The 144,179-nt window shown below is 44.7% G+C and overlaps 2 protein-coding genes across 2 annotated transcripts; one reads left to right on the top strand and one right to left on the bottom strand.

The window, feature by feature from the left end:
* The first annotated feature begins 72,067 nt into the window (after positions 1–72,067).
* Tm4sf4 (transmembrane 4 L six family member 4) lies at positions 72,068–92,088 on the top strand. The gene is made up of 5 exons (XM_026406624.2): positions 72,068–72,416; positions 73,118–73,207; positions 82,043–82,179; positions 88,363–88,546; positions 91,558–92,088. The coding sequence occupies exons 1-5, from the start codon at positions 72,243–72,245 to the stop codon at positions 91,573–91,575; spliced, it is 603 nt and encodes a 200-aa protein (XP_026262409.1). The 5' UTR covers positions 72,068–72,242; the 3' UTR covers positions 91,576–92,088.
* A 23,453-nt stretch (positions 92,089–115,541) lies between these two features.
* Il12a (interleukin 12A) lies at positions 115,542–121,296 on the bottom strand. The gene is made up of 7 exons (XM_026406629.2): positions 121,278–121,296; positions 120,539–120,687; positions 117,825–117,938; positions 117,507–117,548; positions 117,389–117,430; positions 117,143–117,286; positions 115,542–115,703 (listed from the first exon to the last, which is right to left on the bottom strand). The coding sequence occupies exons 1-7, from the start codon at positions 121,294–121,296 to the stop codon at positions 115,542–115,544; spliced, it is 672 nt and encodes a 223-aa protein (XP_026262414.1).
* Positions 121,297–144,179: the final 22,883 nt, after the last annotated feature.

Here is a 144,179-nt window from a genome sequence, read left to right on the forward strand (position 1 = left end):
ACCAGCTCAGAAGGGGAGATTCTTTAGTGGTGCAGGTGCACTAAGGTAACCTCCAACTGGCCAATGACCCCAGTGCCCACATTAACAGGGATTAACTCGAAGATGAAGCCCCCATGAATAACATGACCACCATGACAGTTCTGGAGAGGACCAACTAGGGTCAAAAACTCCATAGTCTGATGTGATGTGAAGGAGGAGTGGAATGTCTAACAGGCAAAGAGTGCACAAGGTGTTCCCCAGTTCTCAGGGCAAACATGAAGCAGTAATGAATTTGAAGCACTCTCAAGAAGGACAGTGAGCCTTCTCCATGAGTGCTCTCTGCTTGAACCTCACTTTGGTTTAACTTCCTTCTCACCTCACTTCCACTCCACTGCCACTTTTAATAAAGTTCTCTTGCATGACTTTTGGTGTCGACTTTAAGTTTTCTTTCATGGGAACACAAGAACTGAGGTTTGGAATTTCAGCTCCCTGCTCTCCTGTGACATTTAGGGTACCTGCTTCTGATGAAAAACATTGGCCAGAATTAGGAGCCTCTTATCTGCCACTTCTGAATGAGATGATTTTGAGATTCATCATTTGGGTTCTACTTTCACAGGATAACTCATTTTAGGTTAATCTGGCATCGTTCAAATAAGATGCTCCACCCTTGTGGTGAGACTCGGTGAATGGGTTGGAGCTGAAGCATGGCTCATTGGGTCAGTAAGCTTGGTTGTATTGTAAAAAAATGGAAGAGACAAGAGATGTGCACAATTAAAAATTTTTTTAAATGAATTTTCTGCAATAGAGGAGAGAATTATTAAAGCCTATTTTCATTTTCTTCCCGGGTCTAACTGGTGAAGGCTTTCCCCACCTGTCCTCCTGCCCTGAGGCCAGAACACTCCCTCTCCTGCTTTCATGCCATTGACAGCTCAGCCCTGCAGAGCTTCTGTCAGCAGGGAGTGAACAATGCCACAGACCAAGAAGTGACTGTGCTGGGTTCACAGCTGTTCTTTAAACATCACTTTCCCAGGATCCCTGGTGACAGTGGAGCTTTTTAATGTGGTCAAGTTCTGAATATAAAAGTGTACATTTGCTCCGCCATCTCTGTGACTCCTGCTCTCCTGCAGAGTCAGGATGAAGCGTAAGTAACAGGTAATGTGGTCATTCTCCAAGTGTCATTCCACGGTGGTGAGCTCAGGCTCTGCTCAGACCTCACGACCCTGCCGCTCTCAGTCAAACTGGTTTTTGTGGCTGTCAAACTCCAACATGGCAAACTTCCCACTGATACTGAATGAGCAGAAAACTCAGATTACTGCTGATTTTGCCAGAGGGAATTTTATCAAGAACAGTCTTATAGTGGTGGGGAGTTGAGACTCAGGGTGTGTGTGTGTGCGCACATGCGTGTGTGCCTGCCTGTCTTAGACACCAAGGAAGCATGACAGATTGTGATGGGCTGTGATTTCGCTGCTGGCCAAGGTGGGCAGCTGACCCTCCGCCCCCTTCCTGTTCTCAGTCTCTGCCTGGCATGGATGCCGGAGGGCTGAGTTTGGAATAAGCATTACCCTGGCGTCTAACATAAACACCATGCCTCATATTTCTTCCCAAGAAAGGGAGTGCAGATTCTAAGTAGCTGAATCATCTGGGGACAACTCCCTTCATTGTGTAGGTTACAAAAACATAGTTGCTTATTATGGGAACCCAGATGGGAAATCCATTCCACATTCAGGTTAGACCGTTAGCCTGGCCGGTTTTAAATGACTAAAACATGATTTTTTTAAAGAATGCCTTCACAATGATTCGGAATTCCTTTTTGAAGAGCTGAGAAAAAATTGAGCAAGAGTTATGAAGGGACTGAAGGAAAGGACCAATTTGCAACATAAAAATTACCTGGGGTACTTAGAACATGTTTATTTCTTGCTCCCAAAGCAATGAAAAAAGCTGATGTGTTGAGACCCTTCAGGGTGACTGTCCCTGAGAGTATTAAGTCAGGAATTTGGGGTGACTGGTGAGAGAAGGGTTATTAAAAACAAGCTCAGGTGGAGTCTCTGTGGTACTTTGGCAGGAGCAGGTCTGTGGTCCTCAGTGCCCCTCATAGACCCTCCAGGGGACAAGGGTGACTGCAGGACCTCATGCTTCCTGACCTCCTCCTCTCATGCCCTGTCTTCTCAGTGGCTCTAGTGTCATCAGAGATGACTTGATGATTTTAGGAGTGAAAGCGCCAAAGACTCACAACATCTAGGTTTGGCACCAGGCTTAGGGAGCTCCATTCTGGCTTTTTTTTTTTTTCTTTAATGAAGAAAGAAGAACATAAACAAGTGAAAAACCTTCTATCCCCTTCTAGAATCACATATAGATAGTTGGCAGGGATTTATTTCTTCAAGCTTTTCACAGAACAGAAAAAGACACTCAAAAAAATTTTTTTTGGGGGGGATTCTTAAGGGGAAATAAATATTACCATAAGAAAATGAAGATCACTGACAAATTCACTTTTTATTTTATTTTTTTTAAGGGAATGTGGGGCAGGATTCCCCCTCCCCACAATTTTCATTCTTCAGCCTGAGGCTCTGATCCACCTGAGGTTCATTCAGTCGACGATATTTCCTGAGCAGCCTCTGTGTGGCTGGCCTGAGTGTCCCTCTAACTCTCCCAGCAGCTCTGAGGTGGTCACTATTTAACCCACAGGCCACAAAACTACACTGGCTCAAGTGACTTTTCCACAACTTGGCCTCACAGCTTGTCCATGAGGGCAGCCTTCACTGGGCACCAGGCCAGGGATAATTGCTCCTACGGGAAGAACAGTAGGAATTAGTCACGAAGCAACAAGTTTTGACTTCAAATTCCTGACAGCGCTACAAAACCAAGTAATGTGATAAAAGATTACATGTCATTTGCATTCTTTGTACCAATGTGACACCGGTGGTCTCTTAAGTGTCAGTGGTCCCCAGTCCCTGGAGTTCCCAAAGTGGCAAAGGGAATTTTTGAATTATTTCCAGGTGTTAAAGGTGAAGTCTAACAAGAATTGTTTTCCTTTGAAATAATTTCAAGCTTATTGAAAAATTGCAGGAACAGTACCCAAACCTCCCATATATCCTTTCCCCATATCTACAGGCTGTGGTGAGGCTGTCTCTCACTCCTGTCCCTCTGTCTCCTGCCCACCCATGCTTTGCCACAGACCCTGCATGTCAAGCTACCTCTTGTCTCTAGGACCTGTGAGGGTATGAAATTGTCTTCCTGAGCCTCTGCATTTTGCCATATTTATTTTGTCATTTGCTATATAACCAATATGATGATCAACATCAGGAAAATCAACAAAATAGTCTTAACCATAGTTCATACTTGAATTTCACTAATTGTCCCAGAGATTTTTTCCCCCCCTCTGGTCCAGCATCCACTCCAAGGTCACATCTTGTGTTTAGTTGTTAAGTGTCCTCAGTCTTCTTCCTCTTGCACATTTTCTCAGTCTTTCCCTACAGCCATCACCTTGATACCTCTGAAACTTGCATTCAGCTTTGGAAAGAGTATTACAGAAGAGCCTGTTTTCCTTCTCCACATGGCACAGTCACTGACCACAAATAAGTCAGCAGTTTGAAATAGCTGACACTTATCACATCGCAGTTCAGTGGGTCAGGACGCAGGATGCTGGAATATTTTGTGCAAAAGTTGTGTGTTCTTTTATGAGATGATCAGTATGGGTACTCTACTCTGTGATTGAGGTACAAATGAGAGCCAAGTCCTCATGTTGAGGTCCTGTTGGGAAAGGGAGGTATTGACAGAGTTTATCTCCTTGGGTTCCTAAGGCTCACTCTTCTTCAGAGTGAGCAGGAGATCAAGATTCCTGAGCAGGGCTGGGGATGTGGCTCAAGCAGTAGCGCGCTCGCCTGGCATGCGTGCGGCCTGGGTTCGATCCTCAGTACCACATACAAACAAAGATGTTGTGTCCGCTGAAAACTAAAATAAATATTAAAAAAAAATTCTCTCTCTCTCTCTCTCTCTCTCTCAAAAAAAAAAAAAAAAAAAAAAGATTCCTGAGCAGGTCCTAGCAGGACGAGTCCAGTATGATGTTAGATAATCACTGAAGTGACAACCCACTACCTCAGCCATCTTCTATTAATTAGAAGCCAGTCACTCAGAGAAGGGCGTTTGTGAACTTCAGGAGGCAGCTGTTGTGGGGGTACATGAAGGTCTGATGGTGTCCTGTTGATAGCTGCTCACCTCTTTCTGCTGGTGATGTTGTCATGAGTCCCTTGACTAAGGTGGCATCCACCATCCTCCTCCAGGGTGAAGTCACTCTCTTTTCATAAGTAGTCTTCATAGGGAGATACTTTGGGGGCAATGTCAACATTGCATTTTCATCAAATTTTAAATTAATTAATTAATATGTATGATCTCATCCATCCCTGGTTTATCCAATGAGTTATAGCTCATGACTAATATCCGAATTGTCCCAGACTTGTCCTGTGAAACCCTTTAAAGCCTGCTCCTGTGTCCTTTTAGCAGGGATCCATCATCCTCAGAACACTTTCTTATTTTCTGGCTGTATTGCTTATATATTTTTTTTTTATTTTCTGCATATTATGCATAGTGTTTGGACATCTGAAAAACCTTTTTGGTTGGGAGAGATTGTCCATTTCCATGTTCAACTGTTCTTCAGAGATGGCAGAGGGCTCAGCCAGGTGCAAGGCTTCAATATGCAACCTAACCAAGCCAGACCTTGTCCCCTATGTTGGGCCTGCACCCCAGGAGGCAACATGTCCCTGCTGTAATCACCCCAAGGCCAGGCACCAGGCAATTAGGACCACCTCTACAGTTTAGAACCTGCCAAAATTATTCAGCTACCAACCCTAAACTTTACCCTGCCCTAAACTTTAACCAATGAAGGCTGCGGTGAGGCTGTCCCTCCCTCCTGTCCCTCTATCTCCTGATCACCCACACTTTGCCACAGGCCCTGTATGTCATGCTTCCTCCTATCTCTAGGACCTGCCAGGGTATAAAATTGTCCTCCTGTGCCTTTCTTTTGTCTTCTTTTAAGGCATCCCCTGACTGATCGTCTCATAAAAGAACATACAACTTTGGCACAAAGTATTCCAGAATCGTATTTTCTTTGGTTCAGCCCTGAAACCAACCATTGCTCCAGAGACCCTCGGTTTCTCTTACTGGAGGATGGTATTTAGAAACCAATATCTGGATGCCAGGTCAATTTGACTTCCACCTGTGGTATTGACACCTGTTGTGCAGCTGGCTCCCATCAGACCCAGCCCAAGGCTGGAGGCAAAATGGTGTGAACTAAAATCCTGGCCACTGTGGACAAGTTGTGAGGCCCTGGGAAAGTCACTTGAGCTCTTGTAGTTTTGTCCTGTGGGTGGTAGTTAAAATCGTGACCACCTCAGAGCTGCTGTGAGGGTTAGAGAGGCTGCTCAGTAAATATCTGCTGACTAAATGAGCCTCATGTTGATCAGAGCCTCTGGCTGCAGAATGAACATGGCTGGGGGTGGAGGTGGGGGGTCCTGCTCTGCATCCCTTTAAAAAAAAAAAAAGAATTTGTTAGAGATCGTCATTGTTATGTGGAAATAGTTCCCTTTGAGAATTCCTCCCAATAACTTTTTTTAATATTTATTTTTTAGTTGTAAATGGACACACTATTTCATTTATTTATTTATTTTTATGGGATGCTGAGGATCAAACCCAGGGCCTCACACGTGCTAGGCAAGTGCTCTACCACTGAGCCACAACCCCAGCCCCCCAATAACCTTTTTGAATGTCTTTGACGTACTGTGAAAAGCTTGAAGAAATAAATCCCTGTCAACTGTCTATGTGATTCTAGAAGGGGCATAAAAATGTTTTTCATTTTTTTTATGTTCTTTCTTCATTAAACAAAAAAAAAAAAAAAAAAGAAAAAGAAAAAGAAAAAAAAAAAGCCAGAATGGAGCTCCTATAAGCCTGGTGCCAAACCTAGATGTTATGCGATGGCAGGTCATCATCCTGGGTGCTATGGGCACAATCCCCATCTCTTTCCAGCCAAAGTCCCTCCTTGGCCACCTGTTGCAGGGATGCTGAGGGTGTCAACCGGCCACAGCCAGCTCTCCCTGGTGCTGGAGGCTGTCTCCTAACTCTCTGAGGGCAGCCCACTTCTAAAGACTGAAAAGGAAGATACATCTAGCCTACAGGCCTCAAAGGGGACAACCTGGTAGGGCCACCCCAGCTCCAGAGCTCCTGTGGGCCTGGCCCATGCACCTACCTCACAGTTCTCCTCCCCTGCTGCCCAGCACACCCCCTTGTTCCCCGACCTTACATGTGGTGACCCCAGGGTTCTCCCTGAGAACCTGAAAGCTCTTCTCTACCCAGGATCCTGTCCCCAGAAACCCATCTTCAGCATGGACCTCCTTCACAGCCCACCTGCCTCCTCTGAGCTCTGGGCTGCCTGACTACATTTCCCCTCCTTCCCATGGAATGCAGGCAGGAATATTTCTGATCCATTCAGAGTAAGGATTTTAAAATTTGGATTTTTAAAAAAAGAATGAAGCAACAGAACCTCACCCAAACGAAGTGATCCTCTACCCCTTTGTTTTAGTCAAGTTTTGTGACTCTATGACCAAGATACCCAACGAGAACAACTTAGAGGAAAGAAAGTCTATTTGGAGCTCACAGTTTCAGAAGTCTCATTCACAGATGGCCGACTCCATTGCTCTGGGCATGAGGTGGGGCAGCACATTATGGAGGAAGAGCCTTTGATGAGGAAAGCTGCTTGGCGCATAGTGGGTCAGGAAACAGAGACAGAGGGAGGAAGGGGCTGCAGGAGCACACGCCCTGCCATGGCATGCCCTCAGTGACCCACCTCCTCTAACCACACCCCGCCTGCCTACAGCTACCACCCCATCCTCCAAACTAGGATGGACTGATTAGGTTACAGCTCTCACAATCCAGTCATTTTACCTCGAATGTTCCTGGATTCATAGGAGCTCTTGGGGGACACCTTATAACTAAATCATAATAGCCTCTGCTGCCACATGTCCTCATTCAGAACAAACTGACCTTTCATGATTTTGCTCAAATTCTTAAAATATATACGAAGTTAGAATAATATGTAAACACCCACAGATCTTCCTCGCCTCAGCTCCAAGAGTTACCCCTGGCTAATCCTCAATACCTCAACTGCTCCCGGATCACTTGGAACATATTCTAGATGTAGTATTTCATCTGTAAGTTTTTCAGTATGGATCTTTAAGAGAATGGCTCTTTTAAAAACATAAGCACCAGCTGAGCATTGTGGCAGACTCCTGTAATTCCAGTGGTTTGTGAGGCTGAGACAGGAGGATCACAAATTCAAAAGTCAGTCTCAGCAATGACAAAATGCTAAACGACTTGGTGAGATCCTGTCTCTAAGTAAAATACAAAATAGGGCTGGGGATGTGGCTCAGTGGTCGAGTTCAATCTCCAGTACCAAATATATATATTAAACACCATAATATTGTGCAAAATATTATAAGTTAGTAACAATACTGCCTTAATATCAACAAATATCCTTTTCAGTGTTCTCATATCCAGTAATTTTGTAAATGTTGGAAAATCCATTTTGCTTTGTTTCTACAGTTTGTGTGTTTGAATCAAGATGAGGACAAAGTCTCTGAGGCTCCCCCATCTCTCTTCTCCCCTCTGAGTTCCTTTGTTAAAAAAGCTGCAGAGTCAGGTGCAGTGCTGCACGCCTGTAATCCCAGCAGCTCAGGAGGCTGAGGCAGGAGGATGGGGAGTTCAAAGCCAGCTTAGTAAATTAGTGAGGTGCTAAGCAACTCAGTGAGACCCTGTCTCTACATAAAATATGAAAAAGGGCTGGGGATATGGCTCAGTGGTCAAGTGCCCCTGAGTTCAACCCCCCCATACAAAAGACGGAAAAATAAAAGCTGCAGACTTTCCCACAGCCTGAAAGTTTGTGGTGTCCAACAGACAGGTTTGTATTTGCTACAGGTTCACAGTTGGGTCTGAAGCCTTCATCAAATTCTAGTTTCCTTCTTGCTTTGATCTCTCTCTTATTTTCCTTTTTGGAAAGACAGCTTTTACCTGGGGTGGTATTCTTTTACCAGGAGGACTTACAGTTATAATGCTCACACCATGGGTGACCAAGGCTTAGATACGACCATTCATTAGATGTTAAAAAATAGAACGTTTTATGATTTCATCTTATTGTATTAGCCAGACTACTTTTTATAAAGAGAAACTTCTCTTTGTCTATGATGTGGTGACTCAGAGACAATATAGAAAAGAAAGTTAAGGTAAATGCTAGATAATTCTTTCTGTTGATTTACCAATTTTTAAAGCAATAAGTTGGTTCCCCATTATCTAGTATGGACAATTAATTTTCCTTTAGTTCAGTATCATTATGAACTTTGCAAGTTGTATGCAGTTTAGGACATTAGTTACTGATGCTGCAGTGGCTGGGTCTTTGGTCAGTGGGAGCCTCTCAGGCTGGCTCTTGAGGCCTCTCACGATGTTCCCGTTGACTTTGGTAACTTTGCCACCTGGCATAACAGATGAGAGGTGACAGGTTCATTTCCCACAATCTCTGCAATCAATCATTTCTCTAAGGAACTCTGGCCCTTTCTAGTGGCAAAGAGTATTTCAAACCACAATATAGGCTCAAGGAGAATTGCCTAGTAATTTTTATAAAATTCTCACTCTGGGAAGAGGTAGAAAAAAGGGATTCTTGTACTGCTGTTTTATACCCCTCTGCATCAGTGAATTTTTATCATGTTCATTTATTATTTTATTTACTGTGCACAGATTACATATAAACACATAGTTGAAAAAGATCAAAGTAAAACTTCCTTCCATAGCCTTCCAGACTAGTTCTCTTGCCAATGAAAGCTACAGTTAATGATTTGCTCTGAATTCTTGCAGACGTTTTCTTAAACAATATTGTTACCTAAATAAGACAAGTGAATTTTGTATTCCATATTCAATTTTAATCTACTCAGGTGGTTCAAAGAAACGAAGTCTGATGGAAAAGTACATCAGAGAACAATGTAAGTCTTCACTGGGACCATCTGCTGCAACCCCAGGGGGTGCTGTTTACACTGCCCTCTCAGGGACTGGTGTCCCCTGCTGCTTGCAACACACCACAAACCTGCCCAGGAACCAACAGGACAAAGAACAAAGGGCACTAACTTTTTTTTTTTTTTTTTTTAATACTGGGTATTGAACCACATAGTCAAATTCTCTTTTTATTTTTTATTTTGAGACAGGGTCTAGTTGCTGTGGGCCTTTCTAAGTTGCTGAAGCTGGCCTCCAACTTGAATTCCTCCTGCCTCGGCCTCCTGAGCCACTGGGATTACAGGTATGTTCAACATGCCTGGCTAAGAAAATGGTTCTTAAATGCATAAAAGGGATTTTCAAATGTGCTGGTATGAGATAAGTGCAAAATAAAACTAAACCAAAATATGACTTTTTTCCCTTCTCAGATTGCCTAAGGTTGAACTACTTACTAACACATCCTCATTCAAAGCAGAAATGACTGTATATTTCTGGGCAGTTTTGCAATAGGCATTTAATTATGAAGGTATTAAAAGTGCTTCTAAGAATATACCCTACAAATATGTGTGAATGTTTGGGAAATACTGTACATATAAAGTAGTGAAACACTGTACATATAAAATAGTGTTTCTTGTCTCTAGCTGAAATTTATAACTTCCTCTAATTATGAGGCAGACATAAAACCACAAAAGTGCCAATAGCTGTCTTTGTTACCAACAAAAATCACAGATACTTTATGTCACATTACAAGTGTTGCCAGGATTGTGAAATAACATTTATACTCATCTGAACCCCCCAAAATTACAGTTGTAATTAAGCTCACTGATAGACCTTGTTATTTAATTCATTCATACATAAGTCCATGTATTTCTAAATTCAAATATGTTTATGACTATAGTCCAGCATAACCGACTTTCTTTGAGGATTGTAATTGTCAACATTTTAAAACATTAGTGTGAGAAGAAATTCCTAAGCTTCACCAACTGCCAAAAGGGTTCTTGACACAGAATAAGTTAGGGATGGCTAATCCATAGCCTATATGCTTCCTCCCAGATGGCGCAAGAAAGTAAGGCAGCTCAATCTAGGGAGTGGACTCTACCAGCAAAAAAAAAAAAAAAAAAAAGAAAGAAAGAAAGGATGCATATGTATAAAATGTACCTTTGCTTGGTGGCTTGAAATTGCTCTGGAGGACACATAGCAGCTGGGAATGTCGGTGGCCTCCAGGCTTGAAAACTGAGTAGCTGGAGGCCGGAATATTGAGGAGATTTTTCCCTGATAAACTTGATAGGACCTCTAATGCTTTTGAATCTTGTGAATGTATAATCTTCTCAAAAATTAAATAAAGTCTAACACTTCAAACTCCTTGTAACTCTGCCCAGGGGACGAGTCTGTGGCCCACAGCGACCTCTACCTTGCAGTCCCTCCTCCTCTCTGGACCTCAGCGGGCTCTGCAGCAGAGCCCTGAAGGATCTTTGCTGCCAGCTCCTTCGGATCTCAGTGAAAACTCTCTCCAGGGCTTCCTTGGTTTCTGCCTTTCTTTACACCCACAGCATTTTCTCCTTCAGAGGCAATTTTTCATTCTTTCAAATAAATGCAAACCCCACAGTCTTGTCCCTATTTTGGTTTTATCACAGATTCTCACAAACTCAGTTGGCACTTGTGGAATGTTCCGGATGGCACTGCAGGAATGCAAGAGCATTCATGAGATAAGCAATTTTTTTGGTCTTCAATATTAATCATTCGTGTATAATGTTTATTTTAAAATGGAGTCCTACTGGTAGGAGGGAGGCAGATTTTTTAGTTTTGTTAGTTACAAATGGGACCTAATTACAACTATTTGTAAGAGGACATAAATATTATGGGGTTAGATCATTAAAATATTTTTTCTTCCCAAACCCCTCTAAGGAATTTCCTACTCTTTTCAAAATGAATTCAGGTTACAGCATAACACAGAGAGGGCTACCATGACTAACCTTGTCCAATACATCTCTGGAAACGGAAAGTTCATTTATAACCCCAAAATAAAATATTTGGAAGAAGACATGAATGCTAAGTCCTGAGTAACAATACCATCGTGAATGATTATCAAAACCATGCAAATTGCCAAACAAATTGTGGGCAGGAGTTATAAATATTTGTCTGGAGTCTTCTATATAACAAATGCAGACTCTTCCTGAGATTTCATTCTGAAGCAGGATGCTCATTTGTTTTATATTTTGGAAAATATTTTTTTTAGAAGCAGACTTGATTTTCTTTGTACGATAAACAAAACTGTAGCAGGGTCTTGCCACAAGAACTCACATGGATAAATCATTTAAAATTAAAATGTAACCTTATTATTTTTTTACAGCAGACTCTGGGAAAATATTTGAAGTCTCAACAGAAAACTCCAGCTTGTTTTTGAGTGAGAAACGTGTTGTTTTTGGAGTCATGAACAGGATGAAGAAACCTAGGACAATTGCCAAGACCCTGTGTCCTTGTGCTTCCGAGTGAACAAGGGCTGGGACATCAGGGAAGCTCAGGGCCACCAGTAGATTGGGGAGGGGGGCGTGGAGAGCAGGGGGGACACAGTACTTCTGAAGAACTGCATAATAAAGTGGGTTATTAAGAAACCAGTATGTGGTTCTCCAGCTCCTTTGCTGACCCATGACATTCAAAACAAAAAGTTGCCCAGACTGTGTTCCCTGGAGAAGGAGCATGGAGGTTAGGGCTCGGGAACTGAAGACACAGACGCTGCCTAATTGAGAAAAAAGTTACTTTTCCTCAGGCCAGGAGTAGGGTGGACTCAGGAATCCTGCGGGTTTCTGGAAGAGTCTGTGCTCCTTGGTGTGTAAGTGGCTGGCAGAAATGTCTTCCAGATGTGTTTGAGAAATTCAGTGCTTCCCTCCGGGCCCATGTGTGGCAGAGGAGTGGCCACCCTGAGGGGCATCTCTGTTCTGACTGGGTCATGCCATCTGTCCAGTGCTTTGGAAACCTGGTGAGCCACAGCAGATGGAGTAGCTGATAGGGACCCCACAAACTTCTGGCACCCCAGGTATTGGAGTACCTTGAATGAACACTCAGTCTGCCAAATATGACAATCATGGAATTTTCTGTCATTTTAGAGTGAAAATGCAGGATTATTTTTTCTAAATTATAGAAATGTAACACCTAATAAAGTGGCAGAGTGATATTCATAATTGCTACACTGAAAGTATGTATATATGGGTATAAAGGTTATATCCTTTATATCATTTGCCCCATGCAAACACACACTCACACACACACACACACACACACAAACTCCTGTCAACCTCTTGAACGTGAGACTGGCCGGGGCCAATGGCCTCACACCTTTCCTCACACTTCTCAGTCTCCATGTTGGCTGGCACATCTCATTGTCTTACGTGATTGCTTCATTCACTTTTCATTCAATAAATTCTGCAGAAAACCTTGAGGACCTCGTTTTTGTCCATAACTCAAAGGCATCATTTCAGTCTCAAGATGTGCAATGTTGAGCAGAGGGTGTGAGAAAAGGAGTGGGTGAATGGGTGGGGATGTGAGAACAGTTTCTGGTTCCTGAAGAAGGAAGAGGGCTTCAGCAGTGGAAAAGCACTGAGCTCAACCTGGAGTGAGGAGAGGGACCACGTGAAGGTTTTGCAAGGAACGGATGAGTTCGTAGATAATTAGGTTGTAGAGAATAAATGAGCACTGAAACCAGGGAGATGGATTAGTCAGGGAAAGCACTTGAGGACATGAAAAAAATATGGTTGTCTCCACCACCATGGAAGTTAGCATCATAAAAAATAGAAGCTACCAGGAAAACAGTGCAAATCACATACGGTAGATTCTGCATACAGCCCTTGACAGTTTTCAAACTCTTTTCTCAAAGGTTCTGCCCAGTGTGGTTATATGTAAACCAAATAGCACATCAGACAAAAATGATTTCTAGAAGCAAAATGGAAGATTGAATCATTAGGAGTGTTTTACTTGACAAATCCTATGTAGGAATCCTAAAGTCACCTGCTATATAGGAATAATCAGAATACAGTAGTCAAATGCCAAGACCCTTTTGTTTTTGTGCCCAGGTTAAGAATTGTGATATAATGGTTTTCTGAGACTAAGCACATATTAGCAGATGTTACCACAACAAATATATTCTCTCATGTGTACAGATCTAATGCATAATTTAGTGCTCACCAGTTGAAAATGAAATTATAAAATTACTTCATGCACAATTAGATTACCTGTGGTTGAGAGGACACAGAAGGGTTGGCGCAGGGCATGGCTTTTCCCATAAAGACAGATGTTGTTTTCAGACTCAAGGCTGAACGTCCTCTTCAAGGTAAAATCTCATCGGTGGCTAACTCCTCCGTGCCAGTATTCCTTCCCTTTCCACTTTATTCACCATCTTAAATCTTCTCTCCTTTTAGGAAGTGTTCCATGAACCAAATTTGGTGTGTTTTCAGCCTTCTGCTCATCTTTCCAAAAGGAAAAGGGATTATAATTTCTATGAATATTTATTGCAGTTGTACTGTTTGACAAGAGTTCCTTAGACCAGGTATACCAATAGAAGAGATGATGACATTCAGGAATTGTCCCAACTTCTCTCTTCTTTAAAATAAATGTTTATAAAATTTTGTTCCCAGTGAATAATTTAATATTCTACAGTAAGTTTTTAAAACATTTACTTGTACTGTGGACTCAGGTGGCCATATACTGGTACCCATACTCCTAATGTGTTTAAATGTATAAGGTAAAATTCCCAAGATGACAATTGCAATGAAAAAATAATTATGTAAAAATACAGTGATCAAAACGACTTTTAAAACTTCGTGGAAAAATAACGTGTCACGATAAAAACATTAAATAACAAGAGCCAGCTGCAAGTCTGATAACTGCCATATTTTGAAGTTGGGATAAGCGTAAAGGTTATTTTCAATTTATCTACAATCATTGTAATGTGACAGGAAATTCTCTTTGGTCTCCCTTGGTGACAGACTCACGGGAACCACTAATGATTGCTATGATTTGGAGTCTAAATTCATAACTGAGAGAAATGCTAGAGGTTCAGAAGATCAAAAGGATGGGATGTTTCTTTATCCAAACCCATGGCCAGCCTGCATTGAAGAACCCACAGGCCTCTTTTTGCTCAGGGTCTGAGATCAATGCAGTGACTCCATTTCTACTGTTAATGTGGCGGTGACCCTAATGACTCCAATCCTGGCACAAGAAGGCCAGGGACTACTTCATTCTGAGTAGAAGATGAGAAAGGAGAGGAGGCCTACCATCATGTTTCCCTCTAAGATATTTACACTGCAAATTCATTCCCACTCTTTCCTTAATCCTTTATAAAGATTTCAGAATTTTTTAAAAAAGCGCTTTCACTCAGAGGCAGCACAGAAGAATCAAACAGCCATGGCTTGTCAGGGGACCATGTGGCCCCAGCTTCCCCTCTTGTCTGATCTTGGTAAGTCCCTTAGCTTTGATCCCCAGGGTTCTCACCATAGAGGTACAATCTTCCCTACCCAGTGTCATTAGGGTGATTTGTGAACATGATGACATCTATGAAAATGATGTGTAACCCTACCAAGGTCCATCATCCATTTTAGAGGGTTGGGTCTCCTCTATTTCCTTTTCTTTCTGCCATTCTTACCATGGGGCCTGGAAAAGGCAAAATCAAGGACAGACTTCTAAGAAGTGGCAGGGCTAGAAGTGGCACAGAGCAGAGATACTTGAACTATCCCCTGCATGCCAAAGGATCCCAGAACTGCTTTCCCCACTCCTTTATGGCTACAGGAAACCAGCCTGCTCTTTTAGCCCCTACAGAGGCCAAAAGTTCCCCAAGTTGGCTTTAACCACCCAAGTCACCATTCATCCACCCACAGTTACCAAAGGAAGGAGAAATGGCCTCTGCAGATGCCAGCCAACTGGAATTACAGGTGATCAGGGAATACAATGGTCCTTCTGTTCAGAAACCAATACTTAAATCTGCAAGTATTTGTGGGCAAATTGTTAGATCTCAGTGGACAATTCTTACTTTTCTGCTTATATTCCACCAAACTCTTCTAACACTGAAACCAAAGCCCAATTTCTGTGAGTGGCAATTGTTTGGATACTCACACATATCCATTAGAATACACACAGAGGTATTTTTGGATAAAGTAATATGAAATATGGGTAAAATGAGGTTGGCTATGTGTTACTATTTGTTGAAGCAGAACATCGGAGATGTGAGATTTTATCATATTATTCTTTCTGTCTTTGTATATGTTTGAATTTTTCCCTTAAAGAATATTTTAAAATTTTACATGTCCAGAAAAAAAAAAACAAAGATGTTCTCTACCCACATTAATCAAATGAAAGTAAATATAAAGTGAATGGTATTATCAGAAAATTTAGATTCTATGAGGCTCATTGGAAGATAAATCCTATTTAATCCTAAAATCTTTTTACTTATATTATTGATGCCTTTATGCAGCAGAGAACAATAAACATGATGGTAATCAAGAAAACATTTTTTTTTCTGTATATTCACCTTTTTTTCAGCTAGATTGACGGACAATGAGGATATCTTTGAGTTCTCCTTGTTTAAATATTTGTTGGCTTTTATGATAAAAGATGGGATGCCTGCGTTATTCTATGTTGAAAACACATATGGCTGATCAACAAGGCAATATATTTAAGAATCTTGTGTATAAAACATGCAGTATGTATTTAGAGTAGAATCACAATTCATGATGAACACACTGCGCCATTTATTGAGTGGTTTCAAGAGTCGTGTTTCTTCAGTAACTTGCAACACATATGGCAGTCCTAGAACAATCGAGATATCTATGCACAGCAAGTTACAAGCAAGTCACGGTTGGAGATAACGTATCTCTACGTAAGTCATTCACCACTTTATCTCATAGTCAAGCCATAGCCCTTTATAAAAAGCATTATCTCATCAGAACATGAAACCAGTGAGTACAGTTTATTAAGGCAACGGGATAAGATGGCGGTAACCATTCACAGACCATTCTGAAGATGAAAGTTGAAGAAATTTAAAAAATGCTTCTCTGGTGGTTTTTCTTTCTTTTTTCCTTACCTCCACTTCACTAAAATTTTATACTAGGACAAGTGCATTGCATTCAGGAATGATGGCTCAAATCAAAAGGAAACGAGAAGTTCTCCATTCTAAAAAAGGAACGTTTATTCCTTCTGTGGGCTTTTATATCCCTTTAAATTCATATCTGTCTGATCTATATTTATATCCTTTCCTATATTTCCATGGCAACTGGTCTCAATGTTAAGGTTGCACCATACAACAAAAACAAAGTAAATGAATGTTTTGTTAATTCTTCTTCTCCCATTCTATGTCAAAACTCACAATGTCCGGTCATACTGAGAGTGACTTGCTACTACACAGACCAGCTCCTGGTATGACCAATATGTTTTCTCTGGGAATTGGGAAGTCTTCCTGCCCTGCCCAGGGAGCTGGTTCATAGCAGAAAGAGATAAACTCTCATGCAGCCATTCTATGTACCATTCATTTTCTAATTAGTACAAATCAGGTCAAGGATAATTGCCCAAGTTCTAATGCCGTTAAGAAAATCTAGTAAATCAGAGAGAAATAACAAGTTATATATGTTTATCCAATGTGACTTGATTCTGGTTTGGTTTTGGCAGCTGTGATTTAGTTATCCTCCAAATGAATAGGTTTTGTCATGATTTAAATATTTCAATCACATATGGACAGCATTCAAGGTCACATTTGCTTTAATCCTTAGAGTGATGTTTTGCTAAGTTCAAAAGTGGGAAGCAAAAACTCAAAAGGAATATGGAGAGTATATTCCTGACTAACAATAGCTCCATTAATGTAGACTTTTATGGTCTTGGCTCTTCTAAATTCATAAACAAAACATAGAGAAAAGGGCTATATGATTGTCACACTTGGTAACACAATTGAACTATTCCACGTAATGCTAAAAACAGTGTTATAATATAGGCAGAGAAGGTGTTATCATCATGATCACCATTATCATTATTGTTATTTTATAGTTGGGAAAAACAAGATTCAGAGAGGTTGAATGCCTTGCAGAGTCCCAGGAAAAGTGGCCAGACCAGAAGCAAAACTCTTTCTCCTCGATCCTTGTCTTTTTATCCTCCTGACACAACACACTATGCAATTTCTAACCTTAAATCACTGTTTACCCTTGGAAAGCATTTTTTCTCTCTGGGTCCCCAGCTGCCTGGCACCAGCCTTTGGTCCAGGATCTCGGAGTCATGTTGAACAGGAGGGGAGCAGGTGGCAGCTTGGCCATCTGCCATGGAGAAAGCCTGGGTCACTTCCTCTGGGTTAAGTGTTCCCAAGCTCAGGTTTGTCAGGCATTCTAAAACAGAGAAAATCCATCTACCTCTGGAGCGAGTGGAAAAATAAATACCAAAGTCAGTGTTTTGGGGTTCCAAATGCAAACAACTTTCTAAAGGTAATTCATTGGTTATTTTTAGAAAGAGAGAATAAAATTTCAGATCTGTGTACCAAAACTATAGTATCCTCCATTAGGGGCACTAATGCAGAAACCAGTAGAAACTATGCAAAGCCTGTAGTTCCTATATGACTAGGTAATGCTTAAATAAATAAATGGTTCCCATCGTACAACCCCATGTTTAGCCAAGTCCAAACATACTGCTGCCAACATTTTAAAGTCAACACTGATATCTAAAATAAACATAGGGCTGACTAGCACACACTGGTACTTTGACAAAAATACATTGCGAAATAACTCCTGGCAAACAGAAGTTCTTGGGGTCTTCCTCTGGGTAACAGTTGATTATCTGGAATAATATTAAGCCCTTAAATATTTTTTTATTCATTCTATTCAACAATCTTGTTTGTTCGGTTTTGGTTTTGAGCACTTACCCTCCAGAAAGAGGATCTCAGTGAGACTTTCTCCTCGTCTGAAGCTAAGTTAACCTGACAGTTTCACAGAAGCTGGTACACGTCATGAGACTCCTGGGTCAGAGAGAAAGGACTTCCTAACTCATAGCAATAGTAATAGCAGTGTCAGCATTTGAGAGGGACCCCAGGGAAACCAGGCATGCACAATGCTCTTGGGAGAGACACTTTCTCACTCTTCCAAGGCAGTTTGCTATACAAACATACTTTAAAAACCAGTCCAGAATAAGTGAGTCCGTGTCTACTCCCAAGACCTGTAGACATGTGGGAAATCCATGAAGAATTATCTCCTTCACTTACCTCCTACCAAACACTGTGATAGATGCTAAAGATATGAAGATGAAAAGGAAGAACACAGTATCTACTTCTTGATAAAAGCTGACAGTCCTCATAAATTGAACCATGACTTCAAACTCACAAATTTTGCCTATAGGTGATATGGAAATTTCAGTTTGCTCAATATTCTTCTTCAACTTGATCCTTGTAACCAAGAAAGGATCCATCAAGCAGAAATCCTGTCCATCTACTGCCAACATACTTACCAGTGGAGTGTTACCGTGCTAAGTGCTGGCAAAATGGAACCCACGCGTCGCGGTTGCATTAGAGTGCAATATTCCAGCCTTTCTAGGGCATCCGCCCTGCCACATAATGATCCAAATGATATAAAGGTAAAGGTCATTGGCCCGGGTAGTAGATAACAGTGTTTAAAGAAAGAAGTGAAAGCCGATAGACAAATATCATGAGGGAGACTTCTCTTAAACGTATTGGTAGGACTTTGCTATAAAAGAAATTTTTGAATCAAACATCAAAATTCAGACCCAAACAGCAAGCTCTAATAAATGGGGGACTTCCAAACACTTTTAGAACATTATATAAAGGTGAGACTCTATGGAGATTTGAGCCCCATCATCACAGTGCATTAAAATTCCACCGAAAATTCACATTCGAGCCTCTGAAAAGGACCTAGACATGGTGTCCAAATCATTGCAACTTCAGCTGATTTTCTATAATGCCACATCTCCTTTGATTCTGACCCATCAAGCTTTGTTCTGACCTTGTTTGACCTTGCAGGTTTTTACAGGTGAGAAAAAAATTCTGACAGAGCACAAATATTCCAGATTTCTTAATAGCACTATTTTTTTCCACTCCAAATTGGTTAATTGGCAAACTGGTTGACCAATAGGCTCTTGTGGATTTAATTAGCACAAGCCAATTCCCTCAGAGCCTGACTTCCCCTGAGGAACATGAAAATAATGAAGGAGAATTTTTAAAATGTAAGTCTACCATCAAGAAACATTGTATCCATCAGTGGGCTTGTCCTGGGTCCCCACTGAGGAATATAAGCCTTCTGAGGACTTGGAATGATTTACCAGCTGGTCCTTCTCCCTTTGACACTTTTTCAATGTCATAATGATTCTGTAGTTTTCCTTTGACTTTTCCATAAAAGTTAAAATTCAAGAACCTCATAGAGATCTATCCATAGTTCAGTACACAGCACAATTTCCTACATTTGAATACTATATATCAGCAAATATTATATTCTTAGGTTATCTATGACAATTTCCAAATTGTTTAATATATAGTAATGCCTGTGATTCTTGGATTTATCAAGGTACAGATGTTTCTTCTAAGATTTTATATATATATATATATATATACACACACACACACACAATTATGTATATAATATATATAGTATATACACATGAACCAAGAAGAACATATGTCATGCTGGATCTTAGTGGTATGTATGTACACACACACACACATACACACACAGAGCCCTACACACAGCTGGCCCTCTGCAGGTACAGGTTCTGCATCTATGGATTCAACCAACTGCAAATTGAAAACATTTTTTAACAACAGCTCCTATACTAAAGGTGTACACTTTTATCTTGTCATTATTCCCTAAACAATACAACATAATAACTATTTACATATTGTTTACATTGTATTGTGTGGTATAAGTATCTAGAGATGATTTAAAATATACTTAGAGGATGTGTGTGCATTGTATGCAAATACTGCACCATTGTATATAAGGGACTTGAGCATTATGAATTTTTTGTATCTGAGGAGTCCTGGAACCAATACCTGTGTGTACTAAGAGACAACTACACACACACACACACACACACACACACACACACACACATATGGTCCCTGACTTGAGACTTAACAATGTTTCAACTTGCAATTTTTGCCTTTACAATGATAGGAAAGCAATACACATTTAGTAGAAACTATACCTCAAACTATACCTTTGATCTTTTTTCCAGCTAGCAATTATGGTAGGCTACTCTCTCCTGATGCTGGTGGTGGTATTGAGTCACAATTCCCAGTCAGCCACTGGATTGTGAGGGTAAAGGACCAATACTCCACTGTGTGGTATGTTGATAAACTAAGATGTTCAGTAGGCTATAGGTATTAAATGTGTTTTCATTTTATAGTATTTTCAACTTATTGTGGAATTATTAGGACATAATCCCATTACAAGTCAAGAGGATTTGTGTGTGTATATACACATTGCATGTTTCTGTATGTAATTATTAACATATATGTGCAATACTTTTGAGATATGGAGGAATATTGGATGACAAAGGCCCAATTGGAAATACTATATATGCTTAGGCTATTTAAATCTGTTTAATTTTAATGATATGATGAGTTTATTGTTCCAAACTCTTGAACTCACTCAAGAGGAAGTTGATTCATATCCCAGTGTCTTGGGCTCTTGTCCTGTGGATATTGCCTCCTGTGTTCTTCATGGGAAAGAGCTCTGGAGGGAGTCAGCATCTTCATATTTGCATGCATCTAATGTTCTTAGGGCTCTTAGGAAAAAAAAGAACAGATTATAAAAGTCATGAAAATTACTATTGTGAAAAGAAATAATTAAATTTTATTTATGGTATCTATTGCCCAATGTCTAAGGAGTTGCTCAACTAAGTCTCCTGGGGGTGTGAGGCAGAGATGGGCAGGAAAGGCGCAGGAGGCCCAGGTAGAAGTACCACCACAGCCTGCCCCATAAACTCACCTGCTCACTCACTGCCAGGGAAGACTTCCAGAGCAGGTGTTCCTTGGGTGTGTAAGGAGGAGGGAAGGAAGGAACAGGGCACTGGAGCCAAACTAGCTTCTCTGTGCTGTGTTCTTGGGTCCCCAATCCATCAGCAGGTGTGTGCTTTTCAGGGTGGTCATACTTCACTCCATTCAGAACTGCAAAACCACAAGCCACTTGATTTAGCAGGAAGGGTTGCGAGCATGTTATTTGGAGACAGATTAGACATGCAAATAGAAGGAGGGGGTTCTGATAATAACACCTTGAGTGGCGTCTCCAAAATTTGCACATTTTAAAAACAAAATTCATTCTTCTCATAAAATTTAATGTCTTTAAGGAATTACTATGAAGGACTGGGGATGTGGCTGGGTGGTAGAGTGTTTGCCTAGCATGCCCAAGGCCCTGCGTTTGATCCTCAGCACTGCAAAAAAATAAAATAAAGGGAAGGAATTGCCTTGGTATCACAGTTGTGAAGGTTATTATGAAAAGACAAAATAGGAAGGAGTGAGCAAGCAGGAGCCCAGTACTCCTGAGAAGGACAGCACCCTCTCCTCCCTGGCTTGTTCCCTACCACCCCTATGAGGGTTTGCTTACCAGCAGTCTGCCCCAGAGATTGCACTGCCAGGTTAGACCCTGGTTACTCCCCTGAGCAAGGAATCTGGAAAAAAAGGAAGAGAGACGAAAGAAAGAAGGAAAGAAGAAAAAGGAAAGTGTAGCACGCGTTTACCTGAGTAAATCTTAGCTGTTCTCTGCCTGGACTCAGTTACTTGATTGAGTCTCGGTTTCCTCACCTATAAACTGTCTGTATACACCCACCTTTCAGAGCATTATGAAGATAAGGTAAAGTTTGTATCTTAGTGTAGGTTCTCAGAAGGGACTTGAAACAAGGATTTGAGTGCAAGTAGCTTATTTGGAAGGGGGAGGGGTTCTGAGGAGGGGGCACTCTGAGCAGGGAGCATTAAGACAGCAGTATTAGCCAGCCACCTGCCCCTGTGGCTACTGCAGCTTAATAGGTCTCAATAATTCTGTAAAGAAAGAAAAAAGTTACACACACGTGCATACACACACATACACACATACACACACACACACTCACCACAAATATGCATGTATATTTGTTCAGGCAAAGTATACATTTAAATATGGCAACAGCCTCTGCAGAATAAATTGGAGAAGAGGAAAACATGAATAGGAGGGATTTTTTATACTGCCCTACTATTTCCATGTTTGTGTATATTTTGAAATATAAAGAAATATAAAGTTTTAAAAATTTGCCAATTTTGGTCTTTTTTCTACCTTACTCTCCTTTCTTCATTGATCTTGAGATTCATTATCTAACAAACTCAGTGCTGCAAAATGACTTTTAAAAGTTTTACATGGGAAAGACCCCAAATGCCCATCAGTGGATGGATCGTGGTATATGCAAGGCAGTGTTATGGAGGAATGGAGTGCTAACACATCTTGTGTATGAACTTGGAAAATATGTTAGGCACAAAGGCCACATGTTGTCAATTTCTGTTTATAGAAAATAACCAGATTAGGTAAATCCATAGAGATAGAAAGCAGATTAGTAGTTGCCATGGGCTGGGGAAGGAGAAAACAGAGACTGGTGATGAATGGATATGGGATGATAAACATGTTTTAGACCTAGATACAGATGTGGTGTACAACACTGGGAATTCATTAAAAAGAACATAATTGTTCTCGTTAAAATGGTTTATTTTATGTTAAGTGAATCTTACCCCAATAATAAAACAAAATGTTCTTTAATAATGAAAGGAAATCAGTGTTTAGGCTTGACTTAGAAAGCAGAGGTATAAAGAGAAAGAAAAGAAAGAAGGGAGAAAAGCCGGAAGGCAGAGAAAGAGAAAGATTATTGTATCCCCTGCTCAGAGGAAATCATTCATTTTGCTATCTTGGCATTACCTGGCAGCCTAATAATAGTAGTCAAATATATCCCAGATCATAATGCAAGGTATAACTTGCCTGTCCTTTTTACTTTGCATGAATATATTTTATTTAAAATTTGAAATGGAATTATGTTTTATGTATACTTTCACTTCTGTTTTTTCCCCTTAATATGTCACGATTTTTCATGTCATTAAATATTCATCTGCAGTAGGATATTTAATACTGCATCGTATGCCAGAGCATGGAATATGTATATAACTTACTCAATGAATCCTTCAGCATGAGCTACTGAGGCATACAGGATTAGTGTTGAGAGTTGAAAACTTGAGGACTGTGGTAATGAAACTGATCTGTGAGTGACTTGAGGTAGGGCCTCCTTCCTAACAGCCGCACCTTATCCATGTGACATTATTGTTGCTCTTCCCACTTTCTCCAACCGAACATCTTCCCTTAGCCAAAATCATACCTGGAGTGCTTTATAAAGAAGCCTTTGTTACCAATGGGTAGCTGAAAAAAATATCATACATTCAAAGGATTCTTCAAATTATTTGCTCAAGATTATAGCACTGATTGGAACTAAAAGATTCTGCATAAGACTAAGTTAAAGGAATTATCTTTTTGTATACTTTTTAGTACATTATATATACAATATATATACAATAGTGGGGTTCATTTTGACATGATCATAAATGTATATAACATAGTTTTTTTTCCATTTTTAATTCCCAGTATTATTCCCATCTCTCCCCTCCCTGATAAGGGATTGTATTTTAATTTTTAATTTATTTTTATCTTTTTTTTATACTGGGTATTGAACACAGGGACATTTAGCCACTGAACCACATCCCCAACCCTCTTTGATATTTAATTTAGAGACAGGGTCTCACAGAGTTGCTTAGGACCCTGCTCAATTGCTGAGGCTGGCTTTGAACTCATGATCCTCCTGCCTCAGCCTCCTGAGCCACTGGGTTATAGGTATGCACCACTGCACCCAGCTATATTTTAATTTAATTTTAACTGAAACATGAAAACTGGACATACTAATGGAATGCCACGTGATGTTGCTATATATGTATATGTTGCATAACGTTTAAATCGGGTTAAGCCTATTTATCTCCTCAAACATTGATCATTTCTAGCTAGTGAAACTTTTTAAAATCCTTTCCTTGAGCTTTGGGATTATCTTTTTAAATGTCAAGATACAAGGAGATGTTCATTTTATTTTACAGAAGTATGGGCTTGAGAAAATTTATCCAGAAACCAGGACGTTTACAGAACAGAAATGCAGAGAGAAAATGGAGCCTGTTCATCAAATAATGTAGATAGAGTTATCAGCAGTTTGATAGCTTATGAAAACAACAAACCCTTATATTTAACAATGCCATTTCCACCATCTGTTCAAGAGCTACAGTTCCATTTGAGGTTGGTTTACAAAGGTACAGAGCTGAAGGGAACTTTTAAAATGCCCCCAAGTCCCTTTGTGCCTCCACCCTCCAGGGCTTGAAGGGTGCTCTGTCCACAGAGCCACTCAGGACAGGGGCCCCTGTTCCAAAGTTTAGACTTGGAGGATCTGGGTAGTGCCTCTGTAGTAGCAGAGAGGTGCTAACTTGCTAAAAGTATAATGGAAATCATTATCAGAATAATACTTATTCTTTAAAAAAGTATGATATTACAATCCATAGATATCAAACTTGGCCCACCTGTTCATAAGTTCTTCAATGTATATCTTGCACCTTAAATAATATTAATTGATGCTTGTCATTCATTCACTAGATATTTATTGGGTGCTTAGTGACAGGTACTTTCCTCAGTTCTGGGGATATGAAGGTAGAAAGGGCAGATAAAGCACTTCTTTCATGGGTCTTACATTCTCTTGGGAGGAACCTGCAATCAGATAAATGAGCCAACAAATAAATCAAATAATTGCAACAAATAGCATTAAGTGCTATAAAGGAAATAAACATGGGCTGCAATTGAGAGAAAGCAGGGGAGATGTCCTGATCTAGTTGGAGGCCCCTTGAACAAGGCCTGCAAGCTGAAAAGAAGCCTGGATTTTTCTTTTCCTTTTTTTTTTTTCTTAAATTAATGTAAGGCCAAGCATAACTTCTGTAATAATGCTTTCCTAAAAATCCTACATTAGAAGTTAATAAACTCAAAGTCAATAAAATTTGAATTGTTTTATTTTAATAATAAAAACAGAAGAGTATCCTTTAAAGATATTTGGGAAACTTACAACATCAGTTAGCTAAATCCAAGGAAAATCCAGGAAAAGTGGATGGGGCCAGGGTGGTGTATATGCTGGTGTGCTCTGAAGAGCCCCAGGTTACACCTCCATTCCCAGCATCCTTTTGGTGTACAGTGTTTGTCCCAGATACTTCCTTTTTAAATGGAGTGCGTTTATTAGCAGTTGCATTAAAACAAACTGAAAAGGGTAGACAGCCACTTTGTACTCCCAGTTTCCCTTCTGACCTGGGGGGGGGGGTAGTGGGTGGCTTGTGGCAGTGCTGTCTTCACTTTAGCATACAGTAAAGCCGGAGAGAGATCAGCAATAACCCATTTCTCTCTTCTCAGCTTTTTCAGAGTGATGTGGCTAATGCTTCCTCTTCAGGAGCACGGCTCAGAGGCGCCATTGTTGAAATGAGGTTGCTTAGTCATACGCTGGTACGGACAGACAGCTTCTTCCTGTCTCACGTGAGGTGGAAGAAATGTTGCATGACACTGAAGCTGTAAGACCCTTGGGATATCAGTTTGTGCCACTGTCTGTAGATTCACAAAGTCACCGAGTAAGTGGGAAGGACTGGAAAGTACAAGTTAGGTGTACATAAAATGTGTACAGAAAGTAGACAAGCAGTCCTGTTGATGAACTCATTGTGCTGTCTTAATGCTAATGCCAAGTTCAAATCAGTGTCATATAGCAATTGAAATAAAAATTCAATCTATTATAATAATAAAGATTTTTGTCCAAAGTAAAACTTTTAGGGTTTTATTTTGTTGTAAGTGAAACATCTGAAATTATTATGAATGTCCTTGGGAATTCATTTACAGGTTCAACATTGAGGAATAAATCATATGCTTTTGCAGTTTTTATATGGTTACCAATTTTTGTGGTGTGCAGCATTGTGGAAAACACAATCCTCTTACTAAAGTAAACCCTTGATCAGAAATTTATTTGGAACCCATTGCCATACAAACAATGCACAGTTGTGTTCTACAACTGAAATAGAAGCTGTGTTGTCCAAGTCTACAATTTTTTTTACATACATGCAGATAAGCCTAGTGTGGTCACAAGCTTGTTAGCCATTCCTTGGCAGACTGAAGCAAGAGAATAGCAAGTTTGGGGTCAGCCTAAGCAACTCAGAGGGACCCTAAGCAACTTAGCAACAACCCATCTCAAAATAAAAAGTCAAAAGGGTGGGGATGTGGCTCAGTGATAAGCACCTTTGGATTCAATCCTCAATACCCTCCCACCCCCCCCCAAAAAAAAAAAAAGAAAAGAAAAGAAAAGCAAACAACAACTAAAACACACAATACCACCAACAAGAAAATGTACACCAAAAGAAATGTACATATATGAGATAAGATTACCGAACTCCACAGTCTTCATGGTGACACTGATACTGAAATGAGAAAATACTTAGATATGGCAGAATGTGAATTCATTCTTCACTGACCATCATTAACTAGATGCAGAAGCATTCAAGTCTTTGAAGAACAAATTTGTAACTCAGCCCAAATGTACTACAATGGCACTGAAAGCTTTTTGCAAATGTGTTCTTGAAATTGTAGTGTGTTTTATTCAAAATCAGATGGAAATCTTTTAATCAAATGAATGGAATATCCCAACACTTTAGAACTTAAACTTTAACAAATTGTGATTATTGAAGACAAAAGCTCGTAACCAAGAAGATATTGAAATCACACCAAATAAAAGCAAGTGAAGAACTGAAAAAAAAAAAGAAGTGAGAATTCAAATGGATCATAAGATTTAAATTTAAAGTCTGTGATTGCTCTTTGGGCTATTTAGACTTATATGAAGAAATATTTGATACATTCCTCATTTTTAATTGTATAATAATTCCTATACAACAATAAAAAGGGAATTCAAAACACCTATATTTTGCAGCATCTATATTTGTTTAAAGTTCTAAAGAATCATATTATGGAGTTTTTTTTTTTTTTTGTGTGTGTATGTGTGTGTGTGTGTGTGTGTGTGGTGCTGGGGATCACACCCAGGACCTTGTGCATACAAGGCAAACACTCTACCAACTGAGCTACAGCCTCAGCCTGTTATGGGGAATTTTTGATGTTTCTTTCCTTTTAAAAAATGTATGTCAAACAAAGATATGAAATCGATAGTCAAAAGAAACTACCTATGGAAACACATTTCAATACCCCCCAAAATAAATAAATAAAATTAGAGTTAAAACTCTTACAAATTGGTTTTTGTGCTCTACATGTGTAATAAAAATTGTAATGCATTTCTGTTGTTACATATAAATTTAAGAACATTAATTTAAAAAAAAAAACCTCTTTTTTTCTTAGAATTTTCTGTGAGCTTATCAGGGATTATCTAGACCTTAAATTGTTTTTTCTATTTAAATTGTAAAGATAAAAAAGTGCTAATAATTTCAAATTCATTACAATGAAAATTTGAAGGTGGTTTCAGGTACTTTTATTTAAAAATTAAAAATAAAAAGACCCTATTGAAAAGATAATTTTCAGAAAAAGTACCCATGGTGTTATTGGAGACAGAGTTTATCTAAGAAATTTATTAAAGAATATTATTATGTACCAAAAATATTATCTTTCTTTGTCTTTTTAAAAATTTTTTTAGTTGTAGTTGGACACAATACCTTTATTTTATTTATTTGTATGTGGTGCTGAGGATTGAACCCTGTGCCTCCCACATGCTAGGCGAGTGCTCTACTGCTGAGTCACAGCCCCAGCCCCATCCTTCTTTGTCTTTTTATGTTCAAGAATCAATATTTTTGTTTAATTTTTAAAAATTTTGTCTTATTGTATAAGAATATGCTACTTTTACTTTTAGAAACAAATTTACTTATTTATTTATTTGGTACTGGGGATTGAACCAAGGGGTGCTTTACCTTTGAGTTACACCCTCAGCCTTTTTTATTTTTGCTTTTGAGACTAAGTAGCTGAGATTAACCTCAAACTTGGAATCCTCCTGCTTCAGCCTCCCAAGTCACTGGGATTATGGTTGTGTACCACCCACCACCATACCTGATACAATTTTACTTTTTAAAATAGGTTTTGAATAAAACTATCTTGTAAATTCAATTACAATATAATTCATTCAACAAACATTTTTTTAAAAACTATATACTGTGGTTCTAATTATTTTTAGCAATATCTTTTATTCTTAGAAGTGCCTGGTCTTTACGATAATTTATGTGGTCCCCCTAGTTAGGCCTGTGTCTCAGACACTTGCTGGTTGGGGCTGGAATGGTGTGGCAAAGCCACCTGGGAGCCCCTTTGTTTAATTTATGTCTCAGGGCACAAATGCTTAGTCCCTGCTGGCCCTGAGGTCTTCTACATTTTAAGGAGCAAATTTTTAGGGCTGGGGATGTGGCTCAAATGGTAGGGGCGCTCACCTGGCATGCATGCAGCTAAGGTTCGATCCTCAGGACCACATACAAACAAAGATGTTGTGTCCGCCTAAAAAATAAATAAAATTCTTTCTCTCTCTCTCTCTCTTAAAAAACAAAGATGTTGTGTCCACTGGAAAATAAATATTAAAAAAACCTCTTAAAAAAAAAGAAGTAAATTTTTTAAAATGCACACAATCCTGGAAAAAGGCTGCCCTTGGTGCACATGGCTCTGCCATGAGAAGAGCCTGAGAAACGCTGATTCTCAGTCTTTGGTATGTGTCAGTCACATGCCCCTAGTGCCTTGCCAACTAAAGAGCAGGTGCTGGCCAGGTGTGCCCTTCCTGCGCTGGTCCGGTGTGGCAGAAGGACGGGCGCCAGAACGCCAATGAAAGGCGAGGTCCAAAGAAAGTTCTGCTTTGAAAATGCTGGCAAAAAGGTGTTTTCAAAGAGCCAGCCTCCAGGGCTAGGGAGGAGGGAAAACATAAGTGTGGAAACTAGTGGATCCTCAGGGGCAGCTTTTAAGCTGAGTTTGAAAACAATTAAGGAAAGTTGGGAAAATTCACAGTTTCCCTCCTAAGCCATTTGATCCCAAGGGTCTTGCTCCACAAATCACATGCAATTCCAGTGTTTTCTCAACTACAAAAACTCGGAAAATTCTCCTTTCACTGTGTGGAATGGTGTGTCCAGCTCCACCCTGAAATAACAGAGTTCAGAGGTGTCTTAGCACTTTCCATTTCTCATGGTTTCTGACTCTCAGAAGTGGAAAATCTGGGACAGATGGGTTGGGATTGCCAATAAGGAAAATATCAGACATTTTAGTTAAAGCTAAATACTCCAGAAAGTTAGATGAATCAAATACAATTCATTAAAAAAAAAAGAAAGAAAAATCAAGTACACCCTCATCATGTCACTTCAAAAACATTCCAGTTTATTTTAAAATCTAACTTCTGAGACACTCCTTTTCCAGGTTCTGCATAACACCGGACCTCTACATTTTATGTTCTTATAATTCTTGAACTTGAGCTTCTCTGCCCCACCCTTTTGTCTTTGTACTGGTGATTGAACCCAAGGGGGTTTAACTAATGAGCCACATCCCCAGCCCAATGGTAACACCATCTACCTACAGCGAGTAGAGAGAGTTGAATAAATGACAGAGCCCTATGGCTGGTCATAGTAACTGCCAATCAATGTTTGCCATTGCACTGAGGGGCAGCATGCTCCTAAGAAAGATGGAGTGGTGCTCTGGAGATAGGTATTTGGATCTTCCAGCACTGGGTACCAACATCACTTGACTCCTGCTTATAAAAAGGGGGTAGCAATTCCTATCTCATAGTGGAGGCAAAGGTCTTCCTGTCCTTGGTATATACAATTTGTTTTTTTTCCCTTCTTATTTCCTTGGTGGTAGTCTATTCATTCACTCATTCCCTAGATATTTGTTAAGAGCTTAGAATCCAATTGTGAAAGAGACATCAACCATCTCCTCTTTCATGAATTGGCAGTGGTCCTGCTCCAATGAGGACAATGTGGAAGGACACCTGGTCCAGACTTGGGAGGTCAGGGAAGTGGAAGCTGAAGGAGGGTGGGGATTGGTAGCTGGGAGAGAGGGCTATGGTGGTCATGCATCCCAAGCAGAGGCACAAAGCCCATGCAGACACCTAGATGTGGAGGGTTTCAGCACAGTGAGTTTGACATGACTGGACCCAATGTAGTTGACAAGCTAAGGCAGGACAGGTGATGCACCTGTACCTATGCGAAGCCCTTTAATGTGTGTAAACATCATCTGCTCTGATCTTAAAATAGCCCAGAGATGGTTGAGGTAGGAGAGTGGTCCTCATTTTTTAGACATGAACATACAAAAGTTAATAAAGATTAAATAATTATTCCCAAGTCAAAAGCCAATTAAGGTGAGGTTTTGTGGCAGTTCCTAGGCTACTATCAAGGACATACTTAAGCTCTTATTTCCTTATTTTTGAGCCAGGCAGTAAGAGAACTAAGACCAATCCTTGTTTTAAAATATTACAATCCTCACAATGCAAGTCACTTAGTAGGTATTCAGTAAGTGTGTGTAATCTTCACATGAATTAATTTACTTTCTACACTTCGTTAGGGAGAGACAATGAACCACAACAGTATTAGAGCTGATATGTGATAACTAAAAGCCATGGGGTAAACTTAAGTCTTATTTAAACCCATTAGAAAGCCTCTACATTATAGTTAAATAGTAGGTAAGTAAATGATGCAACATCCATCCACAGTTCTATTGTGCAGCCATGACTCTTGACAGAGAGAGAGGGAGATATGATATATCCAGTGGGGGAACATGGTGCCAAACAGTGTTAAAGTATTTTAGAGTTCAATTTATATTAAAAATGATGTGGCCAGGGGAAAATAGGCCACATGTTTGTTTATGTACAGACTATCTCAGAGGTTCTCCCAGGGTCGAGCCATGCTGGTAGGAGGGAGATTTTCACAGTATACCTTTTGAACCATTTTATTGAATTGTCTATTTTAATTGCATCAAATTTAAAATATAGAAGATATTTTATATCAGAAACTCTAATTTCACTGTCTGGCTTTCCTGGGTGGTTTTGATCTCCCGTGAAGTATAGACAGAAATTAGTCTTGCAGACATTAACAATCCTTACAGTTGTCTGGAGTTTTTATAATTTCAAAGGCCCGTTATCCTAGTATCAGTAAATGTTTAACCCTGGCCCTCGAAGTAGTTTCACTATGAATATTGGTTGATATTTTTGTTTATGTGAACAAGTAAGGTGAAAGTAAAACAATAAAGATAAACATCAAAACCCAACTCATTCATCAAAGATGGGAGCAACTCTGCTGAATTGTGTAATGTTTTTCAGAAGCTGAAAGAGTATTTTCTTCCAGTTTTATGCTGGAGGCAGAACACAGCAGCTGCAGATGTGACACATTTTAAAATTGAAGCTGCATTACTGACATTTTCTCCATCGTGTTCTTAAGTCTAGACAATAAAAAATGATAAACTGAACATTGATTTATAGCGTTTGCCCTTTTGTGGTGTAAACACTCCCATCAAGGCTGATTTCAGGCTACCCATGTTACTCCACTGAACGTAGAACTGGGAAGAAACATGCAGCAGGGACGACAGGGGTAAAAACCTCAGAAGCCCAGGTGACAGTAAAATGGAGCAGCATGATTATGAATCAAGGAGCTTTTAGTATTTTTAACTTCATTTTAAATATATATTTAATTGAGATTTTATATTTTCAATTTGTATAATAACTGCATTTAGCTTCTAAAAATGTAATACTCAGCTCCCAGGAGCCTATAGGATTGTCTCCAGGGGACCATTGCTCTGCAGGAACACAGGCCTGCTTTGTTCCATAGAGCCTCCCAGAATATTTCCCTATGGCAGAAGCATATTAGGAAGTAATGTTAATAAAAGGGCAAAGCATTCAGCAGACAGAGTAGGACCTGCTGACTCTACCCTGAATAAAGAGAGATGGCTAGTCCTGGTGGCTCACAATGCAAATCTCAGCACCAAGCCATTGAAAAGTCGGAAAGAGGGGGAGAGAGGGAGAGAAGAAGAGAGGGAGAGAGAGGCCCAAAGTCTCTTTTAGCTCAAATACTCTAATACTCTATGCTCCAGATGCTGTCTTTGTACCTTGGACAAGCTGCTTGGCCTCTCGGAGTCTTGGTTTCATTATGAAGACTGTAAAATGAGAAGAAATAATGATTCTCTGATGGTTGTGAGGAGATGCAATACCATCCTTGGTCCTCAGAAACAACCAAGCATGCCCCAGCAGGTGACTGGATAAACAACTGTGCTTGCCATACAATGATGGACTGCTAGTCAGCAAGTGTGAGGACTGAGGAGGGTGTGGGGTGCAGAGGGGGGATTCCCAAGGAATACAGGCTTCAGGGAGGCCATGCAGATGTCCATTTTCTTGAGTGCAGTGAGGTTTCAAGGTAGATACATGTGTCAAAATGCATCCAATTTTAAATACCTTTTAAATACATGCAGTTTATCATGTCAATTCTGCTTCAATAAACTGTTAAAAAAAAACAAGAGACCAAAAACCAGATTCTTCCTCCAGGACTTGAGTCTGCAGTGAATCTCTTCTTTCAAGGAGCTGCTGAGTTCAGGAGCAGTGCTTCCCCATCAGGAAGCAAGTACAACTCTCACATAGTTTGTCCCCTTACCGTGTCCCAGGGGATCCATCCACATGACGGGTGAATCACAAGCTAACAAGTCTCAAACACCCAAGTACTTACAGGAAGCTTGCAGAGTGCCCATCTTTCAAATTCATGACTTTGAACTCTGTGAGCACCTCGCTTTATATGGTGCTGCCCACCTTTTACATGGGCACAGCCGTTTTGCAATCTGCCGTCTACCCAAATGGCATACTGACTCGACTCTTGGGGAAAAGTAAAAATAAATAAATAAATAAATACAACATGGATAAGTTAATTGAGAAATTGGTTGGAATTAGCATTTCCATTAAAATTTCAGGAGAAAACTATGTAATTTAATATTTTCAAGGTGATATGTTCACATGGTACGTATTTAAAAATCCAACAGGGTGTATGATAAACAGTCATTTTCTGGCCACTCCTTAATGGTGATTGCCATTAGCAGATTTGTGGCTATCTTTCCAAATGCATGAGGAAGTGTGTATATGTCTACACTTCCCTTGCCCCCAAATCCAGTCCTGTGGGTTAAATAAGCTCGCCAGGTGAGCCCCATGCACAGTGAGGTTTGAGAAGAAATGAGTGCCATCAGCTCAATTATGCTCTCAAATTTGTGTCTTGAAGCCCTGACTCCCACTGTGACTTATTTGCAGGTAGGGTTGTTTAGAGGAAATTAAGGTTAAGAGGTCATTGGGAGAGCCTGACTCCAATAGGACTAGTGGCCTCAAGAAGAGAGACGGCTCCCTTTCCACATGCACACAGAGGGAAGGCATTGAGTACACCCAGAGAATGGTACCTGTGAGCCAGGAAGAGGGGCCTCAGGAGAAACCAGTCTTCCCCTGGCACCTTGATCTTGGACTTCCAGCCCCCAGAACTATAAGAAAATAAATTTCTACTGCTTACAGCACTTAATCTGTGATTTTGTTACAGCAGCCAACGAAGACTAATACCCTGAAAAATCTTGTCCCTTTCAGTTTTGTCAGTTATAAAATGTGGGTGTTTTTGTCAAATTTGTGAAGTGTGTGTGTGTGTGTGTGTGTGTGTGCGCGTGCTTGCGCGCCTGCGCATGCACATGCGTGCGCATGCTGGGAATTGATCTCAGGGTCCTGAACATAACAGGCAAGTGCTCTATGACTGACCACCTCTGGCCCTGTCCAGAATTCTTGAGGCTATAATGATAAAACTTGACTCTGAGCTGGAAATGGGGATGAGGGTCAGAGGAGAGGACAAATGAAAGGGAAAGATCCAGATGACATTTCAATTGGCCCCTCTACCTCATTTATTATTCATTTATTATTTTAAACTACAGAACAGCTTAAGTCACAATATATAAAAGTCATGAAATCCCACCACTCAAAGATAGCATATTGATGGATCGCTGAAGGGAATGAGACCCTATTTAATATGTATATATGCATAAGCTCAACATTTTCCTTTCCTCAATAGTGATCCTATTTCATGTTTTTATTCTTTTTTTATTTATGAGTATCATAAACCATATTCCCAATGAGGAAGAGGAAACATGGATCCAGTAGCTAGTGGGGATAAGGATAGGTCACAAAGCTGCAGACCTGTCTTGAAGGCCCCTGGAAGGTGGTGGTATCTGCAGCCATCCAAGCAGGCAGACAACACTGAGCAGGCCACTCCAAATGGAGGGACAACTGGTCACTTGGAAATCAGTGGACAGTGGAGAGAAAATAGAAAGGATAAAATTGCAGGGACCCCCCCCCGCCCGCCCCGCATCCAGTAGTGTTAGGGTTAACCTTAGACTCAGTCTAGACCAGCGCCTAAATTAGGAGTGCAGTTGGAGGGACGGAGAGAGTGGTGTAGACTCAAAGAACAATGGGTAGATGAAAACGTATTTGAAGGTGACCACAGGAAAAGGAAAGGGAGGGGAATAACAGGTTTTCCAATTTTCTCTGCCAAGAATCATCTGGAAGTCTTGCTAAACCTACAGAATTCCCAGCCGCCTTTCCTAGAGATTCTCACTTAATAAGTCTGAAGTGAAGCCCAGGAATCCACGTGTCTTTCCTACTGTGAGGGCAATGACTTCCAGGTCTCTGGCTCAGGTGACTTGAGTGGAAGGAACATAATTAACTGACTTCAGTTTTGGATGTGTTCAGATTGAAGTATCTTTGGAAAATAAAAATTATGATGATTAATTCTGTTGAGCATTTACTCTTTACCAGGGCTTTAAATACACTAAGCTTTTTTAATCTGTACATCATTCATCTGAAAGAACTCGTATTATTACACCCACTTTGCAAGTGAGAAAGCTGAGCTGTTGAATACTGAAGTCATTTTCTATTAATGACACAATGAGTAAAGGGCAGATTTGGGTTTCAACATAGTCACATCTTACTCCAAATTCTTCATTCTTTCCAGCTATGCTTTTCTAACTGTTAAATGGATACAGCTTTGGGAAGGAACATTGAGTCAAATTACAGCTCTGGTCTGGAGATGAATGATCTGAAAATGGAAATTTGTTTCAGATTGTGCAAGGAAAGCCTGGAGAGAAAAGCAATGGACAAAGGTGGAGATGTGTTTCTGCTTGAAAAGATGGGCAGAGAATGAGAAAGTCTCTAGGGTCAGAGAGATCCAAAGAGAATGAGGCGATGAGCATTGTATAAATGGCATATGTCCAATTGCCAGACAGAGTACATTTAAATTCAGCAGAGAGTTCCAGGAAAATAAATTTTCATTGGCTGGGACAACAGGGGATAATGTTTGACCATGTCCTTGAAGGTAGGGAGAGAAGCCCTGTCTCTTTAGGTTATGAATTGAGAAATAAGGAAATGAAATGTGAGAGAGAAAACTGTTCAATGATACTCATCATAGTATAATGAAGTCAATTTTATGCAGGATCTTTGTGATAGCCATTGCATGCACTGGGGTCTTGCAGTGGAGGAGAGAGATTGGGCTCAACTCTAAATACAGAAAGGGAAAGTGGGAATTTATAGCCAAGAAGTAGGGGAAAGCATTTTCATTACAAAACACCATTTCATAATGTGATTTTTTCACTTAATTTTATGGCACTTTATCATGTCATTAAATATTATTTTAAAATATCTTATTACATAGTGATTTCTTATGTAGGTTTTCTATGTTTGGGGCTAACAAAATATTTTCAGATTACTCTCTAGGAAAATTAGATCCATCTCTTTTTCATCAGAAATATATTGGTCCTACTTTGCCATACTCTACTGTGGGACTATCAATTTTTTTCATCATTGCCAATTTGACAGGGAAACTAGGAGGTAGAATTGTAGATTTTAATTTGCATTTCTTTGATTATCTTCAAGATTAGCCATTTTCATTAGTTAAATATATCTCTGTTTTGAAATGTCCACATCTTTTCATCTATTATGAGAGTCATGCTTTTATTATTTTAAAATAATTAAAATAATTTTAATATCAAAGACATTAATACTTGTCTGCCATCTTGATCACATTTTTAAGAAAAAAATTTCTAGGTGTAGTCAGACCTCTAAATATCATGGTACAGATATTGCAAAATAATGGATGCTAAAATTTGCAAATATTTGTGAATGTTCTTTCTGGATTATATGTTTTAAATATCAGGAGACATCTTCATTATCATCATTAAAACCATTGCCATGCTTCAATATTTACTCCAGGTATTCTTTTCTTGATTCCTTACTGGAACTAAAGATTTTCCCACTATAATTGTTGCACGAATTTCACTAATGCCAATAATAATGGGCTTTCTTCATGGAACACCTAGGTTTGTAAAGCAGGCATCAAATGAGCTGTAGGGCTTTTCAAAGAAAGGTCTAATTCTTTTAATGAATTCAAATGAAAGGAAAATCAGTGTGTCATAGTATTAGGAGTGGCTGTAGACTTTGGAGTCAGGCAGCCTTTGTTCCCCTCTTAATAGCCATAGATGTATCCATGGGCCATGTTTCCTCTAAGTTGGTTTCTTCCTCTGTAAAATGGGAATACCCAGTCTTGCAGGATTTTTGTGAGACTTAAATGAAAGGATGCAAGCCAAGTATTTGTTTCCTAGCCTGACACATGGCAAGGGCCCATAAATGCTACCATTCTTGGCTAATGCGAGGCCATCCCATGGCTTTGTTCAATGTGAGTTGGTTTCACTCATCTTTCTAAAGTCTCTACTACCACTGTCTCTCTAAAGTTCTGTTCTACTTAACTTGATCCTTTTGTGAAATTGTGATGGAATAACACAAGGAGAATGTGATTATTATTTCCTGATCAACCCAGTGACAATTTTTCTGATAAGGAACTTGGAAAGGGCGGCTAACTTCCTATCTAACAACATCAAAACTGGATATTATTGTGATAAAATACCCTCAACAATTGCATGAAGAAATTCCAAATATTCAAAGATATCAAGGAAACTTAGGAATGAGAAGGGCGTGTAAACATAAAGCAAAATGGTCCCTTTCACCTGAAAGAGAAGAACGGAGCTGGGATCCTTGTGGTGATTGCTAATGGATGGAGATGGAGAAGCACCACTCCTGGAGAAGAACCCAGAGCCAGATGTCTCCTGGTCCATCGCAATTGCTTGAAACACAGAAAATAGTAGTCAGGGTTTGATTAGTAGTTTGATTTAAGTTCCTTCAATGAATCCTAATGTTGCCAGACAGAGGTTACAATAATATTTATTCTCCCCCAAGTCAACTTTTCCAAACTCCAGACCAATAGCCACTTCCTGGTTAGCTCAATTTTAGGATCTAGGAAGTGGAAACAGGAGGCAAGATCTGTATCTTTTTGAAGAAACCAAAGTCAATTCTATACAGTACTTCAGTTTCTGGTGGTTCCTGGGCAAATGCCAAATTCATCTCCTCCTTTAATTAACTGTCATCTCGTCTTGATGGGCGTGTCCCTGACTGCTCTAAGGGGTTCCTTGGTGATATTTCTGTCCAAAAACCTTGGACGGTGTTGTTTGGTTCCAAGGAGAACACCTTCTTAATCACCTATTTGTGCTGCCCAGGGATTGCCTCCCTTTCTGAAACAGGAGCTCCATGGGAGCAGGGCAGCTGCCCCGGCATGTCCACAGGAACCCGCAGTTGGCCAGGCATCATGGAGGTGCTCCATTTATTTCCTCCATGCACACTGCTGAGTGAGATAGACACCTTCTAAGAAAAGACAACACTTCAAACACATCCTCTCCACACCCATACTTCTCTTGACATTCGCTTCTCTTTGCATTTGATGGAGACATTCCTGAAATTTCTCCAGGCAGATCAGCTCAGCCCCTTATCTGCTCTCCCTTTGTCCATATTAACTCTTTCCATGGGTCCCAGGGTGGCAGATGGAACCCCCCGTGCAGATGGAACACCCCCCACCCTCACCACCATACTGGAATTTGTTCAGAAGATCAGTAAACCCATAGCTAATCTAGGAACCCTCCATGCCTTCAGTTGTTCAATAAATATAAAGCTAAAGATAATCAAAACAACAATAACCAAAACAAACAAGCCAACCCTCACCCCCTTGTGAATACTAGAGCTTGCCTTTATTCCTTACCCCTCAACTCCAGGCCAGCGCACTTGGGACAGAGCTCTTGAGAGCTTGTATTTTTGTTTTTCAGGTAACTTTGTTACAGTCATGGTTACACAGAAACACAGGCAGCACTCAGAAAACACTGAGTACTTATATGAACTGTTGAAACCAGCACCAGCCCACAGGGAGCAGGGAACACCACCAGGTTTCTGGCAGATCCTTCCAGAACTTTTACTTCCTATGTTCTTATTTATCTCTGAAGGTACAGAAATAGCAATGGTGCATTTTCAAAAGGAAACATCTTTTAATCTGCCACAAACATTTACTTGCTTAAAAAGGGCAAAAGTTTTGTTGTAGTAGGAGGAGAGTAATGATTTGTTAGTTTAGTTTAATGGCTATAACTCAGCGCTTGGAAGAGTGCTTGACTCCATAAACTCTTGTTTGAATGGGTAGATAAATGAATGAGTGGATGCAAGTGACATCATTCAGTTGAGCGGAAAGTTTCTCCATATTGAGAAGATCATTTGTTGATGTGTGTTTCTTTCCTGGGGTAACTGTCCCTATCTGCAATCCTCCCCGCAATTCTTCAAAGCAAATTACAGGCTTCCTGTTCAGGGAGGTCTTTCGGAGTGCCTTGAGGTCTTTATAGTGAGCTTGTCTAGGGTCTTTAGCCAAAGTTTCAGAGGTTTAATTTAAAGATTCAAGTCAGTGGAAAGTATATATCTTTGTTTATTAAGAAGTAAAACTTTTGAATTTCTGGCCTGGACACAATATAACAGAATTAAAAAGCTGCCATTTGAACTTGTAGGAGGACAGAAAATTTTTTGCCTTCTACCCTTCTAGGTACTCTGTTGGGACACCTGTAACAAAGTACAGATTAAGAGGAAACCAGAACTCTACTAACATGCAAATCTCATGTATTCAAGGAAGAAACCCAGGAGATGGATAACCCAAAGCAGTGGCTTCAAATTTAGGCTTAGATACCATTTTTGCTAAAAATAAAGAAGTAAGGGTGCAGAGGTTCTCACAGGCGGAGGCTCACAGCATTGCCTGTGTGTGTGTCACATTATGGTGTATGACATGGGGTGAGGAGCTGGGGGAGGATAAAAAGGCACCTGTGTCTCCAACAATCATCTAGTTAGATTTTTTACCCCAAATGTGTAAACTAATTTTGATACACAATCACACAAACCCAAAATGGGGGGGGGCATTCTGGGAAGGATTGTAAAAAATGAGCCAACATGTTTATGTTGACTACCAGAAATTGCAGTAGAGTTTAGAAAAGAAAGACACTTTCCCTACTGCCTTTATTTCCACTGTCGAGATTCTGAAAATGAGCAAGCCAGGAAGCGGACTCTTGGGCTCTGGAAACTAATAAGGATGGCACAGCAAGGTCCATCCTTCACCTACATCATTGACTCAGGCCAGAAGCTGGAGATAGCACTCCTGGAGCACAGATTTGTGAGTGAAGGAGTAAAAGCCAGATCACACTGTGTCACTCAAAGTTCCGCTGCGAGCCCTCCTGATCACGGGTCCCCCATGCACTTGCTGCCTGAGATGAGAGACTGGCATCTCGGAGTTTTTCTCTGTTTTCTGTCAGCTTCATTTTGCAGCATGGAGACCATTGGTCTTAGCCATAGAATGAAGGCCACATCCACTTGGGGAAGAATGGAAACCTTTATTCATGTAAAAAATGGAGGAGATAAGCAGTTCCTACCCATTCCCCAGCTTCCACCATGATCCGTGTACAACCAATCACTTTCCATCCACGGTACATGCAGGCCCAGCCAATCCCCAGTAGATAATCTTGAACCTCATTCTAGACATTAGTATTTCATTTATACTTTCGCATGTTTCTAAAACATAAAAATACTCCTTGTTTTTTGTTTAACTACAACAAGATAAATATAGCTGATACTTTTCATAATTCATTAATATGTTAAAATATCCACATTGTATGGCTTAAATAGTTTTAAAGCTTTTGATATACATTGTTTAAACCGCTTTTTAGGAAGTCTGAGCAAATTTGTATTCTTACCAACAATACTGGAGACTGATTGCTCACCAAATCTTCATCAGAATTATTTTTCTTACTATGACCAATTTTAATAAGAAAAAAAAAGGAATCTTAACAATGTCTGAATTTACACTTGCTGGTTTGCCCATGCTGCTGGGTATTTTTCCATTAGCTTATGAATTATTTATACTTCCTCTTTGGTGCCCTTTCTGTTCCTGGCCTTTACATCTGCCAAGGAGCCATCTGGCTTCTGTTTGATATTTCTAGCAATAGAATCTTTACTACTTCAGGGTCAGCAGTTCTGAACAAGGGCTATAATTGCTAGGGAATGCCTTCCATTGAATTGAAGACTCTAGATAAAACTTAGTAACATCTACCTAGCTCTATCAGGTAGAGTGATTTAAAATGTCTTTCTCAGCAGATGTCATTATTTAAGTTTTGATGGTAATTAGGATGGCCCCCTACATTCTCCAAACCAGCATCCAAGTTCCTTTAACTATCCAGTTACTGTAATTTCTAAGCACCTCATTATTTGGTCCAATCCCCTTCTACACACCGGAGCTTAATGTCCCTAAAAGAATGTCTCCAGCTCCTAGTTTCTCCTCCCACAAAATGACTTACAACATAAAAGAGTGATACTCAAATTCTTACCTTCCTGCTCTGTAAAACAGTATAATTTAATATTTTATTTTTATTTTATTTATTTTTTTGAATAGCATTTTTAATCACATAGTCCCAACAGACATATACAGAAATCTCCATCCAACAGGAATACACTGTACATTTTCCCAGTGCACATGGAACATTCTCCAGGATAGATCATATATTGAGCCAAAAAACAAATTTAAGAAGATCAAAATAATGTCTAGCATTGGCTCATACCACACTATGAAACTAGAAATCAACAACAGGAGAAATCTTAGAAAATACATGGAAATTAAACAACATGCTCCTGTAAGTTAGTATTTTAAAAGAATCTTTAAATGGTCTAGAGATGTAAGTTCAACCTTAACATGAAATCCAACTTTTAGAATTAGAAAGGAACCATTATAAATCATCTTAGTTTGTAATAAATATCATACTGACATTTTCTACCAAAAAACAGTCTTACCAGTTATAAAGTTTTCAGATGTTTTATAAACCCAAGACCAATTTAGGTTCTGTGTGGATTTCTATGTTAGAGTATATAACTGTCCATATATATTTTTCTAACCTTCAAAAAATTTGCAAAAATGAAATTAGGAAATATTTGACCCTTTTTTAGGGCCAAATGATTTTAAAAAAATGCATTGAATTTCAAGTATGGAGAACATCTAGGGCCAGCTTCCTTCTCCAGTTTTCTGGAGAAACAAGTTGGAGTTCAGCGAGGGTAGGAACTTTTCTCCAGGAAACATAGGAATGGGGGGCTGGTTTCAGAAGTCGAAGTCAGGAGGTCAGTCCTTTCTCTGAAGGTCAGTCTGCATCTGGGATCACTCACTGGGATACAGGGACTCATGACCTCTTTTCATTCTCAGAAGTTTTCCCTCCTCAAAGATATAACAGGTGGTGAAATCTTCCAAAATAACTAAAGTGAGACAGCAGGAAAAGAGATCATAAGAAATGGTATCTTTGAATATTAATTATCAGGAATTTAGGGAGAACTTGACAGTATCTTTTCTAAACATAACAAAAATAATAAATTTGTTAGGAGTTCTTGCCACCATTGGGCCCATAGATCTGTGAGAAATAGTAAACTTTTATTTTATGCTATGAAAGTTTAAAGCAGTTTACTACATAGCAATAGAAAACTAGAATGAAATTTCTAAAACACCCTCAATTCTTATTTGTCTTTTTTATAAACCTTTTCCCAATAGATGCAATGTGGGAGACCAACCTCACACGTGACTGAGTCACACTCCCTGGCTGGGTGCTGAGGTGCTCAGTCACAGAAATGAGGCAGAGCTTTCACCACCCTTCTTGGATGCAAGGGTCGGTGTCTCATGCATGGGTGTGTCTTGCTACAGCCCCATGGGTGAAGCTATGCTCACCTGTTCCTTTGTCATATAACCCCTTGCCCTGTTTAGGATAGAATCTTCCATGGAAGTGCCTTGTGTGTGTTCCCTTCTCTTAGGGTGCCCTTGGGTGAGGCCTACCCAGGTGTCAGTCAACCTGCTGACAGTGGACATCATGAAGATAGACTCAGCCCCCTGAAACCTGACCCCTTGCCTCATTTGAATAGCTTCTCCTCAATAAAAGGGGTCAGCACGTGGTGTGCACTCTCTCTCTTCCTGTGGACCCTTAAGGTCAGAGGAGCCTTCACAGCTAATACCAAAGAAAAAGGTATTTGTGTCTCTTGTGTGGTTATTTTGCACAGCCCAGTCAGCCCAGTTCAACTGGAATAATCCCTGAGCCTTTTAGTCTAAAGAACAGAAACCTGGCAATACAGATCATTATTAGAAATTCTAGTGAATGATGTATTCTATTCCTTAATACTAATTCTGAAAAGCATTGGCCCTCTTTCCCTACCCTAGGTATTTAGGTTTCTGATGATAGTTTAACACCTGAAGAACCGTTTAGGAAAGATACTCCCAGTCCCACTTCACAGAGGAATCACAGTCTGAGACTTCTAAGCCTGACCTTCAGAGGTCTGGCAGCCGGCTATGGTTGTTGCTCAGTGGTAGAGCACTCGCCTAGCAGGTATGAGGCCCTGGGTTTGATCCTCAGCACCACGTAAAAATAACTAAATAAAATAAAGGTATTGTGTCCAGGTACAACTAAAAATATACATATAAAAAGAAAGAGGACTGGCAGCTTGGGTTTCTTCTCTCTTAAAAGGGTCTTTTGAAACGCCCGAGAATACCCCACCATGAGGAGACCCAGGTTAACCATTGGGGGAGAACCGGGGCACACTGGCCCACAGCTGCAGTGACCCTCATCCCCCAGTTCACTTTGCCACCAGCTGAGTATAGCCACAAGGCAGACTCCAGGAGGGACCAGCAGAACAACTGCCCACCCAACACTCAGGACTGTGGGAAACAGTGAGCAGTGTTATTTTAAGATACTGTTCTTTGAGGTGGTTTATTATTTAGCAGTAGATACTAATGCTCAATAAAAATAATATTTGTTATCATTCAGAAGACTGCATAAAGCACAATGGTGTTTATTTAGATAAAATTGCTAAAAGAAACCTGTTTGCAAAGGGGGAAATGAGAACAAGGTTGAGAAGATGGAGAAAATGCTCTTAAGCCCTTCATGAATTTCTATTTCTGAGATGTAAAATAAGAGCGTTGATTAATTCTGACCTGGGAAACTACCCCCACTATGATTGTTAAAAAATCCCCCAAATGAAACCTGAGTCACTTCATCTTTTTTGTTTGTTTATTTGTTTGTTTGTTTTTTCCTGTTCAGTCTGGAATCATATGTCCATCAAATGCCTTTTAAATACATGTCTTTACACAGTATTGCTTTCCCACCCCACCCTCCACCCCCCCCCCCGCCCGACTAGCAACTTTGAAAACTGCTAAGTAGATATTGCAGCAATTGTTTATCAGATTTCCAGATCCAAACCCATCTTCCTGGGAGATATGAGCATCTTGTCTAGGCCAGAAAATGGACATTCCAATTTTCTGCCACCCCCAGAGATCTGGAGCTTTCATTTTCCTTGTGTACTTTAAACAAGAAAGATGTTAGTGGAGATCTCTCTAGTAAAAAAAAAAAAAAAAAAAAAACAACTTTTCTTCCTTTAAACAGCACTTAGCATCTTGGAAGAAATTTTCATTTTTTCCCCCAACAATAAAATATTTTTTTCCTAAGGAAATTCTGAGGAGAAAAGGAAGGAATCATGTTTGCAAATAAGGATGTGAGCTCTGCATATATTAGAAAAGATGGTGAATGCTGCACCTGGAGTTGATCACAGCTTCCTCCCAAATCTCCACTTACACAACTGGAAAGTGTTTTTGTTTTGTTTTTTAAAGGTATAAACCCATGAAGATGTGGTGATCAGGGGAGGAGGCAAGAGCAGCTCTGCAGCAGGACAGGTGACAACTGAGTCTGCAGAGAGGAGAAAACTGCACCCTGAGTGTATCTGTTGGCCAGAGCTGCTGAAACAAAGGACCCTCCATTGGGTAGCTTAAAGAACTGAAAGGTATTATATGGAGCCAGAAGGCCAAATTCAAAGTGCGGGCGGGCCTTGCTTCATTTGAGGCCATGAGGGGCTCAGCTCCCTCCCTCTCGCCCGACTGTGTGGCTTGCTGGCAAGTCATGGCCCTTGGCTCATGGAGGCATCGACCTCAGTCCTCCATATCACCCTCACATATGGGGCACGCTCCCTGTGACTCTGCCTTTGGGTCTAAACCTTCCCCTTTCTATGATCGCATCAGTCATGTTGGGTTAGGTGGATCCTGATGAACTCAGCTTAATTAATGGCAGGTGCAATGATCTACTTCCAAAGGAAGTCACGTTCTGAGATATGGGCGGTATCAGGACTCAACCTATGAATTTTGCAGAGGACTCGGTTCAACCCATAACACTGAGCCTGCAGTGAAAAGCTGAAAACCAAATAAAGTGTACCACAGAGTCCCTCAAGGTTCAATGTGCATGAGCTCTGGCTGTGTAGGAGTGGGGGTGAAGGGACCAGGCTGACATAAGTAGGAGGAGATGGCACCTGTGCAGGTAGCTGGGCAATGGAATCCCCACCTCTGTTGGAAGCTGATTCTCCAGAGTTGAGTTGTCCAGTAAGAAAACCAATGGCTAAATGTGGCTAATTTTAAATTTCAATAAATTAAAATAAAATAAAATTCAACATTCAGCCTATAGCTACTTTTCAAGTGCTCCGTAGCCCATGGTCACCTTATTGGAAGGTGCAGATTTAGGATATTCCCATCACTGCAGAACATTCTACTGGTCAGCTCTGCTCTGGGGAAAATACAATAGATGCTATCTGAACCCAGGGAGTGGCAGATGCAGTGCAGGTAGACACACACTAACAAGAGACCTGTGCTACTGGATGCTGAGAACCCATAAATCTCCTTTCCCTCATCCACCAAATCACGTCTTGTGGACAAAAACAGTGCATAAATTCGTTCCTCTAGCCACAAAAAGAGAAAACCTGTGACTTCAGTGTTGTCCTTGTAGGAGGAGATAGAAAAAGGAGGGCATGTACACCAGCTTTCAAATTTATTCAGTACCACATACCAAACATGCCACATACATTATCTTATTTAATCCTCACGACTCATCAATGCAATGGGAGTGATTCTCATTTAGCAGATGAGAAAGCTAAGAATCAAGAGAGCTAAAAAATTTGTTCAAGTTGCCTTGCATTTAAATGCAAAAACAGTATTTAAATGCCAGGCAATTTGAATCCAAAGCCTACATTTTAGTTCCATTACCCTACACCAATTGCCTACATGACTCTCCATCACTCACTGGGTAAGCATCAGCAGGTCTTTTAACTTCTCTATGTCTCATTTCCCGCCCCCACCCAGTGGAAAATATGTCAAATTACATCCGCTCTAAAAGACTACCTAAGAGAGGACTGAGGGCTTTGAATGAGGGAACCTGTGAAAGTTTATTTAAAAGTTTGCACCATTGTATGCAGAAATAGCCTTTTATCCGTGCAGGAGATCCTACAGGAAAGACTATGCATATAACCTTAAAGACGTATTTGGGTTACTTTATATCACTCCACCACTCACTGCTGAACTAAGGATGGAAATTCGGCAGCTGCAGGTGGATGTGGCTAGCCGCACTGAGTCAAAACTTCAGGTATTTCCTTGTCTTCCTAAAATAGGTTTGCTAACTGGATCTAGTACTTAACCCAGGGCAAGGTTCAGGGCTGGTGCTCCACAAATAATTAATGAAACATTCAATGAATAAATACATCAGTGAATTCTTTAATCAATTTTTTAGACTGTAGGAAACTGAGACTCTAACCAAAGCAGGAAGTCCTCCTCTGGTATATGCCACTCTGCTATATTATTTTAAAGTTCCAAGTATGTGGGACCATTAGGGGATCCATCATAGGCCTATGTCTCCTACAAGTGACTCACCAATAGCAAGAGACACCTGATATTTTATTTCCATTGGAGATGGCTTGCATTTGGGCTGAGCCCACTGCAGGCATGAGGACAGTGAAGTCTTCTCTGGCTTTGCCTTTGCTACATGGAATGAAGAAAGTCCTAGGAGTTCCCTGTAGTGCAAAGTACCATCATGACTGCCAACAGGGAAAAGAGCACAGAGTTCCTGGCTGGCGCCAAGGAGCCTGGGAGTGGTCCTCCTTGGCCAGGCTTATCCTTCACAGCAGGAGTTGGCTGTAAAATGTCCCCGTATGCAACTTCTTAAAGGTCAGTGACTCAAGTGAGTTCTCTAGGACACTAATTTCCAAGTGGACGTGAATTTGTTTGGTGCCATCTTTGGTATTTGTCAACATAGGGTTAACTCTTCCAAGCTGTAGCATTGGTTTTTAAATATTAAAAAAAAAATACAATGACATTTTAAAATCCATTTAGAAGCAAAGATTGTTTCCTGACTTTTTTCCTAGGGCAGGATATGGTTTCTAGAAAATTTGATTTTCTTTAGTTTCAATATATCTTTTTTTAATTGGAAATTTTCTTGGGATGATTATAGATTCATGTGCAGTTGTAAGAAACAACAGTGGCATCCTGTTCTCCTTTTACCTGGCTTAAGCCTATCCTTGTAAGGGTTTGGGAGGTGCCGTTCTTTTCATTAAGTGATGGAATTCCTTTGCTTCTGACTCAGTATTGATGTTTTATAAGCCTATGAAACATCAACCTGGTCTGACAACCCTGTCTCTTTTTTTTTTTTTTTTTGAAATCTCTAGTCCTCATTTTTTTTTTTTTTTACGTTGAAAAGAAAGGAGTTGTTCTAATCTGTTCCTGAGGTTTCATCCAGTTCTGATATTCTATTAGAATCTGAGATTATGGTCTCTGACAAATCAGGGCCATCACTGTTTCCGTACAGCCTACAAGCTGAGAATGGTTTTACATTTTTTTTAATGGTTGAAAAAGATTAAAAGAATAACATGTGACATTTGAGAATACAGGATTAAAATTCAGTGTTCATGATCAAGTTGTACTGGAACATGGGTAATGGATTCATTTACCTGCTGATTATGCTGCTACCTTACAATGACTGTGGTAGATACCATCTGTCCCATATAGCCTAATATATTTGCTATTTGGTCCTTTACAGAAAATGTTTTGTGATTCCTTTTTTTGAACTATTCATGCCCTTTGACCCCTGCAGTGCCACTTTTAGGAATTTATTTTAAAGGAAAAGCAGAAATTCACAATACTAGGGATTCATTACATAAAATGCATTACCTTTATCTGATGGAGAAGTCTGTAGACCAGGCTTCATAAGGTATGTAATGATGTAGGAAATGCTCAGAGCATATGTTCTACTAAAAATAGAGACAAAAACAAACAAACAAACAAAAACATGCCCATGACACCAATTTTGTGAGGAGAAAAAGCCAAACCTCTCTACACATTTATATGCCTGAAAAAAGACCCCAGATAATGTTGTGAGTGCTCATCTTTGAGGGAGGGTTTGTAAGTGATTTCCTTTTTCTCTTCCTTGCCTTCTGAATTTTCCAATGTCTCTAAAATGAACTTATTTTAATTTACTTCACCTGTAAAAACTTTTAAATTTTTATGCTAGATTGTTTACTTTCTAATTCTGCATAGTTACTTAGAAATGTTATTAGCTGAAAATTAATATATTTCTTTGTGGTTTTGCAAAAATCATCAGAATGTATAAAAGAAAAATTAGAGCAGGAGGGAATTGAAATAAGAATCACATTAGAAACTAATGTCAACAAAGGCCAAAGCATTTAGCTGACAACATGCAGTTATTGCAGTCCAAATTGTATATTCATATTCATATTCACTCTAAAATGAAGGCAGTCTCTGAAATACCATTTACACCTATTAGATCAAAAAAATCTTAAAAGTCTGAGTGTAGTGGAGAAACATAAATTTTTATACACTTTCCCTTGGAAAACAATTTGCCAATTTCTAACAAGATTGAAAATGTACATCTCTTATTTCCTAGCATGTCTATTTCCAGGTAATTTTTTTTGCACATGCATAAGAATAAAAAAATCAGGGCAAATATGTTTATAAGCATGATTTTAAAGACTTAGAAACATTCTACTGTATATGGTCACATTTAAGAAAATATATTCATAGCTTGTGCTTTATTCATGTGATAATCATATACTGTAATTAGTGTGAACAGATCATACATAACATCTATTTTGTAATCTAGAATGAAAAGTAAGGTATGCACAACATAGTAGCTCTGTAAGTGTTAAAAATTATAAGATAGCATTTATTTTTTACATATGCAAATTAAAACATGAAAATATAAACTTAAAAGACACATTTCAGATATATGACATCACTGACTCTGGAGAGGGAGGAAAGGTAAAAAGTGGGATTCAGAGTGGGGAGAGGTAAAAAGGGGATTGCAATTTTTTACTGTGAAGTTTTTTTTTTTTTTTTTTTGCAGATTTTAAATAATTTGTAATAGTCTAAGTTAATAAAGGCTTTCCATGTGACATGTGTAAGGGCAATATAGTTTCCTAAGGACAGTTTTTAATGAACAAGTTACTTTTTTCTTTCATTTTTTTATTTATTTCTTACATATACTGTGAAGTTTTATTTCATTTCTAAACAAACTTATAAAAAGCAAAAATATGAAAAAAACATTAAAAATAAATATATGTGAGAACTTAAAACAGATATGAAAATAAACATGAAAACTCTTGTTTTGGTTAACTGTGTGCTTATATAGTTGTACTATTTGGTTTTATTTTACATAACTTGGGTTTTTCCTTACTGCTATTTTAACAGCCCGAAAAACTGAGGTGGACAGGCTTCACCTCAGTAGGGAAGTGGGAAGCTTTCTCAGAGCGAGTGGGCTCCAGCTGGGGCACAATTATTGTAACTATTCTGATTCCCTGTATTTAAGGATATTCTTCTGAGCCCTCCTTCTGGACCTTATCACCCCCGTAGGTCCGAGGTCGCTGGCCTGCTTTGGTTTCATGTTGTGATTAGAATCAGAGCCACCAAGTTAGTAATGCTTCAGAATTCATTTATAGTTCTGATCATTACCAGCCTTTAAAATAGCTAAGGAAAGGGCAGGGGTCTTCACATCAGAAGATAAAGACAACATTGCACACCACAAGAATTACCAAGTTTCTGAAGAAAGAAAAAAAAGGAAAGAAGAGAGGAGGAAGAGAGGGAAAAGGGGAGGGAGTTGGCTATTAAGAAGATAATTCACAGGATTCTGTTCTCAGCAATTACTAATTAGTATCAGCTTTCAGAACAGGTACCTATAGTTCACCTGCATTTTATCAAATTCTGTACACAAAATTTTAAATGAATTTCTATCCATATATAATATTTTTAAAATATATATATTTAATATGTGTATTTGAATTTATATCCATATATAATATTATTTAAATATATATTTAATATATGTATTAAATATTATGTGTTATATATAAATTTAAAATATATATAATTTATATATATATATATATATATAAAGAGAGAGAGAGAGAGAGAAACACAGACACACACATATATACTATTTGTAAATAACCGAGAGGCCAAGAGCACCAGGGTTGAAGTCAAAATGCCTGGGCTTGAATCCAGATCATAAATTTGCTACTTATGCAACACGAGGGAAGGAAGTCAGCCTCTTTTAGCAATTGAGTTATTTTAGTTATTTAGCCTTCAGTTATTTTAGCTTCCTTGTCTGTAAAATGAGGAGAATAGAGTTCTATCTCACAATTACATTGATTAAGTAAGTTAATAAATATAAAGTGTAAAACATACAAAAATGACTGAATAAAAGTTAGCTCTTTGTATTCCTTCAATACTTTCATTACACGGACCTTAACAGCAACGTGATTTTCCCTAAATGTCATGCATGAGTAAGTACATATTCACAAACAAGGAGCCACCTCAACCGGGACGTGGAACCCAGTGAATCACTAGGAAAATAATTGCTGTAGCTTTGCATCTACTCCTACATGTTTAGGCCCACTGTTCTTATTGTTTCACATCACAACCTGCTTCCCCATCACAACGGCCTCCCCAGTGCCTCAGAGAAAGATGACACCTGAGCATGGCTTCCAGAAGGCATGCTAGTTCTGCAGAAATGGCGTGGCCACTCCAAATTTAGACAGTGACAAAATGGTAGATGCTTTGGAATGTTGAGCTTCCTATTTAACTTTCTCATCTCGGAACCCAATCATCCTAACTCCTTTAATCTTTTCTTACAGATGTTGCCCACTCAATTAATATTTCCTTTGGTTCTTCCCCCTTGTGGGTACCTTAAAGAGATTCCCACACTAAAAATGAACACCAGCTGCTTCCCCACTCAAGTCAGACCTGGTCCTATCAGGATAGAACAAACCCCAGCACCTTCCAAAATAAGAAAGCTCCAACAGTCACAAAGGCTTTGCCTCCAATGCACCATATCTCCAGCTCAGAAATTATAGTTTAATATTAGCTTATACACAGATATATGATTAGCATGCAGTAGCCCTATGCTACATAAAATTGAAGTCTGCCATACACAATAAATTTTGCGAAGATATTGTGAACATATGGTAGTAATTCCATATGTCTATTTTGATAAGTATAACCATGATTTTCCCTACATTTTCACCTTTCCATAGATGTTTCTTTGGAAGCAAACCAGAAAAAAAATATAATAAAGATTCTGTGATTGAAACATAAAGAGTCATAAAAAGAAAAAAATCTTGTATCTTATTATTTGGATATGTGTACTTTGATTCTGTTGAACATCAATCATATTCAACTTCTCAGCCAGGAGTAAGAGAATCAAATATACTGCAGAGTTCTATTAAAAACAGCACCATCCAGGTCCTCCCAAATTAAGACTTTAGCTTTTATAACTGAAGTGAGAAGCTCAAAAAGCTAAAGTCAGCATGTGGAACCCCTCAGGACCTGAAGCTGCCAGTTGGGCCTCCTGAGCTTCACACACTTACTCTCAGGTCTTAATGGGAAAGATTCTTCCTTTCAAACCACATTAATTTCATGTGGCACATTCTATCAGCCAAGCCCCAATATTAGGCAAAGGCTTCAAAAATAAATAAGCAATTAAAGAGAAGGAAGCAATTAACTTTTATTATGCTATTTTGATATGATTAGACTTCTTGGTTCCCAGTCATCTTGACTGGGCTTGCTCTACTTATTTTTAGCAGCAGTAAAACAAGTATTTCTTCCTATCGTCCTGCCCATGTGTTCATAGACCTGACTGGTACCTAAGGCATTTTCTATATGGAGATCTGCCTGGGGAAATAACAGCATGTAGCCTAAGGTTCTTGGGGCTCGTCAGAAAATGGAGATCTGTTCTGTTTGTTCGTGTGTGTGTTTGTTTGTGTGTTTCCTTCAAAATGGCTGGGTGATTGGAATACAAGGTGTAACTTTTGATGAAGGCATCCTCCTCACTGTCATCTGTGGTTCTGGGTTCAAATCTTACTGTGAAATGACAAACCAAGACCAGCATTCTAGTGTCCCTTGCCTTGTCTGATGCGGAGTCCTTCTGTGCTCCAAACCCTGAAGGCAATGATCCTGGGTGAGCCTCCATCTCCAACTTCAACACTTAAACTCAGGTAGAAAACACTGTCCTGTTTTAACCCCCGCCCTTTGAGAACCTAGCATGGGATTTCTATGGACTGAGTTCTTATTGATGGCATTGAAATGTCCTTTTCAAAGGAGTTCTTCTCCTGTGAATACAGGAGCTATAAGTTCTTATCAAGCTGGAAAAATAGAAAGCCTGTTCTAAATGTCAAGAAGGGAACAAAGGTTACAGGAAGCATGATGTGACACAGGGCACTTAGTCACCAAGCCAGGCCCCAGGACATGACTACGAGTGATGACTAACAGGCTGTGAGATAGCTCTGCTCCAGGCACAGCAGGTCTCCCTGCTATTATAGGGGAGACTCCCAGGCATGGCCAGCCCTCCTGCTGAGCCCTGATTTGGCAAGCCTCCCTTTCTTGGTCATTGGCTCCCAAAGAGGGCTCTACCTGTAGGTTCAAGAAGGGTAGGGCTGGATGGGACCTGGATACTGAGGAATATTTGAATTGAAGAACAATGAGACACCAATGCTCTAAACTGGGGATGTCACTCTAGCCATCATCTCAGTGAGATGCCAGTTAAACCAGGGCTTTCATTTCCTGAGAGAGATAGAAAGCCCTTGCACCAGCCATGGGAGAGACAGCTATAATTTCCTATGGAGTTTCCTGAGGATCCACCCTGAATCCCACAGAACTCTGGTAGGCCTGTGGCTAGATGCTCCTAGGGGTTACCAACTTGGGTCTAAGAGCATCACCATGATTTATATGGGGTAAGGTGAATATCACCCCCACTTCAAAAAGCCTCGTACATTCTACACACACTACCATCAGTTCTATTAAGGGATTCATAATCAAAACCATCAGATCTGATATTGACAGGGAGCTGGCATCATTAGGAAAAATGGCAATGACAGAGGCCATCAACATCTCCGATGGCTTCTCTTGCAACTTCCTGGTAAAAATGGCTGGGTGATTGGAATGCAAGGTGTAACTTGTGATACACTTCTCATTTAAACTTCACAGGGCCTGAAACCATCACCTTATTGCAGAGGAAACATAAAGGGAAAAGAAAATCACTCTTCTACTGTAGACAGAGTGCCATTTTGGTTTGGGCTGCAACATTTCTTTGGCTGGAGACCAGGTCACTGTATTCAAGTACAATTTTTCTACTCTTTGTTCCCTAAGCAGGAAAATTTTTCCACTGGAAACCTACAGCCTGATGAAGTATTTTCAAGGAGACTTGATGACCTGTATGGGGTAAGTTGGAGACTTAGATTTTTTTTCTACGTAAGCATAGTTTTGTTTAAAAACAAACATGCTTAAATGAATCAAAACTAAACTGTTGAATCTTAGAGGGGAGTTTGAAAAACCACCTCCACTTCATTTTCTTCAGATAGCTCCAAGGAAATACAACTGTTGTCAAAATCTCAGTTCTGGGTCTAATGCTAAGTTAGCAATTGTATAAAATGCTAAATGGGAATTTGTACGAATTATAAAACCTGGGAAAGCCACAGAGTCACTATACTTGAAACTGAAATTAAATTTTTGACCAAGGAAGTCAATATATTTTTCGATTGCATTTTTTTCTAATATTTTTTAGGGGGGTACCGGGAATTGAACGCAGGGACACTCGACCACTGAACCACATCCCCAGGCCTGTTTTGTATTTTATTTAGAGACAGGAATCCACTGAGTTGCTTAGCACCTCGCTGTTGCTGAGGCTGGCTTTGAATTCATGATCTTCCTGCCTCGGCCTCGCCAGCCCCGGGGATCTCAGGTATGCACCATCGTGCCTGGCTCTAATAATTTTTAATGTATTGTTCCAATAATTTTATTTGAAACCAAATAAAATGTTTATGTAATACTTGAGATGATGCTTTATGGTTTGTAAAACATATTACATATATCACCTCATCTAATCTTCACAACTGATAGATGAGAAAACTGAGGACAAAGGAGCCTGCGCTGATCCAGGGACTCCACACTGCTAATGGTCCTGGGTGCAACTTACACCAGACTGCAGACTCCAAACCCAGAGTTCCTCCTGCTGTGCTTCACATTTCTCATCTTCGGTCATTTTCCCACATGGTCCATTTTCAGATATTTTCCTGAAATCAGGGCCCAATAACTGTAAGATGGAAACATACAGAGGTTGTCAAGGCCTGTGTTCTCTTCTGAGAGTTATCATGCAATCGAGTCCACACATGTTTAATTAAGCTCTGTGATGGGAGGCGGTATTGCCATAGGCTGAAGCTCTGGAGACAGACCACCTGCCTCTGAATCCCACCCACCAATTCCTAAAAGTGCAGTGTTGAGCCACTTTCCCTGCCTGCACTTCCCCATCTGTATCAGGGTCTAAGGTTCTCTATATTGTGGAGTTGTTATGGGAACTTCATGATGTGATTCATCTCAATCATGTAGAGCAATGACTGGTAAGAACCAAATTAATACTGGTTAATATTATCTGGAGGGACAAAGATTTGTGGTGATGCTAACTCCATAAATGACTCTTTGACATGCATAAATAACTCCACCACCCACACGAGACTGATTAGTGCCATGAAGCAGGAATTAGCCCCGTGTTATTGTGGCTCAATTGAGGAAGGCAGAAGCCCAAGGAGAGGCTGTTTGAGATGGTTGGTGAGCAGTGGAGGATTCAAGAATCTGGGGTTTTAAAACAAAATGGCAACTAAAATTTGTAGTTGACTTAGTGTTTGTTTAAAGCAGCACAACCACGGGGCTGAGTTTCAGGAGTGGAACACAGAAAACGGAAGGGCTTCCAACTCCTTTTCCCAAACAAGCCCCTCCCCTGGAGAGCTGAGCTTCTCCCCAGGTTGCAGTACAGTGACGTCATCAGGTTTCAAGAAGACCAGGATTCTGGATGCCACCCCCCCACACTCTGTGCAGCTCTGACTCACCTAGGTAAAACAGCTTCTTAGGGGCCCTCTTCCCTCCCCTCCCATATTATTCTACTTAATGATGTTCCTGCAGAGGCTAAGACTCACACCATCACCCTGTGAAAATACAGAATGCCCTGTGGTTTAATGATGACTAAACAAGGAATAAAATTTAAACCAACAAAGCGTAGCACATCTTAATCTTCATGTGAACTACTTGCTCAATGACCCCAGACAATTAATTGAATCACGTCTCAGACCCTGAGGCTTGATACTGCTGTTTTATAGAAGGGTAAACTGTGACATAGAAGCAGTTTTCCTGATAGAACTCTTTGAGTCAGCAGTAGGGTTGGTGAAAGGCCTCCAATCCCTGGCCTCTGGCTGAACCAGCAGCCCAAAGGTGACTTCCACTCACTTCCCTGACACTTTCCTCTGCGATGGCATTTGTGGATCAGGGAGCTGTCATCTGGGCTTAAAACTAAGCCACAGGAAAAAACAAGTAACCACATTTTAATAGCCTTGAAAAGTCCTCCAGTCTTGGTGGCAGTGACTCTATCCTTCAAAATAGTGCCTACACATACACACAAATACACACACACACACACACACACACACAAATGCATGTACATGTACATCCACTATATATCTGCACACACACACTTACTTATATGTGACTTGTACTTTAAACATACCAAGAATCTTTGCAATTCAATAATAGGAAGACTTCTAAATAGAAAATGGGCAAAAGCTTTGAGCAGATACTTTCTAAAAGAGGATACACATGAAGGACCAATAAACACATGAAATATGTTCAAAATCACGAATCATTGGAGAGATGCAAACCAAAACCATAACATACCATTCCACATCCATTGGAATGGCTTAAATAAAAAAGGCTGAAGATGCAGACCCTCCCTGATTCAACCATAATTCAACTCATGATTCTTTTGACTTTGCAACAATGCAAAAGTGATAAACTTTCAGAAGAAGCTATATGGTCATTCAATATTTTTACTCTCATTATAATATTCAATAAAATACTTGAAATACTCAATGAATTATTATAAAATAGGCTTTATGTTAGGTGAGTTTCCCCAATTTAGACTAATATAAGTGTTCTGAGCATATTTAAGATAGTCTTGAATATGATGTGAGAGTTACATGTATTAAGTACACTTTTGACTTAAAATATTTCCACATTACACTGGGCTTATCAGGGCAAAGTGCCATCAAAATTTAAGGTACATCTGCTCTGATTGTTGCCAGGCTTGTACAGCAAGTGGGACTCCCCTACCTTGCTAATAGGGGTGTAATAGGACACAACTGCTAGAGAAAACAATTTGGCAATCTCTTATAAAGGATTGTGTGAAAGGATGTGGATATAGCTCAGTGTTAGAGAGTTTGCTTAGTTTGCTTGAGGCTTCAGGTTGCTCCCCAGCCCCATTTAAAAAAAAAAGAAATAAAGTATTATAAAATCCAGAAATTCCATTCCTAGATATTCACCCAAGAGAAATGACAACATGCTGCTTTAGTCAATTTTCTGTTGTTTCTGACAAAATACCTGACATAATTAACTCATAAGGAGAAATATAGGGTTGTTCGTCTCTTTGGGTTTTATTTGCCATGCTGGGGATCAAACCCAGGGGTTTACATGTATTAGGCAAGCACTGACCACTGAGCTACTCCCAGCCCTAAAGGTATATTTGGGCTCACAGTTCTAGAGCTTCCAGTTAATGTCAGCAGCTATGCTTCTCTGAGGCTCTGGAGAGGGTGATACATCATGGTGAGAATGCGTGGGAGCAAACTACACGCTGGGTTAGCCAAGAAGCAAAACCAGACAGGAAGACATAGGAGATGAGGGTCCCACAATCCCCTCTGAGGGCATGCCACCTAAGGACCTAAGGACCTCCCACTAGGCCTCACCTCTTCTCAGGAGCTCCACAATGGGGACCAAGCCTTTAGCACCCGGACCTTGGGGACACACTTATCTAAACCATAGCATGGGGGCTGGGGATGTGGCTCAAGCGGTAGCGCGCTTGCCTGGCATGCGTGCGGCTCGGGTTCGATCCTCAGCACCACATACCAACAAAGATGTTGTGTCCGCCGAGAACTAAAAATAAATAAATAAATAAATATTAAAAAAAAAATAAAATAAACCATAGCATGGGTCCACATGAAGACTTGTACACAAACGTCCACCTCAGGCAGCCTCTGAGATGGAGCCCAGTGACCCCCGCTGCAGATAATTCAAGTATTTGCATAAGACCCTCTCCTGAGTGTGAGCTGAACCTTAACCAAGAGACCATGGCAAAAGGCATGAGCTGTGACTTCTGAGATTAAGTCACTCCTAGGCTACAATCTTCACATTGTTTGTGCTCTCTCCCTCTCTAGCTTGCTGGATTTGATGAAGCTAGTGGGCACATCAGGAGCTCTGCTGCTGGAAGGTCTCCCCGTCCCGTGACAAGAAATGCCTCTGACCAACAGCCAGGAGGAAAACTGAGGCCTTGGTTCAAAAGACTGCAGGAAACTGAGTCTGGCCAACTACCCCAGCGCAGGGGAAGCAGCACAGCCAAGGCTCTGTGCACTGCTCTGAGACAGTGAGGCAGGAGTCAGATAAGTGGCACCCAAGTTTCTGACCACAGAGAAGGTGAGGTCTTAAAGATTTGTTATTTAAAATCATAGGTTCTGCAGTAATTTATTACACATCAATAAATAACTAACACACATCCACAGGGGTCCTCATGAGCTTATTTGAGTCAACAAACACTAAGCCTTTCCTTTTGAGACTCTTCCCGAGAAGACTCCCTAGCTCCTTAACATAGGGCAGAGTTTTGATGTGTTTTTCTTAGAACTACATAGGGAAGAAGGAGATGTCCTGAGAAAGTTTTAAGCATGTTTAGCACATACCCTCTCTGCAAACCCTAGACTACCTTGATACAGCTCATTCTGTATCAAAGATTGTTCAGAAGCCAGATGTAGTGGCACATGCCGGTAATTCCAGCTACACAGGAGGCTGAGGTTAGAGGACTGGGCAAGTCTGAGACTTAAGGGGGCAACTTAGTGATTGCAGAGGTCTAAGACACTGTGTGCTGTGTGTTGTGTAGCACAGCTGAGTGCTTAGCATCAAGCTGGGGGGAAGATGGATCCCAATGAGCCCTGGAAGTCTGCTGCTCACTGCTCCAGGAGCAGCCTCTAAGCCCAGGGTGGAGACTGCACTACCTGGGAATGTTGGAGAGGTGCTGAGCGGTTGCAGCTTTCCTGCAAGTTTGGAGGTCTGAAGAATGTGGCAGGTCATTTCTGGGCCTGCCATACCTCACAACTGTTCCTCTTAATCTCCCATTTCTGTGCATGCTCGAGGCTTTCAGATAGCTGTTGGAGCCTTCTGTACTCTGACCTGGGTGATTCCGAATGCCAGGGAGCATTTCTCTGGATAACAGAGAGGCTTTTATCCAAGGGAGTACCAGGCTTTTATCTGAGGGAGTGTGAGTGAATTCTTATCATATCCTCTGCACCTCCAAATTCACTTCTTCCCACACTCACACAAAGAAAAGCAAACATCAGAGAGTTCGGTCAGGCTCCAAGAGACAGTTGCTAAGAATCTGCCACTGCAATGTAGAAACTTTTCAGTGATTTTCATGGGAGACTTGTGAGGAATTTCCCTCAGATGGGTGTGCACATTTTAGGCCAGGTACCTGGCATTGAAATCAAATAGACTCATCAACTAGGCTCAGCCACTCAACAAATTTATAACCTTAGTTTTCTTATCTGTAATGGGGCTATTGCATTTCCTCTTTTCTATAGTTGTTTTGCAAATGAAACAAGACAGCATATGCCAAGTCGCACAGTACAGTCCCTGGCTCACAATAGAGCTTCCACAAATAGCAGTATTCCCTTGGCCTCTGTCCTTTCACACAGGTTGGCTTGGAGTGCAAGACAACCCACCCCATCCTCTTAAATTAATCTCTGTTCAGCCAGGTATCAGTGATCCCCAGCACATAAATCTTACACTGGGTGCTCAACAACATTCTTTGAAAGAATTGTTCCTTCTCTCCAGAATCACTTCATACTGACAGAAGATCAACTCCATTAATATGGAAAGAACTTTTAAAAATTATTTTCACAAGCATGGTGTTTCATTTTCAAGTATCAGACCTTAGAAATCTTGATATTCAGTTTGAGAAAAGGGAAATCATTTGATGAGTGGCTCAAGCAGTACACAGAAAGGAGTTTTCTTTGAGAATCACCTCCATAGCAACAACCTTCTGCTCAGGCATGCCAGGCTCGGCTGGGGGATGTTTTTGGATTGCAACTTCCATTCACCATTGCAGACCCCCTTACTATGCTCCTGTACCTCAAATTCTTTTGCAATTGCCTCCTACCTGGTGGCCCCACACTTCAGAGGGATGGTGCAGCCAGAGAGAGCATGCGGCTGAAAATCTCCCTGTGCTCCTTGTTCCCCTCGGTCATTTGGTCATTTCCTTGTGCAGCCCGTGCTGCCTCCCCTCACACACACAATGCTGGAATCTTCTACTAGATTCCAACCTCCCGCTTCCTAGGACATTTAGATGTAGGCTTATTTTGTTTGGGTGGTCCCAAAGTGGGAACATCGATGAGCCTTTGGACTCCAATAATCTTTTGATTTCATTACGGAGATAAAAATAATAATAAAACAAACTTTGATATACATCACCCCACTTTGATTATTATCAGCTCATGGCCAGTCCTATTTCCTCCACTCCTACTGTCTCCCCTCTTCCCTGGATATTTTGAAGCAAGTTCTAGACATTATATGAGTTTATCCATTTGAATTTCATTGTCTGTCCCCCCAAAATAAGTAATGTTGAAATACATTGTGCACAGTTGGAAATGCTCGACACACACAACATATTCATCCTCACTCATAGTGATTTACCCCCAAGATTTTCTAATTTGTTCCATTTTATTTCATTTTAAAAACAGATAGTGATTCTGTATATTTCATGACCCCCAATTGACCTTAACTTACAGTCTAAAAACTGAATAGGCACCAAGAAATTATTCTGTGCAGAATCAAATATTTATGGAGACTGTGGTGAGATAATATGATGCTACAGTTGTTTTTCTGAAACCATGCTGGGTGTTTTATAAGAGTTGGTTGGAAATATTTTTGGGCTAAAATGATAGCTAACATGTTGACTGACACAAACACAATAAGTTACGTGGAGGAGAGTGCTGGCCCTCCCTCTGACCTATGTTGGGAAGTATCCCCAGTATGCACCAGGATGCTCATGACTGATTTAGACTACATCCAGCCCTGAGTTGTCAACACAGAAACAATGACACAAAGAATGACCTCTCCTTCTGTATCAAGACATGCCTGCAAAGAGCGCCTGTGGCAGGCAGGCCACCAAGTCCCATTCCCCACCCTTGTCATTCTCTGCATTGGTAAAAAGGAACCAGATTTATCCTGATGAAGTTAAAGAGATTCTAAATGGAGTTTTCAAATTCACCAGCAAAAGAAGACTTAGACTTGACTTTGAATATCCAGGGCCAGAGAAATCAAGAAGGTGATCACCCAGAGCAGATTAGAGACCAAAACAGAACAGAGTAGCAGGCCCAGGCAGAGAGCTGTAGGGTGGACCTCTGGGGAGCCGGAGGGTGGGGGTGGTGATGGAGACTGAAAAAGAGGGTGCATTGCCAGGGTGGAGGTGAGTGGGAGTCATGCTGGGGGGACCTGACCTGAGGGGACCCTGGACAAGAGTGAAGCTGTGCCAGAGTGAGCATAGCCTTCACAGAAGGAGGCTTTGAGCCAGTGCCCTCGCCTGCCTGTTGCCCTTCCACCTTGCTGAACTTAGTTGTTTTGGAGTGTGGGCCCCTTTAAGAGGAAGGACATCCTGGCCCACAGTGCAACATGAATGAACCTTGAAAACATGCTGGTTGACATAAACCTGACACCAAAGCTAAATATTACCCGATTCTGCTCCTATGAGCTGCCTCCCACTGAACGTGAACATAAACCCTGGCTTCTGACCTTCCTGTGTGATCCAGCAGCAGGCCCTTTGCCCTCTCAGCAACCTGCCAGCTCTGCCTTCCCCCTTGCCCCCCACCCCCATCCCCGCCTCTAGGGTGAGGCTTTCCCACCTGAGGGTCTTTGCCGTGATGTCCTGTCTTCCCTGAGAGAACGAGGCTCCCCTCTCACCCTCAGGCTCATGGTGACCATCCCTGAGCGCTGGCAATGCCAGTCCTGCCCCCAGCACTGCCTCCCTCATTGTTCTCTATCTTCCTGTCCTTTCTGGTTCCACTATTGGTTTTATCTCCATTTTAGTTGATTTTCTTTGCCTCTGTCCGCGTTCTCCAATTTAGCCCTATGAAGGCATGAACAGACCAAGCCTGCAAACCCAGCACTGCCGGCCACAGAACTGGTACTCAACAAAATATCTGTTGAATGAATAAGTAAGGAGGACAAGGGACACACAAGCAAATAAAAAGATTTATTTTTAAAATAAAGAAGGAAGGCAGTGCCGGGTGAAAGAAAACTGTGTGTTGTTTGCGTTCAGAGTCAAGAGAGACTTCTCAAATGCATGTGGAGGACGGTGTGTATGTGTGTGTGTGGGGGGGGGTGGGGACAGAGAGATTTGATCAGAGAAAGGTACAAGTAATTACATTTTTAAAACATATTAATTATGTCCATGGCCTATGGAGCACATACAGCTGCTTTACATTTTGCACTTTTTGTTTACCATGTTTTAAATGTGAATACGTTTTTTTTCCATGATGACCTAAGTAAATCAGGCATTTTCCCCTTGATCTGCATTTCTATGGAGGTCTAAGAGAACTGTGTTGTTTAAAAATAGTTCTCAAACTTTGGGTGATTGTAAAATTTTGATATATGAGCTGGGAGAGATTAAGGAATAGAGTCTCATGTGACCCTGGGGGAACAGGCATAAATTCAGAAGGCTGGAATCCAAGGCCTTGGGCCCCATCTCCCCAGGCTCCTCACCTCCTCTAGAACATAGCCAGTTTGCCCAGCTGACGTTCCCAGCTCGGTCAGTGTCTGATTCCAGAGCATAAAGTAGTCCTATCCATTACTTATATATAATATGTATCTTCTTTAGCACAGAATATATCTTATATACATTAAATGGTCATTTTTATAATTTTATACACATTAAATGATCATTTTACTATATATATATATATATATATATATATATATATATATATATACATATACATACCTATGATATGTATCTTCTTCATCGCAGCCATCACAGGCTTCTTTGGCCACTAGCACTGTGTACCTGCACCCATCCACTCCAATGGTGATTCTGAAGCAAAACCCTAGGCATCAGATCCTGCCATCTGCCTTTTTTTTTCTTTTTTAAGAAATGAAGGGAGGAAGGAAGGAAGAAAATAAAAAATTTTTAAAAGGCAAGTGCTTTAATCTGGTGGACTTCAATGTCACCTTTGCTGATAGAGATCTAGAGATAGAGTTTTTTTCTTTTTGTTGTTCTTTCTAGATATACATGATAGTAGAGTGTATTTTGACATATTATATATACATACATAAAATAAATATAACTTTTGTTTCCATTATTGTGGTTATATGTGACGTGGAGGTACACTGGTTGTGTGTTCATATATAAGGATAGGAAAGTTATGTGCAATCCATTCTTCTGTCTTTTCTATGTTCAATCCCCCTCCCTTCCCTTCATTCTCCTTTGTCTAGTCCAAGGAACTTCTAGTCTTCTCCTCCCTTGCTGTGGGTTAGCATCCACCATATCAGAGAGAACATTCTGCCTTTTCAGTTGGCATGATAGTTTCCAGTTCCATCCATTTACAGGCAAATGCCATAGTTTTATTGTTCTTTAAGGCTGAGTAATATTCCATTGTGTGTATTTACTACATTTTCTTTATCCATTCACCTGCTGAAGTACATCTAAGTTAGTTCCATAGTTTGGCTGTTGTGAATTGAACTGTCATAAACATTGATGTGGCTGCATCCCTGTAGTATGCTGATTTTAAGTCCTTTGGGTATAAACCAAGGAATGGGATAGCTGGGTCAAATGGTGGCTCCATTCCAAGTTTTCTGAGGGATCTTGATTTTGCTTTCCGGAGTGGTTGCACCAATTTGCACTCCCACCTGCAATGTATGGTGCGACTGCAAACAGGCAACAGTTTTAGAACCACAGAAGTGATTTTAAGAGGCATGATGACCTAATAGTAAAGAAAAAGTAAAAAGTGAAGACATAATTTTTCTCAGTGTATTCTTGGCATTTAAAGGCAGTCTCTGTGAGCCAAATTGGCTGCTCTGACTAACACGATCCAGATGAGTGGTGTGGAGGTAAGGAGCTAATGTGTGGGCTGCTAAGTTCAGGTCCAGCAAGTCAGCCACAGTCTGCCATTTCCCCAGGGTCTTAGCTCCGAGAAGGTGAGGGTCATGTTTGGCATGTTTTTCACACAGCACTCGCTAGCTGATGTAGAAGAAAACAACCAGAATCTTTGATCCTGATGATGTTTTCCATTTAATGTGCATAAGAATCAAGTCCCTCATAGGCACTTCTTCAATTTGCCTTTCCCTGACCAGGGAGGGAAGGAAAAGAAGGTGGTGAGGGTGCAGGAGACTTGTCCACACGAGCTGAGAGCAGTGGCTGGGGTCACATGCTAGAAGGCTTTCTCATGAGGACACTCTGCCCTTCCCAGCCCAGGAGTAGGAGGATGTCACGCTCACTCTGGGCCTGTCACTTGCTGGCCATGTGAACTCTTGAGCTCTCTTTACTTCTCTGGCCTCATTTTCTTCATCTATTAGAAAAATGGCTACAACAACCTCTAGCTGGCTAGATCACCTTGCCGACAGGGTTGAGAGACATGAACAGTGAAGACTAAAAGATGGCCACATCATACTCTGGCTTGTGGTGGCTCTGGCTGGGGCTCAGGGGTCTCAGTAGGTCACACTGTGTTTTTGTCTAAACTATTAGAAACATCTGACAAAATCCATTCAGCTGAAGGGAAGTCTGTGTTGGGTCTGGTAGGATGCCAAACGCCTGCATTGTATCCTGTAAAGTAAATACAGTTTTGTGGATCCTAACATGTGTAAGCAAGGCACTTGACTGATGCATGCTTGGCCAACCCTGGCTGGCTCACTATTGCTCTTCTGGGATGAAGTGACGGAGGCTCCATAGGCCACCCACTTTCTAAAGGATCATAGTTATTCATTGGTAGAGCCAACACTTAGACTCAGGAACACTTCCCATTCTCCCCTAGCAAGGTCTCTCAAAGAACTGAAGGCAGGCTGGCCTCAAAGGCACACACATGTCATGGGCCTCTAGAAGATAGCTTCATTTGCCATCACGGCCAGGAGTCTCCACAAGAACAAAGCTGAAACATCAGAGGACAAATCCCTCAGCCAGGGGCTCCAAGGACCTTTTTATTTCTCCTCTTCACTTGCTCCAAAGCTGGTGGTTGCACCCTGGGGCTCCCAGCAGCTCTTGAAGGCCACCAGGAGCCTAATGGACAGTAAGTGAAAGTTAGAGGTGCCCTGGTGGGCAGAGGAAGGCCTCGGTGACTATCAGATCATGCCCACTTGGTGCTTGTCACCTGGTAGGAGGACTTTAGCCCAAGTTTCCATGCACCTCTTCTGTCTAAAACGTAATTTTTTTTTTTTTACCAGAATGTGTTCCATAGTATGTCTTTTTCAGATCTTCATTTTTTTTTCTGATGATAAGGACTACTGTGCTTGAATCAAGAAGAAGAATCTTTCCTCATCAGCTTTCCTCCTGTACCCTCACAAACCTCATTCTGCCACTTACATCTGCACACCTAAATGGCTCTTGATTCAATTGTGAGCAAGTGGCTTTCTGAGATATAATGGCACAAGTTTCAATACAACCACTGATCTTCATAAAATAATTTTCATATCTTGTGCCTGGGCTCTAAGCATCCTGCACTGACATTCCTACATAATCACTTCATCCAAGTACAGATGCTAAAAGCAGAGTAACTAAGCCTAACCTAAACAAAGGTACATAGACACTGTCATGTGCTTTTTCTTCTTGGATCATTTTTGCTACACTCTAAGTCACAATTACATGTCAATATGTGACAATACAGGTTGAACTTGAGATAGGGAGCTCCCTAGCTGAGGAAGCTAATGTGGAAACCTGAACATTTTGATTTTAAGATTCCTGATCTACTGATTTTTTTTTTCCAGTGCTGGGGAACCCCAGACCTCATACATGCTAGGTAAGCACTCTACCGCTGACTAGTTATTTTGGTGTTAACTTGAATTTTAAAATACATTCAAAATGACCTTAGAATCACAAGAACATGGAAATTTCAGCCTCAGAAGCTTAGGTAATTATATTCAAGTTTAATCCAAAAAGCAATCAAAACTAAGGGTTCAGGGTCAGATAAATGGTATCTTGTGTTTTCTGCAGTCCAGCTGTACAGTGGTATGCAATTGACAGTCACCATCTTCATCATCATTGTTATCAGATAGTATTTATGGTGCCTTGATTAAAGGAATTCACCATGCTAGGAGCAGTTAAGAACTTTACCTCTCCAGAGAGATAGTCACCATCTTGAAGGAGTGTCCTGTCTCCACTTCTAGGTCAGAAGTAAGATTAAAGATTTTGATCAGCGATAAATTTGAAAAACAAATATAGCCCCAAAAGTGCCAGAGCAAGCTTCAGAGTTTTGATGTCCAAAGTCCTTCCATGGAGAGCCCATGGTAATTCCAACTGCCCAGAGATAGGTCTCAGAAACCATGAAGCAGTTCAAAGAGGTCAAAGATGAATGGAACTTCAAGAATGGCCACTGAATTCTCTAATGCATAATGGCACTGGTGAGGTTTTCATAGTGAAACCAGGACAGGAGCCAGATGGCAAGAGGTTAGCAAATCAGAGTGGGCCAGAAATTGCAGACAGAGGTTGGTCACAGAAGGAAACCAAGATGTGGGGTGGTAATTGAGAGCAGGAGCAGGGCCAAGGAAAGGTGTTTCCAAGAAGGCAAGAATTCCAAGATGGCGGATTATGTGAAAAAATTTCTTCAAATAAGCAGAACCAAGGTCATAGGTCTGAGCAGCCCAATTATGATTATCAGCTTGCACCCATAACTTTCTACCCCCTGGGCAGCTGTAATCTGAATCTCTAGGTCAAGGACTGATAGCTCTATGGCTGGCACAGAACCTCCTATTGAACAGGGTATTACCATAGCAACGGGGCATTCTTTAATCAGCACCTTCACACAGAAAGTTCTCGGGAAAGGTATCACCTCCGTCACAGGACTGCTCAAGACCATAATTCAGTTAATCCTCCCAATAGAGCTTTTGTTTTATTATTGCTTTTGATATTTTTCTGAGTATTTTAAAAGTAAAAGTGATTGGGAAAATAATAATAGTAATAATAATAATAATAATAATGAAAAAAAACAGTTGGGGAAACACCCAGGCAAAGGCACAGACAAAAGAATAATACATAATCACACAAAGTCAGGTTTCAGGAAATAAAAAAATTCAGTGTAAACTGGGGAGGAAGTGGAGTGGGGGAGGGGAAGCAATGAGGGAGTGGGCAGAGGGCCTGTGCAGAGGGCTGGGGAAAATTTCTCTGTACTTTAAAGCCATATGAATCTCTAAACTCAGTGTCCTTTAGAACTCTTGTGTGTATTTAACTTTGAAACGAAGAAAGGGAAACTTGATGAGTTCTCCATGATACTTGGCTTCATGGAGAGTGGTCAGAGTGAGGGTTAACTTTTCACCTGTAACCAGGGCAACGTGAGAGCATGCTAAGAACAAATCGATCTGTAGACAGGTTCATGGGGTCAGATCTATCAGCCAGTGTTCATGCCTTTCTGAGAGGTTACAGTTGTGCCTCTTGTACTGACCTGTGTTAGGGAAGGCCACAGCCTAGACAGCACCCCTCTGAGTCACGAGGCAGGACTGGACTTGCATCTGTGTGTTCACATTTTGAAGCCAACTGGAGATACTGATTTTTAGATGGTCCTCCTTGATCCTCATGTCCAAATCCTAGCTCAGACTGTGGCCACCGACTCAAAATGGAGGGAAGTACCCAGATAATTAAATCTGTGGCTGGAAAATGCCTTTGAGTTGAAGCAAAACGAATGTAGACAACGCAATTCGATTGTGTTGATCGAATGGTGAGTGCAGGTTTTGGTGTTTGAAAGCCTTATTCTGTAGTGGTTAGCATGATCCCTGGAGACAGACTCCCTAGATTCAAATCTACTAGTACCCCTCTGGTAAATTAAAGATGGCCTCAAATCCTCTGACACTCTTCTCATGAGAGGTGAGGTCTATACCTCTCCTTGCCTCTGAGGTGACTCTGATTTTCTTGACCAATAGAATATAATAAAAGTGACCCAGGCCCAGTTTCTAGCCCTGGCCCTGGAAAATGGCAGCTTCCATTTCTTAGCCTCTTAAAGCCTTGAGCCACCATGTAAAATCTGACCACACTGCTGAAAGCACCACATGAAGACCCTTGAGACTAAAGAGAGAGAAGAGGGTCCAGCTGAGCCCAGTCCTATGGCTGTTCCCATTCACATGTCCTATGACATGTGAATGAAACCATCTGGGCTCACAAACAAGGGTCCCACTGGCTGAACCAGAGCAAATAACCCCAGTCAGTGTCATCTGGCGCAGAAGAACCACCCTGGGGATCTCAGCCATGTTCCTGACCCACAGAACCATAAGTTGTGATAGAAAATTGGTTAGAAAGTTCTATGCATTTACCAATAGCACTTAGCAGTTGTTTTGGTTTCGTTATCTCTAAAATAGGAGCAATAATTATAGTACCTGCCCTCCTCATTTGTTCTGAGGATTGACGATTTCATAGCACGGAGCAGGGCCATCTGACTAGTGCCCAACATACAAGTGTCATGTCGATGTTGGCTCTTGTTATCCCTGAATGTCAGCTCTGGATTCTGACAGAGAGAAGTTGGTGGGCCGACGAGTCTCTGCATGGCCGTCACCTCTGCAGGCCAGTTCATCCTTTTGTACTTTGGCCTATCCCAGGACAGTGGCTCATTATGGAATTTTTATGTTGGAAAGGCCTGTGCAGGGAGGAACCAGACATGCCAGCTGGAGTTTCTTGTTCCACTGAAAGAATAGCTCCTGCCCTCTCCCAAGCCAGATATTCCCATCCTTTAGGTCAGTGAAGGCCAAGTTGGTTCCCAACCCTGCTCCCAGCTCCCCATCCTAGGAAGGGATGTGCTGCTCATCTCATTCTGTCCAAATCACTCCTTACCCCTCATCGACCTTCACACTGGATATAGTTCCATCACCTCCCATGACCACTCACCTTCTCTCTACCAGCACAGACTCCAACACAAGCACTTGTGAAATGAGCTAGCTCCAAGATTCCCAAACAAGGGGCTGGGAGTCCTGGTCCTACAAACTGCCCTACAACAGAAGAACTCCACAGGCATGGAAGTTGGGAAAACACTGGACACTCTATTTCCCAACCCTCCTTGGATAATCACAAGTATATCTGCAAATTAAAAACCTAGAAAGTTCTGCCATTTAGGAGTCTGTTTGGCTTTGCTTTGCTGAATTTCCCAAACACATCTGGACCGTGAAATGCTTTTCTTGTAAAACAAGCTGCTTATGAAAAGCGACAGCTGAGCTGAGTCCTGGGGAGGGTAAGGGGGAAGCAGGTGAAGGGGCAGAGGAGGAAGCAGGAGGGTGGGAGGCTTGACTTGGCAGGAAGGTAAGTCAGGGAGGCTAAGTTTGGACCACAGGGCTGTGGGAACCTCCTAAAGCCTTTAAACAAAAGCATGGAAGACCAGTTTTGAATATTCAAAGCTCACCACCTCTCATTTGATAAATGTCACTAACTCACACTACCTTTTTTTTTAATCTTTTTTTTTTTTTACTGGAAACTTATGAAAAGGAAAACATGGTTCATTAATACCTAATATCTATGTGTACATTACAAAAGGTTCCTAAGATGGCTCTTGTTACACTCAGTACTCACTGATATTTTCTATCATTTTTTCATACTTGGAAAATCACTTATAACAATCTGTTCCAACAATCTGGGCAGGCCAAGGTGGGGCCTGAACTTCGTAATTTTTAAATGCAAGTGTGGGGAGGCCCCCTTATCTGCTCTTCAAGATTCTGGGAATAAAAGACAAAGTGAGGGAGCAGGGGTTGTGGCTCAGTGGTAGAACACTTGCCTAGCATGTGTGAGGTACTGGGTTCGTTTCTCAGTACCCAAGTAAATAAATGAACAAAATAAAGACCCTTCAATGTCTAAAAAAAAAAAAAATTAAAGAAAAAAGACAAAGAGAGGAAGCTATTCCTTGTTTTTATGCTAAGAAGTCAAGCATTCGTTTAACAATGTGCAGGAATTCCCTTATCTCTTAGCCCAAGCAGGAGGAGATTCTTGCATTTAGTTCTCTAGGACAATATTTGGCATGTTGTGGATGCTTGGCGGGGACATCGGAGACACTGACAGACTGCCTTTCATTGGGCCAGACGGATGGCTCTTCACCCCTTGCTAGGTGAGGAAGCCGAGCAGGCTGATCAACTTTGTGTCAGTACTGCGCATGCCCCCAGCAGGCAGCAGAGGCGCAGAGACCTCCGCGTTCCTGTGCAGGTTGGTTCAGGACTGAGCGGCTACAGCACCACAAGGAACCTCTGGACTCCTGTGGCACAACACTGTGTCGGGAGGCTGAGGCCACAAGGACAGCCACCCGCCGTGCTCCCAGTCTTCTCCCTTTCTTCCTCCGAGGGTCCTACTGTCTTTCTGTCTCTTCCAAAGCTGCCATCTGTGCTGGTTTCCAAGGTCTTCTTCCCAAAGGACAGGCTACAGAGTGAGGCTCGGTCTCCCTAACCATCTCCTGGCTGGCTGACCAGGAGGGCTCGGACCCTAAGCTCCCACAGGCACAGGGACTGAGACCATCAAGCAGGGGCATCACAAAGACGACTGATGAACCTCTCACGATTTTCTATAAGGCTTCCAGAGTCTGTCGGGACCACCGCCTCATGAAGGTGCATTTCACCAAACCTCCCTTCCTCCCACCATCCCCCTTCCACTTCCTGCCTGAAGGTCTGAAGGCACAATTAATTGTCAAACAATTAATGAGTTGGTCATTAATTGTGTTTGGAGTTTCAAGCAGCCAAAGTATTCCAGAAAGATGTAGTCCATCATCTCCCTTCCTTCCATCTACTCACCCAGACAGTATAGACAGGCAACTCCAGTTGCTGGTCTGAAAAATCTAGGACCTCCAGGCTATGCTGGTCACAGTTATCAAATGCCATGATCCTAACTTCTAGAGGAAAAAGGCACAGCCCATGGAGCAAGAAGAAAGCGCCTGGTCCCCAAAGGGGAGCTGCCTACCTCCAAGGTGGTGTACATAGGATTAGCCCAACGTTTATATTCTTAGAACCTTTGTCTTCTTTGGTCCACTTGTTCCCCAGGCTCCCTGTGGAATGCTGGGGGGTCCTGGGTCAAGGCCAGGGCACCTGCTGGGGTATTGGAACATAGCTGCCAGCAAAGTGCTAACAGTCCTTCCCTGCTGGTAGTGGGAACACTGCTGGCTTTCCTTTCCTTCCTCCTTCTCATCTGCATACTGAATTTGTCTCCCAAAAGAAAATCACATATTATTTTGTAATAAGAAGTAAAATCGTGCCGTGGCACACATCTGAAATCCCAGCGGCTGGGGAGGCTGAGGTAGGAGGATTGCGAGTTCAAAGCCCGCCTCAGTCACTTAGCGAGACCCTAAGCAAATTAGTGAAACCCTGTGTCTAAATAAAATATAAAAAAGGGATGAGGATGTGGCTCAGCAGTTAAGTGCCCCTGGGTTCAATCCCTGGTACCAAAAAACAAAACAAAAAATAATCCCAATTCCTTTGTGGTTCCGAAGGAAGCATCACTCATTCCCCACAGTGTTCCTGTTGACAGAGTGAATTTGCTTGATTGTTTCCAAAGGGGAAATGCTGTTAGAGAGACCACAGCCTGGGTTTTGGTGACCCAGAGTCTTGATTTAAAGTCTTTCTCCTTCTCTTACGCTGGGAGGACCTTACTCACAGTAGCCTCTGTGAGCCAGAGTGGCCTCATGGGCAGAGGACTGCTGATGACTTCCTCGGGGACCTTGAGGGGCCCTGGCACTGAGCTGCCATGTGGGTCTGCTCCAGGATCTCTCCCTGCTTTCCTTTCTCTTTCCTGCTCTGCCCCTGAGAGCTCCAAGCATCTCCAAAGGGCAAGCAGCACACCTCACAGAATGGCTAGGAGGGGGCTCAGGGTCCCTCCTGTCCCGCCTCTCGGAATCCCTTCCCACAGCTTGCAGTGGTCCTGGGGCCTTGGCAGGGCACAGTCCACTGCTCCCTGGAAGCCAGTGGTCATTCCCATGACAGGACAGGTCTTGCCATGATGAGAAGTCACTTGCTTTTTATCTGGCAGAGCTTTGGCTCCCTAGAAAACCGACCTGTTATTCTTAATTCTGACCTCTCAACTCTCAGGGAAGAGCCAGCAAGATGGCCTGCTCCACCCCACTGTCCTTCAGCTCCTACGCCACACTGGTACCAGGGAGTGTCATCGCACGATGGAGAGCTGGGTCTGGGCGTGGCAGAGACTTCCTAAGTGACACAAAGCAAGCTGGTGGCTGAATCACACTGCTGAAAGCTGGCAAAATGTGCAGTGGGCGTGCCGCTCCCCCACCCCATGCACTCTGCCCGCCCTTCAGATCTGTCCTCTCTGCCCCCGTGGAAGCACTGGTGCCTCTCCCCCTCTCTCCAGGCTCACTTGGGGTCCTGGGTTTTTATTCCTATATGGAAGAGGCAGCTGAGCAAGTAGTCAAACCGTTTTATGCTAATTCCATGACATGGAGAATGGAGGAACACAGAACTTAACTTCTCGAGTCATTACTAAAGACAGCCATCAGGCAATAAAACAGTTCTTCTGATTTTATCCTTTAAGAAATCCTCCAGGCCTGAGCTCAACAATATCCAATTAGACCATTATATGATTTCCATACTGGGGAAAACAGCAGTTCTTTGGGGGTAACCCTGCTCTCCAGGCTCTCAGTGGAAAAGACCAAAATGCACACTGTAGACACTAAGTACCGGGAGATAGGAGTTTAACCAGGATGTAACTCGATTATGTGAGTGATTTGCAGGGAGCTGGTGGAATCTTCCTGTTTGGCAGGGGCATGGTCAGACTGAAGGTGCAGTGCTTCTAAATGCTGCTTGCTCCAGCCTCTCTCTGAGCACAGCCACAGGGTGTCTTGTCTGCCTGGTGGATTATTAACAGAGGCTATTGGTCTCCATGGCAAAACCATTGAACGATTGAGCTGAACGTAATCTCATTTATGGGGGTGCAGGAAAAAAAAAAGGACTTCAGGTCCGGGAGAATGTATAAATGCCCATCGTCATCAAGGGCCTGCTAGAGTTGGGACGTCAAAGCAGCTCTGTGGTTGATAGAGATCGAGTTCTCCGTCCCAAAGCACTGATTGGATTGGGGACAATCACTGGGACACCCTGTCCAAAAGCCTTGAAGAGGCTGGTGGAGGGGGCAGCGACCAGCCTTTATCTCTGAGCCTCAGTGTGCTTCCCCAGCATGTGTACTGGGAGCTGTGCCAAGTGCTTGGGGGGCAGCCTCATTCCCCTGGCTCTGTTTGGCTTTCTGGCTAATGTCCTGCTGTTCTTCCCTGGAGGAAAAGTGATAGAGGACAACAACAATCTTTCCGCGGAGATCTGGTATTTTGGAGGAATACTGGGAAGCGGGGTCTTGGTAAGTAGGGAAACTTTAAAATCCCCCTTAAGGAGACCCCTGCTCCTAACCTTTTTCAGTTGGGTACTTAGGAACAGGAAGCTATGTGGCAGCTAGCGGAAGCCCAAGCACCCACCGCAGGACAAAAAGGTGGTGCTTTAATGTACACCCCTCGTCTTATGGGCTGACGAGGACATGTCCCTTTACTAAGTGATTTGTTCCCGGGATTGGGCTGGCAATTCTGTGGGACATATGAGTCCCATGGGCCAAACTGAGGGCCATGTAAATTCTTTATTCTAACTAAATGATGTTGAAAAGAATTAAGTCACAAACTGTGCTTTCTAACAAGTGGATTGACTTCAAACCACCAAGGGACACAGATATCTGCAGGGATGGCTTTACCCTTTGTTTCCAGTAAATTGGGCTGGGGTGGCCCACTTTTTAGATTAGTAGAGGGTAAGTGTCTTAAGCTTGTCCTAATCCCGCTTCTGACTCAAAACTCAGGGGTGCCAGAGTGGGTGTGCCACCTTAAAGAAACTGAGGTCATTCAGGGCACCTGGGACCCCAGCAACATACCACCTGCCCCACAGCCACACTGTCCCTTCTCGGCACTCCCGACCCCCGAGCCTGCAGGTCCCACATTGCAGATGGGGCGCCCCTCCTCAGGTAGGCAGGAGCTCCCTGGAACCCCGGATTCCTCTGAGGTGCTTGTTTTGCTACAGATGATCTTCCCTGCGCTGGTGTTCCTGGGCCTCAAGAACAATGACTGCTGCGGCTGCTGCGGCAACGCGGGCTGCGGGAAGCGCTTCGCAGTGAGTTTCCAGAACTGCTCCCGGGGTGCAGCTCCCTGTGGTAGGCAGTGCCCAGCCATGACTCTGAGGGCAGCTGGTGCAGGGCTAGAGCTGTGATTCCTCCCACTGGCCGCACAGTGAGAGGCATGGACACTGTTCTAGGTTCCCCACCCAGTAGGGAAATTAGAGCCAGGACAGTGCTGCCATGTACCAAGGCAGGCTGGGAGGACGAGGGTGCAGCTCTCCCTCTGTCACTGAAACCACAGGCAATGCACTTCCCTTCTCTGGCCCTGCTGACTTCATCTGTAAAGGGGATGTGGGACAGGGTAAAAGATGGCAAGGTAACTTCCCCTCCCCACGAGCCCCCCTGCGTTCTCCATCTTTGCCACGGCTGGGCTTACTGATTCTGAGGCCCACCCTGCCCACTCCCACCCAGATCCTGCCTCAGGACTTCTGCTTGTTCTCTTGTTTCCTGTGACCATCCGTCTTTTAGTAAGTGAGCTAGAGAGATGGAAGAGAAAGAATGCAGGTCTGTGGGGTCCGGCCCCTTCCTGCAGCTGGCCAAGGCCCCGTACTGCCCTGACCCCCTTTGCTTATCTGTAAAATGAAGAAGCTGGACTAGATCAGAATTCCTCAAGCCTGGGGTCAGATGTGCTCCAAACCCCAGAGGATGTTACTTACTCCCTTTGCAAGTCTCCTTCATCCTTTCGGTTCTATAAAGGAAAAGAAAAATCTCATTTTGATGGAAATAAATCTTTGCTCTTCTTAACCCTTCACAATCTGCCCTTTGAGCAAAGGAAGAAGGAGCCTCAGGCTCCAAGTAGCAGCATTGAGCTAAAATGTATTGATGCTGTGTTTCTGCTTGCTAGTGATTTGGCTTTTCTTTTGTGACAGTGGCATAAGTGAATAATATAGAAGTTGGTTTAAAGAAAAATATTAAGCCTTCAGGCACATGAATGTGGGAAACACACAGCAGGTGGGGCTGGAGCTGCCTGGCACAGTGAATGAGGCCAGAGCTGTGCCTGGAGGGTGGGGTGGGGGCTCGGGGTTCTATCTAAGAGGCTCAGGGCACCTCAATAGTGAACTGTTCATACTCTGCCTTCTTAAAGGTGTATCTGTCTGTCCTGAAACAGTCATTTTAACATTTCTTTCTCATCATGGTTTGCTTGTCCATTTAATAAATAGTATTTATTGAGGACCCAGGAAGGGCTGAGGCTGGGGCAATTTGCACAGAGTTTTCAGCACAAGATCACAGTTCATTTAAAGGGAATGTTTCCACTTTCTCTGCGTTGTAAGTCCCAAATAAGCACATATAATTTTTACTTTAACAGTTTAAATCATCGCTTACAAAGAAGGTAAAAATAGCCACAAATTCTTTGATATAATTATGTGATAGAGCTGGGCTTGGTGGCACATTCCCTTAATCCCAGCAATTTAGGAGACTAAGGCAGGAAAATGGTAAGTTCTTACGCCAGCCGTGGCAACCTAGACCTTGTCTCAAACTAAAAAAATAAAAAGGCTGGGGATGTAGCTCAGTGGTAAAACAACTCTGAGTTCAATCCCCAGCATCACACACACACACACACACACACACACACACACACACACACACACATTATATAATAAATGTCATATATAATGAAGATATTTATGGGTAATTATAAAGGAAAGGAAGCAACATATAACTCACTTTCTCCTTGAAAAATAAGGCCATTCTACCTTGTGAACTTTCAGAGAATAAGTTAGAGATGCAAAATAGAAAAAAAATTAGTAATTAACAAATTTGAATGAAAAGAAAGAATAATCATGACTTAGAAATCTGACATTTCATTCCTGGGCAGAAGGCTGAAGACTCACCAGTATAAAACAAAGGTATAACCACAGCAAGAGGTGAAATGGTCTTCAAATATTACACAAAACTTAGGTGTTTTAATTAGATTTATGTAACGTCCAAGAGGAAGGAAGAAAAGTTGTGTTTTTACAAGCACTGCTGAGTTGATAGGGTCTGAATTATTTGGTCTGTCCAATACACACTCTCTGTCGGGGCTCCCTAGCCCTCCCGGGAGCTTCCCCTTGGTCAAGTTGAGAATGCCACCCCCCAGGGACCAGGCAGTGCCCCAAAGGACCAGCTGTGCCAGACATGAAGCAAGCCCCGCACTGTCACCCGGGACCCAGCTCCCCACATGCTTGAGAGCCGGCACAGGGGCCTCTTGATTTTTGTTTGTATTTTAATTAACTACCAACTTAAAAAAATAGAGATAGATGGCTTACCTTCGTTTTCAAAAAAGAAAAAATTAACAAGGCAAGCTAGGTCCAAGCTAAGGCCCAACAATGGCCAGGCCAGAGGGCTGTGCTCCATAGGCCCATCCTGGCTGCTGCAGTAGGGTCCCTGCCCCAGTCCTGGGCCACAGCTCAGGCCCCTGTTTTGGAGTTCACATGCTCCAGAGCACCAAGCAAAGACATTTGCAGACATTTTGTCAGAAAAAAGGCACAGCCTAATCTGGACTATAATACCAAAGGTGAGAAAGTGCTCAGGACGTTCCCCTCCAAGTGCTTAGCAGACCCTGTCTTCTGTGGAGCTTTGTTTAAGAAGCTCTGCCAAGTGCTTGCCTTGCATGCACAAGACCCTGGGTTCAATACCCAGCACTCCCCCCCCCCCCGCAAAAAAAAAGAAAAGAAGCCCTGCCAGGTCTTTCTGGAAGTTTCCACAGATGTCAACGGTACCACTTTCTTCCTTAGGTAGTAAAATCAGGAGTAGGAGATGGGAGATAGGAGAAGCAGGATGTGGTGGCTGTGGAGATGAAGTTGGACCCTGGGCTGGAGAATCTCCACATTACCTAATTCATACTTCATGTTGAATCTGAGAAAAGGACCCAGCGGTTCTGTGAGGAGAAAGGCACTGACCACAGGGGTCTGCATACATTCAACAGAACATACTAAAAGAAGATCAGGAAAAGTGAGAGGTGGTGACTTTCCAAGAAGGCTTGAAAGCCCTGCCCTGGGTCTGTGTTCAGGACAGAGTCTCCTCCTCCCAGGACAGGGTCCCGGCTCCTGGCTGGTCAGTGCCTCCTGCCCTCTACTCCTTTAAAAATTTTGCTCTCTTAAGGCCCAAAGGAACAGCTAGTTAATGTTATCAACCTGTTCACGTTGAAGTACGTGCTTTAATCAGGACCTTTTGGAGACCTTGGCCTTGACTCAAAGGAGTGCCTTTAATAGTGGGATGGGAAGTAGATTACAATGCAGATACGTGGAAGCAGGTGGCATTTCAGCATCCTTAAACCATAACTAGCAGATAAGGCCCCTCTGGGCCCTCCCAGGCAGGGTGGGGTAGTTGACCCATACTGCAGGAAGGTCTGGGTGCCTCTGGAAGCAGTGTGTGGTCATCCTCAGCACTTCTTCCCAGTGCTCAGCTCACCCGCGCCCCCTAGGGACACCTCTTGGGAGAGCACTTCTGGGGACTCCCAGAAGCCTTTACTTGGAAAGACAGCCAGTGGGAGGGGGATTTAGGAAAGGCGATGCTTTTGAAGGATAGATTATGCAGAAGAAGAAGTTATAGAATTATTTTTCCTTCTTAATCTCCTATGTTTTGAACTCCTCTGCTGCAAAAAATAGACAATGTCAATTGCTGCCTCTCATAAACTTGTTGCAAGAACTGCTGTGGGGGGTGGGGTGATTCATCCCCAGCATTAGTGTGAAGGTTGGGGAGCACCAACTAAGTGCCTGGGGTGTCAAGGACACACAGGTCCTCCATGAGTGCTTGTTGGGTGAGTGAAGCAATGAATGCCCAGGAGAAGTTTCAAGGGATTTCCACACTTTATCAGATTCAACCTTGCAATGACCCTGGGAATTAGGCAATAAATTCCCTGTTCCGTAAATGAGAGAACTGAAGTTCATGGGAGTTACGTTCCTGACTGCCACCCCCACCCCTTTCCACGCCTCACTGAGGCAGAAAGTATAGGACTTTGATTTTTTTAATTTTTTTAAATTTTTCTTTCTTTCTTTTCTTTTCTTTTTTTTTTTTTTTTTTTAGTTGTAGATGGGCACAATACCTTTATTTTATTTATTTATTTTTATATAGTGCTGAGGATTGAACCCAGTGCCTCTCGTGTGCTAGGCAAGCGCTCTACTACTGAGCCACAGCCCCAGGTCAGGATATTGCAGGTGGTCTCTGTACAGCTCTTAGCACACTTTTCAAGGAGGCACACCCATGCTCACCAGACATGTTTCCCCACCACTTGTCACAGCCCAAGTCTCCATACCACCCACATTTCTTTCCTTCTCTGCCCTCACTGTCCCCTCCATTTGTTTTGGCCAATGTAAGCATAGAGATGGACAAAGACCCAGTGCTAGCAGGGACAGAGCTGGGATCTGATGCCGAGCCTGGCAGAATGGGAGGTCCTGGGTTGGCAAGGGTGAATGGGAAGGAATTTGAATGAGGGTACTTCTGCTCTTCCATTTCAACGGAGGCAAGAACAGCATGAACCGGACACCTGTTTCTTTCATGTGTGAGCACAACATGTGTACTGAGCAACCATTGGAGAACCAGAGTGCTTGCCTTTATTTTTCTCCCAGAGTTTTGCTCTCTGTATTTATAGAGAAGTGAGAGTTGTGAGGATTGGACTATAAAAATAGAATGATCATAATGACATGAATTGAGTGCTTGCTAATGTCATGGGAAATTATCCAAACCTTAGGAACAGGCCAAGGAGATTTCTGGGTTCTATCAGTAAGGTCCTGGGCCCCACCTAGGAGTCCCGCCCCACCTCACCCCAGCAGTATCTAAAGGTGTGCCCTTGATTTCTCCTGTCTATGGGTCAGGTCCCCTTGCACATCATGACCTCTGTGAGGCAGTACATATTATTGAGCTTTGTTTTGCAGAAGAGGAAGTGGAAAAAGAAAGATTAGCTTCCCAAGTTCATGAGGGAGGAACCAGCTCCATCAACCTGTCACCCATGCTGGTGACAAGGATGCAAATGTTCATCTTCACTTTTTGTCCAACTAGGAAGAGCTATCCTGTAAAACTGTAGAGAAAGCTCCCATTTCTGACTCCAAATTCGGCAACCCCAGAGGTCTCTCCTTCTAGAGATATCCCAGGTCTTTTGTCTACTTTAAGGAGTATCAATTTTAGAGTGTCAGTCCTAACATATTCCATTTGATTGAAATAACTCTTTAGTTTTTTTTTTGCATGAAACCCATGATAAATTGAAGTTATTCCATGCTACTGTTAAGACGGACCATATCTATGAGTAGTGAATTTGGCAATTTCTTCAGATTTTCCAATGTGAAATAACCTAAAGGAACAAGAGGTATAGTGTACCTTCCTTTGCATGGATCATCCATTTTGGAAAAATTATGAAAACTCAGTATGGGATGTTTATTTTGCTAATTTTAAGGCGAGATTTCAAATTTGAATTTGAAAATGGAACATACCACTTGTAGCATTATGAAACAGAAAACTATTGATACATCTTCTAAGAAATAAAACATTAATCCAACTGAGAGTCACCACCTTCTCTCTCCATGGCGTATTCCCCCTCTTGAGAACTCAGTGCACCATATCCATGCATTTTTAAATTCTGTACTACTAAAAATAAACTTCTCGAATGTTCTAGATTATCCACCTGTAGCTACTGAGACCATGAATGTGGCTGGTCTCCATTGAGATATGCTGTTTGAGTGGAATACACACCAAGATTTCAAAGAAATGCTACAAAAAGAAGCATGTAAACTATCTTGGTGATTTTTATGCTGTTTGCATGTTGAAATGATGATATATTAGAGATAAAGAGTTAAAGAAAATACAGCATCAAGCTTAATTTCTCCTATTTCCTTTTAGTTTAATGGTGGTTGCTAGAAATGTTAAATTACCCAGGTGGTCAACACTGTTTGCACTGGATGGTGCTGATCTGGAGGTGCTTATGATAAAGGGAAAATCATCTCCTCGTGGATACTTTATGTTAATCTGACCTTCCGTCTAGTTGGACTCCCTCAGCTTTTGCATCGCCCAGTGCCTACCTGCTGACATGTTTTGGAAGCATTTTCTAAAATCCTTGGTGTAGCCAGTTGAGCCCAAGTCAGAGTTGTCATCTCACTACCAGCTACAGAGGCGGAACTGGGCTGTTCCATCTCTGGGAACTTTCTAGATCCACCCACCATTTCCTTGTTCACGGTGGTGAAGCTGAGGGGGCTGAAACAGGCCTCCCAGAGACCTCACTGTCTCTCTGGGAGCACAGTGTCCTCTCTCGTGGCAGCAGTTTAGACGTGCCTATGGCCCCCATCCTCATGGCGTCTGGTCTCTGCAAGAGTTGGAACCCAATATGAGGAAGTCGAGTTAGCACAAGGCTGTATTTTTTTTTTAATATGTTGTTTTATTTCTGTGAGAACACCAGTGTCATTCACAGGGAAACTTGCAAATAACAGCATATCCAGAGCTAGTGGCTTTGTGTGTGTGTGTGTGCGTGTGTATGTGGTATGTGTGTTGTGCATGCATGCAGTGTGTGTGTATGGTGTTTGGTGTGTTGTGTGTGGTGTCTGTGTGGTCTGTATTAGGTGTGTGTCATATGTGATATGTGGCATGGTGTGAATGGTATGTGTGTTTGGGTGTGTGGTTGGTATGGTGTGTGTTGTGTGTGTGTGTGGTGTGGAATGTGTGGTGTGGTATGTGTATGTGTGGTGTGGTGTGTGTGTGTGGTGTGTATCATATGTGTGTGTGTGTGTGTGTGTGTGTGTGTGTGTGAAGGGGCAGGGGGTCGAGGGCCCTGGGCTGGGAGATCTGTGTTCTTAATCAGACTTGATGCCTCCTAAATGTGACTTGAGAAACCACAAATCAGGGGTGTGGTCTTGGGAAGCCAGGGCCATGTGCTGATCCCATATCTGCCTCTTTTCCATTGTCTTAGTTTCTGGGGTCTCAGTTTCTCACTGGAGAATGTAGATGAGGACACCCACTCACAGGTGTGTGAGAGGACTGTCTGAGGTCACGCACACCAGGCTGCTGTGGGACGGAGCTGCTCTTATTAGCTGGACCATAGAATGGTTGCACTGGATGGCTTTTTAGGTAAACTCTCTTATTAAAATATAATATTAAGTGTATTTAACCATCTACTTAGTAGAGATGCTGGCTTTTGAATACTGTTGGCCAGTTTCAAGAAGTGAGGGACCCTTCCTTCATGGAACCTGTTTTTCTGTGAGACCACCCAACTGTCATGAAGACAACCCAGCCTGCCACATGTCAGCACTGTTTCTATACCTCTGAACCCTTGCTCTGAGCCTAAGATCACTTGCTGGGATATTCTGGTTCTCCCTGCAGTTACACCAGCCGTGATCTTACTGAAGAGCAATTTGGTTGGAGCAGGAGGTGAATCAGAGACAGAAACCCAACCAGATGAGCTCTCACTAGGAACCACATTTCTCAAAGTGTGTTCTTGCAGGGATTCACAGAGAAGCTTCCAAGACTCAGATGAGACTGGAGAACTCTGCAAATTACCAAAAATACCGTCGTAGAAGGCAAAACTGAATATAAAACCATCCCTTATTTTCCCATAAAGAGACTTCCCACAGAGAAGTTTTCAAAAGCTGTTTACCAACATTCATATATAAACTTTCAGCCACAGACATGTATTTTAAGTCACCTGCTTATAAAATATAAAACAATTTTAATATGCCACTCTTGAACTCTGATGTTTTAAAAATAACTCAGTTATTTTTAAGTGCTTTCACGTTTCTCTGACATCAACTTTTGCTAATACTAAAAATACTCTTGGGACCATCAAGAATTTCGAACATCACTTCTTCCTTTCATTTAAGTTTGGACACCGTTTTTCCATCCATGTCTGAAGCTGCCCTTTGAAGTTTTGTCATAAGGCAGGCAAGGCCAGATTTCGGGCTTGCCAAATTGCATCCAAAACGCATGCATAAGCCAGGCAAGGTGGCACATGCCTGTAATCCACAGAGCAGGGGAAGCTGATGCAGGAGGATTTCGAGTTCAAAACCAGCCTCAGCAAAGGAGAGGCACTATGTAACCCAGTGAAACCTTGTCTCTAAATAAAATACAGAATAGAGCTGGGGATGTGGTTTAGTGGTCAAGTGCCCCTGAGTTCAGTCCCTGTTACCTCCCCATCAAATGCATTCAAATGGAACCAACAGTAGCTGAAGTATGAGTTCTGTTACTATGAAATTCCAATTGCCCAGGCACAGTTTCTCTCCACCCCTACATGCCCTAGGCCCCCAAACATATACTATAACACCAATATTAATAATAAAAGGATGGGGGAAGGGATGGGGCTGGCATTTAACTCAGGTTCCTACAACTAATGTTCACAGTAGAGCTTTATGGTTGGTTCTAACATGCCCATTTTACAGATGAGAAAGCAGGACTCTGAGGATACCTTCATAGTCTTCACACAACAGAAAATAGCAAGGCTAAGATTTGAGCCTCACTCTCCTGATGTTTAAACCCTTGTGTTTTGTTTCTAAAGCAATAGAAGTGATCATTTTCTTTCTTCATTTCCAAAATCGTGCATGTTTCCATATTGCTGCTAACTACCATGTAGAATGGATTGCAAACACTCTTAATGTTTCCAGGCCTGGGTTTTTCATCTTTAAGTGGGAATTAGCTTGAATGGGCTCCAGGATTGCTTGGGCTGCTCGAATACTGAAATTTTATTTGGATTTTTATCACTGAAAAAGAAAAGACGCTAATGCAATCTAGACTAATTAATCTTTGACATATAAAACTATTTGGAAGAACAAAGAAGCCGTAGCTTTCCTGGGTCACCACGCTCAACAGGTGGGGTGGGTTTGCTGCGCATCATTCTCTGTACCTACGAGAGCTTGACTGTGTCTCTTCTTCTCTTCCAGATGTTCACCTCGACCATATTTGCTGTGATTGGATTCTTGGGTGCTGGCTACTCCTTTGTCATCTCAGCCATCTCGATCAACAAGGGTCCTAACTGTCTCATGTCCAATAACACGTGGGGCTACCCCTTCCACAACGGGTAAGGCTCACCTGGCAATGCCCACAGGTCAGTTCAAGGGCTGGGGAGGTGGACCACCAACAGAGAGAGACGGCTCACCAAACCACATCGTCCTTGTTACCCAGGTGTCAGGCAATGACACTGTGGTACAGGGAGAGGCTGCACCGGGTCTCCCCTCTGACAGACACAGGGAAAGATAACTGAAAGAGGTCACCTCAGATGGCCCGAGGGGAGGAGATTTATGGTATCACTACTTGCTCCCAGATGTGAACTAGCATTACCACAAGGCAATCAATAATATCAATACCCTCTAGCGATTTCCGTTGCAGACCTTACCATAGAAAACAAGAAGGATTTCTCACCAACTGGGCTCAGAGGCTTTCACCAACACCCAGACTGCCTAGAATTGAACAATCTGTTTAACATGTGACATGTGCCACTATGGCCACAGGAAGGCTCTTTGCAGGGTGGGAGCCAGGCAGATGGCGTCTGGCTACACCCCTCTGCCACCTACAGCACCTCATTTCATCCTGGCCTCCTGTTTCCTCTCTTCAGAGACCTGGATGCACAGCACATTCCTTTTTGGTATGATGGCACAGCTGGTTCCAGGTCTTCCCTATGACTCATGAGGAGCTTCTTATCACAGGAATTTATCCTCTATTGCTTGCTGGTGTTTCGGTAGCAAAATCGAGTCACTCACAATGTGTCATTTGATCCTCATCCAATGAGATTTGTAGCTTTCTCTCAGAGGAAGATAGCTGAGGCCTGGTGACCTGCTCGAGGGAATATGGTTTCTAAATGACTGCAGCTGGACTTCTGATTTTCTCGGCCGGAGTCACCTGGCTTTTTTCTAAAACACAACTCATGCTGATCATGCTTTCTGCTCTTTGCTGAGATTCCCTCTGGCAACGCTCACGTGCTCTGGCTTCACTTTTCCTGACTAGACTCGTGTCCCCATCAGATCCCCAGCACAGGGGCATCACAGCCATGGTTACACATGGTTAAACCACTGTGAGCAGAAGGACAGACTCCAGACAGCTGTCACCCCTCCCACCACCAGACGGCCATGCAGTATGATGCAGGGTGACCGCTCCTCCTGTTCTCCTTACTCTTCCTCTCCCTCTCCTCCTCCTTCCCCCTCTTCCTCCTTCCCCCTCCTCCTTCTCCTTCTCCTTCCCCCCTCCTCCTTCTTCTTCTTTTATTTTTTCTTCCCCTCTTCCTCCTCCTCCTCCTTCTTTTCTTCCCAATGATAATTGCCAAGCATGGGTGCCTTATCTCAATCTTCCTGTCAAACCTGAGAATTCTTACCCCGGAGGAAAAAATGAAGTTCAAAGAGGCTAATCCCCCCCAGGGCCCCTCAGCTGGGAACCAGGAGAAGAAATGTTTTAACTGCACAGCATCAGTACCTGACTTAGTGCCGAAGCCCATCAGAACATGGAGTGAGGAAGGACAGATGAGGCGCAGTCCGAGGAGCACATGGTTAGTTGCAGGGGCAACAGGAGACAGAGATTGTCAATGTGGAAAGTAGTGGAACCCTGAGGAGGGGACATGGCTGGCTTGGGAGGATGAGCCCGAGTTGGCCTACCCCACAGGGAGGGGAGGCAGACGTGGGCCTCTCGGGGCTCAGGGGATCAGATGTCAGGATGCTGTGACCTGAAGCTCAGGGCAATGTGGGGGGAGGAACAGAAGGGGCACCATTGACTGAGGCAGGCTGCAACTTGGGGACGTCAGAGGAGAGCAGAGAACGTCAAGAAGGATGTGAGGTGGCCACTTGGGAGTTTGGAATAATGACATTGGTGACGGTTGATGTGGAGAATGAATGGAAGAGCTCTGTCACTGAGGAGGGGGAGGGAGGCGGGGGCCGAAGTGATGATCCAGGTGAGGTTCTGAGCTTCTCCAAGGCTACAGAATTGGGGTGAATTTCAGAGACTGTCAGAGATGGGCTTGCCCAGCATTAGGTGTGAGGAAGGGGAAAGGTTATCTAGGCCAATGCTGAGATTTCCAACTTGGGCATGAAATCCAGGGCTCTTTAATGCCATAGAATTTAGCACTGTTTTCCTCAGAAATGCGTGTTGGTGAAAATATTAAAGAAGCAGAGTTAATTAACTTTATCCATCATGAGAACCATATTAAGAAGCATTCTAGACCAGGTACAGTCAACCCTAGCAACTCAGGAGGCTGAGGCAGGAGGATCGCAAGTTCAAAGCTAGCTTCAGCAACTTAGTGAGGCCCTAAGCAACTCAGTGAGACCCCCTGCCTGTCTCCAAATAAAAAACAAAAAGGGCTGGATGAAGCTCAATGGTAGAGCATCCTTGGGTTCAACCCCCTGCAAAAAGAAAAAGAAAAATTTAAAAGAGCATTCTGGAAGGAAAAAAAGAAACCTGGGGTATTTTGAGGCAAGCTATTCATTTCCTCTGGAGTCGAGCCTCCTCCTACCCAAAGGCTTCTGTACTGAGACAGTTGCCACCCCACCCCTGATCCAGAGCTGCTGGAAGGGCAGCACCTTGCCCAGCATGTTGGGTCAGCCAAGGTTGGGAAGCCAAGGAAGTTCAGTTGTGGGGGAGGGGAGCAGCCACTGAGCAGGGCACCTCCCATTCCTTGGGCAAGAGCTGACCCCTGAGAAGCCACAAGCAGCTGAGTCCAGATCTGAAAATAATTAAACCCTCCACCTGGACTCCCAGCCAGGACCATCTGCATTTGCTCTTTAAGATGACTTATTAGCAAGAAGCCCCATAAACTGTTGAAGAAGACATTTCCTGAGGCTGAAAGTCTCCTGGGTAGGGTTCGATTGCATTGCAAGCACACGCAGTGTTCACACAGCAGAAAGAGCATCACAGATGTTAGCAGCCTGTTTTGCCCCAAGCCAACTAAAAGCCAGGCCCAACTCTTCCATGCACCAGCAGTGGGATCTCGGGCCCTGCAAACTCAGACTCCTCAGTGGTGAGTTAGAGGTGGCAGCAACATCTGCCTCACAGCTTCAGGTGGAAATAAAACAGCAAGATGCACGTAAAGCACAATGCCCACTGCATTTTTGACATTCCACGATGTTCTTCATTTTTATGAATTTTTGGAACGGAATTCATTCATGTGCATTAGAACTTTCTAAAGTGTTACACTTTTCTAATGATTTTGTGACTCAGTGTCAATCCTTTCAGCCAGACACGGGAAGGTTCAAAGAGACTTATCTCTACGATGACAGAGTAAACCTTGGTTGGCATATTATCACATATAGCATAAAGAGAAGTTCATAAAGAAATCATATTTCAAATGTTCTAAAGGGATATAACTACTTGAGTACAATTTGTATAAGGGCTCTGGCTTTGAAATTAGACCTCAGATCAAATCCAGCTACTTCCAGTTACAAGTTTCAACTTCTTAATTTGCAAAATGAATACACATCCATTCACTCAGGAAATATTTACTGAGGGCTGCTCTTTGCCAGGCACTTTTCCAGAAGCCCATCTTTGTAGTGTTAGGAAGGCTGATATAAAGCAAATGGCCCAGTGCTCAGTCCCTGGTCAAGACCCAGTGAATGAGGGCTGCTGTGTATTGAACATTCACTGTGCTGGACCTGGGGACAGAGTTGCGGGGACATGGTCTCTGCCCTTGTGGGTTTCTAGTCCTAGAGCAAAGAGACTTGTGTAAACCATAGCTTTCTGCTCCCAAATTGGTGGGATTATTGTGGTTCAGGTGGGAATGCCCCTCGTGCTTTAAAATACCAATTAAACTGGGTATGATGGCGCACCCCTGTAATCCCTGAAAGGATTGACATTGAGTCACAGGAGACTGAGGCAGGAGGATTGCAAATTCAAAGCCAGCTTCAGCAATTTAGTGAGACCCTAAGCAACTTTGAAAACCTTGTCTCGAAACAAACAAACAAATAGGCCTGGGATGTGGCTCAATGGTTAAGTGCCCCTGATTCAATCCCTGGTACCAAAAGCAAAAAACAAAACAAAACAAAAAAGAAAACCACCAGTTAGGTGGATTGACACTGCCTCAGCTCTCCCTGCCTCACAGAAAGTAGAAACATGTCAACTACCAGGTCCACAAAGAACCCAGGACCCCTCCCACCCTGGGCTTGGGAGCACATTGTGCGTGCCTATAGCCTTCTTTGATCAGGGTCTCCTACACCCTCAGATTTGAGAGTTGTGAGTGGAGAAGGGCCTGAAGATGGATACCAGGGGCCATTTGGGAGCAGCTGGAGTGCAACTGGATTCTCCAGGCATCCAGATTATTCCTAGTTTCCTCATTCCCAGAGTATTTTACCAATCCCATCACCAGACGGCGCTGTCACCCCATCTCTGGACAAACTGCCTCTAAGTCTGTTTTCTTTCTGTAAATCAGTGTGTCTGAAAAATACCCTATCTTTACCAACTTTTATAATCATCAAACTCAAAATTGTAAAGATAGCAAGGATTGCGTGTAAGAACAAGTGAAACAGAAAGATGGATGTTTGATGTAAAACAGCAAATTTCCAAAATGCAGGCTCTTTTCATTAGACTGTATGGTTCAAGTGAGAACATGACAATACAGGTATTCAGCAAGCACTTACTCTGTGCATGTCCTGAGAATGCATATTAGCTTATGTAATACAGTGACACTAAGACGTGGTAGACTGAGTGGCTCCTGTTTTACAGGTAGGGATGAGGCCCCACGGCAGGTATCTCACTAGAACAGGCCACTTAGGGAAACTGAGTCAAGGGTATAAACAGCTTTGCTTCTGAATCAAGAGTGAAGCACTCGTTCCTTCATTTCTTCACCTTTGTTCAACCCCAGGACATCTCCCATCATTTGTAAGAGTTTCTAAAATCATAATGTATTAAATAAATGTGTACTGGTGCACCTGAGAATTTCTAGGACACAGAGGTCATCATGAAGATCTAGATAGCTGGGCACAGTGGCACCTGTAATCCCAGCCACTCCAGAGACTGAGGCCAGGGGAGGACAGCAAGGTCAAGTCCATCCTCGGAAGCTTAGGGAGAACCTGTCCAAAATTCAAAATAAAAAGCTCTTGAGCATGAGCTCAGTGGGAGAGAGCCCCTGGGTTCAACCCCCAAAACCAATAACAAGAACAATAACAATAAAGATCTGGAACAATAAGATGAGTGCTAACTTGGTAGCTAGAGAGTTTCTCACAATGGTCCAGAGGGTGGAGGAAATAGAAAGGAGAGGGGCGGATCTGTGGCTCTAGGAATGTGAGACAGAATCTTAATAATCCAAAAGCATCTGCCCACTTTGCTCTTTCTTGTCTTCTGGGGAGCAGAGCAGATTCAACTCTCCTCTGCAAGACACAAGTCCCTGCGTATGACAATGAACTGGCCCCCACCCCCTGCTCTACACACACACACACACACACACACACACACACACACACAGACAGTCACACAGTATAGATGTGAATATGAGAAATTGCAGTCTATGTATATACAGCAGTTTCTCTTAATTCAAAGTTTATGCAAATTATATGTATTAAGGTAGTAGATTACTTCTAACTTTTAAAGATAATTAAGCATTTTTTTTACATAGAATTCCTACATGTTGAGTCAAATTCACAATTTGGCCAAAATCAGACTCTTCCCTTTAGTTGATATGACATTTGTATTTTACATGGTTTTAGATCTCCACTGAGTTTAACAGATAATTTGTCAAAAGTCAAAATGTCTCGAATGATGGTACTGCTAAAAAAGGCTGTCATTTGTGCAATTCTAACTCTGACGTGATTTTCTGTTTTTCCGCCCTGTCACAAATATTGCTCTGCTGCTTAGTAGCTGTGTGACCTGGGATAAGCCACTTAAACTCTCTGTGCCTCAGTTTCCTTATTTGGGGTCTGGAAGGAAAGAATCATAGGTTTCTGTGAGGAATAAATGAGAGAATATGTGCAAAACATTTAGAACACGATCTGGCACATAGGATGTACTCAATGTGTGTGTTTGGGGTTGTTTCATTAATTTATTTGTGTATTTTTCTCATGGAACTTGTTTTGGATGGAAAGGTTTTGTCTTGTCTTGTTTTTGTGGTGCTGGTCTGGAACCTATGGCCTGGTACATGCTAGGTAAGTGCTCTGCCACCAAGCCACCCCCCCCCCGCCAGCTCCAGAGGGGAAGTACTGCACAAGAAAAATCTTTATGTAGACCTCCCAGTCTAGGGGATGACTCCGTATTTAACAAATGTCTCCTTCCACCTTCCCCACCCCGTCACCTGCAGGGATTATCTCAGTGACCAGGCCCTGTGGAGCAAGTGCCTGGAGCCTGACAATGTGGTCTCCTGGAATCTGACCCTCTTCTCCATCCTGCTGGTGGTCGGAGGAATCCAGATGATTCTCTGTGCTATCCAGGCGATCAACGGCCTCCTGGGGACACTCTGTGGAGACTGTCACTGCTGCGGTGGGGTAAGTCCCAGTCTCTAGCACCACTTCCCTACTTGCAGGGGACCCAGCCAGGCACCAGCACCATCAGGATGAGGGATGGTCAGTGTGGGGTCCACAGGGAAGTCCAGGCTCCACTGCCAGCTGTGGGACGCAGGGGTGGTAGGGACTCTTGAGTTGACATGCCCAGATGCACAGTGACCACAGCTTTCAGCCTTGTCTCCAATTGGCCTAGAGACCAAGAACCCCATCCACCTGTAAACTTCACAGAGACGTTCACGTGAGGGCCCACAGGGGACGAGTCCTTGTCCTGTGGGCACAGTGTCAGCTGTGGTCCTTCATGGTCTGGCCCAAGACTTCTTTAGGTCCTCAGATGCATAGTACCCACTAGGGCACGACCTGTCTTCTGATGTGATTTCTGGTATAGAAAAGAGAAGCCATTCCCATAGAAAAAGGAAAAAAAAAAAGTGGAAATCTCTCAAGATTTAGTCTCTAAACATTCTCATAAAATTTCAACCACAAAATATCAAAATAAGCTTGTGGACATTAAGATACTCTGATTGTTTGAACTAGGGACCAAGTCATATCAGGCAATTATTCACTCACACACACACACATGCACAAATGTATTCAAAAGTACGCAGATCAATGCATGAGAAAAAAATATAGAACTCATGAGCTCTCTCACTGGAGAATTGTATAACAGGCCAAGGCCTTAAATTATTCAAATCACTTTATTTACATTTTACTAAGCATCATATGCACAGAGTTCAAAATTAAATATGCATATATACATACAGACAATTTACAGAAATATATAAATATACTCAGTGGGAAAGTGTTCCTCCCGGCACCTGTCTTCTGTCCACCCAGTCACCTCCAGTCTTTCCATCACATAAGCCTACATAATTTCTTATATTCTCCTGGTGTCTTTATTTATTTTTTAATTTCCACAACATAAACGAATCTTTTCCCCCAAATTTTAATAATACTGAAAATGCTAATAAGGTAGTGTCATTTGAACAAAGCAGAATACAAAAATTGTACCTAGAATACCATTTCAAAAAATAAGAAAAGAAAACCATGATGATAGACAAAAGGAAAAATGCCTCGAGAAGAAATAATCATCAAAATGTTAAGTCCTAGCTCCTTCTGGGTTTGAAGATGGATTTTGTTTCTTCCCCCTAGCCTATAATATTCAAAAAATTTAAATGATCACATATTGCTCTTAGAATATAGAAAATATAGTCTCCGAAACCAAAAGTGAAATGCATAGTACCCACCAGGGCATGACCTGTCTTCTGATGTGATTTGTATCACATCATGAATTTGTATCACAAATAGATTTCACTGACTATTCTATAAAATTTCAATTCTATTTTGTTGTATTCAATTTTTTTTAATCTTCAAACATAATTGGGAATGGGGGAATTATTATCTGGCAACCGTCACTAGTATTTTTATGACAGCAAGTAGGGATATGGAATATTTAAATATTATAATTTATCAAAAAATGAATCAATGCTTGCAGAATCAGCTAACAGTCATCGTTTAGCCAGGCAGGAAATTTTCTTTGGAAGATTTATCCAAAATATGATTTCTCTTTGAGTGGATGGTAGGACTTTATAAATCTAAGGATTTCCTGTTGCCTTAAAAACATATCCCCAGGTGCTGGTACATTGGCTCTCTTCAGTGAGGTTCAGGCACCATGTTCTGTTGACCACAACTACTGATTACCTGATAGGTGAAAGACAGGATATGGCTCTGTGGCTGTCGATGCAGGGACACTGCAGAGTCACCAAGAGAAAGCACACTTTCAGAATTGCCTTCTTTGCTTCCTTCCTTTTCTCACTCTTCCCCTACTCCCACCTTTCACTTTGTAGTCTACATAAAAGTCGAAGGAACAGCCAGGCAGGGTAATGACATCTGTAATCCCAGCTACTTGTGAGGCTGAGGCAGGAGATCACAAGTTCGAGGCTGGCCTCAGCAATCTTGCAAGACCTTGTCTCATCACAAAAAGGGCTGAGGATGTGGCTCAGTAATGGAGACCCCTCAATCCCCAGCACAGGGCACATCTGGGCACCCCACTTCTACCCTATGTGGCTGGCATTTGCTCCCCCTCTGCCTTTCTGACCTCTTGGAAAGTAATTTGAAGGCATTGCGAAACTTCAGCACTAAGCATTTCAGTGCACAAGGGCCACAGAGTTTAAAATTCCATCTGTTGAGGATTTCTGTCTGCATCTCGCCAAGTGCCAGCTTCCCACCCCAGGGGAATAGAGTGTAAAGTTCTGCTCTGGCCCCATGACACACTTACCAATGGAGTGGCCGAAGCAATCCGACTGATTTCTCAGGGTCTCAGTTACCCCAGTTGCCTGTTGCCTAACTCAGGGAGGTGTGCTCATCCACCTCCATCCAGCAGGGCAGAAAGGACCTAGCCAGAGCTTCCGGAGTCTAGCCAAGTCCTCAACATGGTGATGGATGGGCACCAGCCTTAAAACGCAGGCTCTGAGACCTGATGGGATGCCAGCTGCACGTTCTTAGCCACATCAGTTGCCCTCTGTTTGTCTGTAAAACATGGACACTGACACCTAGCTCCTCAGGCTGCTCCATGCCTCCCACAGGCTGATCACTATGCAGAAGCCTCAGTCAGTGGCAGGAAGGCAGCTGAGCTTCCAGGAAGGGAAAGTAGCTTCGGGGTTCCACCTCCTGGGTTCAAATCCCAGCACTCCCATGTAGCCCTGTGGTGTCCAACACAGCACTTTTCTCAGTGTTTTCTACAAAATTATGCCGAATGATGCAAAATAAAATGGATTTTCCATTCCTATAATCCAAACCCAGGTAAGTCACAAATTGAAGCTCTGAGACAAAGGAAAGTCCAGGAAACATTCACTAGGCACCAAGAAGGACAGGAGTGACCCGTCAGGAGAGGGGTGGAGGGGTGGAGGGGAGAGGGGTGGAGGGATGGAGGGGAGAGGAAGAGGGAGGGAAGAATTTTAAGAGGACATCATAACAGATTCACCTTTTCTGCCCTCTAGGGAGATGGACCAGTTTAGCAGACCTGAGGGCACTGCCTGCCCTGCAGCATGTGGACAATCCTCCGTTAGCCTCCTCTTCCCTGCGTTGCTCATGCCCCTCTGCTTCCTCCACCAAAGCCTGGGGGTGGCAGGGCAGGGTGACCCCCTCCCCTTTCCAGCCAGCTCAGTTCAAGGTAGAAGTTTGTTATTTTCAAATTAAAAAAATGGTTTGGTCACTTAACAAATTCTATTTATAAGTCTTGCAAATGAGCTCCTCTTAAATTTAAGAACAGGGATCAAAGCCAATTTTGCAGATTCTTTCCTGAAGAGTGTAAAAGGTGCCAAGGCGGTGTTCGCCATGTGCCCTCTCTGTACATACAATGTATCTTTGGAAGCTTTCCTTAATTCAAAGGAGGAAAGCAAATGAAATACAAAGAGCTGATTTTTTGTTTTCAAGATTTATGGGAGAAATAAGAATGATTGATGTACCATACATAATTTTTATTTGATGCCTTTTTTGCTGAGTTGTTTGAGTCTTTTGAGCCTGTTATTTGCTAGGGTTTCCTTATGTGTATTAAATTAAAATCAAAATTCAAAGGTAATATAATAAAGGTGGTGTGTGTTTTTAAAAGGAGGTGTAAAAGGCTGAATGAATAATGCCTTCTTCTCACCTTTTACACAAACGCTTTCTCTGACCAAACCAAAAAATGTTTTAAAAAATTGATGGGATGATAATTTTGCAGGCTGTTACCCAGGGTTAAGATAACAGGTTGGATTAACACTGTGTTATATGAAGACATTAACTTTGGTTTTACAAATCAGGCACTAATATGTAGTCCAATGAGTTCTGTTGACTTGGGTTCAAACCTCAAATCCACCACATACAGCCTAGGGATAAAGTGGAAATGTGGTTTTTCTAAGTTTCAGTTTCCTCACCTGTGAAAGGACCATCACTCCAGAAATTGTGAAGTCAAGGATGAAACTAAGACTTGCAGTGTTGCCAACCTGGTGTGAACAGGCAGAAGAGCCTGGGAAGGGGTCATGAGCCAGAGCATCTCACTTCTGTACCTGTCAAGCCCACAGGCTGCCCTAGTCTGTTAGGCATGCCCAAACCCAAACTCTGGTCATCAACAGAGCAATTAAAAATCTCCTGTGAGCTGGCCACCACGGCACTACGCACTGAAGCCACACAGAGCACATCTCTGATCTTGCCCTCACCATGACACTATAAGATGACCTCTGTGAGATCACAGATCACACCTGGCACTTGAAATCCAATAGGCAGAAGGAAGATAATCAGGCAGCAAGGCCCTTACAATCTCACTGGGGAAGCTACACACACACACACACACACACACTTCAATTGACTGAGTCCTCAGTTAGACCACTGGTTCTCCAATGTGGCCGCTGATCACAGTTACAGATTCCTGGGCCCATCCAGCCCTGCTGCACCTGAACCCTGAGTGTGAAGTCTGTTTGGTCAGTTACTTACTTTTTAAAGGTCACTGGGGGATGCTGAGAAGCAACCACCTAATGAAGGGTCGACGTGGCAGGCATTGAAGGTGAGGATCAGGGTGGGGATCTGAGCCCCATCACCCTGTCAGGAGTTCACAGCTATGGCCCACGAGCAGGCCCAGGCCAGATCCTAAGTGTGATCAGTCTCTGGGGGTGCAGAGACCTGAGAGCATCAGGACCAGTCACCTGAAGTCACCTGAGTTCTTTGTGAGGACGAGGAACATGGGAAAGAGGCATACATTCCTTCGTTGGAGGTTTTCACTGGTTCAGAATTTAAGAGGGGTGGGATAAAAAGGAATTGTGGTCCACACCACATCTGTTCTTTTAATTCTATCAATGAAGGGGTGAAACAAGCCTTCGATAAGTTTTCACATAAAAATCTATTTTTCAAATCCAAGCTATTTTATTAGAGAAAATAGCTTGTTATGTGGAAGAGAACTTGGAAGGAAGAGACAAGAAAAAAAGGGTAAAGATGAGAATCTCCCAGATCAAATCCTTCTTCTCCATGGTTGGTCATTGGACTCCAGAAACTTCTTCCTGGGAGGTAGCAACTTGGCATTGCCTGCACTAGCACCTGACAGCCTCTGTCCTTGGATTCCTATGCAGTCTGTGGTGGGACAGTAGCTAATTCAAGTCTGCAACCCTGGTGCCTAGCAGGGGCCTGGCACATAGTAGGCAATTAGTGAACTTGTGGGAGCAAGGTCCAGGGCCCTCTTTTTCACTCTCCTATACTGAGGTTTTCAGCCCTAAAATAAACCATAGGCAGACTTCAAATATTCCTGGGGAAAACAAGCAGGAAGGTGGCACCTGAGGGACCTTTGCAGCCTTCTTCAGTGTGGGTCCTCTTGGGGCTTCTGCTCTGCCTCAGCAGTCTACAGGGCCCACGAGCACAGGCCCCAAACACTACTTGACCCAGGGAAGGGAAAAGGCAAAATCCTGGGAAGAAATACTAAAAATACATTATTATCTCAAAATATTCTCAGGCTATGGAGCAGCTAAGATGTTCCTAGATTCTTAAACCACAGAAACGGTAATAAATGCGTGTGATTTTATACCAAAAAAACCCAAAATATTCCCCAGCTACATACACATTCTATGGGGACACACCTGGGTCATTTGTGATGGTAGAAGAGAGGGAGGACTATGGATTCCATCCCACACAGCAGCCACACGCACGGTCACAGCCAACATGTGTCACCCAACAGCTGCAAAAGTGAAAGTAAGTGACATGGAGCTCCACCCTCCACTGGTTAAACCCACAGCGTCAACCCAGGGGTTGAAGACAGCTCTGATCTGAGCAACTTATGGAAGACCAGGGCCATGGAGGAGATTCAGTGGGGGCAGCAGACAAATGGTCAATAGCCTGTCCCTGACCAGGCATCACAATTCTTCATCTACAAAGACCCAGTGATAGCAACATATGATTAAACTCCAGATGGATCTCATAAAAAGGACATGTAAGGTACACGAGTTAGTCACCCGGCCATGGTTGTACATCCTGGCACGTAACCCTTCAAGTGCAAGAGAGAGAATTCCAGGGCAGAGAGTGATCTTAGCTTAGGGTCAGGACGTAGTCTTACTTTTCCATGTTCCTTTTCCATCTCTAGTTCATTTTTCTAGAACAGAGTGATTTTAGTGATGGTAGCATGCTCGGTCAGAGTGTCACAGAGTGTCAAGTTCAAGGTCACTCCCTTCTCTCTGTGGACAGGCAGGGTGTGCCTGCAGCAGCCGGTTGAGAGTATGAGTGTGTCTGGTAGGCAGAGTCTGCCTTCTGCTGCTCTGTGGAAGTCTACTCTGAGATGAGGCAGCAGTCGTTCTCTGAAGGGAGAGGGGGACACCTGTCCAGAGGTGGGGATGGCAGGGCATGCAGGTCTGCTCTGGGAGACGGTTGCCACAGGCACAGCCGAGACCATCTACTTCCCTCCACCTTGCTTTCCAAAATGGGATCTGAGGGCCAGAGCATCACATGAGCTGGGAATTGTTAGAGCACAGACTTTGAGTGTCCCCAAGCCCCACTACGCATCAGAACCTGCACCAGGTGGGATTTCCAGAGGACACAGGGCTCATCAGGGCTTGAGAAGCAAGGAGGCTACAATTCCCTGGGGACCTGTTTGACATCTGTGGGCCAAGTGTGGGGTGAATCGAGGTTTCGTCGTATGCCACATCTCCTCAGGTAAGATGGGCTTCCCCACCAACCCGCTTCAGAGAGGGTGGAAATGGTCCAACAACCTGGGTTTTGAGGCAACAAAGAACATATAAAGCACCTGTGTTGCACAGGGCCATGTGGCTCAGGGAGTGCACCATACCCAGGGGAACCAGTTTTCCGGAGTATGGGATAAGACATGATGGCAGCCTGCCTCCACTGCTGTGTTAAATAAGAAAAGCATTTGCTTGGTCTCCACTTACACCCAGACCCCGCCACCACACGCCCCTGTAGTCAGCACAGAGGTGGACACAGAATTCACATGCTGCGGCAGACACAGGATCACCCCCAGAGACAGGCCTAGCCTCAAGGGGGGGGGGGGCACATCCCTCCGGGTGGTGCTAGAGGGGTCGGGGGCCATCGCCCCTTGAGGAGAGGGGGGCCTCAACCTAGAGGAGGAGGGGCTCCCTCCCACCGGGTAGCTAGGGGCACCAGGGCCCCTCGTCGGCCCTCCAGGAGGCCCCTTGTAGGCCCTCGAGGAAAGGGGGCCCTCAATTCTCCCATGAAGGGGAGGGCTAAGGCTCCCCTTGCTGTGGCCAGGGGCGTGGGGGCCCCTCCTTGGCCTTCAAGGAGAGGAGGGCCTCACCCTCTGAAGCCCCCTCTGCCTCTGGGTGTCGAGGGACACTCCTCTTTTCCCTTGAGAAGAGGGGGGCGACCCTCTGCCATAGGTGGTGAGGTGCACTCAGACTCATCGCCCCTAGGGGTGAGAGGACTCCCCCCAAACCCGTCTCCCCTGCAAGACAAGCAGCACTCGGACCCATTGCCCCTAGGGGTGAGGAGATGCCCCCCTAGAGGGGGAGACCCCTTTCCCCTGGATGTCGAGGGGCACTCGGACCTATCACCTTTAGGGGCAAGGGGACTACCCCCTAGAGAGGAAGAACCATCACCCCTGGGTGGCAAGGGGTGCTCAGACCAATTGCCCCTAAGGGTGATGGTACTCCCACTAGAGGGGGAGCCATCTCTCACCTGGACACATTGAGCCTGGAAGAGAGGGGTTCCCCCCTAGAGGGGAGACCCCTCTCCCCTGGGTGGCAAGGTGACTCACCCCTAGAAGGAAATATTCCTGTCCCCTGGGTAGACAGGGAACTGCCCCCTAGAGGGGGAGACTCCTGTCCCCAAGGTTGTGAGGGGACTTTGCCTGCTAGGGCTGAGGGGACTCCCTCATAGAGGGGAGAGACCCCTTTCCCCTGGGTGTCCAGGGGCGCCTGGGACCATCTCACCCAGGGATGAGCAGGCTCCCTACTACAGAGGGAGATTCTTCTCCCCTGAGTGTGAGGGGCTCCCAGGACCATCGCACCCAGGAATGAGCGGGCTCCCCACTACGGGGGGAGGGGAGACCCTACTCCCCAGGGTGCCTAGAGGCGCCCGGGACCTTCACACAAAGGGGTGAGCAGGCTCCCCAGTCCCGGGGTGGGGGGGGAGACCCCTGTCTCCTGAGTTCCAAAGGGGGCCTGGGACAATCACACGAAGTGGTGAGCGGGCTCCCAACTACCTGGGAGAGACCCCTCTTCCCAGGGTGCCAAGGGGCGCCCGGGAACGTCACATCCAGGGGTGAGCAGGCTCCGCAGTACCAGAGACCCCTCTGCCCTGGGTGCTGAGGGATGCCAGAGACCATCACCACCAGGGGTGAGCCAGCTACCCACTACAGGGGGGAGACCCCTCTCCCCTGGGTGCCAAGGGGCACGCAGGAACGTCCTACCCAGGAGTGAGCCGGCTGCGCTACAGGGTTAGGAAGGAGACCCCTCTCCCCTGGGTATTGAGGGGAGATCCCATTAAATCCAAGGGTGAGGGGATTCCCCTCTACCGGGTTCAGGGGGAGACCACCTGCCCCTGAGTGCCGAGGAAAGCTCAGACCCATGGCACCCAGGGGTGAGGGGACTCTTCCCTGCAGCGGGAAGGCACTCCCCCCTGGCTGCCGAGGGGAGATCAGACCCCTCACACCCAGGAGTGAAGGGCCTCCACCCCCCCCCCAGGGTGGGGAGACCCGACACACCCAGGTGTCTGGGGGAGCTCGGATACAGCCGCACCCAGGGTAGAGGGGACTCCCCTCCACTCCAGAAGGAAGATGCCTCTAACCAGGGTGGCAGGGGGAGCTCCCACAACACTGCACCCAGGGTAGAGGTGACTCCCCCCCACACACATGGGGGAGAACTCTCTAACCTGGGTGTGGGGGTGAACCCGGATACCACCGCACCCACAGTTAGGGTACTCCCCACTGCAGGGGGAGACTCCTCTAACTTGGGTATGGGGGGGAGCTCTGTATACCATCGCACCCAGGGTAGAGGGGACTTTTCCCTCCAGGGGGAGACCCCTTTAACATAGGCATCTTTGGGAACCCAGATACTACAGCACCTAGAGTAGAGGGAACTCCCCGCTCCAGGGGAGAGACCCCTCTAACATGGTCGTCGAAGGGAACCCCCACCACACACAGGGTACAGGGTACTCCCCCCCTCCAGGGGGGAGACCAGTCTAACGTGGGCATTGGGAGGAAACCCGATACTGCCACGCAAAGGCTACAGGGGACTCACCCCTCCAGGGTGGACACCCCCCTAACGTGGGCGTCGGGGGAACACGGATACTGCCGCGGCCAGGGTACAGGAGACTCTGCCTCCCAGGTGGGTGACCCCTATAACGTGGACGTCAGGGGGAACTCGGATACCGCGGTGCCTAGGGTAGGGGGGATTCCCCTCTGAAGGGGGAGACCCTTCTAACCTAGGCGTCGGGGGGGAACACCCAAGGCACCCAGGGTAGAGGGGACTCCCCCGCTCCAGAGGGGAGACACCTCTAACCTGGGCGTGAGGGGGGACCCCGCATACCACAGACCCGGAGCAGAAGAAACTCCACCCACAGAGGGGAGAGTCCTCTCACCGGGCGTCGGGGGGGGGGGGGACCCAGAATACCAACGCACTCGTGTCAGAGGAAATTCCAATTTCTGGGGGGAGGCCCTCTAACCTGGGTGTCGGGGTGGGACACGGATACCACCCCACCAGAAGCAGAAGGGACTGGGCCCTCCAGGGATGAGATCCCTCTAACCTGGGAGTCGAGGGGTCCCCACATACCACTGACCCAGGGCAGAGAAAACTCTGTCCAACCAGGGGAGACTCCTCTAACATGGGCGTTGGGGCAGACCCCAAATACCAGTGCACCAGGGCAGACAGGACCCCACCCTCCGGGGGAGATCCCTCTAACCTGGGGTCAGAAGTGACCCCGGATACCACCAAACCCGGGGCAGAGGAAACTTCGCCCTCCAGGGGGGGAGACTCCTCTAATCTGGGCTTAGGGGGGACCCTCACCACACCCAGGGTAGAGAGGTCTCCCCCCTGGAGGGGTTTTGGGGGGGCCAATACCTCCACACCAAGGATACAGAAGACTCCCCAGCCAGGGGGGAGATCCCTCTAATCTGGGTGTTGGGGGGGACCCCACTGCACCCAGGATACAGGGGATTCTCCCATCCAGGAGGGAAACCCTTCTAACCTGGACATGGGGTGGGGACCACGGATGTCTCTGAACTAAGGATAGAGGGGACTCCCCTTTCCAGGGGGAGAACCCCCTTACCTGGGCTTTCAGGGAACCCCTACAGAGCCCAGGGTAGAGGGAACTCCCCCATTAAGTGAAGAGTGAGCCAAAGGGTCCTAGAAAAGGAGCAAGGATGTGTTTTCTAAAGGAGACTTCAGTGCACAGAGGCCAGCCAATTCCACTTCTCTGCCTCAGGTGAGTAGATCATCAGAGACCGGGACCAAAACAGGGCCAAAAATGGGCACCCTTTGGGGATACCATGTGTCTGGTAGCTGGTGGGGTGTGGACAGGACCCCAGCAAGGAGCCCAGGCTAGGGACCTGAAGGAGGGCCCATGCCAGGGGAGACCTGGGAAGGGCATGGCCAGGTAGGTGGGCAGCACTTGTGGCCTGCAGTGCAGGGAAACCAAGGAGAGTAGGGAAGCGGCCCAAGCAAGAGGCCCGCAGTCAAGCCTAGGGACCCACTGGGCAACCAGGGCCACCAGAGGCTCAAGCTAGGAGCCTGGCCAGGGAATGGAGAGCCAAGGGTTGAGGCTGGGGCAGAGGGCTCAGGACACTGGACAGGGCTGGGGAGGGAAGGCAGGGGATCTGGCAAGGGGGAGGCAGGCTCGAGTCCCAAGGCCACTGTCAGGTGTCAGGGTTCTGGGTGCAGGACCAAGGGCCCAGGGAGAGCAAGGGGCCCAGGCAAGGGGCAGGGTTCTGTTTTCCAAAAGGTGCCCTGGTCCAGATAAGAATCCTGGGCCAGGGACCTGGCAAAGGGGGCCTGGCAAGGGACGGGGGCCAGGAGGAGGGCGACGGGAGGGCTCCGCGCGGGGTCGCGGTGGCTGTGGAGAGGGACAAGAGCCAGGACCCAAGCAAGGAGCCCAGGCAAGGCACCCACCCGACTAAGAGGAGGGACCCCAAGAGCAGGAGGACCCTGCCAGGGGAAAGCGGGAAGGGGGAGGAAGGGGCTGTGCGAGGATGAGGAGACAGCGGGCGGGCGGCTCAAGGGGCACTGAGGGGAGTGCCGTAGGGGGCCCAAGCAAGGGGTCCCCAGGTCCCACCCGACTCACGACGCGATGCCAAGCGACATCATGCGACAACGGGAACACGGTCAGGAGCCCAGGTGCGGAGCCAGGCCCCCGGACTGGAGCGCAAAGGGTCAGGGTTGCGGAGGGCTGGGTTGGAGTATGTATGCAAGGCGGGAGCACAGGGGAGAGAAGGGGGTGGATGGTGCAGGGCAAGGTCCGAGCAAGGCCCACGTCCACTGCCAGGTGTCAGGATGTGGGCTACGAAGGGGTCCTAGGCCAGGGGCAGGGCTGTGTTTCCCATAGGGAGCCTTCAGGGAGCAGAGGCCAGCCAATTTTGCTCCTCTGCCCCAAATGAGGAGATCCTCAGGGAGGGACCCGGACTAAAGGAGGGCACCCTTTGGGGGTACCCTTCCACCGGTATCAGGGGCTAGAGCGGGGATGGCTGGTGGGTGGGAAGCCAGGATCCACTGGAGGAGCCCAGACTAGGGAGAAGCAGGGGGAGCTGAGGGTCCCGGCAGTGCCAGGACACCACAGCACAATGGGAACAGAGGGGAGGCCCAGGAGGGGGCGCCAGAGAGGGACCTGAAATCAAGGGACAGGGACAGAGACAGAGTCCCAGAGAAGGGCGGCCAGGGGCTCAAGCAAGGGGCCAGGCCCAAGAATGGAGAGCCAAGTGCCAGGGTCGGGGGCAGGGCTGGGGAGGGGAGAGAGGGGAGAGAGGGGGAGCTGGTGGCACACTAGGAGGAAGGCTCAAGGCCCAGGTCCACTGCTGGGTGTGGAGGTCAGGTAGCAGGGCCTGGGCTGAAGGAGGCCAAAGGGCCCAGGCAAGAGGCACGGAGACGTTTTCCCCTAGGGAGCCAGGAGGGCCAAGAGGCCAGGTCTACTCTCCTGGCCCCAGAGAGCATCCTGGGAAAGGGATCAGGAAAGGGGGCCTGGCAAGGACAGGGAGGAAAGGAGGGCCAAAGGAGGGCACAGCAGCAAGGGCCTGAGGATGGGAGCTGGTGGAATGGGGACCCCAGCAAGGAGACCAAGCTTGGGACATGGAGGAGGGTCAGGGTTCCGTAGGGCTGGGGGGAGACTCCTCCATCCTGGGTGTGTGGGGGAGAGCTTTGTACATCATCGCACCCAGGATAGAGGAGACTCCTCCCTCTAGGGGAAAGAACCCCCCCCCCCAACCTGGGTTTAGGGTGGAGCTCCCCATTGCACCAAGGTAGAGGGGACTCCCCCCTGGGGGGAGAGACCCCCCAACCTGGGTGTAGGATGGAGCTCCCCACTTCACCCAGAGTAGAGGGAACTCCTCTATGGGGCAGAGGGAGACCACTCCAACCAGGGTGTCATGGGGAGCTTTGTACACCATTGCACCCAGGGTAGAGGAAACTCTCTCCTCCAGGGGGGAGACCCCTTCAACCTGGGTGTTGGGCGGAGCACCCCACTGCACCATGGTAGAGGGGACTCCCCCCTCCAGAGAATGGAGACTTTCCTACATGGATGTCAGTCAGAGCTCCCCACCACACTCAGGGTAGTGTGGTCTCCCCCCACCCAACATGGGTGTTGGGGGGAGCTGTGTACACCATTACACCCAGGGAAAAGGAGACTCCCTCCTCCAGGAGACAGATCCCTCCAACCTGGGGGTTGGCGGAGCTCCCCACAGCACCCATAATAAAGGAACCTCCCCACCGGAGGCCCCTCCAACCTGGGTGTGGGGAGACCTCCCCACGGCACCCAGGGTAGAGGGGACTCCCCCCCTCCAGGGGGGGCGACCTCTCTCACCTGGCTGATGGGGGAAGCTCGGACCTGTTTCACCCAGAGTGGACGGGGACTTCCTTTATCCAGGGGGAGACCCCTGTGACCTGGGTTTTGAAGGTAGCTCCCACTGGTAACCAGGGTGCAGGGGACTTCCCCTTTCAGGGGGGAGACCCCTTTGACCTGATTGTGGAGGACAGCTCTGACCCAGTCTCGCCCCTTTTGGAGGGCACTCTCCCCCACCTTCAGGGGTGTTGAGTGGAGCCTGGACTTCTTGCCCCTCTGTGGGAGGGGCTCTTCCCACCTCAGGTGGGAGGATCCTCTACCCCGGGGTGTGGAGGGGAGCATGGACCCATAGCCCCCAGGCGGGCAGGGACTCCCCTCTGCTCAAGGGGGGAGAGTTCCTCACCCCTAGTGTGTCGAGGAGAGCTAGCACCCCTCGCCCCTGATTGGGAGGGGACTCCCACTTCTGGAGTCTGGAGAACACCCGTCCCCCAGGGTGTTGAGTGGAGCTGGGACCCATGGTACCTGGGGGTGTGGGGACTCCCTCCCCCTCAAGGGGGGAGAGCCCCCCTTTCCCCGGGGTGTCAAGGGGAGCTTGGACCCACTGCAACCGGGGGTTAGGGGACTCCCTCCCCCTACCGGGGAGACCCTCCCTCCACTGGGTTGTGGAAGAGTGCACGGAAGCATCACATCCAGGAGTGGAGGGACTTTCCCCTCAAGTGGGGCGGCTCCCCTTCCCGGTGGTGTCAAGGGGAGCTCAAACCCATCGCACCTGGGGGTGGGGGCAGCTGACAACCCCAGGGTGTCCTGGCCGGTTCTCCCGCGCCCACTGCACGCGGAGCGGGGGCCTGCCCACCCTCTGGGAGAAGGGTAGACTGCAGTACCCCGGGTGTGGGGAAACTTAGACTTGCCCACTCCCCTGTGTGTCGAGGTGTCTCCCCCCTCTTTGGAATCCCTCTCGCCTGGGTTTCGAGGGGAGCTCCCATTGCATCCAGTAGTGTGGGGACTCCTCCCTCTAGCAGGGAGCTCTCTCTCGCCTGAGTGAATAGGGGTGTTCCCATCATATCCAGGGATGAGGGGACTCCACCCTCTAGGGCGGAGACCCCTCTAGCCTGGGTGTTGAGGGGAGCTGGGACCCGTCAGCACCCAGGGATGAGGGATTCCCACGTCCCCCAGAGTGTGGGAGGCCCCCCTTCCCGTGGCATCAAAGGGCTCTCGGGCCCATCACCCCACCCCCAGGCGTAGGATACTGCCCCCCGCAAGTGGGGAGATGAGGCCCCTCTGCCCACTGGGACAGGTGGCAGGGTGTTTGGGGCCATCACTCCCTGGTTGTGGGGGGTAGGGGAGACTGCCCCCCCAAGGGGGGGTGGCTGAGATGCTTGGGCCCTTCGCCCCACAGGGGTGAGCAGGACCTCTCTACCCTAACTTGAGGCTCCCTTCTCCCCTGGGTGGCGAGGACCCATCAACCCTTCGAGAGGGGCTGCCCCCTTTTCCCTGGGGGGCGGTGGGGATGGCACCTCCCCACTGACCCCCAGGGTGAAGTGCCTCCCCCTGAGATGGGCAGCCCCCTCTCCCTGGGCGGGGAGGATGGGCCTCTGTCCCCATAGCCCCTACATGTGAGGGTCCCCCTCAAGAGGGGTAGCCTCCTCCCCCTGCCGCCCCAAGGGGGGTGGTGAGGGGTGCTGGGGCCCATCATCCTTGGAGGAGGGAGGCCTCCACACTAGAGGGGGAGCTGCCTCCCCCTGGGCATCGAGGGAGGGTGGGAGGGAGGCCCCTTCCCTCTTGGTGGCGAGGGGCACCATAAGGTTGGGGAGCCCTTCCCCTCTGGGTGGTGAGGGGAGCCCACGGCCCAGGGCTTCTTTAGTGGAGGGGCTCCTCCCCCCTTTCAGGGATGCCCCTTCCCCTCTGGGAGGCGAGGGGCGCCAGGGCCCATCTCCCTAGAAGAGTGACCCTAACGAATGCTGCAGCTTCTCAGAAGTAGAGGGGTGCTGTGGTTTGAATGTTTGAGTCTCTCCAAAACTCTTGTGAAGCTCACTTCCCAGTACAAGAGTGGCAGACGTGGGGCCTTCAGGGTGGGTTCAGGCCTGAGTGCTGAGCTCTTGTGAGTGGATTAGTATCCTTGCAAGAAAAGGACTTCTCAGGCCCTAGACACTGAGATACACATTTCTGTTGTCATTTGCCCAGTCTCAGGTGTTTTCTTATGTCACAAGGGTCAGGGAGCTCCTGCCCCCTGGATCAGGCTGTCCAGCTCCTCATCTGGAAATTTTCACTTGGAAACCATGACACCACCAGGGCTGCCCTCACTTGCTCCTTGGATCTGGGAGTCCTCAATATTCTCCTCTGGGTTTACATCTAAGTGAAAGTGCCCAGAAGTGACATGACAGCTTTTTTTCCAAGAATGGCTGTGTGATCTCCCTGACCCCAGCCTAAGAGAGTGGTAGATAAACCAGGGGTTCCCAAGGGCTGTGTCAAGTCACCCTGAGTTTTCAAAACCCAGAAGCCTGGAATGGCAACCCCAGCCACTCACCTGAGTGGAACGGGACCAGGTGTCTAAAACAATTCACAGGTGATTCCAATGCCCAGGGATATTTTATAGCCTTTGGACTATAAAATAAAAAGCGAAGGATGTGTCAGGGAAGGCAGAACTCTATGTGGAGGGCAGATAAGCCTTTGGCCAGCTCTGCAGACCCTGAATCAAATCCAGGTTGGAGAGTGATCTCAGCAGAGTGAAGAGGAAGCCCCCTGTGTGGTCTTGGGCTGGTGGCACCTACCCTGTGTGGCTGCAGCATTGGTGTGGGACAGTTCCCTGTTCCATATGTTGTGGGAAGCCCTCTGGTGACCACCCTGGAACACCCTTCTTTGTTACAGGTAGACTGGAGGGCCTGCAGGTGCTCACCCTCCTCCACCTGATCAGAGATGGACCTTGGATTCTACTGAAGGAGATTTCGGAAGAGCAGCCAGGGTAGTGATGACATTTGGGGCCCTAAAGTAGGCAGTAGCTGTAAGTTGGAGGTGAAGTCACAGGGGTTCAGTCCCAGTCCTGGGGTTACCAGGCTCCAGTGGGAGTCTGGGCCAGGCTCTCAGCCATCTCTCCACCCATGTAGGCCTGCAGTATCCTCACCTTCAAAAGGGACTGTGGCCCCAACTGCCATCCCACAGGTTTGTAATTGAGATTATATCTGAATTATTTGCATTTGGGTTATATTTTAACTCTTTCTCAGTGCCACACATCATCCAGGACCAACCACAGTGCCTTCCCAAGTAGCAGCAGCATGGGGATAGAGATAGTCTGTCTCCTTTCCCTTCCTCTCCCACAGGATCCACTAGGTATTGTACATCTCTGTTGCTTGAACAGTTTTGGATCCCTTTCCACCTATTTCTCTGTGTCCATTGGATTCTAAGGGACAGAGAGATTCAGCAATCAGTCCTGATGGCCAAAATGAGTGCTGTGTGCAGGTGGCACTCCTGTTCCAGGTGAGATGCCTGCTGCCCTGGAGTCTGTTTCTGTCATGTCTGTATCACAGATGTGAAACCTGACCCCTCGTACCTGGTAGGCCCCTGAGCCTCACTGTCACACTTGCAGCTAGCCCTTGGAAACGGCCCTGTTTCTCTAAGCTAAAATGACCCACAAGAATCCAATTTGTAGGGGATTGTGTGGTTTTCCTTGGTATCCATTGCTTTCTTCACAAAAAATGAACCTGAACTTTTTATCACAGAGCATGCAACAGAGGTAGTCAACCAATGCATTCAAAATAAGGAGATTTTCTCTATAACACTTCTGTTTATATTTTTAGCAACTTTGCAATTGATACTGTGGCCTCCACCCTTTCCTGGGCCTCAGCCAACCACAGCTCTATGAAGGCATCTTCCCAGACTGGGCACCTGTCAGAATGGAGCCAAATTTCAAATTGGGAAATTGGTGTACAATCACCAGGATGTGTCCTGAAAGAGCTCTCCAAGGGCAGCGATTTTCAGAGCACGAAGCCGCCCTAAAGGCGCTGTTAGGGGCGGGTTTGTCTGGTTTTGCTGTGTCTGCAGTACCTTTGATCAAACATACACAGGCTCCACACAGGCTATGCCAAAGCTCTGCGAGTCACGTGGGTGGAATTGTTATCAATACATTTAACATAAAGTGTTGGCTTTAGTGGCTTCTTTGCATGGTCAATGACACTATGTTCATGGCAGGAATGGATTTAAAGAAGATCAAGGAATCACATTTCAGTTGGCATGTGGCAAAAGCCACAGTGGTAGGTGGCTTGGGACCCACTTTCCTCAGGAGGCATCCTGCAGGGCACACTGACCCCTCAGACCAGGGCTGCAGCTGTGGAGAGTGGCCAGGTCTGAGAGCTCAGAACAGTTTCACAAGCAGGTTTCTTCAATTCAGATGATGTCTCCTGTGGGAAGCCATTCTCACACGTGATCGGGTGCCTCCCGTTGAGGGTCTGAGGCACTTTGGCACATGTCGAAGTTTTTCCCGTCCCTCTCCTGATGAGAGAGCCCATCCGTGTGGGGGTGTGCCTGACCACTGACCCCGGGGACCCAATCGCTGACCCTGACCTTGGAGTGCAGCCCCCCCTCAACCTTCATTGGATGGAATTCTCCCCTGAATCTCTGGTTCCCTAATAAAAGGCTACTCCCCGGCGTGCTCGCTCTCTCTCTCCTGCTAGCCCTGAGTAATCCTTGCTGCCCTGCTGGGCGGCTAGAGGAGCGAACCAGAGAGGGGAGCCGTCTCGGACCTAGCAATAGAATTAAGGTAATTGAGTCTTGTGTTTTTATTTCGATCTCGTCTAACTAACTTTATGCCTAGAACCTCATTAATGAAACCACTGCGCAGGCCGCGTGGTAGAGTCTCCCTTTTTCCCCCCCTCACTGATTTTCCTAATCAAGGCAAATTGACAGGTGGCTGGGTCCAAGAGGACCAGAATGGGACCTTTGGAAAAAGCAGCATGAGGGACATCTTCGGAGATTGGAGGGTCAACCTTTTGGGGGTTGACAAGATAGTATATTGAAATCAGTAAGTTAGTGAAGATTTACTTGGGGTGTTTTTTTTTTTTTTCAATGTGTAAGAACCAAATCCAAGATGGTAATCAGCATTTCCATCTCATGGATTCTTTTTTCCCCTTGGTTTCACAGTGCCAGGGCTGAACCAGGCTTCATGCTTGTTGGCAAGTGCTCTACCACTGAGCCACAGCCCAGCCCTCATTACTTCTCTTTTGGGGCCTTTGAAGTCCTCTCTTTCAGTTCTTCGTGAAATGTGTAGCAGCTTGCTGTGACTCACAGTTGTTCTACTGTGCTAGAAAACACTAGAATATTTATTGCCACCTTGTTAGTACCTGTTGTCTAAGCTCCTTATCTCCCTTCATCCCTTCCCAGCCTTTAGCAGTCATGATCTGGTAGAGTGTGTGTGTTGTGCATGCCCATGTCTGTGCGTGTGTGAGCCTGTGCACATGGTCCTGAAGATAGGACCCACCCACATATGCTAGACAAGTGCTCTACCCCTGAGCTATATCTCCAGCCCTTTTTATTTTGAGACAGGTCTCACTGAAGTTTTCCAGGCTGGCCTCCAATTTGCAATCCTCTTGCCTCAGCCTCCTGTGTTGCTGGAATTATAGGTGTGGCCACCACCCAGGCTTACTCTTCTTTCTTGAGACCCACATTCACTTCCAGGTGTGATTGAGAATATGCAACTTTTGCCTGTCTACATCTGACTTAATCTGCTTCACATATTGTCCCCCAGTTCTGTCCATCTGCCACAAAGGAGAGGGTCTCATTCTCTTCATGACTGAATAACTTTCCACAGTGTATATGTGCCACATTTTCATTTGTCTGCTGAAGGACACCTTGATTGATACATCCTGCTGCAGTGACCAGGGGTGTGGGCATCTCTGACACAGGGATTCCCATTTCCTTCAGCTCTATTCCCAGCAGAGAGATGCCTGGGTGAATGTGGCTTTATTTTCAGTTTCCTGAGGAGTCCCCGCACTCTGCTCCATGGTGTCTATACCAACATACATTTCCACCAACCCTGTACATGATGCCCTTCCCCACATCCTTGCCAACATTTTTAATTTTTTCTTTGTCATTTTGAGAATAGTCTCTCTGACTAGAGTGAGGTGATACCTTCCTGTAGTTTTGATCTGCAATTCCCTGATAACATTTTACATATATACTTGTTGGTTTTTGTCTACCTTCTTTTCTTAGGAGATGGGGTGTCTCTTAAGTTTAATCAATCCTCCTGACTCAGCCTCTCGATTATCCAGGACCCACAGGCCTGCCCCACTGTGTCTAGCTGTATTTTATAGCGAAATGTTAATTCAGATCATCTGCCCATTTTTCAATCACACTATTTGCTGTCAATTTCTGCAATATTCTTTGCAATATCCATTACTTCTGCTGACACTTTCAGAGTGTATCACTGTAGTGATTCTTAAATTTTGGCTAGGACTCAGTGTTAACAGAAGCACTTTTTGGGTTCAGAATCTGATAGGGTGAGTTTTGAGAAGGCCCCTGGCATGACCTTCTTTGGGACAGAAGTTTCAAGGACCAGGAACAATCCACCATGCATCAGGTACCACTAGGTGGCGCAGGCTGTCCTTAGTACCTATTCTTCCATCTAGAAGTTCCCAACACCAAGCCTGTGAAGCTGGAAGAGTCCAACCACAAATCTTATATGCTTATTGATACATTGTTGGCTACAGAAAAAAGAAGCAGGGGAAAGGGCAAGAGGAACTGTGTCCTCTCTCCCTTCTAAAGTCACCCTCAGGATTTGCAAGGCCTTTATCTTTAAACTCTGTAACCAGTGAGCTTCCCTGTGTCAGAGCACAACCAGCTCAAAAGCTGACAGAAGAAAAATAAGCTTAATGAGAGAGCCATTTTTTTCTATGGGGCCATTGGTTTGGTAACCAAATCTATGACACTATTGCTAAGAAATCAACAGAGATTACAAGCTAGATATGAAACAGATATTACCATGTGTATCATCCCTAATGAAAAGGGAGACAGTGAAACACCTTTGTCCTGAAACCCCTTTTTGCTCCCCAAAACACAGCCAAGTCAAGGGAACAATGAAAGTGAACCGGGGCTGGGAAATCCAGATGACACTCTACCTGGAAGGACCCTGGCTTCTCTCGAGCACACGGGGAGCCAGGGCAAGTCAGTGTTATCTGCAGAAAGCTATTTCCTGGCATGTACTCCAGCACAGCGCCCTTGGGATCTGGTCATGTAGGCAAATGAAGCCAGCTCATGGTGGTGATGGCCTTGCTTCTGCATCCTGTTATGAGCCCCTCTCTCAGTGGGAGTGGGCACAGAACTGAGGACACTGCGGAAAGGAGACACATCACTTGTCCCACAGGCCACCACTGGACTAAGCACCTTGAAGCAGAGGAGGCACTGCTTGGACAAGCACCAAGGGGCTGGAGGTGCTCCCTGGTAGCCTATCTCCCTTGAACTCTTCTTGCGGCAGTCTCTGATCTCTCATAAGCTTTTCCCAACAAACATGCTATTTCTGGGCACTTTCTGCATTCTACCCTATCACCCTGGCATGGCTGGGCTGTGGACAAGACACCCTGCCATGAACTTTCTGCAGGTTGTGCTCTGTCCTTTAGAAATGTGTAATGGAGACCAGAATTCAGGCCTATTCTGTCCTATCCTGTTGGCCACGGAGGAGATGTCTCTGTGTTCTGCTGACATGGAGACAGAGCCATGGAGATAAGCAAGAATGAAGGTGCATATTTTTCTTTTTTGAGACAGTTAAATTGTTTTTGCTGTCTGATTTTTGTATTCCAACATAATTTGTCTTGTAAAACAGTCTCATCGCCTGAATTTTCATCGTGAATATTATACCCTAACAATTTAATGCTATATTAAAGAATGTTCTCCAATCTTAAAGTAGTTGAGTAAGCAGTGTGTTTTGCTTGTAGGTACACTTTTAAAGTGACTAAAGTAACAGCATAGTGTACATAGGACAGTTTATTTTCACTATAAATGGCTATTAATAATTGAAGCGTTGAGAGGAACTATTGAATTCCTCACCTCTTCTAGATAGAGCAAAGACTAAAATCCCCGTACCCCCTTGGTGGAAATTCTGGGGAAGCAGATGGAGCTGCCATGGCCAAGCGGGAGTGGAAGTGAGTGGCATTGCCAATACCAGGGAAAGGACAAGGGGTTCAGCAATCTGCATTAGGAACCTGAAGGGGAGAGTGAGACCAGTGCCCAGTAGTCACAGAACTGCTTAAGGACGATGCCTCTGCTGAAGGCCAAGAAGGGTTGGCAGGTAAGCAGGGAAGTGTCTGGATGAACCATTTACTTGCAATCAAGCTGTGCTATGGAAGCGTGGCTTGGTGATTGATATGCTTTGATCCATATCCAGAATTACACATAAGCAGCGGGAAGCCTGCTGCTGCCAGGGACTTATGAGGACTCCTGCACCGGAGGGACTGGAAGGGCTGGAATTCCTGCTCAAGTGCTAGGAGCTTTGTGACCAGAGATTATTCCTCAATGTCAAATCCCTCTGTCCTAGGCTCGTGCTGAGACTAGAAGCATCGGTCAGGCAGGAAAGGCCTGGAGGTATGGACATGTCAATCTGGCCCTTGAGATTGGGCTGAGGCATCAGCTCTGCAGTGCTTGGGGGCGTGTTACTGGTCTCTACCCAGAATCCCCAGGTGCTTGGTTGGTCTTTAAGCACTTCTGTGGCTGGACTTTCATGTTGTCGCTCCTGTGTCTGCAACAAGTCATACCTTCGATTGTCTATGGCTACCACAATGAACAAATGCAGAGCTCCTTCTCAATATCTCTCAGACAGAAGCTTTTCTTTGGAATTTGATTTCAACTTTTTCTTCCCTAAAGAATACAAAAGTGTATAAATATTCTAGTAGGTGACATCAAAAGTCCAAGCAGACCAGAGATATGGTCAGTGGTGGCATGCTTGTGTAACAGAGGCCCACCCTGGGTTCTATCTGCAGCACCCAAAAGAAAAAGAAAGAATGTGAAAGTCTGTACCTCCCTGGATGCTCTCAGGGCAAGTGACTTCCCAGGGCTCATGAGGCTGCTGCCCTCTGGTGTTCACATGCAGGAGCTGGTGATCAGAGAGGGTGCCAGGCTGCCTTGCTATCAAAAAACAGGCACTCAACACCTCTCAGAGTCCCTTCAAGAAGTGACCACCCTCTGAGACCACCAGGCCACTGCTGCTCTCCTTGAATTTTGCCAGAGGACCTCTTGCTTTGGGGGGGAGGAGAGATTGCCAATGCTTATCAGAAACAGCTCTGGCAGAACCATTGAGCTCTCCCTAGTACTGGGGATAAAACTTACACTCCCTGGGCACCTGCTGTGCTGCTGAATTCTGCTCCCAGTGTCCTTTTTTTGGAAGGGCTTGGCCAACAATATACTGGCCACATTCTTTGGCTCTTGGTCATTGGTAAAACTTTCTCGGGAAACATACAGATATTATATCTCTAGGCATGATGCTTATGGTAGTTACTGTTTGCATGTGTTTGTTTAACTTATTCAAAGAATCTTCAAAATATAGACAAAAGGAAGGAAAAGAAATATGCCCCTTATAGTGGTCACATGCCTTCTTTATACTGCTACTTACAAGTCACTGTGGTTTGGGTTTTGAGTTTTGCAGTACTGGAGATTGAGCCCAGGCCTTGCATATGCTGGGCAATTGCTCCCCCACTGAAACACGCCCCAGTGCCAAGTCACTTTTTAAAGGATGCTCCTCCATGAACATTGCCCCTTAGCTCTGTGTGCAATGGCTGGCTTTGAGCTCAGTTCTCTGTGCTTGGACTGAGGCTAAGTGAATACGAACAGGGCCACTGCTTCCCCCAAGTGTCCCACAGGCCCGGGACACCTGCCTGGCCCTTCCACACAGGGAGGAGCAGAGATCCCTCCACCCCAGGGAAATCTCACTTGCAACCCACACTGGGAAAGCACTCGAAAGTGGGGTTGCTCAGGTTCCTGCTAGACCTGGGCCTTTCACAGACATTGTGGGCAGTAATATGAGATGACTGTGAATGTCTCAGAAAATTGCTGTCTGGTGGGGACCTCTGCAGTGTCATGGGGAGGAAGCCACTCTGTAGTGAACAGGGGTGCTGTGTTGAGGACTGAATCTGAGACTTCCTGCGTGCTAAGGAACTGCTCCTCCATGGATCTACGACCCCTCATCCAGCTCACTGATTTTCAAGGATAGTAACCAGTAACCCCAAGCCATAGATATTTCATTGTTTTTAACTAAGTTAAGAGGCTTATGCATTTGGGATCTTTCCCCAGTTACAAACATGTATAATTATTTTGAACCAAGAAAGCATAGGCATTTTTTCATGATGGCTTGAAATGTTTTTTATTATTGTCAATTTAGAAAATATTTCCTCTCTCATTCTCAGTAATACATATAGATTTTTATTGGTACATGTTAATTATAGAGTGGCTTCTTTGTAGCGTGTTTGTGCCTGCACATACATGGTCTGATTAGATTCGCTCCCATGACCTCCCCTTACCTTACCCTCCTTGGTCCTGCTTTCCCCCCTCCCTCCAGTGTTTTCCCTTCTGCTTTCATGAGGTGAATGGATCAAGCACATGCAGTCTGTATACACAGCAGAGTTTTATTCAGCTATAAAGAAAAAGGAACTGATGCTGTTTGCAGCAACATGGATAGAACTGGAGAACATCATGTTAAGCAGAGTAAGCCAGACTTAGAAAGTATCACGTGTTTGCTCTCCTATGTGGAAGCTAGAGGGAAAAAAATTAGATTATATGTATTTTTTAAACTTTTAGCCTTTTCTTTTTGTCATTGAACATAATTTTCTTTTAAAAGCCTAAAGACTTTCATGTCTACACTTTGAAAAGACAAGAAACACAAAGGAGCCATGAAGATTTCCTTCATCTCCTGCTTTGAGTGCCGGGGTAGTACAAAGCTTCCTGTCTTTGAGCGTCTCATGATGAAGTGAGGCAGAGGAGAGGACCTGAATCCTGGTGATGGCATTTCACGTCTGTGGTGCTAATGTCCCTTTCTTGCTGTGACCCAAACAAGATGCACAGGGTGTACTGGGTGCATGGTGGTCTGGGAACAGGCTGCGTGCTTGCCCTCTGCCTCAGGTTCCCTGTTGGTAACATAAAACACACCTGGAAATCACTAAGCACACGGTAATCGTGAGCTCCTTCTCTTTCCTAAACAGTTCCACGAACATATGTTCTGATGTTACCTTGAAGTCATAATTCATTCTGATATTCTTGTTCTTTGTGGTACTGAGAATGAAACCCAGGACCTCCAGCGTGCTCTACCCAAGAGCTCAACCTCAGCCTCACACTTCTATTTTTAATATAAAATTTAAAGATACATAAATACACAGAAGCTTTCATGCTCATTTTCACAAAATGCATTTCAACCAAAAAAAAAAAAAGTCGATACACATTCAATTTATACAACAACAACAACAAAAAAAAAACAAAAACAAATTGAGACTGGTTCTATGCTGCCCATGCTGGCCTCCAGTCCTGGGCTCAAGTGATCCTCTCTCCAGGGCCTCCCCAGTATCTGGAATGGCAGGTGTGTATTTTTTATAATATATTTCAGGTACATGTGGTTCAGTTTGGGAAAGTGTGACTGCAGCTTTTTCTTATTTTAAATATGATCCACATAAAGAGGTCAATGTTATGTCAACTGGAAATAAGGGCTTGCCCACGCTGGAAAGGATGGCTGAAAGGACTGAGTCACACAGCCAATGACTCTTGAAGGTGTCCTGCTGGCCGCAACAACACTGTTCCTCCTACTGTCCTGTGTTTTCTGTCCTCCTTGGGGTGTCCAGGCCCCTCGTAGTGGGAGTTTTCAAACACCACTGGTCTGGCCAGACCACCCTCCAACCCTGGGCCCTCAGCAGGCAGCTGCCTGCTGGTTACTTTGATGGAGTCCCCTGGGTATGAGGAACACCTCCATGGGTTATCTCCTTTGCAATGCAGTAGCTCTTGGGCCAGATGACTCTGCAGTGGGCTACAGTGAGGGTTGGTTTGGGGTGCTCAGCCTTACTAAGTCACGTTGCTTCTCCTGTTCTTGGAGGAAGAGTCCCTGCCTTTTCACTCTGTCCCCCAACCAGGCAGCCTCTGGGCTGAACAGGCTTTCCATGCTCAGTGCCCTGGAGTGACAGGCAGAAGGCAGCTCTTCAGGGGAACAGCCCAAGAGTTAGCACACTGACCTGGAACACAGCTGCACACTAGCGCCCTCTGCCTGTCTCAGCTCAGCAATACTGTGAAGTGGCTCCTGAGAATCTCACTGGTGACAGACTGCAGCAAAGAGCTTGAACAGATCTGGCCACTTGCCAAGCCCAAGACTAACAGCAGTATTCAAGACTTGCTGATATTCACTGGGCGCCAACTGTGTTCCGGGCTCAGGCTGTCCCACCTAACCCGACTCAGATCCTACAAGGTAGGCCCCAGCACAATCCTCACTTCCTACAAGAGCACCTGGGAGGGCCCTTAAGCAGCTTGGTCATAGGGCACAGCTGGTAGGCTGAAGCCCCAGCCCTGAAGGAGAAGTGGAAACTCCCAGGTGATGAGGTGGGTCCTGCTTTTGAAGCTCATCTGGTGGAGTTCTCCAGAACCAAAGTCACGCCATGTTCCTCTGCACATCCATCCCCTCGCCCTCCCTGTTTGCGGCCAAGACAACCAACAGGACTCAGCAGCAGCTCCACAGCATGAGGTTCCACCCAGGTCAAGGCTGCAGAACTGAGCCCACTCCAGGAAGGAAAGGACCCTGCATGGAGGAAGGACGGCAGGGGAGGCCTGGATTCCTGTGACTTCCATTGGACCAATCTTCAGTGAGAAACTGAACAGCCAGCAAGTTTGCCTCAGGGAGGCCCTGGAGCCTCCCTCACACCTGCCCCAGTTCAAAGGGTTGAGGCTGGGTCTGGCAGATTGGTGGGGAGGCGGACCTGATAGCACTCATTAAATATTTCAGCTCTGTGGCCTTTCCCTGTGAAGGAGGAGTAGGATTATCCCAGCACTAACACCCCATGGCATTCTGTTAGGAGAATCTTTTCAACACTGTTTGAAGAATCAAAAGGATGGAATTCAATATTTCCCTCATGAAGAAGGCCAAAAGAAGGCAACAATCACTGTGCTTCCAAGAAAAAGCTCTACAGGCTCTTAGGCAGATGAGGTGTATTTCTAATTCTAATTCAAAAAGATCTCCCCTGAGAGCCCTGGGGGTAGGGGTGGGGTGTCAAAAAAAAAAAAAAAGTAGAGTGATTTAACTAGAAGCCCTCTTGGTGGTATTTTCCCAGTTGAAGATAGGATGGCGTATCTAACTAAGGCAGTGTCAGGGGACTGTGGGTGACAGGGAGAACATTTTGTGTGATTTACTTTTAAAGTCAGATGATGAACAATAAAGCAAGTTTTTTTTTTTTAAAGATAACTGGCTCCAACCCTTCAGCACCAAAGCAGTCTAGTCTAACAGGTTTCCTGAAAAATGAGCTCCAGGAACCTGGGATGAGGCCCATGTTCGTCTAAGCAGGGACATTTGTTCCACCTTCGCCAGAATCCTCAGTTCTTTTGCACCCTGTATCCAAATACTTAAAGCAAACCAAATACTTCAGAAACACTGAAATTACTTTCACTCCACCACTTTATTACTGGAATACTTATTTGAAATTCACTTGATAAGAAATACTTTAATAAATATAACATAAATAAATATAAATTAGTTCACATGGTTTCATGAACATAAATTATATCAATAAATATCTTTAAATAAAGGATGCTTGAGTGTTTCTGTAAACACCTCGGTACAGAGATAGCTTATTAATTCTTGCTCTTCTAGGAAAGGGAAAGAAAACGCCTTCAGGAAGGACTCTGTCCCTCCTTAGCAACCTGTTTAGCAGCAGGGGTAAGCAAAGGGAGCACAGAGAAGATTCCGGCAGGGGCTTAGGTACAGCCAGGTCCCCTCCCTGGCTTGACCCACTCCTCATTAAAATTTCTTGGGTGCAGACTTTTATGCAAAGGACACTAGGCTGGGAGGCCCCTCAGCTTCCTAAGAAGAATTCAGATAGCTCATCACCCTGTCGATGGTCACTGCCCGGATTCGCAGAGCGTGAAGAAGTATGCAGAGCTTGGTTTTCGTTCTATACAGATTAGGGGAAGGTGCTTCAGGGGATGGTGTCTGAGGCACAGTCTCGTTGTTGACATTCACGGCCTAGAAGGATAAATACTGAGTATGACAGAATTCCAAAAAGAAAAGCATTCTTCTGTAAAAATGGCTAAAGCAGGGCCTGCGGCATGGTGCCCCCTCACTCTCCAAGCCCAACCAGACCAGAAGGCCGGGCAGACCTGAGAGAAGACACACACCTGCTCAGGCTGTGCACTTACAGTGAGCTCAGGAGAGTTCCCTATGCTGCTCAGAAAACCGCCAACTGGAATTGTTCTAGAATGGCATGATTCTGTTAACATGGCGCCTGTTGCTGTATCTAACTTTTAGAGCTTACATGATGAAGTTCCTTCCTTTTTCCAACAGGGAGGAATGGATGGCTACTGATCAGGACTCTATCAGTAACACATCTGCTTCCTATGGAAATGCCGTCATGTAAGACACAGAAACCTGGCAATGCATTTCCCTATTTTAGCTCTTTGATTTGCTGACACTATACAAGATCTTACTGCATGAGGGTCAGTACTCCCACTTGCTCCTCAAAAAAGTTCTAAAAGAAAAGAAAGGTATGTACAGCCATTGCATTTGACAGAGGAGCAAGCTGCAGGGCTCAAGGATTGTGGGGTTACTCCCAAATCACCTGACTAGATCCTGAAAATGAAATATCAACTGCAACTCTCTGGTAGTAACACTCTTCTGTTGCACAAAATCATTGCCTTTCAAACAATTTCATTGTGCTTCCCCCTCCCACACACACACACACACAATGAAATACACTATGCAGCAAATGACTGCTTTTCAGAGGATGGTTTCTGCCTCCATGCCTGCAGCCTGTGCCCCGATGAGGAATGGCACTCTCCCTCTCTCTAATGTGCATGTCTCTATATTTTGTGTTAGCATCATGGGCTACAGTGATCCAGAAATTGATGCAAGTCCTGCTGAGTGCACTGTGCATGTCTACCATTTTGTTCATATTTTTGTTCTGTCTGGGACATAGCCAGGCACCAGCTCTGCTTGCTTCCCGGGCCATGTTTGCAAGTATGTGTGCTTTCCCTCGCCTGCTCTTCCTGGACCCTCTGAGGGCAGGGAGAAGTGGAGTGCAGCAGAGCCCTCTGAAGGGATCCTGGCTCTGCCTCTTGCTCAGGCTGTGTGCCCTTGGACGTGTGGTTTCTGCCTCTTAAGCTTCAGCTTCTTCCTTTGTACAGAACCTCAAATGTCTGTTGTGGTGATGATGCAAGAAAATGCATGAAAACACCTGCAAACAGCTTGGCATCACCTTGTGGTGGACACAGGAGGTTTCTTTTCATAAGTGACTGCTCTTGTTGGCCTTCCCTGAAGAGGGTATCCTGAAGGCCGTCTCCCTGGGGATACTGCTCTGCTGGGGACTTCAAAGGGGGCTGAAGGCTTCTCTTAGTTCTCTGCAACAAGGGCCCTGGCTGGCAGGGCTCAGCATTAAAGGTGCTTCACTGACGAGACGGGGGCCTTACCTGCATCAGGTAATCCACAGCGGCCAGCAGGGCTTTATCTTCATAGATCTGTCCCTTAGGATCCATCAACAGCTTTTCATTGATGGCCTTGAGCTCCAGCTGGTACATCTTCAAGTCCTCGTAGATACTACTAAAGCACAGCGTCTGAGTGATGGCACAAAATGGAAAAAAAAAATAACAACAACCATTAAGATGAGCCAAGCCATCTCCGCACCCCACGCATCTGAGAAGAGTGGGGGGTCTTACCGTATTCCAGGAGGTCCTCCCCGAGGTCAGGCTGCTCCCCTTCTAGGGGAAGAAGAACCAAACATCAGCATATGAATTCACCAAGTGGGAGAAACCTTAAATTTTTTTTTTTACTTACAATTATAAAAGAGGTCTCTCTGGAAGCCAGGCAATTTTCATTCTAGAGGGAAAAAAAGCCCATATTGAAGGTGTTAACTCTCAACAGAAATATATCTGGTGTTTCACCTCAAACCTTCTATCATGGCAACAATGCATAACAAAATCTACCACCTTAACTATTTTAAGCATAGAGTTCAGGGGTGTTAGGCGTATTCCTGTAGTTAGAAAAAATGTATCTGCTTTTATCAGATTTTTTTCTGATGAGAACCAGAAGCCTGCAAGCTTTGTAAACAGTGGGGCGAGCTGCACTGGTGCTCTGGGAGGGAAGTCGCTGTACCTGGGCTAGTTCCTGGGGCAAGCAGGCCTTCACTGTGTTGGTTCTGTTCTTGGTGATATCTTCATGATTGACCTCTTCAGCACTGCAGGGATAATGCTCTAGGATTTCTATGGCCTGGGAAGAACATGAGAAGTTCAGCTGGGGTCACTGAGAAGGCCCCAGCTCCTGTGGGGCTAGCAGCCTGGGTGCCCATCAAAGCTGTGGCTGGCTGCCCTTGACCTGCACCTCTCTGCACCTCTCATCCAGTGAAAGAAACAGGCAGTCAGCATCCCCCTCCCCTCCTTGTCCTTGGCTTGAGACATGTCTCCCTGGGTCACATCTTTTTTCATTATGTAAACACTGCAAGTCATTCCAACAGGCTGTGCTAATGGAGCATCCACACCACCCGTTAACACTTGCTTCTGGCAAAACTGTTTTCTCTTGCCAAAGTGCCTGTATTCTATGAGTATCTTCAGCTCCTTCAGGGGTGCTGTTAAGGCCCCAGCTTGGTGGCTGCAACACACATGCAAGCCCTAAAGACTAGCCAAAATCTCACTTGTGGTCCACACACATGCAGTCTACACAGATGGCATCCCACAGGCCCTGTTGGAAGACCCTGTTGGATGGAATCAGGCAATATGTCCTGAGAAGGCAATGACTTTCTGATTAAAAGTTGACATCACTTTCCACCATGAGCCTATAGACCAAGGACAGGGCAAAGAGAAGGATGGCATGTCCCTGTGGATTCCGAGTTCAGCTGCAGAGACAGGCATGTGCCCAGATGACCAGGAGATGTGTCAGCAGGTGAGGGCATGAAGGCTCTGGGCAGAGAGGAGAGCACTTAGCACCACAGAGGGAACCTCACGAGCCGGGATCAAGGCCAGAGAGGGCAGAACACATTTGGGTGCAAGTAGGGATGTCCCTATCTGCAGCAGGTAGACTGACACCTCACTGCTCATCATCTGATATACACCTCCCCACCCTGGAATCTGGGAATATGCTGCATGACATGGCAGAGGAAGTAAGGCTGTAATCACCCGACCTTATAGCAGGAGAAAATCCTGGCCCAGGGTAAGCACAGGGTCCTCCAGGAGGCAGAGAGCAGAAGTATCAACCACGAGTGACAACATGAGGAAGAATGCAAAGGCCCTGCCAGATTTTTTTCTTTTTTCATAGAGCTGGGATTTGAACTCAGGGCCCACACCCCACATCAGGCACATGCTCTGTCACTGAACTACACCCCTCAGTTCTGGTTTGGAAGGTGGAAGGGAGCCCAGCCCAGGAACTCAGTAGTTTCTAGAAACTGTGAAAGGTGAGAGACATCACGTTCTCCCCTGGAGCCTCCAGAAAGGGATGCAAGCTCTGATTTTAGTACCTTCAGCCCACACTGGGCTTCTGACCTCTGGAGCTGGAAGATGACACATTTTTCTTGTTTAAAGCCATGTTAGTGGTGATTCAGGACAGCAGCACGGAAAGTGTGTGCACTGCTCCTGGAGGTACCCAGCAGCCCTGGGCCACAGCCACTTGAGCAGATTGTAAAGAGATTGGGACAGGGGCCTGGAGTTGTGTCCTTTAGACCTCTCCATGGGAAGCTGGAAGTTTAGATTCTTCTAGGAGAAGTCCAATTTTTCAATGGCATGAAACTCAAAAGTCAAAATAAAACGAAAACAACATGGGCCCGACTCTACAAATTCAGAACAGGCTGTGAATGCCATGCAACTGCCACCTCCATGTTCTGCAATGGCTGGTTGGTTTATTCTGGCAAATCTGACAAGGCAAGGCACAAAAGCTTCCAAATAAATTTTGTGATGCCGCGACTTCAGCGCTGTGGCTGGGAGTGGAAGTATTTGCTTCCTCACACAAAGCATCCATTCTAATCTCATCTCTCACATCCTGTCTGTATTGAAAGTTTCTTCAGAAAAGAAGCTGTACCTCTGCAGGCTTCACTTGGGGTACCCCTTTTTAATTATAACTGAAGTACAAGAAGCAATCTGCAGTGCATCATGGAAGAAGAAAAAGGTCTTCTTCAAGGCCCTGTGGCATTGAGCTTTTTCTAAGTTATTCATAAGGCAACAAGCTAGAAATTTCTTCTAGTGAGCAGGATAGCAAAAGGATTTTTTTTGACCCCACAGGGGTTCTAACTCACTTCTATAACTGAGCTAAACCCCAGTCCTGAGTAGCTTTGGAAACATGGATTTCTGCTATGGCTTTGCAGCAAAAGCAAGAGCTCACTGAAGCAGCTTTAAAAAGAAAAAGAATTTTTTTTTGCATTAAAATACAAAAATCCCCAAAATGAAAGCTATAAACAAACTCAGACAATGCTTCCCTATGAAACGAAAGCTGGACACAAATGATCACCATCCTCCTTGAGGTATGTGACTCCTACACAATGCCCGTCACCACACTGGACATGGCAATCTAGTTCATCATGTGGCCCCTCAGAGACCCACCCAACTGCTCCGTGGATTGACCTCACCTGCAAGGTCTTATTCCTGGCGCAGGTCCCCCTATGCTGGCTTGCTGCTGGGACACTGTACACATTGCCCTGCTACCGGGCAGAGCCAAACCAACCTCCATCATTTACCACTACTCTGCTTTCTCTGAGTCCCTTAAACTGACAAGTCATTTGTGAAGTCCCTCTCCCCTCCTGACAGCTACCCTGCATGCAGTTCCCCAGGTGCTGCATTGTCCCAGCAGGTCCCTTCAGCAGAGCTCAAGGGGACACTGGCACTTACGTTCTGTAGGGCACTGTCCACAGTGCTCAGCAGGGTTTGGGAGAGGTTGTGGCACTCCTGGGACACTGCTGGGACTGGGGTGCTCCTGGGGAGGTTTCTGGCAGAACCAAGATGCTCCAGGAGGACAAGGGAGGCCAAGAGAAGGAGGCCTGCAAGTGAATTGGGGGCAGCTGAGCTGCTGATCTGCCCTGGCCATCTTTGCCTATCCTTTCTCCTTGGTGCTGACCCCCTCCGCCCTTTACCAACACTTCCTTCCCACCTGAGAGATGGATCCAGTTATTGAAGAGCAGCTCTCCTTAATATTAGGGCTAAGAATCTGCTCTCTGGATGCCCCAGAGCTCAGCACTCCCTTAGAGAAAGCCTCCATATTTTGAATAGGGAAACCAAGCCCAGGAGCAGAAATGACTGGCTCAGGATCCCAGTCTTTTGGAACAGCGGGGGATCAAAGACTCCTTTGCAGCTGGCTGAGATCTGCTTAGAGCTGTAGCTGTAAGAAGTCTGCTAGGCAAGACACCCCCCTGCTGGGCCTTGGTTTCTCGTCTCTAAAGTGAATAGAATGATAGCTAATGAGCTGCTTCAAAATGAAAAGAGACGCTGCTCTGTGAGCCCAGGGCAGGCAGGTGCCCATTCGTCCTTTCCCGCTTCTATCCCCTTTGCGGGGCTCCAGTCTCCAGCGGGGGCAGCCGTCTGGGTCCTGCTGTCTCCAGCCCCCCCACCGCCGCCGCTGGCGGCTACTCACTGCGCACTGATGGACACATGCTGGGCGGACCCTGGGCAGGAGCTGGACGCTGGCAGGTGGTCCTGGCAGGTGAGTTGGCTATGGGCTGGGGACCCAGAAGGCCACATTTTTATAACTCCTCGAGGCGCGGCAGGACTTTCCCAGGACTGAGGGCTCTTGCTTTCTCTCTCTGTCTCTCTCTACATCAGTTTCTCGGTGACACGTGCGGTCCTTCCTGCCCGCGGGGCTGGCGGCGCTTTCGGATTAACTCTCGGAGTGCCCGGCCGGGTCCCGGGGCCGCCCCGCCACCTGCGCGCGCATATTGAAAGTGAAATTAGAGCAGAGTCGCGGTGGGGTCCTGAGCAGGAGGGGACCCTCCCCACTGCGACCTGGGCCCGCCAGGTCTAGAAGTTCCACTGGGTCCCGAAGCCTCGCCCAGCGTGCAGAAGTGGTGCCGCCCGTTTTCCTTTTCCTCCATCACCAACGCGCCCTAGCGGTGACATCTCTCCTGTTTCTGGGTGGAGTGGACATCACCCATTCCTTCAGATGACCCATTCACTTGCGCCAGGCCGAGGAGGTGCCAGACACAGGACACTGGGGTGAACCGGACCCTTTGGGAGCACCCCACGACCCCAAACCTGATGCAGTATTTTGTCACAGGCTCTCAGGCATGAGAAGGGTGAGATGGGGATGGCTGACAGTAGCTGCTCTCTTAGAGAACCCACTTTCTGATGGCAGCAAGAGAGAAGTTAGGGTTTGGTGGGAGAAACTCCAAGGGTCTGGAGGAAAGGCCCAGAGAGAGGACACTGCTCAGCGGGAGCAGCCCGGTCCTGGAGGCAGCAGAAGCTCCCAGGGTCCCAACCTGACAGGGAAGGAAAAGTGGGTACCAGAGTGCTTCCACGGGTAGCAGCAGGTTCCAGCTCCAGAAATAATATCAAAGCAGTTAGGGAGGCTGGGAAGAGAGAAGTGGATTTAGGGAGCAGGATGCAGGCATTGATGAGGGTAGTGGGCACCATGCTAAGGAGCACAGTTCTATTCTGAGGGTGGGGAGGTGTGGTTGGGTTTGCAGGGTGAAATATCCCTTCAGTGGTATTGTGATCCCAGGAGAGCAGAGTAGCGGGAGCATTTGGCAGCCTATGGCCACATCTCCATGCTGGACAGAAATAGCGGGTGGGCAGAAGGGATTCTCAGGGTGGCGACTGCCCACAGTCTGTTGACTTCACAGTGGGAGGCATAGGAAGGTATTGAGGATGGCCAAAGGGAGACTGTTCCAGCTCCTGCAGCCTCAGTCACTATAAGAGGAGTGGAGTTGGAGCAGTGAAGTTGTATTTCAGAGGTGCTGGCTGAAAGGTTCTTATTTCTCCCCTAAGCATTAGTCACTCTGCCGGTGTAGAGAAGAGGGATGTTTTGATCACCAACTTGGAGCTTTTTCTTTGATGTGTCTGGCTGCCAGGGTCTGCCTTTGTACAGAAGCACCAATATCTCCAATGAGAAGCCTTTGGAGACACAGAAGAGAGGAGTGGGTGCTCTTCTTCCTTTCCTCTGGTCTCCATTTAGGTCTGGATGGAGGAGGTCAGCATATTGGCTTGCTATCAGTACCTCTCAGCAGGTTCAGCCTCTGCTGGAGGCCATGGACAGGTGGATGGAGAGGACCCTAGGCTGATGCAGGCCTTCTGAGTCCTGGCATTAGCCTGGCCTGGTAGATCATGTGTTTGAAGGTGATGAGGCCCCATCCTAGGGACTTTCAGGTACATGTAAAGCAGGTCCCTTCCAATGCTGCTGTCTGAATTGTCCATGGTGCACAGACCAACCCATTGTCAGAACAATTGCATTTAGTAGTTTGTGGGAAGCAAGTAAATGGCATAGAGACCTGTTGCACCACATGGGTTTAGGGTGGAGTTAAGTGTACTTCATTTCAACAAAGTCAAGCTGGTTGCAGCTGAGCTGTTTCTCCCTAGAAGCATTATCTCCTACATTAACATAATTTCTGCTGCATGGATTTACACAGGGCCTCTGTTCAAAATGGATTTTGGGCTACCAGATACAGTATGTGACCTAAAGTTTTATGGAGCATGTTTCTAATGTGCTGCCCATACTTGTAACCAACATGAAATAAACAGCCCTTTCTGCACTAACATTACTTTTCTATAGAAGGCATTCTTTGTCTGTGATAACTACTGTATAGGGTGGAGCATTGCACTAGAGGTTTCGGCCAACACAATATGAAATGAAAAAAAATGAGAGATTTATTGCAAAAGAAAAATTAAAACTGTTATTTTTTTAAAAAAATAATTGAGCTGGGTTAGAGTTGTGGCTCAGTGGTAGAGCACTTGCCTGGCATGTGTGAGCCCCTGGGTTCAACCGTCAGCACCACATATAAATAAATAAATAAATAAATAAATAAATAATCCATTGACAACTAAAAATATATTTTTTAAGTAATTGATCTGCAAAATAAACAAACAAAAAATCTAGAATGAGTATACCAAACACTAGAAGTATTGAGAGAATTCAACAACTTCACTGGACAACAATAACAACTTGAGAAAACCAGCCAGGCTAGTGGTGGCTCAGGGTAGGTACTTGCCTTGCACTCATGAGACCCTGAGCTCCCTCCTCAGTACTGAAAAAAAATAATTTTTGTACAATTGAAACCATCAGTTAGGAAACACCATTCACAATATCAGCCAAACTATAAAGCTCCTGGAGATAGAGTGACCACTCAGTGGCTGGGAGCATGGACGCCACTGAATCCAGCTCTGTTCCTTGCTTGCTAGGTGTTCCTGAGAAGTTATTTTTTTTTTATCTGAGTTCAGTTTCCTCATCTGAAAAATGATGGCAGTGAAAATTCCTACAATAAATATAAGGTTGTTGTGATTATTGCATGATTTAGCATAACTATAGAAGAGTCTTGGAGAAAAAATTTAAAAGTGTAAGAACACAGTGAATATGATTTAATGAAAAAATTCTGTGCCCCTTGAATGGGAAGTCCCAATATACAAAAAGCTGGTGTCTCTTCTAATTAATATATTCAGTAAAATCACATTGGAAACTATAAGAAGACTTTTTGAGAAATTTAATAAAATACCTATTCATACACACACACATATGATTAATATCCTGAATATTCAAATATAATACAAATATCAGTACGAAAAACACCAACAACCCAATGCAGAAATAGAAAAAGGACATACTCAGATAATTCCAAGACAAATGCACATTATTGTAGACATATGAAAACTACTCTGCTGCATTATAATTAAATAAATGCATGTCAAGTTAATAAATATGCTTCTTCTTGTTGTTGTTTTGTCTTTCTTTGTAGAACAAGGGATTGAACCCAGGGCCTCATGCATGCTAAGCAAGCCCTCTACCATTGAGGTAATCTCCAGCCCACAGATATGATTCAACCTATGATTACAAAGCTGGGAAGTAAGATGGTTTGTAGAGTGTCTGCAGTTGTGTAGAAACAGGGTGCAGTGTTCTCTGGGAGGGAGTCTGACCTGCACAAGCAGTCTAGAGAATTGGTTAGCAATTGTGATAAAAAATGGACTCACTTTTGTTCACAATTCCAATTCTAGGAATTTCTCTTGTAAAACCATTTGCACAATCCATAAAGACTTATTTACACTAAAACTACTGTCTTTTATATCAAGACATGAAACACTGGAAATATCCTTTAGTAGGGGAAAGTTTAAATAAAACATGATTCATCTTTTCAAGGGGCTACTATGAAGCTATTTAAAGGATTGAAACAGATTTATACATGTGATAAGAAAAAAAATCTTCATTATGTGAAAAATCATGTGAAAAAAATCAAGGTTTGGACCAGCATGTCACGTCACAGGCTTCTTTATGTGCAGGGAAGAAAGCACAGACATATAAACACACAGAGATGCTGGTACAGCGTATTTACACACACGCTCATGAGAGCTTAGAGAGGCAGGGGCCACTGCTCTGGAGAAGGGGAATGAATTTTTCAAGCAGAAGGAACACCTGATTTATATTGAATAAACTCTGTATCATTTTAATTATTTAATATGAAATATTAAATACAGTTTGGTTTTGCTTTGCTTTTGTTTGCATTCAAAAGATGGCTTAATGGAAGGTGATGTATTAAGAGAGCTGCTAGGTCATTGTAACAGCTTTTGAATGGAGGAGTTCCTCTAGGTTGTAGCATAGGATTTACCATACAAACATAAGTCTATAGTGGATTGATGATCTACTACCTAGGCAAGGGCTTTTGTGTCTGACTCTATCCATTCATCCATCCATCAACCCATCCATCCACCCATCCATCCATCTATCCATTCATCCATCCATCCATCCACCCATCCATCTACCCATCCATCCATCTACCCAGTCACTCATCCACTCATCCATCAATCATCCATCTTCTCATTCTGATTTGCAAATATTCTCCTTGTGTGTTATACACATTTAAAATTTTCTCATAAGCTTAGAGAATATTAGACTTTTAGCTGGAAGAGGTGATCCGATGTCAATGCACTTTTTATAAATTACATTTTCTGAGGTGTCTTTTCTTTTAACATTTTGTCTTTGTTCTTTCCTAAGTCATATTTTATGGTTGCTATACAGAATTGAATGAATATAGAAAGTTCAATTAAATAAGATATCTACTATATTAAATGTATATTAAAATTTTTAAGGGCAATTATAATGATAATTTTGAAGTTATTCTTCTTTTGATGAGCTAAATCATCTTGCTAATCATAGTGGCAAGATACATTACCACAATTAACTGATTATTTTTTATTAAAAATGTATTTAAATTAATAACAATATCAGTGGAAAAGGAATTTGGCGGGCAGCTCTCTTAATTGCATTTCTGCAAGTGACTCACTCTTGCTTCTTTACTAAACAAATAGCCATTTTATCACACTGGATCACATTGAAATAATCTGAAAGCTCTGAATTTTTACATGAATACAAATTTCCACTTTTATTATTAATTCTAACTTTAAATACAGAATTTTACATTAAAAATTTAGATAGACCTTTTTAACTCTACTATGTGTACTAACATAATTTCACAATCTAGGACCTTTCTGGCCTATGCCCCCTAGAATGCAAAGACCAGGGGCTTTCAAGTCCAGGATTAAAATCCAAGACTCATCATTTTCAAGCTGTGCAATCTTACTTAACCTTTCTGAACTTCTATAAAATGAAGAAGATGCCTAGCCATTGGGATGATTGGAAAGAGTTATTGGGATAGAAGACAGGCTGTGGGTGAGACAAGGTAAAAGCACAAGCAGTGTGACCCAATAGGCTGTTGGTTCCTTTAATGGTGTCAATCTATTAGCAGTGACTTGATGGGGCTTTAAGAAATTCTTCAAGTGCTCCCAGGGCCCTCATTAGTCTTGAAGGAAACTGAGCTTCCTAGTCAAGGTTAGTGTGTAAAGAAATGAAGATTTCCCAGGATGGGACTTGACAGGCAGGCCGCTTGCATCAGATTTTAAAAGTGGCCAGAAAGCCACTTCTTTTATTGTTCATTTATGTTTAGTTTCCATAATGACTGAAAAGTCATTCCACAGCTACATGCTCTTCCATCAGGACCAGTGTTCCTTCTGACCCTTTAGACTTTTTTTTTTTTTTAAATAGGACTGCTGCCAACACATTCTCCTACCTTTCCTTGTGAGGATATCTATATTTTGCCACAATTTCTGAAGTACATTTTTGCATGACAATTGTTTTCTCTCAGCACATGAAACACATCATCACAACATCTCTGGCTTCCACTGCTTCTGCTGAGAAGTTACCTGGCAGTCTTATAGCTGCTTCCTCTCAGCCTTTGGCATTTATGTTCACGACTGACATTTGCCTGTAAGATTTCTTCCTCTGCCTGTGGCGCTGGGGTGGGACACGGAGCCTCAACGCGCTAGCAAGCACTCTAGCATTGAGCCACACCCCAGCCCCTTTAATGCTGCTTCTTTGAAGGTATTTATTGGGGAGCATCTGACTGCTTTTAGGGGTTTTCTTTTTTTTCTATTCCTAGCAACTTAGCTACTAAATTCCTAGATTGGTTTTTCTTCGTATTTATTCCTCTTCTGTTTTCAGCATTTATTGAATCTGTCGCTTGACACTTTAACTCAGCTTTGGACAATTCGCTGTCTTCCTTTATTTCTTCAAATAATGCACCTATTGTTCTTATTCTTGCTCTCTTATTCTTTGGGGGCCCTAATTACACAAATAATAGACTTTTCCAAACGTTCTACATGAGTTTTGTGGCATTTTTCTTCCCTTTTTCGGTGGGGAGAGGTTTGGGTACACCCATCTGTATATTTTCTACTAACCAACCTTCTGAGTCACTAACATTTTCTTCACCTACAGACATAATTTAGACAACTATAAAGTTTTCTTGAGCTACTTTATTGAAGTTTTCAGTTACTGTACTCAGCAGTTTCAGAGTTTCTACTTAGGTTTTTTTTCTTTTTTTTAATACACAGCTCTCAGTTGAAGGGCAAAATTCTCCAACTTTTCTATTTTCTTTGACGTGTTAATCACAGTTGTACATTCTGCGTCTGATAATTTCAATATCAGAAGCTAAGTGGCCTTAGCTTCTGACAAGCAGGCAGAGTAACATAGCATCCTAATCCTTCAGGGGTTGCCTGATTTGAAGCTGCCCTTCAATGTTGTAAGGTTTCTTTGTGTTTTTTTTTTTTTTTTTTTTTTTTTTTACTGTTCACAAGTACTTCTAGGTGTGGGACCAGGAGTTCCCACTGAAAGCCCCAGGTGTCCCCAGGATCCTGCGGTGGTGGCTCTGAGCCTCAGGGTGTACCTATCATCCAGGTGGCACTGTGGGAAGCTCTGTCTACTTTCTTATTCTTCCTTGCTAACTCTTGTCCTGCTCTGCTCACTAATTGGGAAAATGATAGAAGCAAAGGTAGCTCACTGACCTGAAGCCATGCTCTACTCTCTTCCCCAGCGTCTTGGCAGCTAGAATTCTGGTTGCCCTCAGGACCCTGGACTTTTGTTCATTCTTGCCAATAAACCTCCCACACCAGCTTGTCACGTCTGCCCCTAACAGCCACCCTCTGCTCAGCCTCTCAGTCATTCCACCAAATGCGTTGTTGTAGAGGATCCTCAAATGACCCGCTGGGGAATTTCAAGCCAGCCTTGTCTCCAGAATGTTCCTTTCTCAGAGATCTTGACCTTCAAGTCCTGGCGGCTCAGATAGCTCCTGGTACATTCAGAATTTTTAAAAATTTAGCTCTTGTAACTGTTCTCATGGGAGAATATTCTCCCTACAAGCTATCCTGTTATGGTCGGTACTGGGGATTGAACACAGGAGCTTATGTATGCTAGGCAAGCTCTCTGCCACTGAGCCACACCCCAGCATGAAAGTAGAAATCATTTTAAATATAGGATCTGCTCAAAGTTCCAAAGTCAAGGCTTCAACTTTGGAATCATTATAACAACTGATGGTGGCTTTTTTTTTTTTTTTAAATGAAATACTGTCCTGGGTACTAGAAAATCTCTCACTGAGTCACAGTAATATCCTAAGCCAGATATTATCATTTGCATTTCTACAGACATGGAAACTGAGGAAAAGGGCATCTACATCAGGCTCTAGAAGCCAAACAGCTGGTGAGTAGCAGTGGGGGAGGACCTGAAGCCCTATGGGATGACTCCTGATGTCACTCTCCTAACAGAAAGGGAGACCTTAGAACAATGTCCAAGGATACCCGAGAAGAGCCTTGCCATCACCTCCCTCAGGAACTCCTAGGATCCTTTCTGTCTCTGCAGGTTTTACACAGAAATCAGCCTGTGGACGAGATTCTCCATGAACATTTTGATTTTCATTCGAGAGCTGAGGTCTGAAGCTATAGTTCACCTATTGACTCTGTTGCTCTTCTTGAATGGTGACAGATATTTGTGGAAATGGAATTTAGGCTGCACGTCAAGGGCAGTAGGTGTTGGGGGAATCGAGCCTGTGCTTTGCTGGTCAAGCTGGGATCCTGCTGTAGCACCAAGGAAGGTGGACACCCCTTTCTTGCTCAAGATCCAGGCCACTCTAAAATCGGGTGTTTCCCTAATCCACCTCACTTGAGTAGTTGGCCATGTGGATAGTCTAAACCCAGCTGTTCATCATCATACACCTCTGTCTACCTGATGACCCACTGCATGGGAAATTTACAGCTTGATGAGGATGATCTCAGAGAAAGGAGAAGGAAAGTAAGACAGGAAAACACTGGGTGTGTTTGTTCTTCAGAAAAGGAAGAATTGAATCAGTTTTCTGTTCCCAAATGCTTTCTTGGGTGTCAGAACAAAGCTTTTTATTTAGTACACTCCCACAGAAGAAACTCTAGGCGAAAGAAGCAACCGTGACCTTTTCTGACATGGTGCATTCTCTCACCTTTACAGCATGAAATGCCCCAGTGTTTCTCTGCTAAATAATGTCATAAATTCACCCAATGTCAGGGAACTCCAAAGCCTTGGCAACAATTCTGTGCACTTATCTCCTGGTACCAATGTCCTTTTAGTCAACGGCAGGAGAGAGTCTTGAGTACTTAGAAGCTGAATACTAATGCCTCCACATCCAATAAATATGTAGCTCTGTGAAAAGATTAAGCAAGTACATTCTTGTAATGCAATGAAAAAATGATCCATTTTGTATTCAAATAGAGCTAAACTAATTTCACGCAATCATTTCAGGGCATCTATCTGACAAATGGCTTTCTACAAGATATTTTGTTTATCTGGGTATTATCTCAACCAAAATCTTGGAGACAAACTAAAGCATTTATTGAATTCTACCCAAAGTTCCAGCAAGACCTTCAAACTAATTGAAATTATTTTTCTCCATTAAATTGCTCAGGGACCCTTTTTTAAGATCTCTTTTGGGGTCAGAGAACCTGATGATGAATTGTGAAAACTTATGTCAACTTAATGGAAAGCATAGTTTTCAAATTTTAGCCATTCTTCCTTTAAAGAATATTAGTTTCTCTTGGAATAATAAAGCCAAATATACCATTATTAAAATAATATATGGGAGGCAGAAAACACCTATCAAAGATGCTCTTTATTTCCAGGGGTAATCAAATACAGAACTGTCTAGAATACTGAGACCTTGTGTGCCAATTAAATTGTGGCCTTTGTCCTCGACGCAGCTTTCTTCAGCAGGGAAGCTGGGTACTTTTGTCCCATCCTGTTGAGGGGATTTTGCACCTGATGGAGTGATTTGGGAAAGAGTGATATTGTGTTTGCTGGCAGCAGCTATGCACCAGGGCACCCCCAGCTCACTCAGCCCTCCTAAGCCCTAGAAGCTGGCTGCATGGCTCTCCTGTTTCACAGATGAGGAACTGGCCTACCTGAATTTGAATGACTTCTCTGAGATAGTGGATCTGGGATTCAAATCCAGCAGAGCTTTGGCTGCTCTCTTAAATGTTGTGGGGGCCAAGGGATGATTGAGGAGAGACATTGGAAAGCAGTTTTGAAAGACTTACAAAAATGCTTTTAAAAATGGCATCTGTGTTTACCATCTAGTTTCCCTCTAGGCTCCGGTTCACAGCCACGAACCAGAGACTTGGGTGACAATCTTATGCAGGGATCTCAGTGTAATGCTACTTACAAGACTGTCCAATAGGGTGTGAGGGAGGAGGACAGCTGATGTCTTTCCTCTCCAGTCTCAAACACAATGCCCCACGGTGCTGTGCCCAGGCTGTCAGAGACCACACCAAGCACCTTCTTCTTCGGATGATTTTAAAGTTGCTATCTTTGTCTCTGTTTTCTGTACTCTCACTATGTTAACATTTTTATATGTATCATTTTGGGATTAGACCAATTCTTGAATCAGTGGATTGGTATTTTTCACCATTTTTTGAATATTCTTCGTCATTATTCTTCAAATATCAGCTCTGCCCCATCCTATCTAGGTTCTTCAGACACCAATTAAATTTCTGGTAGAACTTCAAAGTCTTTCTTCCAAGTTTATTACCTTTTTTTTTCCCTGTGATTTCAGTTTTGTGTCTCTGTGCCACACTGCGTGTGCTTTTTCTGACCAATTTTTCATTTCACTAACTTTCTCTTTTGCTGTATCAGGACAGCTGAAGTAAAGACTGAATGCCATATACAAGCTGGATCAGTTTATATTTGTCCACTGAGTTTTTCAATGTTATTTTAATTTTCTTTCATAGAAATTCTACTTGTTTTTTTCGAATATGTTGATTTTTATGGTTTTGTGTACCCTAGAGATAACTTTAAGTTGTCTTTTAAAATTTTAACATCATAATCATGATTGTCTCATAGTCTTTATATGATAATTTCAATACCTGAGGTCTAGTATGTGATTTTTTTGGTTGTTGTTTATAATGATGCTTATTGCTATGTAGTTGTTAGCTATAAGCTTGCATTGTATTTGAAAAAAAAAATAGCCATCATAATTCAAGGTCTGTGATGGATATCCAGAGAGAATTTTCTTTGCTTCTTCTGGAGACCTTAGGCTCCTGATGGTCTAGGACCATATAATATCAAAAGTAAGGACGGGATGCTCAGCTTCATTCTGAGGCCTCACCCTTTGGTGTCTGAGCTCGCTGGGGGGTTTTGGTGTGTCTCTTCTTAGACCCTCCTCCTTGTGTGGGTCTGGGGCTGATGAGTCTTCCCATTGCCTCACAAGGACATCAGAATTGAAGTTTAAATCTTTCAGAATGCACAAGTCCTTCAGCAGCCTTTGACCTTTGTAGCCCAACAGGTTCTTGTTTTCTCAGCATTTTGTAATCCCTTGATGTATTCTCATCTTATTTTAAGGCTTTAAAGAAGACTTGGAAATGAATTCAGCACCTTTAGTTGTTTTTAGTAGAATGTGATTCCAATTATCCCATGATGTTAGCAGAAATAGGGAGTTAGAAGTTTCCTTACATGAATGAGGACTCCAGAGAGAATAATAGGAAAAAAAAAATCATAGAGGTGGGAGGTGGAGGAACTATTTCAGAGGAATACAGAATTAAGAATATGTGAGGCACTAGAGACCCAGAGAGGATGGCAAAGCATTCAGAATGTGGTTTAAGGATCTGAGGAATTACAAGACAGTTGGCCTGGAGCTTCCAGAGAGCAAAGGAAAGGCCCTGGATGTCACTCAGACACAGAGATTGCAGCAATGGGCACCTGATTTCCAGGCAACACAGAAAAGCCCTGGGAAGGCATTGCTCTGGAAATCCTGGAGACTCCTCTCCCTGGCAGGCTGGGAAGGGGAATCCTGCATTCCAAAAAATGCTCATCTCTTGAAAAAATTATCATGGCGCTGAGAGGCTTAGAAGCCTCCATGTCATTATCACAATTCTGGGTACTGTCTGCAGTAGGAATCATGAACATTGGTTGCTTTAAAGAATTATTTCATAATTTTAAATGGCCAGAGAAGTTTGCAGCAAGGTTCTATGTACAACCTTTGTGGCCTCTGAAATCCAGTTCAGAAGGCCACCCCGATTATAACATCATCACTGTGGTAAAGTAGACCACAATTCCCACTGTTCTAATTACAGATTTACTCGAAGATATACCAAAAAAATCCCTAAGAAAACACATTGGATTTTGCAAGGGAATTTGTTTTAAAAACCTGATACGTGACATGAAAGTAGAAGGGGGACCATTAGGGATGGGGAAGGGACTGAGGTGGGCAGAACAGAGGGTGGCATGATCAAAGTATGTTATCTATGAAATTGTCACTTAAAGTCCATTATTTTGTGCAATTAAGTAATACTAGTAACTGCCAAAAACTTATGTGATAAGTATATTGTATAGACTCAGACACGGAGATTGCAGCTGTGGGCACCTGATTTCCTGGCGACACAGAAAAGCCCTGGGGAGGCATTGCTCTGGATATCCTGGAGACTCCTCTCCCTGGCAGGGGAAAGTAAGGAGTGGATGCTCAGCTTCATTTTGAGGCCTTACCCTTTGGTGTCTGAGCTCGCTGGGGTAATAGAGGAATGGATAAAGTAATAGAGGAATGGGCACAGTATTGTCTATTCCAAGCCTGAGTCAGAACCACCCAGAGCTCCCTGCAATGGGGACTTAGATGTAAGGAGACCATCACTGAGACAGACACTGAAGACACGGAGTGAGAGGAGTATGGGAGGAGGGATCTCGTGCCCTCGGGTATAGGAAAGGAGCTCTGCGACCAGCAGCTCATGGGAGCAAGGCTGTGGCCTGGTCCAGAATAGGTCATCCGTAAACTTGAAGTTGCCTGTCTTTCTAGAATCCAGGAAGAGGGATAGCTTTACTCTCTCCCTCCAGAAGATTCTCCTGGAAAGCAGTCTCATATCAATCAGTGACCAGTGGGTGTGAGAGAGAAAGAGGAGACGCCATCCCACCTCTAGATCCTTCCTGACTCAGTCCTGTCTCACAGTCCCACTGAGTGGAAACACCTGTTCTTCAGGTCAAGGGTAACTGTTTTAACACTCTAACCACTCATGGGTCTCACCCTACCACTGCTTTGGGCTCAACTTTTGTAAATAAAAATTTCAAAATCTTATTTGTCAGAGAGTTCCACTCTGATTTTTCTCTGGCAACTCAGTAAACAGTAGCTATGTTGGGGAGCTTTGTGAATCAGGAATCTGCTGTGCCAGGAGAAGACCTGCTTGGGATCCTGCTCTGAGTTTGGACAAACAAAACCTCATGGCTTTGCATTTTCAAGCTCTGACCTCAGGCCATACTTCTCCCACCATCAAGGTTTCAAGGACCTTCAACAAAGTCAACATGAAAAGTGGTAGATCACTAAAATTGCTCTTTATAGTTCTGCCCAGAATGGTCATTCCATTGGTCACTGTTCTTGCATGAGGTCACCAGGTGACCATGCATTCACTTGCAGGTCTTGGAATTGCTCGCATCATTTGGGAAGGTCTCTTTCCCAGTTGGTTTTTCACACATACACATACACACACACACACACACACACACACACACACACACACACACAACTGGTCTTTCTCTCCTCCACAGTCACATGTTGGTGGAATTCTGTGGACTGGATGGTCTGCCTAACTCACCACACTCGAGCCCTTCCAATTTCTGTCTGCTCAGGAATCCGCAGTGGGCTTTGGCTGCATCCAGCATGACAACCTGGATCTTCTGAGAAGCTGCCAAGCCCTTTACAAGCTGGCCGACCCTTCTCCCTTCTCTCCTGTGGCTTGCCAGCACCACCTGCCCCCACGTCCTGCTACTGATCCTCTCCTCCAGTGACAAAACTTCACTCTGAGGTCCACAGAGGACAGGACTGAGAAGGCTGGCTAACAGGGACAGAAATGCATCTTGACAGAGGAATGAGCCTAAGGATCTGTGGCACGGTTGGGCAAGCATAGTTGAATTAACTGTTTCAAACAGCTAGTTTTGTTTTAATTTGCATAAGTCTTGTTAGCAAAATAGGTTGGTTTACTTTCACTTGAATTAACTTGGGCATTTTGTAAAAAAACATCTTTCCCACTTTATGCTAATTCATAGTTTGATAAAATTCAGTAGGTGATCCAGTAAGTGATTGGGCTATCCCACTTCTATGTACACTGCATATCCTTGCCTCGGGGTGCTAGAAATGTCCCCAGGGGCAGTGTTGGTCCTGGGATGGCCTTGCCTTTTCCTGCCCTTGAGGCCTTGCCTTTTCCTGTCCTTGAGTTCTGTGCCTTCCGTGACACCCTCTTTACCTTCCCCACCCATGGCACCCCTCTGCTCCTCCTCATCCCTTCGCAGCTCTTGGTTCAGAGGCGCTCCTGGGGGCTCACACAGGGTGACTGTGAACCATGTGCTCAGGGTGGCTGTGGCCATGTGTTCAACAGCCTCTCGAAGGCCAGTAACTCCAAAGACCTGTGCCCTAATTCTCCAGGGTTTCAGGCTTGGGCCCCTCCCACAGTTTGTCCTGTGCATATTCTGTGGATCTGCAGTCCCAACCCTGGTGGATTTTTTTATTTTTCCTCCAGTTTTGCTTGTTTTAAGACAAGCGCCTGCTGCTGCAGGTGCAGGGCCCCAGGAAGATCATGCCTACCCCTGACTGCGATGCGGCGTGGCAGTGTCTCTCCAGGAAGCCTGACCTTGTCGGTGCTTCCCCTTTTCTCTGCAGTTGAGATCATCCCGTGAAGTCACTCTTAGTTAGAAACTGGGTGTAAAAAGTTGAGAAGTAGGTCTTTTAACCTCTCATAGAAGCTTTCCACAAAAGAGGGAGATCCTACCAGCTGAGATCATGCCTAATTTTAGCTGATGCTTCTGGAACCCACTTGGCCTCTCTTCACCAGGTGGGCGACAGCAGATGAGCAAGGTACTTCTGACCTGTCTTTCCCCAGAAAGAGGGAGGAACCTCAGAGAAACCCCGTCTTCAGCGTCAAGGCAAGGTGAAATCTTACTCTCCCGCCCCGCAGAGAACCCTTGCCCTCCCATGGAGAAGCCTGTTGCTCCTCTTTGGATAAGCCACTTGTTATGAGCGTAGCCGCCTTGGCCACAATCATACATCCTGAGACACCTACTAAGAAGCCTGGTTTAAATGATTGAAAAGTCCAGGGAAAACCCTGCCCTGAGTACCTCCCAAGGGGAAGGAGCATCAGCCCCAGAGATTAATCCTTGTTCATCTTGAAAGCCTTTCTGGCTTTTAGCACTTTTGTTGAAACAGCTCTCTACCAGAGGTGGATGCTGAGACATGCCCAGGTGGTGGGTCAGGGTCACCGGCTAGCTGACCCCACATGAGCCCTGTGGTCCTACCCCACAGTAATAGTCTGTGCCGCCACCAGGTGGACAGGCACCATGGAGAGAGGAGATTATCTTACTCACGGCCTCCACTACACCTGCATACAACAGGGCCTCGGTAAGTGTCTCTGAATGACCAACATGGCCAGGTGTTTCCCACTCTAGACAGAAACTGAACAGAGAAGAAAGTGCAAATACTAATGCAAGGGACAGCAGAGAGATGGTGTCCCTAAACAAAAAGAAAAGGGGCCAAGACCCCAAGCCATTCACCAAGGCTACACAAACACAAGGACACAGGAGAGCTGTCTCAGCAGGGCAGAAGCCAAGGTTTCCAGGGCCTTCTGCGTTTTACATGTGATTTCTTGGTGCTGCTGTACAATCAAGGCACCTCCTTCAGTGCTGTGAGCAGAGTGGCTCCATCTCAAGCCAAGCAGGAAAGCTGCCCCTGCTGGAGAGTTTGGGGTGTGAATGTTACAACGTAGCCGGGGACCTGCTCCTTTAATGAACATTGGGAGTCCGCAGGCTTCAGACTTGCCTGTGTCCAGTCTCAACTCCCCTTGCAAGGAGAAAGCATTTCCTTGCCTTTCGTGTGCTATGGAGAGGATTGTGGCTGCGGTGTGGCTGGGTGGTGGTTCTCATGGTGCACACTGTGACAGACAAGAGAACCTAATCCTCCCACCCCTCCCTGATTTTCTAAACACTGCACAAGCCCCCGATAAGCCAAGGCATCTGCCCTGATGCTTGTGAGAGTTCTATCATGGGGTCGAGGTATTTGTCACGGGTGGTGACTGGGTGCCTCTGGCCACCTCCTTTCTGAAAGTGTCAATGCTTCCTTTCAGCCTTGGGAACAAGGGCAACCCAAGTGAATCCCCTGTCGCACTTTATCACATGCCACATGAATTTGCTGATCCTCACGACAGCGCCCTGAGATGGACACTGCTGGACCCCGTCCTACAGACAGGAACGTCACAGGAAGAGAGCAGCTAGAGGCAGCACCTTCACAGTCCTCTGCCCCTCTGAGGAGTTAGGAAAGCTTGCAGCTTGGGGCTTCCCCACTCAGGGGGCCTCTGTTCTGTGGCCTCCTCTTCATGGCCCCTCTCTGGGACCCTTAATTTCCATGGCTCTGACCTTTGGCTCCTGTGTGCCTGCTCTGGACTCACAGCCTTGCCCCAGCCTCTCATGGACTGGACACTCCTGCCTGGGGTCAGATGGTGATCTACAGGTCGAAAGGATGCTGCCAGGTGGGAATGCCAGGTGGGAATGCCGGGTCCTGAGTGCCAGGCAGATGTCCACATGAGCATGAGGAGCACCTTGAAGGTGCAGCCGGGGACTCTCTCTGTTTTCTGGGCCTTTAGAGAATAAAATGGAGAAGAGAGTTGACTTACTTCTCTGAAACTCTGGGTTCAGCACTTCCAACAGCACTTGGAATTCAGGGTGAAGCTCTACCTAGCCCATCCCCCACCTCTGTGCCACCTCACATGGTACACACTGTGACAGACAGGAGACACCTCTCTTCTGCCATCTCACAGCGGGGGCCTCGGCCCACCCTGCCTATGCTCCTTGTTTCTTATCTAGACCAGATCCTAGAAGACATCTACAGCTTCTGCTTTCCCAGCATCTAGCCCAAGGCCAAGCAGAAAACACGCAGCTCAGAAACTTTCTGCAGTGGGCAAGACTCTGCAGGGGCTCCCAGGATGGAGGCCTCCTTGAAAACTGCCTCCTCCCCTTGCTGCCCGCCTCTCGTCCAGACCATCTGTGATGCCATTCTAACCTCCTGGCTTCTTTTACATTTTAATACTAAGAGCAGTTCTAGGTTTTTATGAGCATTTTTTTTTTAGCACAGTTTATGTTCACAACAAAAAAGAGTGGAAAGTAGAGATTCCCCATGCAGCCCTGCCCCACGTGGGCCATCTTCCCAGCTGCAAGCATCCCACTGCAGAGTAATGCATGTCCTGATCTTGCCGGGCTTCCATTAACCCACCGGTATCACCTGAAGTTTGTAGTGTGCATCAGAGCTCACCCTCACCTGTCACTTTATGAGCATGAGACCTGAGGACAGGTGTCCACAGGAGAAGTAGAACCGCTCACTGTTCTAGAACCCTGGGATATGCCTCTTCATGCCTCTCTTCCAACCATTGACAACCATGGATCTTTCTACTATAGCTATAGTTTTGTCCCTTCCAGGATGCCATAGAGTTGGAACCATAGAGGCAGCTCCTCATCTGGATCCCTTTCAAATCCAGCATTTGGGTCCCTGGGTGAACATAGTCTGGAGGGTGTCTACCTAGAGAAGCCCGGGAGAGCACCTTCTGGGGCCTCTGGGACCTCCAGGGCTGAAAGTCCCAGGTTAAGACTTCCCTGCAGTCTGACATCAAAGTTCCCTGTTAAAGCAAAATGTATTCTCTGGAAGGATGTTACACATTATTAAATATTAGCTTGCTGACTCAAAAGAGGTGAGCAGAATGTTGTAGTGGAAAGAAAATATTTTTGGGAGCTAAGGAACAGAATGAGACATTAGTTATCTGTAGTTGGTATATTACTTATATTTGGCTCTGTAGCAAATTTCCCCAAAACTTAATGGTTTCATAATTTCTATTTGTTTATTTTGTGGTAATAGGGATTGAACCCAGGGTGCTCTACCACTGACCACACTTCATCCCTTTTTATTTCTTATTTTGAGACAGAGTCTTAAAATAAGTTGCCCAGCCTGCCCTCAAATGTACAATCCTCCTGCCTCAGTATTTCCCACTGTCCCTGGAATTATAGGCACATGTCAATGCACCAGGCTCAAAAACTTAATGGTTTTAAAGTAATGAGAGCAGCTAAGAACAGAGCAGGGAGGAAGAACAGGAGGAAAAGATTAACATTAAACAGAGTCATGAGGTGGGAGGGAAAGGGAGAGAAGAGGGAAATTGCATGGAAATGGAAGGAGACCCTCATTGTTATACAAAATTACATATAAGAAGTTGTGAGGGGGAAGGGAAAAAAATAAGGAGAGAAATGAATTACAGTAGATGGGGTAGAGAGAGAAGATGGGAGGGGAGGGGAGGGGGGATAGTAGAGGATAGGAAAGGTAGCAGAATACAACAGTTACTAATATGGCATTATGTAAAAATGTGGATGTGTAACCGATGTGATTCTGCAATCTTTGTAATGTTTTGAACAACCAATAAAAAATATTAAAAAAATAAATAAAGTAATGAATATCTATTACTGGCTTCCCGTGTCATGGGGTTGGGAGCAGCTCGGCTGAGGGGTCCTAGTACCCAGTCTCATGATGTTACAGCGGAGATGTCACCAAGGTTGCCATCACCCAAAGAATATTTAGGGCCAGATGTCTCTGCACAAGTAGGGAAATGTTCTCAGCAAAGTCTCTCCACACACAGGCCAGCACTGCCTCTTCCCTGTGGCACTGCCTGGCCTACCCTTTCTTATCCTCAGGGCAGGCCACAGCTCTGGAACCAGGCTCCGAGCTCCAGGCCAAATTCACAGGCTGACTCACGGCTTGGAGGATCGGGTAGAACTTCCAAACGGGCCAGGCCCCTCAAGAGGGAGGCTTTCCACCTCAGGTCAGAGCGTGGGCTTCCTTCTCTGTGCCCGCCTACGTTTCATGTTCATCCCTACCTCCCTGTCATTAAGCTGCACTGATCTTGTGTTTTATTCACTTACATGGCGGCAAATTTCTAGCTCGAACGTCGAGATAGCATGAGACCAATGTTATATGCTGAGGATGCTGGGGTTTTTCTTTAAGCTCGCCTCCATGGTTTGTGGCCTGTTAGGTTCTTCACAACAGAGCCCACAAGCAGTGTAAAGGGTGCAACTTTGAGGCTCGTGGAGAGAGGTTCCAAGGGTGTGCTTGTCCTGGGTCTCTGTGATACACTCTCCCAGCCAAATGTTTTCCAAGGTGGGAATGTCCTTGGAAGTGTAAAGGAGAGTGATGGGTGTGGCCGTCCAGGCAGCCGTGCTCTGAGGCCCTCTAGCCTCCTATGAGGGCAGAAAGTGACCTGGATCAATGGAAACGGGCTTGTGGACAGTTCATTTGCAACCTTAATTTCTCAACCAGGGTTCTGCATGGTGTAGAGCTTAAACAATATCCTATTTTTGTTGCTGAGTTCTTAGTCTGCCTGGCATTTCTATTCCAGAATGTGATAGAATCTGGTAAATTGAACCCAGATTATTAAGGGCAAATGTACCTTATAACCCAGCCCAGAGACTCCTGTTATGTGCATCTAAAACTCCTACAGTGACATCAGCATAGTCTACAGATATTTAATAATAGATGATAAATAATGTGTTTTTTTAAAGAGAGAGAGAGACAGAGAGAGAGAGAGAGAGAGAGAGAGAGAGAGAGAGAGAATTTTTAATATTTATTTATTTTTTTTAGTTTTCGGCGGACACAACATCTTTGTATGTGGTGCTGAGGATCGAACCCAGGCCACACGCATGCCAGGCGAGAGCGCTACCGCCTGAGCCACATCCCCAGCCCAATAATGTATTTTTTTAAGGTGCTTTGGAAAGTAGAGGAACGGAGGGGTTAGCATGATCCCAGCTCCCTTCATTTCCAAGGCTGGATTGCCATGTGTCCCAATCTCAGATCTCTTTATTTTAGACTCTAGAGTTTGGACATGTGCCTCTGGTGTTTCAGCTGGACAGAAGTTCACCCAGCATCACTTGCAGTTAGACATGTGAGGCGGCTTGGTTCTGGACTGCGAGACGAGAGCGGAAATGGTACCGTCCCCCCCAGAGGTTTTCTTGGAAGGAGGGTGCCTGTCCTGCTTCTCTCTCCATCTTCCTGACAACCAGAGTGCACACTGGAGCAGCCCTCCTGACCACACTGGGAATGGAAGGCACACACAGAAGAGCCACAGAAGAAAAGGCGCCTGAGTTAATCCCAAGGAGATGACGCCAGCCCTAGCCCATCCTCCAGCCCATATGCTCCACTGGAAGATGACCCAGCCTCCATCTTCACCCCCGTTGCCCCTGGAGCTGAGGCCCCAGAAACAGCCTCCCGGGGTAGTGAGGAGTGTGGCTGTCAGAGAGGATGACCTTGGGCTGAGCTCCTGGCTCCACCACTTCTGGCTATCTGACCTTGGGCTGACTGCTGAACTTCCCTGTTAGATGGTCATGCATTTCCATATAACAGATTGCCCTGTGCTGCGTGTGCATAAGTGCTAGGGTCATACACTCAGAAGAGGCAGAGTCAGGCAGTTTGTCTCTGGAGCACAGCACCAGCGCTATCTGGGAGGTCTGAGGGCTGGAGGCTAAACCAACCCAATCTGCATGGTGCTGGCTGAGCTCACAACTCCCTCAGTGGCGTCTTCGACATGGTGGGGGCATTTCTATGGGCAGGGTCCTGAGAGAGAGCCAAGTCACTCCTGCCCCATCCTGCTCACTGAGGCAGCCACACAGACTGTCCAGACTCCAGTTCTGGACAAAGGGCACCTTCTTGAAGAGCATGCACATTGGGAAAGATCACTGAGGCCAGTTTTGGAAAATAGACCCTGCCAGGCCCTCTGCACTGCTGGCTGGTCATATGAGGATGAGGATGACCATGTCAACCCCCTGGACAGGGCTGGCCCTGAAGAGATGCTCCATGGGCTCAGCGTGGACACTCACCAATCACCACTGCGCTACATCAACACTCAGCTTTAGATCATGGTCAGCCTGGGAAGGAGGAGGCAGGGTGTGCAGGTGGGTGGGGCTGTCAACCTGTCTCACTGCAGCAAGTATCTGGAGAGCTTGCTGCTGCGTGCTGGCTGCCAGCTCTGCTCAAAGGGTCACCTGAGATCGGGTGAGAGAGTGCACAGGACACTCTTGGTACATGGTCTATACAGAGCAAATGTCAGTTCTTACCATTGTGGCTCTTTTTGGCATTTGTCCATCCTAACATGAAGTGTAGACACTAAAGTTCTTGAGGACACGAGGGCTGAATGTTTTAACATGAGGACCGGCTCCACCTCCCAAGGGTAGATGCACTACAGACCATCAATGGTTTTTGTTTGTTTTGATTCTGTTCTGAGGGTGAATCGAGACCACAGAGCTCCATCCCTAGCTCCAGAGGTCTTCACCTTAGCACACTGATGGCATTTCAATGGGAAGGTTAATTTTAAGAAAGAAGGAGTCTGGCTTTTATCCTCTCGTGGGAAAACTAAATCAACTACAGAGACTTGGGCATTGGAAAAGGCTCTTCCAACAGTTACACAAAGCTCAACACTTCCTAATGTTGTGGTACAGGTTGTCCATGGATTGATGTGATAACAGAGTAGAGACAGAAGAGGACCACCGAGCTGTCCTTCCAGAGAAATTTCTGTGGCTTCCCTGAAGAGTGCTGTGCACTATGCCACCTACGGCCTGAGGTTAGAGGGGGCCGCCAGGAGCAGAGCCCAGGTCCCCAGTTCCTCATTTGGCCGGAAAGTGCCTTCATTTTGAAATTGTGCATGTAGTTTCTTCTCAGTAGCACACTCCTGGACAGGAAGGCACAGCCCAGGGTTGGGCCGGCAGACATCTGAATTCTCTGGAAAATGCCTGATCTGGGCTGCAGGAACTTCCACGCTGACAGGCACCCTATTCCTGCCAAGGCACATCAGCCGGGGAAGGTCACGGGGTTGCTAATACAGTGACAGGAACCAGATCTGTATTTAGCTGTGAGTGGTTTCCCAGCCATCTGGATGAGAGCAGGAGGATTCTCCTGTCCTCAAAGTCTCTGAGGCACTGCAAATTCTAGCATTTTTGTGGCTACTCAGGACTCTATCCTTGATACCTTCTGCTGGAGGGTCTGAGAAGAAGTTGTTCAGAGTTCCCCTCCCACTAGAGAGTAGCCCGCAGGCCCTGAGAGTACCACTGCTGTTGGGCACAGTCCCAGCATGCACTGAGCAGAGCCCGCCCTCCTCTGTCCTGTTACATCTCCTGAGCAGCACAGAGAGGGCGCCCCGTGACCTCAGTATTTAACAGCACTCTTGCAAGCACTGGTTCTGAATTCCCTTGGAGCAAAACTGGGTGCCCAGACATCAAGCAGATGGCCCCTGGAAGTGTCTTCTTGGCAACCTTCCCTCAGCTTTCCTGAAGCATCTCAGCTTCTTCTGTGTCCTGAGGTTCCCCTGACCCCCAGCAGTTCTCTCTGAGTAGCTGGCTTGACTCTGCCCCCTAACTCTGATTCAGGAGTCACGGTCTCAAAAGTAGTCCTCCTTCTCTTGAGTGTTCTCATGCAAAAAAAAAATAGTCCTCTGGCAACTTACTGGGCCGCACATTTCCTGAATCCTTCACAGAAACCCGGAAGCCTTCATAGAGTCCCAGGAATTGAAGGAAGAAGTATTCTAATTGGGTTCCAAGTCAGATTTTTACTATGGGGCGAATCTCATTAGCCCATCGGTTAATGAACAGCCTTAACAAATAGAAATGTGGTGCTAGCTGCTCTTAAATGATAGCCAATCTGATCAATTTTAATTCACCAAACATTTAGGAAGTGCCTACTGGATACCAAGTTCCCAACTATGGGAACCAGAGATGGAAGACACAGTTCCAAGCACAAGAGACTCAACTGGGGAGAAGCAATGACGAGGCTGTAGCCCCCAGAGTGATCTCCTGCCATGGGAGCGCAGAGTAGGGCCACTCCTCAGCCTAGGCTCACAGCTAACATGGTTAGAAATGCCAACTGAGCCCAGTGCTCAGGACTTCTTGAAAATGTTTTGGAGCTGTTGTTTTAGGAAAATCAGCACCAGAAAGAACTCAAGAACATGGAGTGTCCTCGGTCGTGGTGACTAGGTTTCTTCCCCTCCCTGCCTCTCTCTCACTCTTTTCTTCCTTCTTGACTTCTTTCCTTCCTTTCCTTCCTTCCTTCAGTGCTGGTATGGAACCCAGGGCCTCACAGATGCTGGAAAAGCTTCCACCATTGAGCTACTTTCCTAGCCATTTTAATTATTTTTTATTTCAAGACAGGATCTCTCTGAATTGCTTGAGGCTGGCCTCAAACTTGTGATCCTGCCTCAGCCTCCCAGGTAGTTGGGATTACATATATGTGACACCATGCCCACCCATCCATCTATCTTTTCTTTCTTTCTTCCCTCCCTCCTTCCCTCCCTCCCTCTCCCTCTCCCTCTCCCTCTCTTTCTTTTTACTTATTTTTTGGTATTGGAGATTGAATCCAGGATGCTTTTGGATTGAATCACTGAGCTGCATCCCCAGTCCTTACTTGTGTTTTGTTTTTTTTTTTTTTTTTTTTTATTGTGAGACGGGTTGTTGTTA

This window comes from Urocitellus parryii, chromosome 2, assembly GCF_045843805.1.
Source record: "Urocitellus parryii isolate mUroPar1 chromosome 2, mUroPar1.hap1, whole genome shotgun sequence".
NCBI classification, from domain to species: Eukaryota; Metazoa; Chordata; class Mammalia; order Rodentia; family Sciuridae; genus Urocitellus; species Urocitellus parryii.

What these genes read in the sequence shown, in the direction of transcription:
- Il12a (XM_026406629.2), bottom strand. An exon ending in TGGACAGTGCCCTACAGAAC is followed by an intron (nt 117,939 to 120,538) that starts GTAAGTGCCAGT and finishes TGTTCTTCCCAG; the next exon opens with GCCATAGAAATCCTAGAGCA. An exon ending in GGAGGACCTCCTGGAATACG is followed by an intron (nt 117,287 to 117,388) that starts GTAAGACCCCCC and finishes GCCATCACTCAG; the next exon opens with ACGCTGTGCTTTAGTAGTAT.
- Tm4sf4 (XM_026406624.2), top strand. Translation starts at nt 72,243, where the DNA reads ATGTGTACTGGGAGCTGTGCCAAGTGCTTGGGGGGCAGCCTCATTCCC. An exon ending in TACTGGGAAGCGGGGTCTTG is followed by an intron (nt 72,417 to 73,117) that starts GTAAGTAGGGAA and finishes GTTTTGCTACAG; the next exon opens with ATGATCTTCCCTGCGCTGGT. An exon ending in GGCTACCCCTTCCACAACGG is followed by an intron (nt 82,180 to 88,362) that starts GTAAGGCTCACC and finishes CGTCACCTGCAG; the next exon opens with GGATTATCTCAGTGACCAGG.